Genomic DNA, 144,179 nt, shown 5'->3' on the forward strand with positions numbered 1-144,179 from the left:
CGTTATGTGTTGGGCTGGGCTGACCATTCTTTTTTTATTAGCCCTTCTTTGCCTTTTGGTATTTTTATTTGGCTAAAGGTCAGCAAAAAGATAGGGATAAAGTTCTCCACATTGGCGGTGCAGAGTATTCCTAGATACATGGGGGTGAGCGAAATGACCAGTCCCCCTCCCCCCCCCCCCCCCCCAATGACACAAACTCCACCCCTATCCATGTGTCTGGGCGTAGCCTGTGCCCAGATGCACTCCCAAACAGAGAACGTGCGCCCAAAAATATATTAATGAAACAAAAATACAAAGAATAAGTCCAGGCATTTTCAAACTCGGCTAAAATACAAATTTGCTTTAGAGTTCAACTTTCGACAGATACATGGGGGTGAGTGCAATGACCAGTCCCCCTCCCCCCCCCCCCCCAATGACACAAACCCCACCCCTATCCCGTCCCATGTGTCTGGGCGCATCCTGCATCCAGATGCACTCCCAGACAGAGAATGTGCGCCCAAAAATATATAAATTAAAAAAAATACAAAGAATAAGTCCAGGCATTTTCAAACTCGGCTAAAATACAAATTTGCTTTGGAGTTCCACTTTCAACATTGCCACTAGCAAAGCCCAAGGGAAATCAAAGATTACTGACGGAATCCACCTTCAGCATTGCCATCAGCAGAGTCCAAAGGAAATCAAAGATTGCTTATGGAATCCACCTTCGACATTGCCATGTGCGGCAATCTTAAATCAACATAAGAGAAGTAAAAATGCAGCCCTTCTACTATTCTGTTACTAAAAGTAGTTTGGCTTACTCAAACCTTTGATAGATTTTTTTTTTTTTTTAAAAAGGCTGACAATATTTAAAGGGATTTTATTATTGACAATCATTAAGGTGTCAAATAATTTATAACCTTACTTTTTTTCCTTTTAAGTATAACCCATTTTTTTTCAATGAAGGTAAATATTGTCAATTTCACATAAAAAGTGCATTAAATATTGCATTAAAATTACTTTCAATTTTTGAAAACCCTTTTTACCTCTACATTAAATAATTTTTGGGAATAAGACAAGGGGCAATTAAAAACATGTGTTAAATTCTAAACACACCTATATATAGAGGTGTCATTCAAACATTACCATATTTAAATTGTCTTTGATATCCCTTTTTGTAGCTTAAATCATTTTTCCGTCTAGTTGCAAATTAAGTGGAGAAAGAGGAATACAAAGAAATATTTGCATTTCCTATAAAATATATTCACTTCTTAGGAAAATATTTACATTTCCCTTGCAACCGAACAAAATCTTTTAATTTTAAATTTGAAAAATATAATTTATATGAAACCCATGGCCACACCCTACTCATTTGACTATTGGCATCTTGTAAATCCAATTTTAATAGCTCATCTATGAATCATCAAATTCAAGCTGGCTAGGTTGGCATGACTAAGAATTGTTAACCCTGCTCAAACAAATTTTGTGCTTGTACCCCCAAGGAGTAGCTCAATTGGCAAGGACCAACACCTCACAATTAAGAGGTTGAGTTAACTCTTTTGGGTCTGCCTGTCACAAAAAAAAAAAAAAACGAAGAAAAGTTTGGGTATATGGTCGAGTCAATCTTTCTTCATGTACTTTTGTATGTGTGTGTGTGTGTGTGTGTTTTTTTTTTTTTGGAGGGGGGTGGGGTGGAACAAGCCAATCTTGCTTATGTTAAAGAGAGCATCCTATGCATCAATGAGTATCAATCCATCCTTCCTTTTTTTTTGTTGCTTAGATGTGTTGTTAGAATAGGTGATGATGAGGCTGCCTATGTTCTTAGTTTTAAGGACTGTTATTTATGGGAAAAAGAACTTTGTCCGAGAGTATGACCTATGCCAGGACTCTCATGAGTCTATCTCTCTCCTCTCCATATGAAAAGACACCTATGCCCCCTTGTTCTGAAGAGGAGAGAGATAAACACATGGGAGTGTACAGAAAACTGTTTCCTATTATTTGTTTACCTTTTTTGGTTGTTGAACTCAGTCTTGTCTTTGTAGTTTTACTTTTGTCTTAATGGAATTTTCTTTACCACTTTAAGCAGAATCTCCACCATGCATGTTTTAATTATATACTTATCGGAAACATTTTTAACTATACTCAAAATTATGTAGATCACTATTTTTTTGTTCTTCAACTTGCACAATATTCTTTAATCCGTCATAAAGCAAGTCCAAATTATGATTTTAATGGCATCATATTAGAACTATTTTGGTCAAATACTAAAATTAGGACCTTTCTATCAAAAAAACAAATAATTTAGGACCTACAAAAACCTACTTTATTCTGCTTAATAGCATGCCTCAATCATTAAGTATTCATTTTATAGGAAGTCTTAGGTCCAATTGCCATAATGCAATCTTTGTGTTACTTTTGGTCAAACAAATAATTTTTAAGTAATCCCAACAAGCTTAGCTATTATTTTTTTTATTTCCGCCCCCCCCCCCCCCCTTCTTTTCCTTCTCCGTATATATGATTACTTATTCTCACCATGTGTGAAATCATATATATAGATGTAGGAAAAAAGAGAATCCCAATAGTTAATATAGTGGCCTATTTCTCATCTCTTGCTATATACCTATAAATGCCATTTAGTCTTGGGTTGATCTCTTAATGAGTTCACATGGTGGGATTAGTCCACATGAAAAAATGAAATAGTCATTACAACCCTAGCTTTGCAGAGAGTCTATTTACCGACTTGAACCCACGACCACTAGGTTGCAATGGAGCAACCTTATCGTTGTACCAGGTCCATCCCTCTAAATAGTCATTACACCACATGATAAAGAAAAAGAAAATAAGAGTTACCATTTCATAGAACGTGACAAAGAATACATATTGGTTTTAGTGCATTAGCCTTCTTGACCACCCTACCAAGTTCTTTCAAGACAAAGCTAAAAGCCATGCTTGATAGCAAAGAATCATCTTGTATGTGTTGGAGAAGATCGATTGAGATAAATGGTTGTATTTGTAGTGTTGGGAGGCAATGAATAAGAATATGCTCCACTCTTCTAATGTGTGTTGAAAAAGAAACCTAACATGATGCATAAAAGAATGGAAATCGCAAAAAACAATCACACAAAGAACATAAGGATTTACATGATTCCGCAAGATTGCCTACGTCCACGAAAAAATGAGATCTGTTTCACTATCAATGAAGAATAGTGTTACAGCTGCTCGTCCTCACACCTCTCTCAGATTGTGTTACAGAGAAAGAACCGTCGTTATATATTTATAGCAAAACCCTATATAAGAATTTTATCAAAATACCCATATAGTCCTTAATTTGGCTTCTTAACAGTCCTTCGAAATCAACCCACAAACCAAGTGACGGAATACAAAACAACGTACCCCCAACACTAATGTCCCCTCAAAACTCACACAACCAAGAGAGAGAGAGATCTACCTCCTTCAAAGAGTAATTTCTTGAAACTAAACTACTAGGGCATGAAATGTTCTCCTGTCCTTGCCATTCCAATCTGTAGTTGTAACAATTTGACTTGAGCATTTCACGATTGTCAGGTCAAAACAATATCACTTCATCACTTGGTACTCCATTATTGGAGAATCACCTAATGACTAAAGGGTTATTACCAAAAAGGATTAAAAGAAAGAAAAAAGAGAGGCATTAAGGATTTGTTCCCAACCATAGGAATCACATCTCATTGCTTTAGCCTAAAGATACGGTTCTCTATAGTGAGGAACAACTTTTCTATATCTATGACAACTCATGAACTCTCCATATATGTTTTGATATTGGGTAGAGCCATCATAACAGTTTAATTTAATATAAGTCTACGTAAGAATCTCTATTATTGGGCCTTCGGAAATCACTTCAAGCTCCTGGGAACCAACTGGATTTGGACTATACACTCAGACAATATCAAACATGAGATTCCCTTTTTGGTTTGTTTACCATTAATTCTTCCTTTTTTTTTTTTTTTTTGGTAAGACCATTAAATCCTTCTTGCCGCATGGAGCCATTAGTGTTCATACAATGGCATCTCTCTTTGGCGAGACGCCATAAGGGCCAATTGCATTGCAGTGTAGAACTAAAGAGAGTGTTATTGGAGAAGCCTGATCTCAACTTAATCCAATAAGTATTGGTGATTCTTCTCCAATATTGTCTGTCCCACTCGTCGCTAAGTGGATCAGGGGGAGCAGGAGCTCCCGACCCAAATTTTTTGGGAATCATTTATACTGAGAGCACTATGTGAGACGCTACATATAGGGGGTGAGGATTTGAAAAATATCATCGGAATAGTGGAGCAGTATTTATCGCTCGACCGTGGATGTATCCCACCTTGGATGAATCACGTAAATTTGTATTCTGTGTGTGTGATCTTTTTTTTTTGGTGAAATATGATAAAACATAGCTGACACATCAATGTTTATAGCAGCAACCAAGCAGAGGGCGAGACTTTATAAACTTATTTCTTAATGTTTGTCTGCTGCACTTGATGCTCCATCCGTTTCTAGGGGAAAACTACATGGAAACTTTTCAAGTAAATATATAGTAGATTGTGTGTGTGTGTGTGTGTGTGTGTTTTTTTTTTTTGTTTACATATATGTATATATACTAGTAAAGGTGCACGTGCAAATGCGCGTGTGACCATACGGGGATTCTAAGTAGATATATTAGTGAGTCTAATTTACAGAATCATGATATACTTTTCTTTACACTACCGTTGATTTTTAAACGAAAATATAGTTGTGTTGTTGATATAGTGGTTGTTGTATCCTGTTTTGTTTTGTAGTAATTTATATAATGCCACGTTTTATTATAGTTTAGTTAATTAAGATCCATATTTAAATTATAGATGTTGTTTTGAAAGAAAGATGCTTAAAACGAAATAGAAAAATAATAAAACTCTTGATCTTTTGTTATTGTGATTCTATTGTTAACTTTATTTTGAAGTTAAAATCATTCCCTAAAAAATGAAATTGAAGTAAAATTTAAGATTAATAAATTTAAAACGCTACTATCGTTAATATTTACATTGTTCATTATCATCAATCCTTAAATAACTTCTAAATACACTCTTTGTAGTTATGCCTTTTAGTTTTTCAAATCTATTCTTTCTCAATTTTTTTCTTCTTCTTTTTTTGATCTTCATTGTCTTCTAATTCAATGACTTCCTTTTTTTTTGCATTTCTTTTTTTAAGTATATCTGTAACGATTCTTTTGGATGTTCTACTTGAATTGTTCCTGTCATCAATTTTGAAGTAGAAACAGTATATTTTGGATACGCAAGACTTTAAAGACTCTTTGTGCTACAAAATAGAAAATAAACATTAAATATATATTTAAGTGTAGTAATTTATTTATTTATTTTAAAATTTTAATATAATTTGTTTACCTTTTTTGTTGATTTTGCGTATTCAACTGCTAATAATTCGATAATTATTTCAATATCATAAAATATTGTCACAATTATTGTTTCTGTGTCATCTGAGATCCTGAATTTTACCAGGTCATTGTGAATGTGAAATAATTGTTAATTTAAAATACTATTAAAATAAATATTTGTTGTATTAATTTATTGGTAAATTAGAATCTTACTTTTGTGTATACTCTGTATCATCATTTGTACATTTTTTGCATGTTACTTTTGCTCATTTGAGGTGTACCTTTTTGCTACATTTGTGCACGCGTCGTACCATGGTTCTTCAATTTCAACTTTTGAGATTATTCCTCTAATATAATAAAACTTATTTTGCAAATTAGTATATGTTAGAATCCTTAAAGCAAAATTGAAAACAGTTGTTATATTTTATATGTTACTAACTTAAGTTACAATATATTAATTTACCGAAACAAATCGTTATGCACCAGTATCGGTGGAGATGGAGATCGGTATTGATTTCTGGCCGATCTTGTATCGGTGGATCGGTACGAACAAGGGTAAAAATGTAATTTTATTAAAAAAAAAATAGTGGTAAACCTAGCCGATCTCGATCGGCACGGATCAGTATCTACTGAGACTGATACCGATTCCTGGCCAATCCCATATCAATGGATTAGTACGGACAAGGGTAAAAATATTTAAAAAATAATAATTTTTTTTGGAAGAAAATAGGGTAATCTAACCGATGCAAACCGATCTGTGTTGGTCGGGATCGATTAGGTTTACCCCTGCTTTCTTTTAAAAAAATTATATATTTTTTTCATTGTCTGTATCGATGCACCGATACAGGATCGGTCAGGAATCGATATCAATCTCCATCTCCACCGATACCGATTGAGGACCGTATTTATCGGATTGCATCGGTTAGGTTACCCTATTTTCTTCTAAAAAATTAGTTTTTTTAAAAAAAATATATTTTTACCTTTGTCTATACTGACCCATTGATACAAGATCGACCAGGAATCGGTATTGATCTCAGCCGTACCAATCTAAATTGATCTAGTAAAAATGTACAAAAAAAATCTAAATTTTGAACAAAAAAGTGTTAACCTAACCGACAGATCGATTTGGATCGGTATCGACTGAGACCAATACCAATTCCTGACCGATCCCATATCGGTGGGTTAGTACAAACAAGGGTATAAATATATTAAAAAAAAGTTTTTTTTTTTTTTGAAGAAAATAGGTAACCTAACCGATGCAATCCGATACATATCGTTCTGGACCGGTATCGGTGGAGATGAAGATCGGTATTGATTTCTGGCCGATCCTATATTGGTGGATCGATACGAACAAGGATAAAAATATAATTTTAAAAAAAAAAGAAAATCGGGGTAAACCTAATCGATCCCGACAGGCACAGATCGGTTTTTACTGGGGCCGATACCGATTCCTGGCCAATCCCATATTTGATGGATTAGTACGAACAAGGGTAAAAATATTTAAAAAATAATAATTTTTTGGGACGAAAATAGGGTAATCTAACCGATGTAGACCGATCCGTGTTGGTCGGGATCGGTTAGGTTTACCCCTGTTTTCTTAAAAAAAAAATTAGATTTTTTTTTTTTACATTTTTTTCATTGTCCGTATCAATCCACCGATACGGGATCGGCCAGGAATCGATATCGATCTTCATCTCCACCGATACCAATCGGGGACCGTATTTATCGGACTGCATCGGTTAGGTTACCCTATTTTCTTCTAAAAAATTAAATTTTTTAAAATATATTTTTACCTTTGTCTATACTGATCCACTGATACAAGATCAACCAGGAATCGGTATTGGTCTCAGCCGATACCGATCTAAATCGATCTATCGATTAGGTTTACCATTTTTTTTGTTCAAAAATTAGATTTTTTTATACATTTTCACCCTTGTCAGTACCAACCCACTGATATGGGATCGGCCAGGAATCGATATCGGTATTTGCTAAGGAATTGGAGAGAGATAGAGAGAGATCATTGAGAATAAAAAAAGATATTTAAAAAAAAAAAGAGCAAGAAACGTTTTTAGATTTTGTGGATTCAAATAGAGAGACAGAGAGGGGCGATATCGTTGAGAATAAAGAAGTACTTTTTGAAAGAAAAAAAAAAACAGCAAGCAAAAGAGATAGAGAGAGAATGAATATTTACCTTATTTAATTAAGGTTTTTTTTTTTTATTGCCTTAATTTTATGAGAGAGAATTGGAGAGATTTTCTCTCCATAATTGTTGACCTAATTTTGTGGAGAGAATTGGAGAGATTTGCTTTAAATAATAATAAATATTATTAATATTAATTACAAATAGTAATTAATACTAAGGGTACCTAAGATTAAGAATTTATAAGAAAGAATGACATAAAGATTAAGATTTGAAGAATGGAATTTTAGATAAGACTGAATGGTATAATAGATAAATGAAAGATTTGTCACTAATTAAAAACAATAATAATTAGTACTAAGGGTACCTAAGATTATGAAATTATAAGAAAGAATGACATAAAGATTAAGAATTGAATAATGGAATTTTAGATAAGAATGAAGGGTAGAATAGGTAGCTGAAAGATTTGCCACAACGTGCTTTTATGTAATAGTATGATATGATATAGGAGAGGGGTATCAAGGGGTACCATTTGAGATAATCCTTTGACCATAATAAAGGATGTTGTTAAACATACTCCATTATTACAAATTGCCACATCAGATAGTTTATAATCTATTTGCATTTTGGAACTACTTGATGTAGTCAGTTTTTGAGTGGTCTTTTCAAAACATTTAGAAGGGAGAAGGCCTTCTCGAATATAGTTTAAATCCGCACATGAATCTATTAAGGCAATGGTTTGAAGAGAAAATTCATATATATATATATATATATATATATATATATATATATATATGTCTTTTTTATCTGTGTTGAGAGTTATAGAGGTATAGTCCCACATCTATTATCTAAGACTTTAGATATATTTTCATATACTCTTGGGCCATCTCCATTTAGTAATTTAAGCTTTTGCATTGGATTCCCTAAGTTCGTAGGTTTTTCTCTTTCTTTAACATGGTATCTAAGTCATTTCTCAATCTTTTTTTTTCCCTCTCTCATGCATTGAGAACCACAAGCGTAGTATCTCCTAGGGAACTCATCTCTTCAACAATCAAGCTCTACAAGGAACGTTTTGCCAATAATGATTACACAGCACATTCAATGTAGAAATCTCTCACTGCCACAATTAGGGGTTCCATAAAAACCCTAATGGCAACTCAAAGCGAAGAAGATGTAGTAGAACTACTAAACTCAATTAGGGTTTTTCTTATCCAGCTCTTCATTCGTATATAATGGAAGTGAATTTAATTGATTTTCAAAAGAGATAGGATTCCCAATTCCCATTTTTCGTTTTTGAGATCTCTTACAAAAGGGATTCTTATATTGCTACAATTTTGGGAAGAGGTAGATCACATTGGGATTGCTACTGGATATAATATTCTGTAGCATCTTTAATCTTATTAAAGTTTTGGGTAAATTACATGTCACCCCTTGATTTTTAAACGAAACTCAGATCACCCCCTGGTTTTTGAAAAAAATCAAATCACCCTCTCTACAGTAACGGTGTTAGTCTGCTATTAGTTATTGGTGTGAAATGACTATTTTACCGTTGTACTAAAACATTAGATTTAAATTTACAATACACTGCTAAAGGATAGTTTAGGGATTTAAATTTATTTAACTGGGTGACATCATCACTTAACGGCATAAAACTAACGTTAAGGACTAATTTGTCATATTGGGTCTAAAGTCTATACCAAGGAGTGGTTTGAGTTTTTAAAAAAACAGGGGGTGATCTGAGTTTCGTTTGAAAACCAAGAGGTGACATGCAATTTACCCTAAAGCTTTTACCAAAATACACATTCTAGATAATGTAACATTAAGCATTTTAGCTAAAAAAAAAAGGGATAATTATGAATCGATTTATTCATTAATCAATATCACATAACAAACATTAGGGCATGTGTATAAATTATTATCTCATCCTAGTCTGCTTTAAATTCATGTACAAAGATATAAGTTGGACCATAAAACATTTGGGAAATAATTTAATAAAATAATATTAACCTATAATCCTAATTTTCAATACATTTTATAAACTATGAAGGGTAGTAGATTCCATGTTGAATATCTCTTTTGTTCACGGTTAATCACTATGTATCTAGTACAACGATATATAATCATATTGACTTCAACCATTGGTGCGCCAAAATCTATAATTCGTAATCATTGTTTTTTTTGGTAAAATATAATCCTTAATCGTTAGGGAGTGTCTAAATGACACCTCTATTAGTGTATTTAGACCTTGACAACTTCATTCAATTACCAATTGTCTTATTCCTAAAAGATTTTAATGCAATTTTTTTAATTAGGATGTAATTATCATTTTACATAGGAATTACAGTAAAATGCTGCATTAAATGAATTTCAACTTTACCAAAAAAGAAAAAAGACTTTCTACTTTCTGAAAACTATTTCCCCCCCTTCCTTTAATTGTAAGACTAAGTTTTCTTCGTATTTTATTTGCTCTATTTCCCCAAGTTCCCCTAATAGAGAGGGGGGGGGGGGTGAACTCCACCGACAGTGTGTTCAGGTAGGGGTAGAATGGTTATTTCCATTCCCTCTATTAGAGAAATTTGGGGAAATGGAGCTACCCAGGAAATGGGGCAGATAAAGGTCTGTTTTCCTCCACCCCTAGTGAATGGAAACCCATTACCCTAGGGTTCACAAACCCTCCTGTGTTTCAACATCTTCCAAAAATATCCTTCCAATAACTTTTTTCGCCCTCTCTTGCCCAGCGGTGAATGGGATCTCATTCGCCGTGGCTAAAGGGAAACTTGTTCCTTAAATATTAGCGAAAAACAGAATGCAAAAAAATAAGATTACAAATTATTTGACAATTTAGAGGATATCAATAAGAAAATCCCACTTAGTAATAATACTTTAAGATGTAATTTTTATTCTAATTTTTCAATCCTATGGATTTTTACAAATTAAAATAAATTTTAATGATCCAAATATATGGATTAATATGAATTAATGAGGTAACTATTTAGATTTAAATATTTCACTTCCCTTCCTTAATTTCCCTTGTAACACAATCAGAATTCGATGAAAGGCTGGCATGCTTACAAAAAAACCAAAAAAAATTGAATATATAATCAAAATTGTTGAATATAAGTCAATGGATTACATAGAATACCATAGATGTACGACAGACATAATATTTTTTTTTTAGGCCATGTTGGGCTAACATGAAGTACACATGTATCTCAATATTAAAAAAATATTACTTTGAACGGTGGAGATAAGATCATGAGCTAATGGGTGGAAATCACAATCAGAAGGACGCCCGGAGTACGAATCTCCAAGTGGGACCCATCTATCCATGATCATTATGGGCTCCCAAATCCACCATTCACCCGTCAATTCCCAAGTTTCAATTGAGAAGTTTAGAACCGAAATGTTAATAACAAACCTCTCTCCTTCTGCTCCCTTCGCTCTGTCTCTCTTCTTTCCTTGATCGTCTCGCTCATTCCTTCGTTACCTTCTGGTCTGTCTTTCGCCTGATGAGAACTTGGATCACTCCATTCAAGAGACCGTCTTGTTCTGGATTGAAGAAAGAGCTACCTTGTAAGCATAATCAAGAGGCGCGGAAAAAAGGTAATGTCCAGAGCTTCTGAGAGGTGGGATTCGCTTCGTCATGATTTGGGATAAGGGTTTCGTGTTATTTTGTATTATACTTCTTGTTTAAGGGGTTTCTGGTTTTGGTATCATTTCATGTGTTTTCTGTTTCTTAAAACCAAGCAGAATTGCAGAAGGTTTTCTCTTTATTCTTCTATTTATTTTTTTGATTATTAAGGTGGATTTAGTGGAGTGGGTTGGCTAAAGAAATTTTTTAGTAAGATTATGAACACCCAAAAAATGCCATATGAATGGAAGGCATCATGGTACCGATTGATAAACACTAGAGTGATATTGAGATTTGTAATAACTATAGAAGAATAAATCTCTGTATGATATTTATTGACTTAGAAAAAAGCTTATCCGCTATTGTAACCTGTTGGTTGCAGGTTCAAGACTTGGAAACAGCCTCTCCTGTGAAGCAGGGGGTAAGGCTGCGTACATTTGCCCCTCCCAGACCCTGCAGTAGCAGGAGTATTGTGCACTGGGATGCTTTATATATATAATGGTGTAGTGATTAGTGTAAGAATTGTATGGAGGGCAGAGGTAGTGAATTCCAAATTATATTTTGATTACATCAATGATCAAATTTAAGTCCAAATTTGTTTGCACTAATCATAAATGAGCTGACTAGATACATTCAAGATCACAGGTCCCTTGGTGAATGGTTTTTGCTGATGATGTAGTTTTGGTGGATGAAATGAAAACATGGATAAATGCCAAGTTGAAATTATTGAAATCCACCTTAAATAAAAAAAGTTCTATGAAAAGTAGAACAAAATAGAGTATATAGTGAATAACTTCAGTAAAAATAGGATTGAAAGTGGGTTAGTGAAAATTTTGATGATACGGAGATACTACAAAATGATAATTTTAGGCACTTAGGGTTAATCATAAATAAACAAGGATAAATAGATGATGATGTTACACAAAGAATTAGAGTTGGGTTGATGAAGTGGAGAGATGCGTCTAGAGTATTGTGTGATCGAGATATTCCTTTAAAACTCAAAAGAACAATTTATAGGACAATTATATGACCAACAATGATGTATAGAGCTGAACCTTGGGCAGTGAAGAAACAACATAAAACTAAACCTAGATATAGATGAATCATGAATGATAAAACTAGAAATGATAAATTAAGGAATGAGCAAATTAGAGATAATTTAGGAGGACCGTTACGGGAAACAGCCTCTTTGTGAAGTTGGGGTTAAGCTCAAGGTTTAAAGTATCTGTATCGGGTATCATATCGGAAAGGTGATTTTAATAGATGTATCATATCGTATCGGAGAGACGCAAGATATACTATAGATACACATGGAAATGTTTAGGAAACATACGAAATACAGCTTTGAAGCATAAAACACTATAAATAAGTAATATATAAAATATATCATGTATAGAGAGGAGAACAAAGTACGACGAGATATGTGCATTCAATTGATTATGTATAAAGGATGAAGTTTCTTACTTGTACTAATACAAAAAAATGTCATTTTCAGTTTGGGGAAGATTTATGGTTCAGATACGCACCTCACTGTAAAACAAAAAAAAAAAAAAGAAAAAAAAAAGGAACCTAGTTTGATGTAATCATTCAGGTTGTTTTTCACTAACCCAGTGATCGATTGCAAAAAACAACACTAAAAATCAATATTTGAGCCAAAAATTCAAAGTTTTGATAGAAAACTGTTCTTAAGCAAATCTGGTCTCGATCTTTGATTGCACGCAGTTTAATTTCAAAATGATGATGAAGTCAACACTATTAGAGTCATTTTTGCCAATAGAAACAAGGAATCAAGTCGATTTTGCCAAAACAAAATGATTTCAATGTCATACAGGAGCTCTTGGTAAGTGTTGAGTCATTGATCAAGTTATATAGTTTATAAGAGATGTATCAAGTTTATTCACAAGTATCAACCATACCGGGTCACGTATCGACCCTATACAGTTGATACTTTTTTTAGGTATCGTATCGGTGATGTATCGTATAGGTACCCTAAAAATAAGATGCGTATTGGTTAGCATCGGCGGATACGTTAAGATACTTAAAACCTTGGTAAGACTGGATACATTATGACCCTCCCTTGACCCTGCAATGCCGGAGCCTTGTGCACTGGGTACGCCCTTTTAGGAGGACTGTTACATGATAAGTTGAGAGAAGTCATTTGAGGTGGTATGGATGTGTGATGGAGGCCTTTGTATGCTCCAGTAAGGAGGGGTGATATGATTCATATTGGAGGAACTAAAAGAGTTAAGGGAGGCCTAAAATGAATCTAAGAGAAGGGGTGACAAAATACATGCATAGCTTAGGACTAGTACCAAGTATGGGTTTGAATGGAGTTGATTTGGGAAAAAAGGATTTATGTAGCCAAACCATTTAGTTGGGATACGGCTGAGTTGAGTTGAGAAGGTGGGATATATGTTAATAATGATAAACTGATCAGTGGGTTTCCATTGTTTTTATTGTTGCATGTTAGATCTTTTTCTCTACCGTGCTGTTCTGTTGATTTCTTTAAAGAGAAATTTGTTCTGTTTTGCCTTCATTTTGGTGGTTTCAGAGTTTCAGTAATGGAACTGGCAGGATAATCTTAGACAAATTCAAACTCAACCCATATTGTGATGAACTCGGGTTGAACTCTTTTCTGATGATTTGTTTCTGTATCAGGTCATAGATTTTATTCCTCTCCATTTGTTATTATGGCCAGGCAAAGGAATAACCGTGTTTTCTTATTCTTCTTCTTGTACCAGAGAGTATCATTGACATGCAGGGCACTATTTGGAATCCCCTTGGACCGTGTATAAAGGCATAATCATCTGTTTCATGCAAGTATAAATTTGGCTCTGCAATAAAAAAAAATGTCTGGTGGAGAGGTCAGAAGGGTTTCGCGCCAAGATATCCAGCTGGTAAGGAAGTTTTCTAACTTGCGACTTCCTTTAAGGAATATCTTCTGATATCCTGTTTAGCTTTACTATCACATGTTAAGTTGTTCTGCTTCCTTTGTCAATGCCTACTGGATGGACATGCTTCGGGTTTCTTGCATGTGTTTTTGAATTTTTTTAACTCCAATTTTGTATTATACTATCTGCTAGCTTCATTAATGCAACATTGACTTAAAGCTACTATTCATCACTGTTCTATTTGGCAGTAGGATATTGGTTTTTAAAGGTCTTCACTTTATGTTTTTCTTATTTAGATGATTCTGTTTACTTTTGCCTCAATATTAGGCACACCATTGTTTGTATTTCCCTTCTTTTCTTAATATTTGGACTGAGTAGCTGGGTCTTGCCTTTAGTGGTAAGAATAAGATTAGATTGAGTAACTTGGTCTTTTCTTAATATTTTGACGTTACCGCATTGGCAAGGAGTTCATCCTCTACATTGATCATGAGGCCCTTACACACCTCCACTCTTAGAAGATAGTTAGCAACTGGTATGCGAAGTAGGTACCTTACCTACAGGAGTTCATTTTTGTACTGAAGTATAAGGCTGGTAAGGAAAACACTATTGCTGATGCTTTGAGCCGTAAAGTGCTAACCCTTAAACACCTCCCCTCTTAGAAGATAGTTAGCAACTGGTACGCCAAGTAGGTAGCTTACCTACAGGAGTTCATTTTTGTACTGAAGTATAAGGCTGGTAAGAAAAACACTATTGCTAATGCTTTGAGCTGTAAAGTGCTAACCCTTAAAACCTTTTCAGCCCATTTGATCAGCATTGATCAAGTCAAGGGCGAATATGCCATTGACAAGGATTTTTCGGAGATTTTTCAGGAGTTGCAGCAAGGACAAAGACATCCACAATATTCTGTTCATGACGGATATCAATTCTTTGAAACCCAATTGTTCATCCCTGACTCGTCTCTATGCCACTATCTCATTTGGGAGTTGCATGGTGGAGGGTTAGGGGGTCACTTTGACAAGAATAAAACCCTTCTACGGGTCACTGGTCGTTACTATTGACTACGCATGTCGAGGGATGTTGACCATGTGATCAAAAGATGTTGTGTATGTCAGCTCGCCAATGGAACTAAGAAAATGGTGGTTTATACTCTCCTTTGCCTATTCCACACACACCTTGGATCCACATTAGCATGGATTTTGTACTTGAATTACCCACTACACGAGAGACATGATTCTATATTTGTGGTGGTTGATCATTTCTCCAAGCTGGCAAACTTCATACCATGCCGAAGAACTTTTGTTGCCTATCACATTGCCACTATCTTCTTCAAAATAGTGGTTCAATTGCATGGTTTTCTAAGTCCATTGTTTCTGATTGAGACGTCAAGTTCATCAGTTATTTTTGGAAAATTCTATGGATGAAGACCAATACCAAGCTGCTTTTTTCGACAGTCTTCCATCCTTAGACGGATGGACAAATAGAGGTGGGTAATAGGGGCTTGAGTAACTTGTTACGATGTCTTGTTCGTGACATGAGAAGAATTGACCTTCTATACTTGATGTAGCTGAGTTTGTAAACAATGGTTCAGTAAATAAAATAACGGGTTGTACTCTGTTTGAGATAGTACTTGGGAGTTCAGCCTAAACAATCTATTGACCTTGTTCCCTTTCCACTTGAGGCATGAATCAGCATTGAAGCAGATGACTTCTGCAGCATATCACTGAGGCGCATTCAGATGTGCATCGATGGATCACTCTCAGTAATGAGGCTTATAAAGCCGTAGCCGACTGCCATTGTCGACTTGTAGAATTTCAGCCTGAATACATGGTGATGGTTCACATTGCTCTGGAAAGTTCTCTTTGGTCACCAACACAAAGCTGCATCCATACAGGTGTTGAAGAAAGTTGGGCCTACTGCTTATGTGTTTGAGCTTCCACCCGACATGACCATAAGCAATGTCTTCAATGTGGCAGACCTCTCTCTACTTAGGCCATCATTGTGACGAAGGTGCAACTGAGCATGCTCTGTGGATGCCCCAATTTATTACACCCATTGAGGATGAATTAGAAGATGTGATCAATGATAAATATACCATGACGAGGGAAGGAGGCAGCTACCACTCTTGTTAAAAGGAAGGGTCCTTCCGTGGATCGACTGTACTTAGATCTGTGAAGACCATTTCAAGCGCCTCAATCCGTATTTGTACTAGCGCTACATGACACTCTTGCATTTGTGGGGGACGAATGATTTCAACCTAGGGAGAGCTGATGCAGATCCAAGGTTCTCTCAAAAGTACATGCACAGGAGGAAGAACCAGCTCAAGTTCCAGATCGGAAGTGCCACATGGTTCAGCACTTTGGTCCAAGTTTTTGGACCAGTATTTTGTCTTAAACTAAATCCATGGTTTAGTCTTTTGTCTATGTGTGCAGTTTTGTTTAAGTTGTATTTAGTTTCTATTTTGATGTTTCTAGAAGGCTGGACAGGTGTCATAGTTTCCAGTACCTTCCAGCCCCTTAGTTTCTATTTTATAGTAGTTTTAGAAACCTTCTAAATTCTGGTTGTTAGGGATTCCTCCTTTCACGCATGGGGGTTTCCTATTTTACTTATTTCATTGAAGTTTTAAATAAAGATTAGGGGATCACACCAGCCCCTCGATTTGAACAACTTGTTAGCTCTATGCTTGGGATATTCTATGAGATGCAGAGTGCTATTGTAAGAAGAAACAATAACCTTGGTGGGAAGCAAAGAAGACTGGTGAGATGCTGGTCGAGGTCTAGGTGGGAGGCCTAGTCCATATTCTTTTCTTTCTATGTCTTCTAGTTTCTTCTTATTCTTCATTCAATCAAGCCAAGAAAACAACCCTTTTGTTTTCTCTCCATTCCTACACAGGTTAGTTCTCTGTATTTGTTTTGTTTCCTGTTAAGTAACTTCTATCAGTCTTCTTAGTTTCTTCTTCTTCATTCAATAAAGCTCATCCCCTTTGTTTTCTCTCAATTCCTATACAGGTTAGTTCTCTATTTCTGTTTTGTTTGCTGTTAACTAACTTCTATTAGTTTTCTTCTCAGTTTTCCAGATCAGGATCTAGTATTAGTACGACCATATTCCTCTTCCAATGATCCTATAACCTGTTGGCAGCACACAGCCAACTCTGGAGTCATGTGGCAGCTGCATATCTTGATTAGAACTCTTAACTTTCTGCAAATTTCTATTTCCTCACTTAGTAAATTGCTTCCTTTGGTTGCTAAATTACTCCATGTTTCTATTTTGGTGTTTCGCTTGCTATTCCTTGGTTTAGTTACTAATTTTCTGTAGTTACTAAGTCCAAGTTTCTAATTTCAGCTACTTGATATTTTGGTAATCATTTGATTTCTCCAAATCTGACCATTGGATTAACTCCAAACTTTGGTTCTTAAATCTATATTTCCTCTAGGCCACTTGATTGGAATTTGGACCAGATCAGAGTTACCTTAGTCATACTGCTGGATTTCTCTCCAGATTGACCATTAACTTTCCCTGCAGTTATGAGTTTCTTTTTGAATCCTAAGCTAAACCTTTAGGAGGTTAGGATCCTACTACACTACATGATTGGGCATTCAAGAATCAAGACTTCAAGAGACCTCATTTATGTAAAATAGTGGTGATGTGGATAGGATAGATTAATAAGTGGTGAAGATGAGAAGGTATGATCAGGAATAAATTATTTTCCTCTTCTCTAATATTAACCATCACCTCTCATCCCTGATCTGAATTAAATAGTAAACGTAATGCTTAACACTCCTTTCCATCTCTCACAATCCTAATGCTTAAGACCCCTCTCCATGTCTCACCCTACTCCCTAGCCCTAAAACAGCCTGGACGACTCTTTAGAAGAGATTCTAAATAGTGTCCAAAGGACAAAATGGTTTTTGGAGCTCCAAGAGATGAAATTGCTCAATCATACTCTCATCTTCTTAGTTGTGAGCTTTTGTTGATTTTATTTTATCTTCTGTTTTTTCTCATAATAGCTTTCTAATTTCCTCAATCTCTGCTTGTGTTCATCTTTCTTTAGTTGTTGATGTGGCAGGCAGGTGACAGGTGTATTTCTATCTTGTGATTATTTCTTGCTTAGTGGGTCTCTTGATTTAAATTAGAGGTATCTTTTCTGTTCGCTGGTCTTGCAGAATTGTCCCATACTTGGAATGGAAAGCTCTCAAGCCAACCGAATTCCACAGATGCTTACCCTATATCTGAATTGTCCTACTGTTTGATTGTTGATCTTATTTGGGCTTTGGTTGCATGACTTCATTTGAACCTTGGGTTTTTGTCAATCTTTGATTTGGCAGCTTTTCACTACGGTTGTCTTGCGTTGGTTTTCAATCTTATAAAATGCACTCCAATAGCAACCCTCATTAAGGACTTTTGAAAATCAATGTCGATTCAATATTTCAAAGGGAGAGGATTGGTTATGCCACCAGCTTTCAGTAAGCTAGCAGCATACATCAATCACAGGGCTGGATAGAGGAGGGCAAGGGGGTCTTTCCAAAGGGGAGAAGAGATCATGCATGCTGGGCACCCTGGTGGCGTACCTAGCCTTTTCCCTATTTCAAATCTCCTAGCTTCTTTTATGTTTGTGAATACTTTTTTTTTTTCTTCTATTTTTAATATGCCAATCTAATGGAGAATTGATCTCAATTGACCCAATGGGGGGAAAACCCAATTTCTTAAAACTCAAATCGTAGGGCATGTGTTCCCCTTGCTTGTATTTATAAAATTAGAGTCTGTGTTACAAGAATAACAGTTCTTGGCTACTAAGTAGCTATTGGCTAACAACTAAGACACATGCAAAAAATAGAAACCAAAGTAGTAGTAGATCGAGTAGAATATTCCAGCAACCTTCTCTCCACACAAATCGCATGGGGCCTACGTGGATCTTCATTCAATCTTCTAGAATATCCTCCATGCAAATCTCCTCCAAATCTTCTAAAACAAACAATAAACACCAAAATAGAAATTAACTACTAGATCCTATGTAAGAATCAAATCCCTAATATTTTGGGCTTATAAGATTGGCCAAGGATGGGGATCTCAGTATCGGACCTGATTTCGGTCAGGCTCAAAACCGGGACGTGCCGGATCTCGTTTGATTTTTCGACACTGGGTTCAACTATGGCTTTCATGCCGGCCATGCCCGAAACTGAGACAAGTTGGAGATTTCGGTCAGTTTCGACCGAGATCTAGTTCCATGCTGAGTGGCTCATTACAATAGTGCATCCCAAAATACTAAATCTATGCCCCATATAACCCATTGGGTACCCAAATTAAGCCTAATTAATCAAAATTTAAACCATAGGTTCAGTTGGATCCAATAAACTAAACCAAACCCAAAACAATGGGGCCATCTTCTCTTCTTGCTGGAAGTTATGCATAACAGTCGGTTAGATACATGATTTGACTGTTCATTGTTTGTGATATCTTCTGGTGTAGATGTTAGTTATTTGTTGGGAGATTCACTTGAGCTTCTTATGGTTAAATATTTGCAAATTCTTTTGTGTGTTTATTTTATCCATACTTGTAAAATTTATATTGTTCTTCATAGCATGTAGTTAACATTCTGAATGTTCTTTGAAGTCATATTCTATATTGTGATTTTTGACAGGGTTGGTGGAATCATTGGTAGTATACATGCTAAAGTTAGAATAAAATGCATCTGTAGTCCCTTTTCCTTTTTTCCCCCATTTAGAAGATCATTGTTTGCCAACTCTTAAATGGTATATCATTTTATTGACCTCTTTCTCTATTTTGAATCCAGGTGCAAAATCTTATTGAGCGATGTCTTCAGTTATACATGACCCAAAAAGAGGTTGTGGAAACTCTTCTAGTTCAGGCAAAAATAGAACCTGATTTTACTGAACTTGGTAATCATTGTCGTGATTTTCTATTTTCCCATTAGCTTTCATTTAGATATGCTCAAATATTTAAAGATGAGGTTTTGACTTTTCAATCTTAATGCTTACCATTGAACCATTTGCATGTAATGACTTGGTGAAAGTCATGAAGGATTCATGCACTTTGAAGAATACTTCACATTTGATGTGATTGTTGTTTATTTGATTTGAATTATCATTCCAGTTGGGACGACCGAGATGCCTCTACCATTCAAAGAATAGTGATTGAGGGAAGTTCTTACTAAAGAATTCGTAGGAAACTTGGTGTTGGTGTTGAATCTGGATAATATCCGGGATGAAATCATTGTCTGTATGACTGGTTAGATCTCTTCAATTGAAAATTTCAGTTTTGCTCTCCCAAACTTTTAAAGTTTCGAACCCCCTACTAGGTTCTTTGGAAATTAACAGTTGCTTGCATTTGTATTCTGAATCCATTTCAAGTGGTAGCAACAACTACAATGACAGGTACATTTATAGTTATATTTGTGGTGAAAGTGAAATAAATATTTAAAGTAGGAGTCATAGTATAAGAACTAGCACTAGTACGAATGGCAGTGATTTCAGTTTAAATATAAGAGAAGGGTATGATGATCTTGATATAAATAAAAAATACAGGGATTTGTGGGTTCAATGTGAAATTGTTATGGATTAAACTATAAGATTTTTTTTAAGCAATGTGGGGTTTAGGTTGGTGTTTAAAACCTAATGATATCTGTTGGAAGATGTTTGCAAATCCATGGTCTAATCTTACTAATGCATCGGAGTTGAAGCATGGTTCAAGAACTCGGTTTTAGTACCGGTTACGCCCAACCAAAAAACTGAGTTGGGCCGAGACCTTGGCGAGTTGGTGCAAATTTTTTTTTTTTTTTAAACTCAAAGGCTGGTTTCGGTGGGTTTTAGACCTAGTTTGGGCCTGAAACTTGGTACTCAGTCTATTTTAGGACATTTAAACACAATGTCACTATCAGATTTTGCAAAAACATAGTCCAAATAGGAGTTTCACTTCGGACATTAGGTTGGTAGGCGATGACATACTAAAATACCCTACTCTACACATAATTTAGTAATAGAAAGCAATCAAAACATTCAATTAATGTAAAACAACTTAAATAAGCATTAGAAATGTAAAGTAGGGTATTTTACATAAATCTTAACATATATTATATACCTCTATCCTTCCAAGCCATGTTTCCGAAGCCAGTAAGGCTTAGTTTGTGCCATATAAGATTCCCATGTCAAAGTGTTGCTGAAGAAATACGTGTAGTCTACCATACAGCCTAGATAAGTGTTGTCGTCAGCTATCCGAAGTTACCCTTTTTAGGGTATATAGAAGAGGTGGGAATAATGGGATCGATTCACTGCTACTGCCATCAGGCATGTATGGCTAGGTTGGGACTGTGAATAGGTCGTCAACAAACTCTGACCCAGTGCTCTGAGTGTCGAAGTCATGGCTATGGTGTACTGACTAAGGGTGTCAATTCGGTACCGAAACCGTTTACTGAACCAGTACCATACCGTACCATACCAAATTGTATCAAGTACAGTAATGGTATGGGAAAATGGTACCGTACTCGGTATGGTACGGTAATAGTATGGAGGTTGATACCGATGGTACATACCGATACCGTACCGTATTATCATAATATATACTTATATATATACTAATTTATATGTAATAATATATATATAAAGTATATATGTATTTTTTATATATATAAAAATATAGCATACTAAATATAATATATTTCATACTATATATACTAATTTATATATATGTAATATAAGAAACCGTATAACAAATACCGTATACCGTATCATGTACATACCGAATAAAACCATATATCGTAGCGATACCGTATGGTACGGTATCGGTATGTGAAAATGGTACTGTATGCGGTACGGTACGGTATCGGTATGGGGTGTGTGGCTTCGGTACCGTACCGATTGACACCCTTAGTATTGACGGCGGATGCCCATAACCACTATATTCAGAACTAGTGGTTTCCTGGCCATAATCATAGTCATACTGAGGCTGAGATGCATGCCACGATTGACATGTTGGGTGGGAGTCTGAAACTTTCCTTAGAGACCACTTGATTCCATCATGTAGTCTGTGCAAGGAAACTTTTGTCTTTTTGTACTGGTGAATATTTTGTTATTTATTTATTCTCACTATTCTTTGTGCTTATTTTCAGTTTGGCAAAAGCTTGAAGAAGAGAACAAGGAATTTTTCAAAGCCTATCAAGTTAGGTTGCTGGTGAAGCAGCAGATAAATGCTTTCAACGAGTTGCTTGAGAAGCAGGCTGAACTCATGCGTAAGATATGCCCAGCTGGAGTTGCTCCAATGCCTAATTCTATTGGATCTAATACTACACCGTGTATGCGGAACAACTGAATCTTTTTACTGTTATTGATCAGTAAACTGGAATGTCTTAGTTTAGACCAAATTTACCTTTGCCTGTGCTTATCCTGCATTTCTTATGGTTCCCTTTATATTATTACGTGGAATTTCTGTTAGCTGTTCTTGAAGATGGATGAGAGATCACGATGCACTGCTCTTCATTGGTTATAGTCCATTTTGTAAAGGAGTTTATCCTCCATCACTACAGATATCTGAATCATTTTAAAATTATTATGCATTGTGCACCATAAATAAGAAAAATACATAATTATATCCAACCAATGTCAGGTTATCTTTGTCTGCACGACATATTTCTGATTCAAATCTTCATTGGCAATTGCAATATAGAACCTACTAACAAGTAATAAGAAGCAAAATTAAGCTAGAAAATTGAAAAAAAAAAATCTATTTGCTTATTAGGATTTTGGCTTTAAGTAACCCTTAAAGCTCTAAACCAAGCAACTAGCAAGTGATTTGTAAGTATAAACATACTACCAAGCAAGCAATATCTAAGTATACATACGACTAAGTATTAAATAATATACATTAAAACATAGTATACATTCTAACCATACTACTACTCTACTAGTAACAAATTAAGCAAACAAACCTGAAGTAGTTTGTAGTTAATTAAGAATAAATACTTAGCAACAAACACATTTATACATTATCAATAAAAAAACATTCATGATGATTCAAATCTGTTGAATTCCATGAATACTGGCTTGAGTCAGAGTGACTACAACCATCCTTTATTTATAATATGTGAAAGAACATTCTGGAATAGGTACAAGGACAATATTACCCCTATGACAATTTTACCTTTGAACCCATATTACAATACTCCCCCTCAAGTTGGTGCATACATATCAAACATGCCCAACTTGCTAACAACAGAACAAAATAATTAGCTACTAATTCCCTTAGTGAGAACATCAGCTGGTTGGTCACTAGATTGAACAAATGGAATACAAATGACTCCTTGCTCCAACTTCTCCTTGATAAAATGCCAGTCAATCTCAACATGTTTAGTCATACCTTAAATCCACCCTTTAGGGAGGAATGAATGGGTGACCTGGATATCCTACGATATCTGTCAATCCACCATGATCCAGAAGCAGTACTTACATGTCACAAACCACCCCAAAAGAGGTATATAGACAAATAAAGTATAATAGAGTGCAACGGAAGACAAACTACCCAAAGATGGATTATATTAATTACAGTAAAATCCCAAGTACCTATGTTATAGCATATACATATCCATTTATGATCAAAAGTACAGTACACAAGATGATTACGCTTCCGAAAGAATGAAAGTTATAAAACTACAAGATCTTCACGGGGCAGCAAAGTACGGAAGTTCTACAGTTTCATCAACAGCTTCATCACACATTTGTAAGTGAACCGGTACCTGCAAAATCATCTAAAAGAAAATATTTCCCGAGGGATGAGCTCCATTGAGCCCAACAAATGAATAATAAACCATGCATGCAGATGCAACACATCATTATGAATCTATATGCTTGGATTCAATTTTATTACTCTAGTCTACCTAGCAACACAACTAAGTCACTAGGTTGATGCTACTTGCAATGACTCGGGCAACAACCTCTGCGGTTTCACTTTCTCACTTTGGTTGCTGCATTAATCATTGCGAATGGAACCCGCGCTGGGATTAGGAGCACCAACTCCCTCCCTTGGTAGACACGGAGATAACCATGACAACCTATCCCGGATTCTACAACTCCTTGGCTTTTAGGAGGTCATGATCACCCAATACATGCACCCCTGTTGGTAAGGGTTGTAGCATAAGGGTATGGTCAACCTAACCATAATCTACATGGTAAGTATGAGTTGAGTGGTGTCAACCATATCCCATTCTACGGGCGACCATACGCCCCATTTACAAGTATGAAGTGTACAGTGCTCCCGTAGCCCATACTACGGCTCACCATACCATTCATTTCCAAGCGGACTACGACATGTAGTCTAGCAGTTCAATATCATGCACTTCATCATAATGCAACATTTCAATCATAACATAATCATTTCCACATTTATATCATTGATTTTATAATTTCATAGCAATTTAAAAGAAAGATAAACATTTAATTATCTTTACAGTGTTTAGCAGCATTATATCTACAAGAATGGTTCATATCCACTCACCTTGACTATGATCTACTTGTTCAATTTGTTGCCGGCTCTCGATCGCACTCCAAAACTCTTCATCGAACGAATTGTTATAGCCTAAGGTTAATTGAACCAAAAGTAAACATTAATAAGTGTTTGAATGCCTATGGAGTCCAGGGGTATCCTTGGTCTAGGTTTTAAACCAAGGCCAGACTCAATTCTGGAATGACATCAGCAGTGGTCGATTGGAGTGGTTGATCCAATCGATCAGAGGGATCGACCAGTTATGTTGGCAGCAGCAAAACTGAGGGGTTTTGTTGGATTTACATATGGTTTCACACCATTAGGCTTCAAGTGATAGTTTGGAGGGTTCCCACATGATTTGGTCAGGGTTTCACCCAAAAGCTCTGCACTGGTTGATTGGACTGGTTAATCCAATCAACCTGTTACCCAAAGGTAGTAACAAGGTTAGATGGTCATGGGTTTCCTAGTTAGTTTACATAAATAGCCTTCTAGAAGGTGTCTCAGGCCATAGGGTTGATGAGGTTCAGACCTGGATCAGAGTTCTGCTAGTGGTCGATTGGAGTGGTCCATCTAATCGACCTGTTACTGTACAGCTCGAGGATGTCACATGTAATCAGTGTTTTGGCTGGGTTTTATTGATCTAAGGCTGATATTAATGATCAAGGAGCACATGTAGGTTACTTCCATGCCAAATTTCATAATCCAAAAGGAAGATTGAACATGCATGAGGGTTTTGGGGTTTATGGCTCACATAGCCAACATGCATGGGTTTCATACACATGGGTCTACAGAATACATTCAAGGAAAAGTTTGATTAACTCCAAATCAGAACTGCTACACATGTTTGGTCATGGAATTGACATGCATTCAAAGAAGGACATGTCCTACACCATTAGCTATAATCTAGGTCCTATCATATGGCATGATAGCTTTCTATTCCTAAGCTAGAACAAATACCATGGTAATCTGAGTTCAAAGAAAAACAGAGATGGGGTGTAAAGGGGTAGATCTTCACATGCGTGCAAGAATTTCTAGCATCTAGCAAGAAATCCATGGAATTTCATATATAGGCATGATGGATCATGAGTGCATAGTAAGGCCATGAAGTTGGCTGTAAACAGAACCCAAGGACAGCACTGAGGTTAAGGAAAATTGAGCCTAGGAGTGTTACCTCAAGTATGCTAAGCTCAAGGATGGATCCAAACTCCTCCTTTCTCTTCTCTTTCTCTCCTTCTTCCTCTCCTCTTTCTCTCCTTCTTCCTCTCCTCTTTCTTTCCTTCTTCTCCAACGAAATGAATATGGGTAATTTCTAAGGTTTAAGTTAAGCTTATATAGGGGTCAGGCTTAGGGTCTGCTTGGCTAGTGTAGGTTTTATGAAAAACACATTCTATAGCCTATTTTATAGCATATAGGCCTATAAGTGGGCCCCACATGGTCACATTGCCAGGGCAATATTTCCACGGGCTAGTTGGAGTGTGGGGAGATGATCCGGGGTACGAGACACTTGGCCCCACACAACAGAAGTGGAAATTACATGGATCAGCAGTACTGGTTGATCGGACTGGTTGATCCGGATCGACCAGTGTGGATCGACCAGAGACAGCAACAGCAGGAATGTTTGGGTTTGAAGTTGAATTTCAGCTCACTTGCAGGGAGAATCGGAAAATGTTTTCTTCTAACAAAATGAAGCCCCTATGAATCTAGTTTCTAACAAATCAAGAATCAAGGAAATCGAGGTTCACATGGTTGAGTTATGTCATTTTAACTGAACAGGGTTCAATCTGCCAGAATAGAAGAATTCAATCCATTATAGGAACTTGAAGTGAAATTCCAGATCACCTGGAGACAGAATTGGACAATGGTTCCTTGTAATAAAATGGATCTCTATGAATCTAGTTTCTAAAAAAATTGGAATCAAAGCAAATGAAGTTCGGATGGTAAAGTTATGTTATTTTAATTAAACAGGAGTCAATCTGCCAGAGTAGCAGAATTTGACATTTGAGTTGGGATTTAACATACATGTATGGAATTGAGTTCTCATCATCAAATCAACATGCAAGCTGATGTTTGGTTTGGAAATGCTTTAATTCAAGCATTCAAGGTGATGAAGGTCAACATTAGTTTAACCTAGAATTAGGATTAGGTATTATGGTTGGGTCTAAGCATGCATGCAAAGGAATTGGGTCCCAGTCCAATAGATTATAAGTTAAATCACATGTTGGCATGTTAGACAGTAATTTCATGGCTTTAAATCTGAAATATATCTTAGTCCTAAGTTAAATGTAGGAAAATGAAGTGGAAGGAAGGAATTTCCTAGGTTAAAGCTTTACCTTGAAAATGGAAAGTAATTTGATGAGTTCCTTAACTTGTATTTCACTTATACAAACTCAATTGGCAGCCTAAGCCCCAACTCCTCCATCCTCTCCTTCTTTTCTTTGCTTAGGCTGTACATTTGGTGGTGAATTGTACATTTGCAAGGAGTTGGTGTTTGCCTTCTTAACGGTATGTAGGTCTTCACCAATGGGCTTACGACTTTTATCTCGACCACTTGGTCAATGCTCTGCAAGGTACTGGTAGCTATGACCTCGGTTTCGGACTTACAACTAAAAGTTCAAATTAGCCCGGATTTTTGGGCACGGATATAACATGTTTGGTACAATCATGTTGGACTGGGTTATGGGCAATACTGATTGCGGACTTGCTGTCACAGTAGAGTTGCATAGGAAGATCAACAACCATACCCAGATCTTGAAGAAGCCTCTTGAGTCAGAGAAGTTCACAGATTCCTTGTGCCATGGCTCTAAATTCAGCTTCAACACTGGACGGAGCAACCACTGCCTGTTTCTTACTCCTCCAAGTAGTTAAATTTCCTCCAACAAAGGTACAATATCCAGACGTTGATCTTCTATCATTAGGGCTGCCTGTTAAATCTGCATCAGTGTAGGTCTCTACCTAGAGATGACTGTGCGGAGAATATAAGATTCCTTTTCCTGGAGAAGATCTCAGGTACCTTAGAATTCTGTATGTTGCCTCTAAGTGAGAAGAGTAAGGGTCATGCATAAACTTACTAACAACACTAACTGCAAATGCATAATCAAGTCGGGTATGGGATAAATATATCAACCGCCCAACTATTCTCTGATAATTACCCTTATCTACAGGGTCACCTTCCTTACTCTTCAAGTATGTGTTAGGCTCCAGAGGGGTATTGAAAGGTTTACACTCAAGCATCCCTGTATCACTCAATAAGTCAAGAGTATACTTTCTCTGAGAAAGAGATATACCCTTAGCTGAATAGGCAACCTCTATCCCCAAGAAATACCGCAATCGACCCAAATCTTTGACTTCAAACTCTGTGCTCAGATAAGTCTTCAACTTCTGATTTCTTGTGAATCACTTCCAGTGATCACTATGTCATCAACATAGACAATCAGAATTGTGATATGCTGTCCCACCCTTTTAACAAACAACGTGTGGTCAGCATTACTTTGCTTATAAGCCATTAGCAACCATGGCTTTATGAAAGCGACCGAACCAGGCCCATGGTGATTGTTTTAGACCATATAAGGCCTTCTTCAACTTGTAAACTTTTCCCTTTGTATCTGAGGAAGCAAAGCCCGGAGGAATCTCCATGTAAACATCTTCTTCCAATTCTCCATATAGGAAGGCATTCTTGACATCGAGCTGTTGGAGATTCCAGCCTTGATTTCAGCACAAGAAATAATCACTCTAACTGTGTTCATCTTTGCTATAGGGGCAAAGGTCTCTTGGTACGATTACCTGGGTTTGGGTAAACCCTTTTGCAACCAACCTTGCCTTATATCTGTCAACCGACCTATCTAACTTGTGCTTCACCACAAAGACCCATTTGCAACCAACGGGTTTCTTTCCTAGTGGAAGAACCTCCAAATCCCATGTTTAATTTTTCTCCAGGGCATGCATTACTTCATCCATTGCTTCCTTCCATTTCTGTTTGGCTATTGTTTCCTGCTAGTTGTTAGGAATATAAATGAAGGATAACGAAGAAACAAAGGCATGGAATGAAGGAGTTAGGGAGTTATAAGAAATGAATTTGGAAATTGGGTGTTGAGTACAACTCTGCTTAGGTTTTCTAATAGCAATAGTAAATCAAGACTAGGATCAGGAATTGGCTTTCTAGAGGGATGACTAGAACTTGGAGCAGGTACTGATTGTGTGGGAGCACTGGTGGTGGTCTCTTTGTGCCAAGTTCCACGAGGAGGGAAGTATGTTCCACGAGAGAATTTCTTCAACTCTTTTGATTCTCCAGACTCCCCCTGAATTATAGGCTGCCCATTCTGTCCTTGCTCTTGTTCCTGACTGGTAATCCCATCTTCTAGTTCAACAGACACTTCCTCTATGGTAGGAACATGTACATCCAAGGGAGCTATCAGAGGTACATCTACTGGAAATCTCCCCCTGAAGAGGTACTGGCGGTGCAAAATAGGCTTTAGACTCCCGAAAGACCACATCCATGGATACAAATAATTTCCTAGTAGGAGGATGGTAGCACTTATACCCTTTCTGGGTGGCGGAATATCCAAGAATAGTACACCGAAGACCTTTGGGGTCAAACTTCCCATGAGGATGATGGTTTCGAGTGAAGACCACACATCCAAAAACTTTTGGAGGAACAACAAAGGTAGATGATCCTAATAAAACATCCAAGGGGCAGCGACCAGTTAAGACACGTGAAGGCAGCCTATTAATCAGATATGTAGCAGCAAGAATTGCATCGCTCCCAAAACGGGGAGGAACACTCATGGCAAACATAAATGATGCAGATCTAAGCATCCACGAGCTGAAGAAGCCACCCTAATCATAGGGTCTTAGCTAGGAGCCTTAGTTAATTTCCTGTTTTCTATACTTAGTTTTTTTTTTTTTAGTTCAATTGTAAACTTAAATTGAACCGGTTCATATTTGGTTCAATTTAAGTGAAATGATCCTATTGGCTGTTAGGATCTTATATCCTATTGGTTACTTAGGAATCTTCTTAGTTTAAGTGTTGTAATTGTTTTGAAGTTGTTTATTCCTACCTCTCCATGATTTCTGAAAGGAGAGAGAATCAGATTTGTATTAAGAATTAGGCCTTAAGCCTATTATTTATAATAAAACGTGGGAGGCTCCCCCACAGAATTTTCAGACTTACAAATCGTTTTTTTTTATGCTGCTGCTTGCCCTTTGAGAGTGTTCCTTGTGGGCAATATCAAGGAGACCTTGTGAATCATATCAAGGTGGAAGGGATTGGTGGACTCCGATCGACTTCTTGCATCTGTTAAGATCTGGAGGTCCTATTCAAGGCTTCAAGCTCTTCTCCAAGCTGCTGCCATTGGAGTTCTTCCATTACAAGTAAGTAAATTATTGTTTCAGCATCACATTCTTCCCCTATTCCTCCAACCTAAGCCAGCCGATCCTCATTACCATCCCCTCCATTAATCCTAATCGATCCCCCATTAAACCCTAAGTCTCTTAAACCCTAAATTCCCTGCCCAGCCTTATTCCTCCATTCAATTCCATTCAAATTTCAACCACAAATCCACTAAACCCTCCCCTCCCCTTGAATTTAGTTTCTGCCCTAAACCATCATTCAAACCCTAATCCTCCTCATCTCTACAAAACCCCAAAACCCTAAAAATCCTATTCAACCATACCCAACCATCAGAACCTGGTCATATTCCAGCTGAACCACCTAAACCCTAATCAACCTCTGCTGCCTATACTACTCGACCAGAAGCTCTAGTCCAACTTCCCATCCTAAACCCTAATTTCACCTATTTTTTGTTTCCCAAAAACCTGAAACCCTAACCCTAATTTTCTGAAATTCAAATTTTCAGTTAAACATCATTCAAACCTACATTGTTAGCCTCCCCTAAACCTGCCTATTAATACCATATAAGAGTCATCTCCATAATCATAAGCCTAACCCTTGAATTGGCCTAATTCCCCAATTTTGTCCAACCGACCAGCTTAATAGGGAGGTCTTAGTTCACTTGGCTCCTAGTAGACCTTTGTCTATCTAGGACTACATTAATAAGGGAGCGAGCAACTTCCAACAAGTGTTTGTTCTTGCGTTCAGCCACGCCATTCTTAGCTGGAGTATCGACGCAAGAAGTCTGATGAATAATACCATGAGAATCCAAATAGGTGCGGAAAGCTCCATCGATGTATTCCTTGCCATTATCAGACCGTAAAATTTTCACCTTTGCATCAAATTGTGTTTGAACCATCTTGTGAAACAGACGGAAACAAGTAAACACATCACTCTTGCTATGCATATAATATACCTAGGTAGTGCGACTATAACAATCAATAACTGTGACAAACCATCTAAAAACCTGATATAGAAACACAATGAGCAGGTCCCCACACATTAGAATGTATTAAACCAAAAGGAGTCACATTGCGATTATCAGAACAGGATAAACCGTCCTAGTTTGCTTAGCCAGAGTGCAAGCATCACAAGAAAAGTTTTTTGGATTACATTGTTTGAATTAACTAGGAAATAAAGTAGATAAGACACTCAAAAGTGGAGCCCATGCCACTTATTTAATTCAAGTAATGCAGATGTAGAATCAGAAGATAAGGCCTGAGTTGTCAATGCTGCCGGTGAACTGTCAAGCACGTTTAAACCACCAACAACCTTACAACATGCAATCGTACGGCCCATTTCCAAGTCCTGGAACAAACAGTGAGTAGGAAAAAAAATTACCTTGCAGTTTAAGTTCCTAGTTAAACTATTAATGGACAATAAATTAGTAGAGAACTTAGGATGATGTAGTCCTAGGTAGGAGTAATCCCACTAGGAACCAGGGTAATAGGATCAATAGCGAAAGGAACTAAGGAGGCTGCTGGTTCAGCAGTTACAATAAGACAGCAGTGTAGTTTTAGGTCAAAATTCTAAGGTTAGGGTAAGGTAATGGGAAAATAGTTTATAGGATTAAACTAGGCAGGTTTTAAAGGTCTTAATGAACTAGATTTGGTTAGATTTGAATAAGTTTTTAAATTTCAGAAATTTTAGGTTTAGGGTTTCGGGTTTTGGGAATGAAGGGGGAGATGAGATTTAGGGTTTAGAGCTGGAATTTGGGCTGGAGCTTAAGGTCGAGTGTTAAGGGCAGTGTAGGGGTGGTTCGGTTGTAATATTGAAGGATTTGGATGGTTGGATAGGTCTAGGTAAGTTTTAGGGTTTTAATGGGGGAAGAGGGGGATTAGGGTTTAGCTGTTGGAATGGGGACAGAATGGGGATCGAGTGAAGGAGATGGCCTGCTGGAACTATGGTGTAAAATTGGAACAGATCTGATGGTGGGAAGGGGCTGGACAAGATAACTAGGGTTTAAAACAATAGGTTTAAGGGGAATCGATCAGGGTTAGGTTGGATGGGGAGGAAGAAGAAGGAAACTTGCAGGGAATTAAAAATAACTCACTGGTTTGATCTCCTTCAAAGGCAACAGCAGCTTGATGTAGCTTGATAGCAGAAAAAGGACCTCCCGATCTACAAGATGCAAGGAGTCGTCGGAATCCACCAGCCCTTACCCATTGGTATGACTCACAAGGGGTCTTGATATGACTCACAAGGCTTGTCTTTGAAGAGAGAAGCAGCAGCAGCAAAGGCCATCAGCAAAAAGCTCGATTTTTTAAAACATAATTAGGTGGGGGAGCCTCTCCCACGATCTCTTATTAAATAAGAGGCCAAAGGCCTTATTCCTAAATCTATTACAATTCAAATCTCTCACTTAAAATCATGGAGAGGTGGACCTACTTAAAAATAACTTAAAACTTAAAAAGGAAAAGATTCATCTACCCCTAATGACTTAAGACAACTTAAAACAACTTAAATAAAAGAAGATTCCCTACTAGCCAATAGGATATAAGAACCTCTTAGCCAATAGGAGCACTTCACTTAAATTAGACCAATTGAACCAATTGGATGCAACCAATCTAAACCGGTTCAATTAAAAACACAATAAAAACTAAGTATAGAACTGAAATAAACTAAACTAAGGCTCCTACGAAAACCCTAGGCTTAGGGTGGCTTCTTCAATTCGAGGAGGCTAGGGTCTGCACATATAATACAGAAGAAAGACCAAGTGAAGAGGTGCACTGAACAGATTCCTTGCCTGAGATTGGAAAGAGGGACACATCAGCAACATGGACTTTGTTATCACCAGATAAAGGAGAATATTTGAAAAAAAGGGAAGAAGAACCTGTCATATGGTCGGCTGTACAGAGTCAATGACCCAAGATTCGGGTATGATCGAGGTACAATTCCCACCAAATGAAATACCTGTAGGAGTGGTAGCAGAGTCGGATGGCAGGGAAACAACTGATGTAGCCAAAGGAGACCCTAATGAAGAAGACGTGTCCAAACTTGTCATCATATTTATGATATTCTGATGTTCTTCCACAACCTGGGAAAGAGAGTGATTAGGGGGGTTCTCTTCAGTAGATGCTTGATTTGCCTGGGCATTGTTGGAACGATTAGATCCACCCTTCCTGCGCCCACAGGTATCTGCAAGGCAACCGTGCAGCTTCCAACATTGGTCCTTGGTATGCCATTCCTTCCCACAGTGATCCCATTTAATAGGAGGGTGATCACTAGACACACGATCACCACCAGTATTGCGGGAAGAGTTCCCACGGGAAGGAGTCGAAGACCCAGAAAGGAGAGCCGGGCGCTCTTGAGTGACGGGAGTAACCATGGCAGTCCGACGGCTATCTTCTGCTGCAAGAATTGCATAAGATTGTTAAAGAGTAGGTAGAGGATCACGATTCAATATATTCATCCGGATCTGATCAAACTCTATATTCAGACCAGATAGAAAATCAAAAACCCGTAAGCCATCTTCCCACTTTCAGAAAGCAGTGGAGTCAACTTCACAGGTTACAGTGAAGGTCCCCAAAAAATAAAGTTTCTGCCACATAGTGCACATCTTATTATAATATTGAGAGAGAGAGACAACTCCAACTGCTTGGTGGAGTGGATTTTCTGATGGAGTTCATAACACCGGGCGGCATTCCCGACCTGAGAGTACGTGTCCTGGGCTGTTTTCCGGTTCTTGGCAGCCAAATCAAGAAGAAGGTATCATCCGGCAATCTCTTGGTCCATGGAATTAACCAGATAAGACATGACCAAGAAATTAAAATTCATCCACCTATCTTGGGTAGGATCAGCATCAGTAGGCCTGACAATGGTTCCGGTGATGTATCTAGAGAGACCACGGGAACCAATAGCAAACAAACAAGAACGATACCACAACAGGTAATTGCTCCCATTTAATTTAATGGGATTGGTTGGAAAAGGAACAAAATCACGTTGGGACGTGCCATTGGAGCCTGAGAAAGCCGATGTAATCTTAGAATGGTCAAACATGGTAGTTGGTGAAAAAAAATCCCAAGAACAGAGAAAACAAGTTCTCAAAAAAATATGACCGCATAGGGAGGCAAAAACAGCGGCAAAAACAGCTCTTGGTCGGAGTCAACTCATCACCAAGGGGGAAAATAGGATGACGACAAAGAGGACTAAGGCTCCCGCGAGAAGGGAGGCGGAAGGCTAGGGAAAGTCTGGCAGAGGCTGGCGGAGGAGGTGGCTGCTGGCGGTGGTTAGGCTAGGTTGAGGTCACGAAAAAGAGAAAAAAAGAAAAAAAAAAAGGAAAAAATTATTGTTGCCCATATTCCTGAATGATTTTTGGCTCTGATACCATGTTGAATTCCGTGAATAGTGGCATGAGTCAGAGTGACTACAACCATCCTTTATTTATAATATGTGAAAGAACATTCTGAAATTGGTACAAGGACCAAGGAATTAAGTCTCGGACCATATCGTATCGTCTCGGCCGATACGTCTCGGTATCGGTCGTGGTCGATACGATACAGGTCGAGACGTATCTTTTTAAAAAAAAAATGCAAATGTCTCGACTGTATCGAGACGTATCGATCGATACGTACCGATACAATACGATACGATACGATCGATACGTATCGATACAGACGAGACTTTTTTAAAACATTATTTTATTATATTTAAAATAGCAAGACGTATCGAGTCGTCTCGATATGTATCGGTCGATACATATCGATACATATCGAGACGACTCGATACGTCTCGATACGTATCGTTAACTTAAAACCCACATGCCCAAGTCATTCTCAGAACAGAAAATCGAGCTCCTAGCAGGTTGGCGGAAAAAACCTGGTTCCAGCTTTGAGAAACCCATCAAAAAACATATCTAAACTTGGTTTTTGGGTAAGATTTGTTGAGGGCTTTCGTTCCTTTGCCAAAAACGACCCTAAAGGAGCTGAAATCTCATCATTTGGTGCATCTAACAGCCCACATTCGAAATCAAAAGGTGTTCTTGAAGGGAAAGGTAAGTTTTTTGAAAAAAACTTGATTCTTTTGCTTAAATCTTTGATTTTTGGTATGTTTTTTGGTATGAATCAATGGGAATATGTTAAGTTAACATAGAAATTGCATTCTTTGTATACATTTACAAAGATTTGAGTTCAAAATCCATGTTTCTTTGCATTTTTTACCCAAAACCGAAAATTCCTTCTTTAAAATGTTTTTTTTAAAAATTTTCTTCTAAAATTTAAAACAAATGCTAATGTATATAATATATGTAGTACATTATGTATAGATCTATGACATCCCAAGAAGATTATACATTTACCCTAAAATCTGTATTTTTTTTTAATTTTTTGGGTATTTTCTGAATTTATAAAATACTTAAAAAAATGACATATGACACAAATTGCTTGTTTATATTGTTTTTATTGTTCAAAAGTGTATTTCCATGTGTATTTTGATCATTTTCATACGTTTCTGCACCGATCGATACGTATCTCCGATACGATACGATACGATATGATACGTCTCTTAAAATCGTCCAACTGATACAATACCTGATACCGATACTTAAATCCTTGACAAGGACAATATTACCCCTATGACAATTTTACCCTTGAACCCATATTACAACATCGAAGTTAGTTTTCCAATTTAGATGTGATATTTGGAAAAAAACAAGAAAAACCAAGATTTAAGCCAAAAAAAAAAGAAGTTTTTGACATATTTTAACTCGTGGCTTGATGTTTGATCATATTTCATCAACTCTAATTCAAAATTTTCTTGTTTAATCATTTAGGTTTTGGCAAAAAAACCGAAGGATGAAGAAGTTTTCTATAAAAAAAAATTTTGTTTTTTTGGTTTCGGTAGCCTATGAATTGACTGTTCGATCCATACCATATCGGTACTGTACCTCCCGTATTGATATTGTGTTGGTTCTGTACATAAAATTTGTATGTAGAGGTTCTATATTGTACCAACATGTCTCTGCTTGGATTGTACTCTAGCCCAAGCAGAGACACAACCAAATGTATTGGATGCATGGACCAAGAACTCGGCAAGATCTTATTAATAACTCGGTTTTTTGAAATGGCTGGCGAAATGCATGGTTTACAATATCTTGGCCGAGATCTCGTTTCGACCGAGATCTCACCTAACTCCCATATAAATATGTACAGAACTCGACCGAGACAGTCGAGATCTCGATTGTCTCGATCGTCTTGGTGCCTACTGCCTCTGTTGTGCCAAATTGAGTCAAAACTTCATCATTCTTCGCAATTTTTGACAGAAAATCACCGCACGAGTATGAAGACCATGCTTGAAAGATTTGGAAGCATGAGTACAGATACTACTAGTGAGCTGCATCTCACCCTCAGTATCATTGTGAGTATGGCCATGAGAGCACCGGTTCCGAATACAATGGCAATGGTCAGTTTGGGCAGCCATAGTTACACTCTGCACATTAGTTCGACAGTCAGAGCATTGAGTCAGGTTTTGTCGACGACATATTCATAGTCCCAACCCAACCATACATGCCGATGGTAATTCAACAGCTTGGTGGTAGTAGCAGTAGTTTGATCTCATCCCAACCGCCTCATCCATACCCTAGGATAGGGCACCTTCGGTAAGTTGATGACAACACTTGTATGATTTGTGTAGAAGACTGTGTGCGAATCTTCAACAACATTATGACATGAGAATCCTATGTGACACATGTAGAGGAGTACTTGATTCGGCAATATGGGTTGGAGGGATGATTGATGTATTTTACATTTTTACATTTGTAATGCTTAATTTAAGGTGTTTTATATTAATTGTATGCTTTAATTGCTTTCTATTACTAAATGTTGGAACCACTTCCCCTAAAAGCCCGACCTTATAGGAAAGGGAGGAAACAATATGTATATCAAACAGGAGCTCTAACACGGCGGACTATCCAAAGGGGGACACGGTTGGACAAATAATTTTTTAACATCTGTCCGCTCCCAGAGGGACTCGATACCATGACCCCTGCCTGCTCTGATACCATGTTGGAAGCGCTTCCTCTAAAAGGCCGACCTTGTAGAAAAGAGAAGAAACAATATATATATCAAACAGGCGCTCTAACACGGCGGACTATCCGAAGGGGGACACGGGTGGATAAATAATTTTTTAACACTCAATTATGTGTAGAATAGGGTCTATTAGTACATCGTAGCCTATCAAACTAGGGGTTTTAAGTCCAACTCCTACTTGGACTTTGATTTTGGACAATCTAATAGTTCCATTGTGTTTAAATTGCCAAAATAGGCTGTATACCAAATTTCATGACCAAACTTGATAAAAAACCCACCGAAACCAGCTACTGAGTAAAAAAAAAAATGCACCAACTTGCCAAGATCTCGGCCCAACTCGGTTTTCTGGCTGGGCGAAACCAGTACCGAAACCGAGTTCTCAAACCATGATTGGATGAGATATTGAGTTACTAGAGGCGACTGAACAATAAGTTTGGTCTTGGTTTTGAGTCTGGACAATCATCCAAGAATTTGAAGACTAGGGTAAGGCTACAGTCAAGGACCTAGTGAGGATTGTTGAGAAGAGACCCCAGAACAGTCAAGCTAGAAGGAGGATAGTGGATACAAAGGCACAAAGTTAGCCTAGTCACAAATCAGAGGCAGTCTGCCAGGGCCAGCCATTATTTCCCAGATTACTGCTACAATTGCAATGGATATTGCCGCAGCAGATGGCTGAGTGTAGAAGCAACATCAGGCCTGTGAGTGTTGTCAGCAAAAATCCGTTGGCACCCTTGATGGAGGAGACAATAGTATGCTATAGATATTAGAATTTTGGGCATATTGCAATAGTCTTCAAGAGGATCTTTACGCCACAACAGCCGATGAGAAGAGAAAAGAGGAAGAAACCAGCCAAGGCAGAGCAGTGAAAGGAAGGAAGTGGCTGAGCAACAGCAGAAGAGGAAACCCAGACAATTGACAGTTTCAAATAAAGCAGTTTGGGTAGAAAAGAAGATAGGAGCCACTAACAGGAACTCTCTGTTAGTGTTTTTTTTTTGGTAGAACTCTCTGTTAGTTCAGACAGCCTTCAGAGCATAATAGACCCTCACCTTGGATCTTAGACAGTGGTTGCTCCACCCACGTGACAGGTGATAAAGGTAGAGTTGGCAATCTAGAGCAGGTTGAGGAAGGCTCAGTCTGGTTTGGCAACAATGATGGGGCAAAGGCACTATTAGCTTAAACAGAGGCACAATAAAGTCTTATAGTGTTCTCTATGTAAGTGGTCTGAAGCACAACCTTCAGAGTGTTAGTCAGATATGTGACAGAGAACATGAAGTTATTTTCAAAAGGGATGGTTGTGAGATAATAAGTCCTATGAATGGAAAGTTGGTTGCATCTGATTCGAGAACACCAAGTAACCTCTACATGTTGACAGAGAGTCTTGATGGCACATTCATGATCAATTAAGAGGAGCACTGGTTATGGCACAAAGAACTGGGCACGTCAGTTTCAAGAAGTTAGTGAAAATCAGTTCAAAGAAGCCAATGTAGGATTCGCCCAAGATCATGTCAAAAGAGTAAACAAACAAAAGCTACTTATAAGTCAAAGGAGTATTGCACCAGTAAACCCTTGGACTTGGTACACTATAACTTATCTGGGCCTAGGAGAACTCAAGCAATTGGAGGTGAGAGATACTTTATGTTGTGCATTGATTAACACTCCAGATTGTTTCAACATGTTTAAGAACTAGGTTGAGAATCAGACTGGTAGAAGAATATAATTTCTCAGGTTTGACCAAGCAAGGAATTTACATGGGGAGAATGTTCAGCATACTACGATGATCATGGTATCAGAACTCAACATTCAGCAGCTAGGACACCTAAAAAAAAATGGAGTAGTGAAAAGAAAGAACAGAACTTTAACGCCCACAAATCTGGGTTAAAGATATGGGTGCATGCCCTCACTGGCCGCCGTTAAATAACATTTGGTCTTTCATTTTTGTTACTTCTAAAAGCGAAAACTATAAACATACATTAGATAATATCAGAGACATCAGAATATCACAACGGAATAACTGTAAACATGTCTATAAACATCTGTACTCTGGTATCAGCCATCTCACTATTAACATTCATCTTCCATTACATCTTTGTAAACTATTATTGTTACTTGCATAAAAGATCATAACTCTACTTATACAACAAAATGTATTAACATAAAAAATATCTCTGATCTCTGATCTCTCTGTCAGTGATCTGCTCGGGGGATCCTACGACCTTCCCTCTAATCCTCTTGACACAATCAGTGCACTGGCACTCGACGTGTGCATGCTCTGTAAAAACAATCATAACTATGGGATGAACAAAATAGCTCAGTGAGAAAGAACTCAGTTCATATCATGCTCATTAATATAAAAATCATGCTATGCTATGAACATGCTGTAATTATAATCTGTAAATCTGGCATACTATAACTGATCATACATTAACTGGCATGCATGATACACTAAACAATGAAAAACATTGTTTATCTGTTATTCTTTCAATAACTATATCTGCTAATCTATTATTCTCTTGCTATGACTTACTTTCTCTGTTCATCTGTTATTCTCTTTCTGTGGCTTATTTTATCTGGTTCTCTCTATGAACTACCACTGAGCTCTGTAAAGGTGAGGATACAATACTCTATAACTCTACGAATCAGTGAGGATCCAACTCAGTATATATAAGAGTCAGTATTGCTCATTGTTCCAGGCATTGTAACCCCGAAAAGACCGATCTTAGAATATACACCTATCTCTACGGATTAGTGAGGATCCAACTCGTGTATGTATAAGAGTCAATAGACTCAATACTACTCTTGGTTCTAGGCATCGTAACCTGGGAAGGACCGATCTCAGAACATACACCTATAACTGGTGGTACATGATCATGCCCCTGCTTTCGGACATCATAACTCCGAGGAGGATCATGCCCAAATCTCTGTGTACCTCATCCAATACCTATACCCGTACTGGAAAGGGTTGGTAGTCATAGACTCACAGGTCTGTACTATGCTTTGCTGTACGTTGCTTTTCTTTGCTAACCTCCACTTCTAGTCCACCACTGCCTAACTCAACCCTAGGATGAATTAGAATATTGATGGAATCCTTATTGCCCACTCCCAGCTAGTGGAGGGGACATTGCTCATTCCTATTATTGAATTAAACATGTTGAAACCTTCAGTATTCTTTTCTGTTCTTTACTGTGCTTTACTGTTCTCTATTGTTTTGTATTATTCTGTACTATTACTTAGCTTATGATTCCTCATCTTACTTTATACAATTCATAAAATAGCATTTCTTTTAGTAAAAACATACTAAAATCTTAGAGGAATAATAAACATACTTTTATTGGGATAACATGCATATGATAGAACTTCTCTCACCTGTTTGTGTCCGTGCTATGTCTACTGATGCAGATTCATCATCAAATAGGGCTTGTTTCATTGGGAATAAGTCTAGAGTTGGGTTACATACATGTTGGGCCCTTGATCCCATGGATTTCTAATGTAATAGACCACTTTTATGGGCCTAAAATATGGGTATATTGGTTGCATAAGGGATTAGCCCAATACTTAGTTTATTTTTATGTTTTTTAATTGAACCGGTTCAAATTGGTTGCATCCAATTGGTTCAATTTAAGTGATCATGTGATGTAAGTTGGGCTGGATTAGGACTCTATAAGTCTAGTCATGTTTTGAGTCTATTTCCTTTAGTATTCTAGTTTCCTAGTCAGTTTAAGTTACCTAATAGGTTAGGGATAGGGTTAGGCCGTTCCTTTTTAGTGTCTAAGTCTATTTTTGAGTCTTCTATATAAGTTTGTAAGGGAGGCTAGCATTGAACACGAATTTGATTAATAAATATTAGCTTTATGCTTGCTGCCATTGCTGCTGCTCTTTGTGAGTGTATATCCTTGTGGATCTCAAGGTGGATAGGGTGGGTGGACTCCTGCGACTCCTTGCGTCTATCCAATACCGGGAGGTTCTTCTTCTTCTTCAATCGAGCTTCTTCAAGCTGTTGCTGCTGCCTTTGAAGGAGATCAAACCAATAAGTAATTTTAGTTTCCTGCATATATCCTTCCCCTCCATCTATCAAACTCTAACTTCCATTAAACCTGCAACTCCTACCTTAACTAGGACTCCCTCATAACTTCATATCTGTCCATCAGTTTCAAACCAAACTTCCAGCATACAATCCCCACACTTCTCCCTAAACTCAATCCTAAACCCAGCTCATAACTCCCATTCTAGCCCCTCCATTCCTCCACTCCATTAAAACCCAAAACCTGCAACTCAATTCTGTCCAGAATTGAAGAATTTTAAAACCTTCCCAAGTCCTATTATTTATATGCCATAAAAGCACCCTAGACCTGCATATTAAAGCCAAATAAGACCCATTCCCAAATTCCCATCCTAAACCCTAGAATTAATCTAAAACCTAGTGCTGTCCATTCGAACCAACAACCCCTTTTGTGATTGATCCTGTTGTCTGGCTCCTAGTAGGTCTCCTATCTATCTAGGATTACATTATCTACTATCCTCAAACAGTGTATCTGGTACTCCTCTGTTACTCTTGGATCAAAATGGATCCCTACATATCATTTCATTAAAATTAGACTTCTCTTTTATACTCTTGGAATAGTTGGTATGGTCCCCTACCACCCATACTTAACTAAACTTGTCTCTATAGCCCTATTTGGGCATCTTTCAGGTGGCACAAGTTTCAAGTCATTCTGACATCGGATGAGGGAGATATGGGTGTTTTCCTGACTACGCGCAAATGATGGTTGAACCGGGTAGTTCAACCAAGGACGAATTTTAAACTTGGGTTTCTTACTTGTTAAAGATACATACGGTGGATGGTTTTGTTCCATCTGTCTAAGTTCAAATTGTAAACTTGGGTGTCCTATTGTAATTAGAAATAGCTTTCTACTATAATTAGGATTAGTCCTAGTTTAGTTTCCTAAGTGCAATTCAATTTTCTAGATCTTATTCCTAGTAGGATTAGGATTCCTTGCTATGTAATACTACTTCAATATAAATAAAGGAATTGGGGGGGAGCTGAGCATCGATTCTGTCTCTTAGCAGCTCCCCTTTTTCCCCATCTTCTCTCTTTTCTCCTTCGGTTCTTTGGTTTCACATATTTAATAACTCTGTTACATGGTATCAGATCGATGGAGAAGAAGAAGAGAATAAAAAAGGGTGTCCAGTGTTAGATTACTAAGTGAGAAGGAAAAAAAATCGGTTTATGCTTACCTGCATTGTGAGACTGCGCTGCTTGCGGTTCTTCTTCAATTCTTCGGTCTGGTTTCTTACTTTTGTTATGAAAACTGAGTGCCTGAGACTGAGATTGGAGTTCCTCTGGTTTTCCGCCCTGGTTGTTGTTCGAAGGCTGAAGGAGATATTTGCTATGTGCTGCGTTTGCTGTCAATGATATATTTTCTGCGTTGGTTGCTGAAATTCCAGGTTACATGGTGTTGGTTGCTTCTCCTCGATTGCTATAAGTCTTTCGATTGCTGATGGTTCCCTTGGTTATCAAACCCAAATCTATTTGCCTCTACAAATCTGCTCTGCTTCCTCTTGCGATTTGTCGCTGTCTAGGATTTTTCCACTGGCTTATGGCTGTCGTGGGTATGCTGGATTCTTGGTTTCTCGGTTGCGTGGAACCTCTACTTGATTGGGTTTAGAAGAGTTGCCACTGGATTGCTTGGCAAGGAGTTGCCCTCTTATGCAAGGAGACGATGGAATCGATTCTCCCCAAAGATGGTTTGCTGAAGCTGGTTTCTTCCTTCTGTTCCACCGCTATTGTCTCTGTTGGAGTCGATGGAGGAATCCATCTCGAGTAGGTTCATCCTTTGTTACTGCCACCACCAGCCCCTCCCCTATTCCCTGGTTTCACACCACCAGCAAGATGATGGGTACTTTGTTTTGTTCTTTCCTTTTTTATTTTTATTTTTTATTATTTAAGTTTCCATGATTACCCCCATGGTCCCATGTGTCATCATTACCTAATTTCCTTTTCATTATACCCCTCTCTTTTACTCTAATTATGTTTTGTCTTATACCTCATATTTGCTTCCAGTTTACTCTTTGCCTTAGTTTAGGTACACAATTAGATTTCAACCCAATTACCGTCATGCCATTCTCTTATTCACCTTGAGATATTTCCAATTCTGCCATTTTCTTGGTTCAATTGGGTATTTTAATTCTTTTTCCACATGATTTGGGGATTGCATGAATTGGTTACAAAATTGCCATTGGGCATATATATTTACCATATTATTATTTGGTAGGCCCCGATCATATCAATTTGGGGTTCCTATTTTTGAAGATTGGCACTTGCGTGACCATTATTTGCTACCATGAGGGGAGATTGGGAATTATTTGTTGGGATCTTATTTGCATGGAAATTATTTCTACCACGAAGGGGTGAATTGGAGATTATTGGGATCCTGTTGTAGCGCTATTCTTGATTATGGATTTTTTTTGGTGACGCTCATACTTTGAGATGCTGATTATTGCTGGTCATTATTTGTCCACGTATAATGCTATACGTGAGGGGGAGAATGTAGATTATTATTCTCTTATCTGCTATTGAAGATTATTATTCTATTATCCGCTCAAGTCATCAGCTGAAGACTATTTTTATCTGAAGATTACTCTTATTTATTTGTTCGTGTCTTCAACAACAATTTTATCTAAAGATGATATTCAATAACAGTTCATATTTATGGTCTACAACCATAGTTCTAAAACTCGCCGAGATCTTTGAAAACTCGGAAAACTCGACCAAGTCGAGACGAGATAGGATGCGAAATAAAAACATGCAATGTTTCAAAAAACTCGACTGAGATTTCGAATATTTCAAGAATCTCGACCTCCTCAGTATTCCTAGAGTAATAGTATTATATTGTTGGGACTTGGGACCATAGTTATCAAGGCGGCAAGGCGACCACGGCGTTTGAGGGCCTTCCTAAGTGTCTTGGCGATAGGGCGGCCACAAGGCGTCGCCTTGGCGAATAAGGCGTTCTAGTATTCTTTTTCTTATATAACCATTTTATTTGGTACAAATAGCATATGAAAAATTATATAATTCTACTTTGCTAAATAAATATTAATGATTCAAACCAATGCAAGATATTCATAAAAAAAACAAATTAACAAACTAAGTTCATCATATTATCATAGAAATATAGCATATAAATGTGGAACAACATTATAAATTATTAAATATAAAGAATATAGGGTTGCTAATACTTACCTCTATGATGCCAAAATGAGTGCCTAGGCAGTAGGCCCTAAGGTAGGAACAATAGCATAAGAATTGCTGGTGGGGGTGGAGAAGCCACACTATCATATCATGATGTCGACAAAGTAACAAAATGACATCTATGATATGTATTCACAGGTCCACATTTTATCAGGATGAGGATATATCATTCAATTTATTATAGGTAAAAGAAATGAGGATGGAAAAATAAAAAAGAAAAGAAAGAAAAGAACATAGTGTGTCACAAGGAAGGAGAAGGAAGAAAAAAAATTGTAGAGGAGGAGGAGGAGGATGAGAAGAAACAGAAAAAAAAATCGATTATCTGTAGGCCTGGGCAGTAGGCCCTAAGGTAGGAATCGCCGATGGGGGTGGAGGCTGGAGGAGCAGCAGCAGCAGCATAAGAAAAAAAAAAAGCGAAAAATCGAGGGGACAATGGGACATGGAGGCGCAGCAGCAGACATAGTTGTCACGGCGTCACGGCGATCCAAGTCGGTGGAGGGGTGTCACGTCGATATATCGACATGTCGCCCGCCATGGCGAGCATGTTGACCATGTTTTATTTTTTATTTTCTCTATTTTTAATGTGTTAATAGATGTATACTCAAGCTATGTTTTATTTTTTCTCTATTGTTTCTCAAGTTTTAAGAAGAAAATTCAGAAATCGAAGAAGAAATCGAAGAGGGAAAGAAGAAATCGAAGAGGGAAGAAGAAATCGAAGACAGGAAGAAGAAATCGAAGAGGGAAAGAGAGACAGGAAGAAGAAATCAAAGAGGGACGCCATGGCGTAGGTCGCCATGCAACCCTCTCCAGCGCCAGCACGCCATGACAACTATGGCAGCAGAATAAGAAAAGTAGAAGAGAAGAAGAAGAAGAGTAGAAGGTTACTTACCTTGCTGGAAACGTGGTAGTCGGAGGAAGCTTTGTCGGAATCAAAGCGGCTGGCAGGAGAAGACCAATGCCGGAATTGATGGAGACTTGGAGTTGTTCCTTCACCGCAGGTTTTTTCTTCCAAACCCAAATACGAAGATGAAAAGTCGAGGGTTCAGTTTTGGACTTTAGTTGAAAAAGAAGAAGAAAAAGTCTTTTGTACCCTTGATATCATGTATCTCAGTTTAGATAATACATACACCAGCCAATGAAAAGTTAGTAAATAGAATAAAACAATAAAAATAAATAAATGGGGTTTTTATAGTATTGATCCAATGTATCTCAGTGTAGATACTCCATATACACTTTCAAATAATAAGTTAGGAAATAGAATAAAAAAGTATATACATAAAATAAATTTAACAACAAAAAGCGACCGCCTTGGTCGCCTAGGAGACGCCTTGGTGACCAAGGCGGTCGCCTTTCTTACATACCATAAGGCGCTCCACCGCCTTGCTCCCATATTTCCGCTTGGACGCCTAGGCGACGCCTTGATAACTATGCTTGGGACTATGTAATATGCATTGTGAACTATGTATTATTCATTGTACGTAGGTTGGGTGTCTATGTAGTATGCATTGTGAATATTTCACTGTATCTTATGGTTTGTTGTGGAAACTTTAAGTCGTTAACTATTTCTTAAATAATTATTCAATATTATGTATCTTCATCCACTATTGCATAATTTACTTGTTTTACTTGCCAATTATGTCTCATATCGTTCAAACAATGTGTAGAGTAGGCAATATAACATTACGAGTTCGGCCTTTACTGCCAACCAAGGGTGTAAATCCAAAACATCAAATTTGTTTTTCCAATTTGAAGCTTTAAATATGTTTATTAAGACTAAAACAAGCTTCCCTTAAAGTTTTGGAGCCAACTGTAGCCATTTGCCCACCGAAACATATTCTGAAACACAAAAAAAAAAAAGAAAAAAAAAAGAGTACACTGTCTTGCTGAGATCTCGAGAACTTGGAAAACTCGACCTGATCGAGATGGCTGTTCGAGACGCATTTTTTGAACCATGTCTACAACAATTTAATGTTGTTTGGTCCGCAGTAACCTATACTATTTATCTGGTCTACAACAACCTGATGCTGTTTGGTTCCCAGTAACCTATACTGTTATTTATTATTGGAGTTTTTATCTAAAACCTCTATTTGGGGCTCAATATCTACCTTTGTTTGAACATAATACTACTTACTACCTGCCTTCTTTGAGAAGGGCTTATGTGTAGCTATTGGAGCTGCACTTTTATCTTTCTTTGGGAAGATTACTACCTCTTCTTGTCGCTTATGATGTAGCCGTTGGATGCTGCACTTTTATCTCTCTTTGAGAAGATGACTATTTACTACTACCAGCCTTCTTTGTGAAATACCTTTGATATTTCTGTTGCTAATATGGTATTGTGAATTGCGGTTAGTGTTCTCTACCGCCTATTTTGTTTGTTGCTGGTTGGATTTGTTCGACATGACGGTTATTAACTACTGATGCTGCTGATGATTTGTGTACTTGAGTTGATATTGCTACCTATATGATGCTTGTCTCTCTCTCCGTGCTCACTGATGTCTACAACTTCTATTCAAGACTGGTGCTGCCTTTAATATCTTGTCTTGTTGTTCCAAGCTAGAGCCCTTGATATATATACTCCAGCTTGCAGGGGGAGTATTAAAGATACATACGGTGGATGGTTTTGTTCTATCTGTCTAAGTTTGTTATAGTGTCCTATTGTAATTAGAAATAGCTTTCTACCATAATTAGGATTAGTCCTAGTTTAGTTTCCTAATTGTAATTCTATTAGATCTAATTCCTAGTAAGATTATGAATCCTTGCTATGTAATAATACTTCAATATAAATAAAGGAATTTTTGGGGGGGGGGGGGGGACTGCTGAGCATCGATTCTGTCTCTTAGCAGCTCCCTTTTCTCCCCCATCTTTTTTCTTTTCTCCTTCGGTTCTCTGGTTTCACATATTTAATTTGTGTACATTACTATTTAATGATCTTTTAGGGCTTCTAATCATAATGGAATCAATCATTAGTTAAGGAAAACGACTGGAGATAGAAGAGGAGAGAAGGGAAAGATTCTGTTCTTGAAGATTGTTTGATTGAAGCGTTTACATCTCTGTGAAGTTCAGCAAGAGATTTCACCATCTATTGCTGCTAGACGGTGAATTGAGGAAGAAGAATGAGGTGCTTCAAGTTCTTCTCCATCGAAGTTACTTCAAGGGATGTAACTGTATGTGCAAACCCGTTTTCCACTGATCTAGGATAGATTGTTGTTGATTCTAGGTCTATTGAATGTATTGAGGGTTGGGTTTGTTGTACTTTCATTGATTATACTGTAATCATCATTCAAGTGGGTGCTAGATTGTTTGTTGGGTTGTAGCCCTTTGTCTGTTGTGGGTATAAGAGCTTTTGTAAAAGGGTTTGGTGCTCTTGACCGGTGTAGCAATCGAAATAGTGCAGCGTATCGAGCATATACGAAACCCTTATGAGGTATTGCTCCATGGACTTAGGCATCTTTTCAAACCACGTAAAAACCGTGTGTTGTGGTTGTGCATATTGTGGAGTGTGTTGTAGGATGGGTGTGCACACCGGATGGACCTTGCTACATGTGTATGTAGTTGAGAGGCAAGGTGTGCATATGACTGCATGTGAAAGATTGGTCAAAATGGTTAGCGCCACCCAATCTATTTGAGTGCACGCCAAGTGTTCAACGAATTTCCATAGTGAACAAAAAGTTAGAAAAGGTCACTAATTCACAGACCTGTGGCTGTCCTGAATATTAAAGATTTTGTTATTTGTTTGTATTTTGGGTTTGTTACCTACTTTCCTGTTGGTGGAGTTAAGTGCTTAATCTACCGTTTATCAGTGTTCGTGGTCCTAGTGTGGATTAGGATACTAGTTGGTTGTTATTGGCCTAGTCCTACACCAGGTGGCCAACAGTGAAGTTATTCAGCAGTTCAACTCCCACAAGGAGGATACCCAAGCTGACATCACCCGCCTCACAGACGGGGTTGAAAAAATTGCCACTAGTGTTGTTGGCCTCAACTCCACTGTCACTTCCCTACATTCCATGATGGCATCTCTGCAAGCTTCTATTGACAATTTAACAGCTTCGGATAAAGGAAGGAGTCCCATTCAGTCTAGGGATTCTTCCAATTCCATCCCATAAGATCTTTCTCATGTTGCCCCACTACTGTCGCTATATTTTACCCACCATCACCCCCTCATTTTACACCACCAATGCATTATACACCACAACCATTTGGAGCTGGTCGACATGATGATCCTCTTTAAGAAGCTAAAAGAGGAGCAAAGCTGGACGTTCTCAATTTTTAGGGGATAACAACCCGGAACAATTCCTCGACTAGACCCATAGCTTGGAGGTCTTTTCCGATGTTACGGATTGACTGAGGTTCGGAAACTTTTATTTGCTGAAGGTAAACTGAAGCATAATTGTCAAAAGCACTAGGCGACCCAAGGCATTGGAGGGGGTCGACGCTGCCTAGGCGATGCTCTGACAATCTTGAACTGAAGGGTACAACTCGAATGTGGTGGATCAAGAATCAACAAAAGAATTAGACTCAAGGTATTGGACTAGTAAACACTTGGACTGAAATGAGAAAAGCTATGAACTGGCTATTTCTACCTACTAACTACAAGGAGCACATGGACCTCAAATTTGCACAGCTGAGATAGGATGGTATGATCATGATTTTAAGTATCCTTCTGTATCCGCCGATACGTATCGTATCTTTAAGGTACCTATACGATTCCTAAAAAAATTTGGTATTGCTACATGTAAAAAACCTCATCCTTTATATATAATCAATTGAATGTACTTGTCTCGTCATGTTTGTTCTCCATTTTATGCATGATATATTTTACATATTACTTATTTATAGTGTTTTATATATTCTAAGCATTTCCATACCTTTCTCAACCATTTCCGCATGTATCTTTAGCATATCTTGAATCTTTCTGATGCGATGCGATGTGATACATCTCTTAAAATCACCCTTTTGATATGATATTCGATACCGATACTATAAAGTTTGGGTATGACTGTTGAAAAATGTGACTAAATTTTGTTATTTACCCCTCGATCTGATTTCTAGTGGAGGTCTTAGTGGCACAGTTTCAGAACGGCTTGCACCCTTTGATTAGTACTGCATTGGCTGGCTTCTAGTTGACTTCCTACGATGGAGGATGTGGTACAAGTGGCATATCAAGTGGAAGACAGTACGAAGAGGCCTTACAATTGGAGGAGCTGTCCAGTTGCAAGCAACCTCCTCCACCAGAGAGGTCCCTCAACAAGCCACAAGTTAGTAGTTCTTTTATGGCATTTTCTTGGTCAAACCGTGCTTTTTCTTCACCTCGGCGTGGTTCTGACAGACCTTCAAAACTAAAGCCTGAGATACAGCGCTTCACATGTAAAGGGTAGAGGCATTTTTCTGCTCAATGCCTTAGTCGATTGGTTGCCTTTGCTGACAAGTAAGAACTCATTGCTGCTGCTTCGGAATAGAAACAAAGGAACAAGGTAGTACTTTTGAACATGGTACTAAATCTCGTTTCGTTTCGGTGTTTCGGTCTGACCGAAATTTTCGAGATACCGAAATTTCGTCGAAATATGATATTTTTCTGTGGGTGTAAAATGCCAAAAATGTCCGAGATTTCCGAAATTTCCGAAACGAGATGACCGAAATTTCCGAAATATTCAAAATATTGCATTTTTTCATTTTGGACTTGCGTTTCGTTTCGGACAGGTCGAGATACTCGAAATATTCGATATCTCGACCGAAATTTCGCGAGTTTTAGTACTATGCTTTTGGAGCATGAGCATGAACCTAATGAGGTCAACAATAGTGATGGGGATGGAGAACAGCAACGTTGCTACGTTCTTCGTCCACTTTTGGCTGCACACAAGGTATTTGACTGGGATGATTGGCGTCGCAACCATAGTTGTCAAGGTGTTAGGTGATCCAAAGCTATGAAGGCCAGCCAAGCACTTAGGCGACAAGGCTCTCGCCTAGGTGCCTGAGGCGCTTTAGTATTTTTAATGTATTCTCGTAAGATTTATCGTCATCTCAATCTTAAAATGTGTAGAGAGACTTTGGAAGCCTTACATATAAATTAATTTTTTACTCTTGCTCCTTTTGGTTATAATAAAATAGAATATTAATATATAAAATAAAAAACAAATATCTTATCAAAGAAAGGGGGGTTGAGGGCATTCTTGATGGATTCTGCCACAAATACCAATTAAAGAGGTGGGATTGAGGGCATTCTCGAGTTCGATGGATTCTAGAAGCGGGGACTGGAGGCCAGGGGGAACGAAGTGGCAACGATGTTGGAAACCTTTTTTTTTTTGTTTTAACCCGAACATTAACTGGGACCTGGGCCAGCCCCTAGAATTTTATTAATTTTCAAAATGAATGAAAGAATACAAGGGGGGACATGCCACCTTACCCCTAGCCCAGAAAACAAGATATAAGCACAAGAACCTGGAAGCTACAGTCTGAGAACAGGCAAACCAGCCCTGTCCTCCCAAAGGATACACTGGAACTCCCCCTGAGGCAAATTGTCTTGCCTATAGGAGGTGGAAGACCCTGCATCACAGGCGTGATTAGCCAACCAATCGGCAGCCCTATTACTCTCCCTGTACGCAAAAGAAATACAAGGCCTGACCAACCCAATCAGCTCCAAAGCTTCTTGAAACCAGTACCAGCCCCTCCATAAATTACACCTCTTTAGGCTAACCATGTTCACAGTGGCAACTGAATCAGAATTAGCACAACCCCAGAAAGGTCTAAGTCACAGCACAACTTCAAGCCATCTCTCAAAGCACGAAGCTCAGCAACTGAGTTTGTGCAGGCACCGTAGAAATTAGAGAAGGCCGCCAAAACAAGCCCCTCCATGTCCCTTATAACTCCACCCCCTCCATCTATACCTGGGTTCCCTCTACATGCACCATCCACATTCAATTTAACCGACACAAAAGGCGGGCACCAATAGATAGGAAGAGGACGAGTCGGCCTAGGAGAGGGAGCCGAGATCCCAAGAGCACTAAGAATCTGCCCACCTCTAATTGAGGAAGCTCTGCCAAGCTTGGAAGGCAAAGGAAGGCGGTTCACCCAAACCTTAATGCACGCAATGATGCCCACTGCCCAATGCATCCTTTCCCCATGCCTTCTGTTGCACCTCTCCTTCCAAAGCTCCCAAACAATCAAAGAAGGCAAGAACCCTGAAATGTAGTCACTGAGACTCCTACAGCTTGCGGATTCATGCCAAAGCAATAGACGGCTTATGACGTTCGGAGTATGGACAATCGCTACATCAAATATCCCCGAAAAAAACCTCCACACCTTGGCAGCCGTCCCACCAGACACAAGACAATGGTCTGTTGACTCACTCCTTGGCCTCCCACAACAGTTGCACTTAGACGCTAGGGGAACACCAACAGCCATCAAGGACTCATCTGTAGGTATCAACCCATTAAAGAACTGCCAGGTGAAGAAGGCAATCTTTGTGGGCAGAGTCTGATTCCAAATCCATCTGGAATAGGGAACATTGGGCGAGCTACATCTCACCTCATTCCAAACTGAATTTGTTGAGAACTGACCATCACTAGAGGGAGTCCAAACCAGCCGGTCCTCATTGACCGAAAGAGAAAAGTTAACAGGAAGAATACACTGTCTTACCCCATCAGAGTCAATTTGGAGTAAAATGTTCTGGTTCCATGTGCCATCCACCCCTAACACATCCTTGACCTGGAGGGCAGTATCAGCCTGAAGGAACTTGAACATGTATTCTCCCTCATCTTTCTTCTTCTTTTGTTTGGTTCTTCTATGGTAGCGATGATTGCATGGCTGTTGCCACTGCAACATCTCTTTGTTGGCAGCAATTGTTGTGGCTGCCACTGCTACTGCTACTGCTTCTTCATTGTTCTTCTTCCTCCTTCCCCTCCTACCATCTTCATCTACTTATACTACTTGTAACGTTGCTGCTATTGTTTCTATGGCGGTGGAGATGGCAGCAGCAGCGTTTTTGTTGTTGTTTCCTTCGTACGGGGGTGGGGGTCCTGGGGGAGTCGAGTTGCAAGGGTGAGCATGTGCTGCCTATGCCAAAGCGCCTTGGACAATAATGTGACAGCTTGCCTTGACCTAGTATTTTTGCCTGGATGCTTAAGCGGCGCCTAGACAGCACTTTGACAACTATGGTCGCAACAGCATTTCACAGAATAGGGTGAGATGCAACAATAGTTTGTGTACTATGGTCAAGGTTTGAAATCTCAGTTTCGAGGCCGGTTTCGATCAGCCTCGAAATCGATATATGTTTCGGTTGAAACCTGATATTTTTTCCAGGCCAATTTGAAACCTTGGTTTTGAGCCCAAAAAGTGGTTTATTTCCCTGATTTTTTCTGTGTTGCCTATGTTTGGTTTGACATTTGAATCATATGAATTAGTTTCACAAAAAGAACACTCAAAATGGTACTTGTGGTTTTTACCCAAGTTTGCTTGTGTATGCTGAATGATCCTGTACACTAGCCTTATTATAAACACTAAGTTAACATATAGATAAACTACTGGAAATGTAAATAAGCTATTAAACAATCAAAACATACATTAGAATTGAAAAACAAGCATACATGATAGATGATACAACACTCACCACTCAATTCTATAAGGAGTTTCTTGGCTGGTCAAATCCATGAGCTTCATACCACTGAAGATGTCGTAGCTGCTCCTAGGAATGCAACAGATGTATCTCATGACATTTTTTGGGCCCAATTGTTCTAATAGTCCATTACTGTCCACCTATAAGCCTCATCATCAACATATTCAAGGTATCCCAACCTGTGGAATGGCTCATTGAGACTGAAAGAAGGTGGAGCCGTAACACATGGTTGGGCCGGATACTCGAAGATGCTGTCAACAAAAGATTACCCAGCACCTAACCCATACCTATATCCAGATGAAGCAGAAGATCCACAATGGCCAGCACCATATCCAAATGAACCAGTGCTCTTGAAGGATGGTCCACCAACATATCCACCATACAGTCCATACCCAGAATGTGTTGCTGATCTAACGCTCTCGAAGCCACTATCACCATGATGTAATGGACTGGGGCATCTCTTCTACGTAGGATGGTGTGCACCAATGCCCAAATCCTCTACTCTCCCCCCAAACTCATGGCTTCTATTGTAACAAACAAGCTCGATATATCCATGCCCATTCCAGCTGCCTCCTCATCAGGTCTGAACCGCCTGCTTGGACATTGAGTGTAGCCTCTCTCGGTGCATCATGATCCTCATCCTATGTGGCACAAGTGAACTGAGTCTCCCTTGTGAATCTTTGTAGCTCTTTCTCCGGATCCCGAATCATCTAGTCCTCGCGTAAGGTTGCTAATCTATCACCATCATACCCACCACCACCACCATCATCATCATCATCATCACCACCATCATGGACCCTAGTTGAGGAAGGTGTGTGAGTGGCTTCCAAGGAAAGTGACCGCTCCTCTTCCTCATCATCTCCACCACTACCAAGGTGGGCCTCAAATGGACGTGGGGTCTGTGAGTGAACTCTGGCCTTTGTCGCCATATACTCCTCCTTGTTAGCACCCAAAGCAATCTCGTTGTTGGACCGATCCCCAGTCTCATCTAACACAGGCTCACCTTGATCCTTGACCCACTCATAAAGGGGATAATCTTCATCTTCTTCCACGTGGAGGATTTCGGCCACCTCGATTAGGCGTGTATTGTTCTCCATGCCAAGGCATATATGTTCCTCTCTCAATCTCATATTATAATGTAAATAGATTAAGTCCTCAAGCCGCTTAGCACTCAATCGGTCGAAACTTGCGATATATCCGAAATATGTCAAAACTAGGTACAAAGTTGTATTGCGCTTAGATTTTGTCTCGGTTTCTTGCGAAACCAAGATATCTCAGTCAAAACTACATGTTTCGATCGAGATCTTTAACCATGACTATGGTGATAGACAACTGTACTTGTACTAACGTCGTCTTTGAAGATGCCGTTCATAAGTTCAGTTTGAAGATAGAGCCATATCTTAACCCCTACAAAGTAGTTCTTTGTAGTTTCCTTATTTGAGTTTGTTCTCTAGTTGAGTAGGTTTCTTTATTTGAGTATGATTTCTTCTTATTTATATATATATTGCTATAAGATCATTTATATTGAAAAAAGAAAAAATTACAAAATAGACGCTCAAAAGATCCAGAACACAACTACATCTAGTCTGGGAAGACTTAACCACCTTCGGTAATGCCATCAATGGAAGAGACTGACCAACTACAACAGCATAAACAAAAACTAGTAATGAATTCGAAATCTAGGCCTACATTGGCCATCAACAACTACATCATTCATCACAGAGGGAGGTAAAGAAATATGAACTGAGGAATCCGAGAGTCGAGCTGCTGATTTTGCCAGGAAATCGGCAATAGGATTGGCCTCACGAAAACAATGGGTTACCTTCCAATCAATCGCCGAGAGATAAGCTTGAAGGGCCGGCCAATTCTGCCTAACAAACCAAGGCACAAGAAGCCTAGAAACCAGAATGGAAACCACCGCCGAATCACACTCAATCCAGAGTTTTCGAATTTCAAGATTACAGGCATGCTCCAAGCCAAGAATCAGACCCCAAAACTCAGCTTCGAAGTTTGTCTCGACTCCCAAAAATTCTCTGAAGGAAAACACCACCTTTGCCTTGTTATCACGAAAAATACCACCAGCACCCAACCTGCCGGGGTTTCCAAGAGAAGCCATCCACATTTAATTTGAACCACCCCATAGGCAGCCTGAGCCAATAAATCTCCAAGTACATAGGGGGCCTACGATACTGTGTATGAAAACTCGTTCTTCTGGCCTGAAGAAGATCATTCACAGATGAAAATGGGTGTCTGAAAAGAGAGGACAGGGAGCAGAGTTCCGTCTTTATTAGATCCCAAATCTGAGGATGAGTTCTTCATCTACTGCCAAATCTTCTCAAGTTCCTTTCCATCCAAATAAAGTAAGGGGTCAATACCAGCCCCACTAAGCAGGTTTCTTTGAAAGACAGCGATCCAGAAGTTCTTTTCCACCATGTCCTTAACTCTAGAATAGAGCCCTGATCATGCCAAACAATACCAAAGAAATAGCAAAAAGATTTCCGTAAGAAAACAGCAGACTCACAGTCCAAAGAAAAGGTGTGAGAAGCTTTCCACCTCACGGCTACAAAGTTCACATCTCGATGGAAGGAAAACACCTTTTCCAGAGACTTATCGTCCGTAGGCAATTTACCATGATGCAATCTCCAAGCAAAACAGATTGGCGGGGTTGAAGAAACTCTGTCAAACCATTGAATACCAGGCACTTTAGGAAGGTGAGGATGCAGGGCATGCCAGGCAGACCAAACAGAGAAGCACCCTAAAGGATTAAGTGTCCACGAACAAACATCTTCCAATGGAGGGTAGGGAAGCTTCACTGATTTGATAGATTCAAAAACATCCATAAGAAACTGAGACTGCACTTGGGGGAGGCACCATTCAGTCATTCACCCTCTGAAATGAAGTCAGCAACATGCGATGAGAGTCCTCTAAAACAAGACAGATTAAGACCCAACAGGTCGATAATGGAAGAAGATGATGAGAATCATACTGTGATTTGGAGCCAAGAGTGGCCGAGTGATTAATTTGTCTTCCTTCACCAGTCTCCTCCTCCGATAAGAACATCTCCTTCTTTACTGTTATTTAGTTTCCCTTTTACTGGCAGTCCAACAGATCTGAATCGACCTCCCTTGTATCTGATTCTTTCCATCTCAAGTTTTTGGGTACCCAATGTGGGTTCTGAGAAACAGAACCAAGTTGAGACTGGTTTATCTTGTACACCCTGAACCTGTTTGCAGACCATTATTATTTCATTATTGCTTGAACTTTGGATTGGTTGCTGGTTAATTCTAATAGGTCTGTGTGTTGAGAGTTTACACCTGAAATTCCAGTTTGAAAGGGATTCAGATGAGATAGATTATTCACTTGTATCACAAACTGGTCTGCCATAGAAAACACACTTGAGAGGTTTAAGACAATCGTGGGTTTTCCATAGAAAACACACTTGAGAGGTTCAAGACAATCGTGGGTTTTCTTTAAACTCTGTTTTCATATTTTCCAAAATTACCTCCCTTCTTATAGTTCACTGCTGTTTCACCTAAAAGCTCATTAGGGAAGGACGGTGTCAATGTATACATCAACACTCCTCCACACGTGCAGGCCAATATCTCATAGTCCTTGCACGTAGAGCTCACGCGGCATTTCTTAGTGCGGCACCAAGGGAGAAGTGTTTGCCTTTGCCTGATTTTTGCACTTCCCAGGAGTCGAACACTCAACCTCCCTTCTCTGATACCAAGCTTGCTACTGTTTCACCTAAAAGCTTGAATTATTAGGGAAGGGCAGCGTCAATGTATACATCCACACTTATTTCTGTTTTGTCCATTATATTTTATTTTTGGCCTAGAGATCACTGCTTGGTCATGTAGCCCCCTGCACCATTGTGGGGGCCAATGAGAGTGTGCGCAGGGGCATCAACATGGATGGGTCTTTTGATTTCACAGTGGGCATGGCAGTAAATACGCACGCTCCTGTGTCTGGCTGCAGGAACCACGTGACCAAGCAGAGTTCTTTTTCCCTTTATTTTATTCTTAGTTTTACCCTGTTAAATTATTACAAATCCCCTTGTGTCGTTTGTTCTTTTATTCTACTAAACGACCCCTTGATAATTTTTGTTAATTGACAGGTTGCCATTATCTCCTTATAATTGGGTTATATTTCTTCGGTTGGGCCCATAGCATTCTCAAACGGGGTTTTTGAACCCAGGATTGCGTCATCCACTCCTTAAGGTATACCACGAACAGTAGGAGAGAAAGCCAAGGTGATTGGTATAGGTCTGTCGTCTATGAGGATGCTGGGTTGTAAGTGTATGCCTTGTGCTTCTGAAGTGGGAGAATACTTTTCTAATCTGGGTTTGAGGAGGGGGGGGGGGGTTATGATTAATTTTTGCCGGTATCAAAAGATGCAATTCATAATCTGTGCTATTTGTTTATCAATCTCAAATAATTAGTGAGAAGAAATGAAACACGGCATCATCCAAGAACCAGGATTTGAAGTCAGTCAAGCAGGGATATGTAGTCCATCAAGAAGATCCCATCCAGTACTTCATTATTGAGGAACCATATCTTCATGGTGGATGGATGATCTTAATCTCAAGGGTTTTGCATTTGTGTCATGATTGATGCTTTTGGTGTTGGTTTCTTATATTTTTGTCCTATTATTATGTGCTATAAAGGCTGATGCCTTTTGTAGTTGAAGTGGGAAAAATAGCAGAAAGTTGACTAGAGCTAGAAAACCTACAAAAATTCAACTTTTGGCCCAAAGACAAGCTAGGCCTATGCCAAGCCTTTCACTCAGATTTCCTAATCTGGCCATAAATTAATTATTGCTGAGAAACTCCAGAAGTTGGCCTTGGTTTTAAAACCCTGTTATTGATACAATTACATGATATTTCAAAATTCAGATATGAAAGGTAATATCCTCCAACAGATTATTCCAAGTGATACTGGGTTAACACACTTGGTTTTTTTCGTTGCTTTCATCTCCTTGCTCTGCTACATCAATTTTGTATCAGGCATTTGGGCACTTAACCCATTTGATCAGCAGGATATTCCTTCATAGGAATCATTATCTAGTCCCTCCCCCCCCCCCCCCTCCATCCATTGTTTAGGTCTGTCTTACCTACATCCTCATCACCGCCATGAAATATGCAGCCCCAACTATATGTCACTGTTCTCTCTCCTTTTTGTTTTCTGTTCTTCCAACTTGGAGGTTTAGGATTGACCCTGATCTCAGTTTACGTTGTCTATTAAGTTTCTGTGGGTTTGGTATAATCATTAGGTACTTTTGTCAGTTCTCCATGGTGAAACAAACATAACGAATGACTTTTGATATGTTGGATCAGGGCTATGTAGATATGGAAGTAGATGTTAGAGTCTGACATGGACATGACATTTTTTTTGGGTGGATAAAGGCATGAGTTTTAATACTCTATGAACTCTGGAAAAGGATTTGGGGCCTGGAGGAGGTGAACAAACCTTTTTTCCTTTTCATTTAGGAATAGCGACATGAACTAAATGCCCTGTCTAAGCCAAGGAACTTACTCGCTCAAGAAAGCGTAAGGCCAGCAGTCCTCTATACACTCATTTGACTAAACTAAAGTGATCAGCCGCAACAAGGAAGGAGAGGCCTGTTCCATGTTAGCCGTCTTCTTCTATTCTAACCTGGCTTCGCTGTTTAGGGATTTTCTTCGCTACCTCACTTTTTGTTCAAAACCTAGAAGAGGATCTTCATAATGTCTGTCGGAATAGATAACCACTATCAGAGTTAGATCTGAAGGGGAGGAATTTCTGTCGATGTATCAATAATACTGAAAGTACATTTCTATGGTTCAAAATGTCGCAAATATTAATGATATTAAATTTTTTATCAGAGCCAAATTATTTTTGCTAAAATTAATTTTTTGTCATCCATCTGAGAAACTTTCAGTATATCATTTTTGGGAAGTAGTTCTCTGGAGCGTAGCATACGCTAGCGCTCCTTGAGTCTCTATCTTCCCACAACAGAGGGGTAGATATATCATTTCATTGGGAGAGGAGAGAGATAGACTGAGGGAAGCGATAGCATATGCTACACTTCCGGACACAGTTCATTTTCTCATCATTTTATATCCTATATGGGATGTTATGTTAGTACTTGGAGTACAGTTACAGAGCATAAAATTAGTTTGTGGAATTGTAAGCTGCAATTCCAACTTCTGGATTTCTGCATTCAATAAATTTGAGTTTTTGTCATATGTCGTTGCGTTTTTGCAATTTTTACTCCCTTTAAGCTGATAGTATTGCCTTCTGTTGCAGTACCGCAGACTCCAGCCTGCTATGTATCGGAGCGCACAATAACTCCTTCAAGAATGGAGAACATGCACTACCCAATTAGTCCTAACACATCTAGTACCATCATAAATGATGGGCCTTTGGTGAGCCACACCATGCACACCGCTGGGGATGTCTCTGCTCATACTCGGAGGACAGATGTTTCATCTAACACTCTGTCAACTCAGAACTCACACATGGGAATGGCACAAGGAATGAATGGCGTGGTGATCAAACAAGAAGCTGGCTATTCAAACAATTCTGCTTTTACAGTTGGTTCCAATGGCAATGTCTTGGATATGCGCCCAACAATTGCTGATTCCTCTGTTGCATTGTTAAATGGTGTAGATTCGAACTCCCAACAGCTGAATGACCCTGTGGATGCTGAAACCTCTGCATTTGGATTTTTAGGGCAGATCCCTCGAAACTTCAGTCTTTCAGATTTGACAGCTGACTTTAATCAAAGTTCTGGTGGGTCTCTCTCTCTCTCTCTTCCCTTGTTTCAATTGTTTTCAAATATGAAGACTAATCATTCCTTCCCCATTTTCTGAAGATATATTGGAAAGTTACTCTAGGTCACCATTCCTCGTAACAAATCCAGAAGACTTCTTGGAATCTCCTGGAAGGGGTGAATGCCTAGGTGAGGGATCTGTGATGTGTGTGAATCTGTGAAAACCACTACCTGTTAGCTTATATGTGCTTCTTGGCCTAACAGGAGAGGATAAGAGACTGGATACCATATCGGAAGGCTTGAGTTATGATGAATTTGCTAGTGACTGATTGGATATTCTTGATTGTAAGTTCACCCCCCCCCTCTTCAATAACCATTTTTATATTGTTTCTATTCTGTCCAAAACCAGATGCTTGGATCATGACATGGCCTGATTAAGGCTTGGTCCTCTTTAGAACTGCCTAAGAAAGAAGCCCGATCTAGTCATCCAAACTGGGTAGTTTTGAGCTGGGAATGTGTAACACAAATGTTTATAATATTTACTTATACACTCTTTCATGGAATTAAGGCACCAACCCAGTAATTAAACTGTATCCCCCATTGTCAGACCACCCCCATGCCAGCCCTCCAGAAAAGGAGAAAGAAACTTAGTCATTATGTAAAGCTCAATGCACTTTCGACCTGGTGCATCCCCCTATCATGGATTTGCAGTTTTGTATTCATATTGAAGTTTATATATGTTTCTAAAATTTTTTTCGTTTAATTAGTCATGGGGACCATGGTTTAGTCAAATAGACTGATCCAAGAGCGGACCAGGCCAAAGGACTTTGTGGTTTCATTCCCAATATACGCTTAAAACTCTATTTCTATCATCAGGGAAATTGGCTAGTTCCATCATCAGTGATCCTCATGCTCTTGGTTGCTGTGTTTGATTGAAGAACCACCACCCTGGCCCGTTGTTGCACCATTTTATGCTGTTATACAATGAAAATAGCTTTGATGGTTGCATAGAAGCATATCTCATGGCATATGATATTGCGACAAATCTGTAGTGTTTACTAGTACTGGCGATTGGGTATCTCATGGCGCAGTTCTAAACCCTAAACCATGGACGAAAGATGTCCTTCACTAAATGAGGCAAAGTTCTAGGTAGCTTAGGCTTCACCAAGATGATGCTTTAGACAGTTTTGTCTTGTACAAGTCCGCAACAGAAGTTCATTTTCCTTTCTTTTACAGTCTTCAATTGCGTTTCCATATCTTTTAAAACTGCTGTAAAGCTTAAATGGGCTCATAAGTTACATTAACTCTGCAGAGACTATGTTTAATATTCTCTTTCTAATATTCTAATGCCTTTATTGTTCAACCTAGTATTCACCACTTCTAACATTGTGTCCTCTCGGTGCTGCAGGGAAAGTGGTTGACCTTAGGACATAGGCGCTTGTACATAGCATTTTAAAATTGAGGGGGCTTCTTAAAAGTTCTAATTCAGAGGAAGAGATTACCATGTAGAATGCATTAGTGTCATTTGGGTCATCATGATAGGTGACCTAAATATGCATGTGTTCTTGAAATCATGGAAGTGATGCAATTGGTCCTTCTTACTCTGTTAGGTCATGTGTAATAGAAATGGCAGATATATTTCTGATTTATCATGGTGACGGAGATGTGGACGATCTGTGTTGTGGTTAGCACTCATGCATAGAGGGTTTTTGAAAAAATGTAATTTATCTGCTGCATATATCCATTGATCCATGACATTGCATGCTTTTCTTTTTCTTTTGGGGGAAGTCTGATGATATTTTATTAATAAGAAGAATTCTTATACCTGATATGGACTTAGATGACCCTTAACATTATTTGACTAGAAAATTTGTAATTACAGCTCTGCTAACCAATATGATCTTTCATTGACCCCTTTCAGACTCTTTGACAAACTAATGAACCAACTTGCCAGGCTATGCGACTCCCAGCAACCTTGGCGACCGGCATACATGACTGAACAAACATTGAAAGAGGTATAGATTTGGTGTTCAAGGAAGGATAAACTGAGAAAGGCTCCATGGCAAGTTCATGAAATTAAAATTCCTCAGCAGTTGAACTACAGATTGTGAGTTCGTCCTTTGATAATGCCTCCACCTTCAGGTCCCCTGAACAAGTAAAGAGGGTTGCCAGATCTGTAGAACTTAGTACTTTCTAAGACCAAGGGACATGATACGTCCTCAAAACCCTGGCAGCTACACTTTTGCTTGTTGATTCAACTTATGTTCCATCAGTAGTCAAAGCAAAAATGCCAAATCATGGGTGAGACCAGTTTGAGTGATTTTCAAGTATTGTGGTTATGATCGGTTATAGTGACCAGAAATGGAACAGATTCAGTTCATGGGATATTTAAATGAAACACATAGGAATGGATTTGCTTTCCCAATTAGGAAGCAAAGTATCAAGTGAATGCAGCTGAGTTAAGAGGATCTCCAAAATAACATCATGTGGAATAACCACTTTATCTTAAGTGAAGGTAGTGGACTTACCTCCTACAGGACCTTGAACGCTTGCTTGCTTTCTCATTCCGACTTCTCTAATGGTGGAGATATGCCTCATGTAACAAAAACCAGAGAACAACCTCCTATTTATTAGCCTATTCTATAACCCTTCTCATCAAGATAGTTATTGGGTAGTTGCTCTCCCAAACTTCACAACTTATGTTGATGTGGGTGTAGGCTACATTAGCTTACATTTTCCTACTTGACTTATATTGCCACATGTAAAAAAACGATATAAGTTCGAACTGAATGTATGGTCATGCAGAACTTATTCCAAAAAAGAGTATTATAATGTTCGAGATGAAAACTTTAACCCACGAATCATGGTGGTGCATGTCCATACAAAGAACACTTCCTTCCATGTATAATGGTAGTTTGTCCTTCTCAAAATGAGCTCTAATGTGGTTGTGAGATTTTATTGAATCAACCCAATGGTCAAATATTGTCTACCCAAAATTGCCCTATAACCTTTGTAGGCAAACTATCATTACATAAATGTTACACCAAAAACATAAGTAATGACAACAAAAATAAAATGGCAGAAGAGTTTGTTCAGAATCATAAATTGTACATTGCAATGTCTTAAGTATGATCAAGTATCACAAAATAAATTGTAGAATATCTTAGATGTGAACTTAAGTATCATAAATTACATATTTTAATAGTTTAAATATAATCAATTGTTACTAAATAATCCCGAACGTCTTCCTTATCCCCATTGCCATATTATTATTACAAAGTACCTGAATAGACCTTCCAACACCCCTAAGGGATATCCTCTCGTGTTGACACTCAGATCGGACTGGGGGTCATCAAGAGAGGGGGAAAACGTTATTGTTGTTGGAAGTCACCACCTACATAAGGGTCTAGCATCCATAAATGTAGGGGAAGAGAATTGACTCAAATGGATAAGGCTTTGATCTAGTTTAGAGATTCTGAAGAAGTGTCACGTTATGTGCTAAAATGTTTTACTTTTACGCACCCAACCCGCTTAGCCGAAGCAGGTCTTCCTAGATCATATATGTTCCTGCAAATAAAATTTTTAATTAAGATGTGACATACAATTATAATATTGAATGGAAACAACTTGATGAAAATCCAAATAAATTGTTAGTGCCTCGATCAGAGGCTTATAGTGAAAGATTTTATTTTGAGGGCCCTCCTTGGTTGGGGAGAATCTACTGGGGAAATAGGAGTACTAAAGATCAGAATTGCCTACTTACATTTTCTTTATATATTTGTTATAAATGTTGTACTTTGTTCACTTCTATGGACAGACTTGGGTACTCGGTTCTAGGGTTGTTGTATTGTATATTTTTACAATAGGGATTGGATAGAAATATAAATATAGGCACTTTGATGTGTTGACCATTCATCCGTTTGAAATTACTGATGTTTCACCACTAGTTGTGTTTGGAAACATGAATTTCTGGTAGTTATTTTTCCCGTACCTTTTTTGTTGTTTTGTTTAAAATTTTTTTCCGAACCTGAGAGGCACTTATTGTTACATTTATATTTTGTGCACTTATGGTGAATCAATGGCTGATGCCTACCGACAGTACAGACTACACACTAGTCGCTCAGTGTATACAATATGAATAGTGGTGGGAGTGATGCTCAATAAGGTTTCTATTGCCCATTAAGGGAGAACATCCAAGTTAGTGAGCATTTGGGCTATGACTGGTTCAAATCCTTGGCCTAAGTAGTTGTTTTATAAATAATTTGCAAAAGTGTTTTTATGTCATCATTTTACATTAAATATATTTAAAAAGTGTTTTCAAATCATTTTACATTAAATATACTTTAGTTGATTGCAATGGACTCGTTTTCATGACGGTGATTTTTATACCATGGTTGAAAGTCCATTTTTGAATGGTGATAGCGTATAGGAGAAAGTATAATGACAATATCAACCACAGGAGGTTGTCAAGTTACTACTTCAATAGTGTTATTATTTTGTGCAATTAAAGACAACGTAAAGGTTACGCCATAGGATCACACCAACTATTGTTCGTTAGATTGTAATCTCCTAAGTTGGATTCTTCTATTTAAGAAAAGCTTAGCACAAACCCTAATTGCACTAAGCATTATTTGCACATTATTCTCTTAGAGAGAGAGAGAGAGAGAGAGAGAGAGAGAGAGAGAGAGAGAGAGAGAGAGAGAGGGGTCTTCTTCTTCTTCAAGCAAGGGTTTTTACCATTGGAGTGGTGTAATCAAAAGAAGTTCATGACCTCGGGTTGCATTCTTTTGAAGGAATGTGTTACTTGGGCGTTCTAGATAACCTACAAACCCAGTATTAATTTGTTATCACGTTTTTTCAGATCTTGCTAGTATTAAATTTTTGTAATGTATCTAGTATCATATTGTTTCCGCCGTCACCCACACTTTGACTACATAAGTTACAATCAAGGAAAACATAGACAAAATAGGAAACAAGAAACCTAAGAAAAGTAAAACTCAATCTCTTCTACATGATATCAGATGCGATGTTGTTCAATAGTATCCGAGTGTGATTTTGATTTTTTTATGGGCTGACCTGAGTCGCACCTCTAAATATTTTTCACATAAGCCAAAAACGACTATATAGATCCTTTCCGAATATCGAGCTATCATTTCCATTTGGCAAAAAGAAGAATCACTCAGGCTCCGTCCGGCTACAATTACCAAAAAAAAAAGAAGTAAACGAAGTTTAAAATAAATGAAAATTTTTGTAATTATGGTTGTGTTCTTACCATAGTTAGTAAGTTGCGTATTAATTGCCGTATTAATATATATACATATCCAATCGTATGAATCAATAAGCCGACTATTACTGTATTTTATCAAGTAGTATAATTTTATATGCAACTTCGAAGAAACACTGTAGTATATGCATATTAATTTCCATATTAATCCCACATTAATACAAATTTATGAGTTTTAATTAAACAAAATAAAAAACAAAAACTAAAAACCCAAAAGTGGGTGAGAAAACCCCCAAACCTGAAACCCAAAGACTCTAGTTCTAGCAAACCATCTACTCTCATAGTCAGAGAAAGCACTCTTGCTCTCTGATCAAGCTCGAAGACTCTAGTTCTAGTCCATATCCATCAAATCCAGGTATTGATAAGATTTCTATAGATCTGCAATTCTTTCACGAACTAGAGTTTTTATTTTATTTTATTTGTGTTAGTTGTTTTTCGATTCATGGTTTTATCATTTCTTATTGGAAGGTTACACACAAACATGGAATCCCAGCTTCCTAATTGAATCAAACTCCTTAATTTCCTTCTCAATTTGGTATTCCCTGAGAGTGTAGCATCCTAAGGAACCGTAAGAGCTTGTTCCAAATCTGTACTAGAGAATATTGAGAGTCCAACAAGGTCTAGACTTCACCATTGCACATAACAAACAATCCGATCCTCTTGATCTCGGGTTCTACGCAGTCCGATTAGAATTTTGAAACCAAACCTAGACTCACCGTGAGAGAGCATAGGCTGTTAGGTCGTTCAAGTGCTAGCTCCATGATAATGGTGGATATTTACTGGCTGACACCAATACCTACCTTGGCTCTTCCAAGTCGCATCAGTTTGCTGTCAATTGTTTGGTTATGTATAGTCAATAAGAAGTGGATTGGTTCTTGACTTGCAGAAATGAATGCAGTCTATTTAGTTCTAGTAGGTGCTTTAGGTCTCAAAAACCCCTTGCTTACCCTATCAAATACCAGTTGATCTCCAATCCAAAAACAAAAAAAAAAGCATACCCAATGCACTAGTTTCCCACTAATTTAGGAGTTTTATTAATCTGAAGCTCCTCCTCTTGATCCAAAAGAATGAGAAATGATTTCAAATTAGAAAGCCATATTGTTTTTTAGTGTTCATGAAGGAATGAGAGATTAGAATTTAGTTGCAAAAAAATCAATTCGATCTTTGATTTTTACTAGGATAAACCAATATTTTTGCTCCTGGACTTTTATAGAGCAACTGTATTAAAACACGTATTAAACACGTACTGTATCATTGCCGTACGTGTTTTATTGCAATGGATTTTTGAAAACGCATTATTGTCGTATGAGCTGATTAATTACCGTATGTATCTGTTCCCATATTATTGTCGTACCCGAACTTACTATGGTTCTTGTGATAAACTCTTACTAAATATGGCAATTAAATTTAAAAATCCTTAGGGAAAGAGATCGTTGCCTAGGCCTCTAGAGCCTGTACGTGCATGTTGGCCAATGGGAGTGTACGCACAAGCATTGCCTTGGACGGGATTTCTGTCTTCCAAGGGGCAACGTGATACTTTTGCACTTTTCTATGTCTAAGTGGAGCTACGCGGGCCATGTGACCAGGTAGAACGTTCTTTCCCCAAAGCTTTATTTTCCTTTCTGATTCCAAAGACTTTAATTGCACAATGTAGCAAAATTAATAATCATAATTGAAAATTTTTAGAGTTAATTACACAATCATTATAGATAATGATTACAAAAATTTTAATTTTAATTTAATTTCACCATGTTTTGATGGAGGGTCAGATTATTTTATGAAATAATTGACGATGACATAGGTGTATGTTTTACTCAAGGAGGACTTAAAAACACATCAATTTTTTAATAGAAATTATTTATAATAAATAAAAACATAATAAAAAAACAAAAGTAGATGTTGTCATGCCGTGTAAAACATCAAAGGTCAATGCAACTGGACAAACATTTTTTTTTTTATTGATGGAAAAAAGGAAAAGTTTTATATTTAGTTAAAAGAGACAGATGTACAAGAGTCTATACAACAAGGGGTATGGGGGGGAAGAAGCTAAAAAACACCTAAACCAATTAACAATAGGAAGATTAGTAATTAACTTAAAGGAGATGTCATTAGATTTGGCTGATATCTTCAAAAAATAGTCTAAGACTTCAAGGGGCCATGGGGAAAGGGATGGAGTTGGAAGAAGTCCTGGTAGCACATCATTAGAGCACCAAACTTCTTTCAGCTTCAAACCTCTCAAGACAGCAAACTCTAGTCCGTTGAAGATCCCAGTCAGCTCAGGTTTCAAAAAATGGTTGTTTTTACTTTGACCAGCAGTCAGAAACAGAAGTTTTCCATCAACCAAAAAACCAAAGACCCATCCAAGCTTACCTAAAACTTTACAGTCAAACCCTATGCATAACAAAACAGGAAAATCTAATATGGGTAAATCATACCTAGAAAAGGAAGCAAGGTTATGAAAATCCGAATAATCCAAATGAGGAGAATGAGACACAATATTTGAATTAAAAGAGAGGGGTGGGGAAATCTTTAAATCCAATAACCACTGGTTTATTTGACGAAGAATCTGACCAGGGTTAGGTCGCACAGAATTAAACAGAAAATTGTTTCTAGCCTGCCAAATAACATAACAAGTAATAATAAAAATAGAAAAAAACCAAATTAGAGAGGGCTTGTCAAGCTATCGGTCTAGCAAGGCAGAGATGCAGAAATGTCTGAGAGAAGAAAATGAAATGAATTCAGTCCTCAGATCCAAAGGACCAGCTACCCAGATGTGCTTAACCCAGTCACAAGAGAGGAAGATATGCCAAAGGGTCTCATTACAAGTGCCACAGAGAGCATAAGTGGGATCGATTTGAGTCCATTTCAAAATAAAATCCTTAATTGGAATCCCTGCATGTAATACACGCTAGAAGAAAAATTTAAGCTTAGGAAGAATTTTGAGTTTCCAAAAAAATTTCCACCAAGCGATAGAAGAAAAGTCAATTAAAGAATTGGTAGAAATAAAGGAAGCTGCTAATTTGGTTTTAAAGCGACCATCCCTAGCCAGCGTGCACCACCAAGGGTCAGGAGACTCAGAACAGGGAATTTTAAGAATCAAATTCATCAGAGATGGGGAAGCATCTCTAACAAGGTCCACATTCCAAGCTTGGTTGGCGAGAAAAAGATTAACCTTTTCAGGGTAGACTCTCTGAGATGAGCCAGGTTTAATGGTGAATCCTGGAATTGAAGGAATCCATGGATCAGTCCAAAAAAAGGTATCCCTACCATTACCAATCCTGCGAAAGCAGAAAGATTGGAGGGGTCGAATGATTTTGGAGATACTATTCCAACACCAGAAGCCTTTTTTTAATCGAGTTGCAGGGTCAAACAGTGAGGTCTGAGGGTAGTACTTGGCTTTCAGGACCCTAGCCCAAATCGAATTATTCTCAAAGACCAACCGCCATCCCAATTTGAGAAGGAGAGCCAGGTTCTGGGTACGGGCAGGGCGAAAGCCAAGGCCCCCAAGGTAAATGGGAGCACTCAAGGCTTTCCAAGAGACCGGAGAGTGTTTTTTATGCATATTAGTCCCACCAGACCAAAAGTTATAGCTAACAGAATCAATTTGCTTACAGATAGATGTAGGAAATAAAAGCAACTCATGAGATAAGTAGGTAAAGAATTTAAAACGGATTTAATAAGAACATCATGCCTTGCAAAAGAAAGATGATTAGATTTCCTCATGGACAGTCTAGAAGAAATTCTATGCACCAGAGGGATTAGTTGTTTAGCCTTGGATCTCTTAGGAAAGAGTTTAGTTCCTAAGTAGGAGGAGTCAGGCTGCATCTCAGGAATTCCCAAAATCCTACTCAACTGAATTTTTTCAGTTTTGGACACATTCCTGCTAAAGTGCACACCACTTTTGGTGAAATTAATTCCTGGCCTAAAAGATCAGAAAATAGGTTCAATATGGCCTTAATAGTAAGTAAATCTTCAGAGGTGGTTCTGTAAAAAATGAAGATATCATCAGCAAAAAGAAGATGAGTAATCTTAGGGGCACCTCTAGCAACCTGAATACCTCTGAAGAGATCAAGCTCTCTATAGGCAACAATCAGTCGGGAAAGAACCTCCATACCAGTGATGAACAAATAAGGGCTCAAAGGGCAGCCTTGTCTCAGACCTCTGGTCCCCTTAAAGAACCCAAAGGAGGTCCCATCAAGCTTGACAAAGTAAGTTGTGGAAGAGAATGCTCAAAATAAAATCACACCACTGTTGCCCAAAGCCAAGAAATTTGAAAATGGCAGAGATGAAGGACCATTCCATGTGTTCATAGGCCTTAGACATATCAATCTTTATAGCAACCCACCCACCCTTTCCCTTCTTGTGGTTAAGGTAATGAAAAATTTCATGGGAAATGATTATATTATCAAAGATTTGTCGGCCCATGACAAAGGCACCCTGAAAAGGGAAAATAAAGGAGGGGAGAAAGTTTTTTAATCTATTAGCAAGCAATTTAGCAATAATCTTATAAAGGACAACGCATAGACTGATAGGCCTGAATTCACTAACAGTTGAGGCAGAGTCAGATTTCGGGATTAAGCAGAGAAGTGTATGATTAATTTCCACAGGGATAGATTGAGTAGAAAAGCAATTACAAACAAAACACATAAGAGAATCCTTGATGTCCTCCCAGAACTTTTGGAAGAAACAAGTTTGAAAGCCATCAATCCTAGGTGCTTTAAGGGGCCCAAGAGAGAACACCACAGACTTTAATTCCTCAAGGGAGGGGGGAACAGAGGGAGGAAATAGCTGAAGCAGGGACAGAAGGGGAAAAACAACACTCAACAAAATCAACATCCAGAGGGGAGGAGGTGGTGAAAATTGTAGAAAAGTGATCAACAAAGGCCAAGCAATCTCTTTGGGGTTGGTAACCTTCTCTCCATTTTCCAAACAGAGAAAATCAATTTTTTGTCGCCTGGTATTCAGTTTGGCCATGGCATGAAAGAATCTGGTATTTCTATCCCTTGAAAGGATATAGTGTTGTCATGATTTTTGCAACCAGAAACATTCTTCAGCATCTAAAATCCATTGAAGCTTCTTAGTAGAAAGAAGCAAATCTTCCTTACAAAGAGGGGACAGATCTTCTAAGTTACCAATCTCATTAACTAGTTGTGTTTTAAGAATATCAATATGGCCAAAGACATTACGGTTCCAACATTTCAAAAGATTGGAAAACGAAGAGACTCTACACGGGAAAGAGTCAGAGGAGTTATTGTCCCAGAAGTTAGAGACAAAGTTACTAAACTCAGGGTGGTGAACCCAAGCAAGTGGAAAGTGGAAAAGCTTTTTAAAGGAAGTCTTAGAGAGGGAAGTATCCAGGATGATGGGGTGGTGATCCTAACAGAGGGCAGAACCTCTCCTTAAAGAGGTCATAGAGAAGAGGTTAAACCAGGTGGGAGAGCAAAACGCCCTATCCAGACATTCCTTAATCATGTGAGGGGGTTTATGATGATTGGACCAAGTAAAAGGTGAACCATGAAGCTTAACTTCCTCAAGAGAGCAAGATCCAATCAGGTTAGAGAGGAGAGAAGAGGACGTGGTGGGATGAAAAGGGTTCCCACCCAACTTGTCACACTGCCCTAGAATTTCATTGAAATCACCGATAACACAGAAAGGCTCCAAGATAGAACATAGAAAATTTAAGAGCATATTCCAAAAATCACCTCATAAGTTGTGTTGGGGCGGAGCATAAATAAAAATATACCAAAAGGCCCCCAAGCATTTGTCCATTACTTTCACACCAATAAACTAGGGATTAGTAACCAAATCCACCACAGACACATCTTGCTTAACAAAGAGGCAGATGCCCCCTTACCTCGAGCCCCAGCAGGAGTATTAGAGAAAGTAACAAGCTTATAGAGAGGGGAAAGCCCCGCAATACGAAGGGTAAGGTGGTTCTGACATTTAGTCTCGCACAAAAACAACAGGTCTGGGTTAAAAATTTTAACATTTATTCTAGTATAGCGTCGAGAAAAGGGGTTGTTAATACCCCTGATATTCCAAGAAAAAATAATCATCAGGGCAAGAGAACAGAAGCAGAATAACCAAAATATGCAAGAGTAGAGAGCAAACAAAGAAAACAAATATGAGAATCAGATTAAAAATGTCTTCTAGGAACAAAGGCACGAGAAAGAAAACGACAGTTAAGAACACAAATAATCACAGAATCACAAAGCATTAAAGTAAAAAGGACTAAGCAAAAGTTAAAAAAGTCAGAGTGGAGAAATGGAACCTGTACCAAACTAGGGATGCGCGGCTCCTGTGTCACCCCAGAGTCAGAGCTCAAGGACGTGCCATCCACAGAAAGAGTGTCAGTATTGGAGGACGCACAGGATGGGAGATCATTCATCCATTCCTTAACCAAACAGAGTAAAGCATCAGGGTCTGAAGCAGCAGCAAGGGATGACTGGAAAAAGTCTTTGATTGAACAGAAAGCCGAGGAGAGGTGGGGGGGGGGGGGAACATCCAATGTCACAAGTTTTCTTTTCTTCCAGGAAGGAGATCCCACAGAAGAACCAAAGAAGACCGACTTCCTGTTGTCAGAGGCCACCAAAGAATGCGCAGGAAGGATAGGAACACCAGGCAGAATGGTCTCACCCTCAGCAACACCAGACGAGGGGGGAGCAATCATGGCTTCTACAGAAATAGTGTCTACAAAAAAGTCACTAGACAGGGGGAGAGGCTGCAAATCAACAAACAACGAGGAGATAAAGATTCCTCGCTGGAAGGGCTAGAATATATTCTTGAAAATAGGACTGGCATCAATAAAGGAAGTGAGCACGCAGGCATCGGCAGGGATAGTAGGCTCAATCATGGGGAGGGTACACATAACTCCCATAGGAAACGATTCCTCAGATAATGAAGCTACCACCAAAGAGCAGAGTGGAGTAGCAGAATCAACAATTACACTAGAGGGGGGCAGTGGCTCATCAACATCCATCGAAACAGACAAACCAGGGCTCAAGGGGAGGCCAAACTCATCGGACGATGTAATATCTGGGTCCAGCATCGCCACGTCCATCACAGAAGACGAGTGAGCTGTAGAGGCATTGACAAAGAGTGGTTGAGTGAGGACCCTATCAAAACTCCCCCATGGAGAATGACATCCAGCCGGTGGTTTGAGGAACAAACAAAAATTGACGATATGAAAGATTCGGTCGCACCGATAGCATATTTTGAAAGCCTCATACTTGAAGGAAACCGGAAGCGACTCACCAGAAACCCGATGGATGGTAGACGATAAACAAACTTGTTGTTTAATCTGAAACAGAACCTTAGCTCGGATCACCATGGGGGTAACATCAACAACATGGAGATGGAGGTCGAGTAACTTCCCAATACATGAGACCGCCTGCTTAACCACATCGAAGGAGCACACCTCAGAAGGAATGTCCCATAGCTGCACCCAAATAGGAAAAAACTTCCTTTCATATGCAAAACGATCATCATCAAGGGCATGCTCCACCAAGTTGATGAGAGAGCGTCCACACCACCAAGGACCCCGGCCCCAGACCTTATCCCTTTCCCGACCAGAATTAAATTCCACCATGAAACCTCCACGTTCATAGCAGGAAAGATAAACGGCACCCATGGACTCCCAAAGATCCACCAACTTCGAGCACAGCGAGTCTTGAGAAGGCCAGGGGTACCCCAACATAAGCCCATACAAAACCTTTGAGGCATCCAAAGGCCTGACAGACTGAGCACCCGATTGCACTATAGTACCTGATGAGGGCACTCTCCAAACAGCAGAAGGAGGATGACGCTTGGGGGTAGTCGATCGTGAAGAGCCAGAGCGCGAAAAGTTCCTTCTAGCATCAGAAGAACCTAGACCGAGACGACGAGAAGAAGAAGAAGCTTGTGACATGCTTAAAAAAACCAGACACAGGGAAGAAAACCATGACAGAAAAGACTTCAAAAAAGGAAAGAAACCAGAGGAAGAGGGATGGAGAGAAGACGAAAGGGATGGCGCAGAGTGGAAAGACAAGGAAATGGGGTAAGAGAAGGAAACTCCGAAAAAAGAGAGAAAGTGAAGCGTAAAATGGAAGGAAAGGAAGAACATTAATGGCACGTCCCATCCTCGCCCTCCGGGGATTAATTAGAGCTGCATTCCTAGCTCGTGGCCCAAAAAAGGAAGAAAATGAACAGGCAAAAAGGAAAGCAGTTGAGAGGGGGCGGAAGAAAGGAAGATCAGAAGTCCAATAGGAAGGAAACAAAGCGTGCTGGAGGGGTGTGAGGGGGAGTGGAAATGACTCATGGAGATTGTGGACAAACATTTAGCATGTTAGTGAATAGGTTGAAAAATTGAGAGAGAGAGAGAGAGAGAGAGAGAGAGAGAGAGAGAGAGAGAGACCATATGTGAATGCCCTGTTGAGTTCGATCGGGTGAGCTCCCTCACACTCATTGTTAGCTTAGGTTGATGACACTAACACATCTTTGAAAAGAACATGAAGAACTCTCACCTGAGGCCAATCTACACTCCAGTTATGGAATTACATTTGCTAGTGGAATCTAGCTAGGCTGGTTCAATCTTGTCCAATAGCTATCTATATTTATTGGGATGTTGTCAAATGCCCATTTGTTCAAATGCACCTTTACAATTTTACAATTTACATGTGCCTCCCTACTTGCAAAACTTTGTAACACTTTAGTCCAGTCCGTTAGTTTGGGACGTTAGATGTTACTTCCAGGGAATCTAATGATCAAAATACCCTTATGACAAAAACCCACCAAAATTAAAGAGTAAAGTGACCAAATTGCCCTCATCTTTACCAAATCATTTAGGATTTGAAATTGAAAATCAAACCCTAAACCATTTGGGGAAGATGAACCCTAAAATCAATGAATCTATCCTGGCTCTTGCCATGTTGATGAAATGATGTGTATGTTTTGATATATTATTTGACAAAATTGCCTTGGCATGTTGCAGATGCTCTGTTTTGATTGTCAGTCATGGTGACCCTCTTCAAATCCTACAAACAATACTCCATTCAGCTAATCAGTAGGCTGGATCTACTGGTGGAGACATTATGTTAAGATTACAAGCAATTAGAATTCCTTCTGTATTGTCACAACATCGGAAGTTTGCATTAGCTACTGGAGAGCTCCGGCCAATGTTGTAATCATTAGTTTGTTTTTTTTTTTTGATGAAACAAGAGCAAATATTATATTAAAGAGTTGAAATAGATATAGCTCAGTTAAAGTTAGGAGAGTTAGTCCTAACCATCATGGATAACCCAAAAAAAATATAGTTATCCCTAGTCATATGAACAAAATTAAAATTCTGTGCACCTTTTGAAATATGAAAAAAAAAGGGACTAAGTTCCACGGCCATGGATGATCCTTTGGGTGAGGAACAAAAAGTAAAACATCCTCGCTTGACCTCCAAATTTCTTGCAGCCGGAGACCAAAATCTTGAGCCTTCTGGATTCCCTTCGTCATTGCCGTGAGATCTGGCTCCAGTGGGTGATGTGTTTCCATCTTCCCTGTTTCTGCCAAAATTTCGTTCCCTTGCAGAATAACACAAAAAGCCTAGGCCGACTTGTTTAGCCCTGGTGCAAAGGATCTTGTACAACATAGAATAGGATTGTCTGAGTATATAATATTGTGAGAATCATCCGGAGAAACGATACTATTAGGCGAATTAACAGAAACATCAATTGTGGGTGGGGAGATATGAAGATCAGTGAGCCATCTATTAATATTGTTTAAAGTTTGAAAAGGGTCAAGTTTTGATTTTCCAAAAAGTTTCTTATTTCGAGTATCCCAAATGAAATAACAAGTAATGATAAAGACCGAAAAGAACCAGGTTAGAGAACACTTAACAAGATATCCACCATTGAGAAAATGTGCACATAAAGAGAGAATAGAAAGACAGAAATTCCATTCTTAGGCCTAGGAGTCCAGCTGCCCAGATATGTTTGGCCAGTGGGCAAGAAATGAGAATATGCCAGATAGATTCCTCATGGTCTTCACACATAGCACAAGAGGGGTTGATTGCCATCCACTTTGATAAAATTCCTCTTGTTGGTATGCTTGCATTTGTGACACGTCAAAAAAAAATCTTAAACTTAGGATGAATTGATAATTTCAAAAAAAAATTCCACCATTTGGTATTTCTAAAATTTGTGTGAGAATTATTAAGGATTAGGGAGTTAGCTGCACGTTTGGTAGAAAATCTACCATCTTTGGCAAAAATACAACACCATTGATCCTCGACAGAAGATAATGGAAAATTAGTAATTCTATGGACAAAAGGCAAAGGAAGATAGTCAACAAGTAAAGAGATGTCCCAATTAGCAAAGGAACAGAAATTACTTACCATATCATGTCGAAAATTTAAATTGAGAGAAGGAGGAATGGATCGGTCCTTGATGGCAGGAATCCAAGGGTCATTCCACAAATCAGTAGACATACCGTTACCAATCTTTTTGAATAGTATGTGTTTTAGCAGAGGTAGACATTACGCAATATTGTTCCAAGTCCTTGATCCCCGTTTTGTCATGGTTTTAGGGTTGAAGATAGATAGATGGGGGAAATACTTGGCTTTGAGAACGCGAGCCCAGAGAAAAAATGGTTATGTGATTAACCTCCAACCTAGCTAATTTAAGGATTAGGGCCGCATTCTGGGTAGAAGCTTTCTAATTCCCAGTCCCCCCCACCGAAGTTGGTGTGCAGATATTATCCTAGGCATTCAAGGTTAATTTCTTGGAGGATGAGCTATTATTCCAAAATTTGAAGCAGATGGAATCCAAAGAACGACAAATTTTGGTTGGGAGGGAGAAGCAAGACATGATGTATGAGGGTATTGATGAAAGGACCGACTGTATCAGCACACGGTGACCTACATGAGATAAGAAGTTAGTTTTCCATGAAGCAAGTCGATGATTAACCCTATTAACAATATAAGAAAAGTCTCTAACTCTAGATCTAGAACAAAAAAGATTAGTCCCCAGGTAGGAAGAAGATTTGTCCATTTCTTTTATTCCAATAATAGAGCATAAGTTATGTTTTTCAGAAGCAGAGACATTTCTACTAAAACACAAGCCACTCTTATCCAAGTTCTCTTTCTGACCAGACAGATCAACAAACAAATTTAAGATGGCCTTAATAGTGTTAAGATCCTCCGCCATAGCCCGACAGAAAATAAAAGTATCGTCCGCAAATAGAGATGTGAGATCTTCGGGGCATTCCTAGCCAACTTAATTCCTCTAAAAAGTCCAAGATCTCTATAGGCGCCAAGAAGACGAAAGAGAACTTCCATAGCCGTTATGAAAAGATAAGGGCTAAGGGACACCCTTGTCTAATACCCCTAGAGGCATGGAACAACCCTAAAGGACTTCCATTCAATTTAATAGAGAAAGAGGTTGTGGAAGTAAGATTGTAAATGAGCTTACCCCAGTGATTACCAAATCCAAGAAAATTGAAGATAGATTGGATGAATCTCCACTCAACTCTGTCATAAGCTTTAGACATATCAAGTTTTATGGCAACAAAGCCACCCTTACCTTTTTTTATTATTCAGATAGTGAAAGATTTTGTGTGCAATGATGATATTATCCAAAATTTGTCGTCCGGGGATGAACGTTGCTTGGAAGGGAGAGATAAAGGAAGACCAAAAAGGCTTCAATTGATTAGCCATGATCCTAGCCAAAATTTTATATGTGACATTGCAAAGACTAATCGGCCTGAAAACCAGAAACTTTATAAGCAGAGTCAGATTTAAGTATAAGACAAATCAGGGTGTGATTAGTGCCTTGGGGTAATCATTAGTTTGTTGATTGAAAACAAAGTGCCGGTGGCTTTTCGTTAAATAATTAACTTGAAGTTTAATATTTATTTAAAATCATTAAAAGAAATCAGTTGCTGGTTTCATTCACTTTGTCTGGTTGAGTATAAGATAACCCTTCTCATTAGTCATATCTGCAATCTCTTTATCCATTTTAGCTCTATAGCTCACCAGGTAATGCACTTCTCTCATATGAATAATAATCCTTCAATTTCGCTCTTTTGATTATTTTTACGAACGAGTAAACTGGAGAAACACACGCATTCCATTTTGAGTGAAAAATAAAAAAATCCACTCTTATAGATCAACATGGCAAGAGCCAAGATAGATTCATTGATTTTAGGGTTCACCTTCCTCAAATGGTTTAGGATTTGATTTTTAGTTTCAAACCCTAAATGATTTGGGGCAGGTGAGGACAATTTGGTCACTTTACTCTTTAATTTTGGTGGGTTTTTGTTACAAGGGTATTTTGGTCATTAGATTCCCTAAAACTAATGTCTAATGTCCCAAACTAACGGATTGGACTAAACTGTTACAATGTTTTGAAAGTAGGGGGGCACGTGTAAATTGTAAAATTGTAAGGGTGCATTTGGACAAATGGAAATTTTGAGGAGGGCATTTAACAAAAACCCTTATTTATTTATTTTTTCCAACCTTCTCCAGAGATCTAGATTTTGGAATTAATTGGGGGAGGAATGCTAGTGTTACAAAGCAAACTGGCATATGTCAGCCATCAAAATTGTTGTGTTTATTGGGGTTCAATCTTTAGTATAGTGGTAGATTGGACTAGCCTAGTATGAGAAAGGTTAAAGGGATTGATTTAACGTATTCCATTAGCTCTGGAGTTTTTGACGTATTGGTTAAATACCTAACATTTGGTATTAGAGTCGGACATCACGTCTCAAGTTTAAGTCACGAAAAAGACTACCTAAGAGAGGGTCTACCTAAAATAGCTTGAGAGCCGTCAAAAAAAGGTTTTAACACATTCCATTAGCTCAAGAGCTTTTGATGTATCGATCAAATAACTAACAAAAATCACTCACTAGACCCTATTTGTTTGTTGGAAAAAAAAGAGATTGAAGAATTTTATACTTTTTCATAAATTTTCAAAGTAGTTGTTTAGATACCAGTGTGAGAGAATTGAAGGGACAAGAATACTTAATCTAAAGGGGGTTGTCTGCCTAGGTGACAGCCCATTTCTCCCACCCAAGTCCCATTATTTTGATAGAATTTTAAAGAAAAAAAATGGAAATTGATTATTTTAATATGTGGGACGATAATTTTCATCATTCCCTTTCCTTTCCTGACCCCTCACCCCATTAGAGATGTGTGTTCCACCTTTTGACTGTCCCACCCGGCCAACCCCCTTTTTGTTTTTACAAACATGCTCATATGATTTTACAGGTTTTACCTTCAACTAAGCTTTTTTAATGATGGGATCACGAACCATGCTCAGCACTGAGATGATCTCACAGGCCATGCAACGATGATATAGACATAAAGAAGGAAACAACCCCATTCGCCAGGAAGATTTAGGCACGGCTCAACTATACCAACCTGATGTACACCTTTCTCGTCAATGAAATCCTTTTTAATTCACACACAAAGCTCTCTATAAATTAAAGGGAAGGAGAGAAAGAGAGAGAGAGTTTTTGAGTCTAAAAATGGAGAAACAAATTCTCGACTACATTCTTGTTCCCTCCGGTCTAATTTTACTGCTGGCTTACCACATTTGGCTTCTCCATCGTATCATAGACCAACCCATGAAGACAGCCGTGGGCATTAATGTCATTAGCAGACGTATCTGGGCTGAATCCCTGATGGAGGTAATTACTAAACTTTCTTATTCTCCTTCATCGTAAGTAAATTCAGAGATTTGAAAAATGTTATTTATATTCATCAAAGGCCATTGCTTCAAAGAAAAGAATTATGTTGCTACCCAAGTTGCAGGAATGTCGTTCATGCTACTCAAGTTTGCAACCAAAGCAATGAAATAATTCATTTCTCCTTTGGGTTCACAAATACGTTGTTAGGTTTTTGTATTTTTTAAATTACCCTTTTAGATTTCATTTCTTTGGATGTGAACCGGGTAGCAAGAACATTCCTGCAACCCGGGTAGCAGCGAAATTTTGCCCAACAATAAGTTCGGCAATTTTACAAGATTAATCGAGATAAATCCTTTGATTACGGAACGTGATACAATATCGTTGGGCTACAAAACCTACTATTGGGTGATATTGATAATATGCTCACAAATTTTGAGCTCCTACTTCAACCGAGTCGCAGATTTTTAAGGCCACTTAGGAAAGAACACTAACCGATGCTGAATCTAGGCATGCCTGCACCCAAACACAGTCGCGTCCCCACCTTTCCATGGGGGTGGACCAATCATTTCGCACCCGACTGTGTCTGGACGTAGGTACACACTACAACACACGATTGGGTGGCGTTCCTTTTCCCTTAAATAATATATGACGAAGGTACATGAATAAGAAAATCCAAATATAATCTATCTGATTTTTTTCGGGGGAGGAGGGGAAGGGTTCTCGGAACCTATAGTATTTTCTACAAATTCTCACAAAGTGATTTTTTATTCAATTTTTTAAGATAAAAAAATAATAAAATATTTATGTGTGAGACCATATAGGAAACGCCTTAGGCTCATAATTAATTTTCTTTTTAATATCTTTAAAAGATGGATGCATCTTTTTTTTTTTTTTTTTTTTTTTTTTTGATGAACAAGAAATTTATTTACTTAAAGAGAGTAAAACATTTGTACATCATCAAGAAAAGGTGAGATAGTTGTTCTATTGGTAAGGGAGAAAGTGGCTAAAGATCAAAGGATACGAGTCCACATATTGTTTTTATACTTAAACTGTACACTTGAGAAGTTTGCAGTTAGTTCAGCTAGGTCAAAAAATGGGGAAATGATATTAACAGGAATGTTATTGGCCTGTGTGGATACCATCAACTTGTGGAGATTCTGGTTATTAATCCAAACTTCTTTGAGTTGAATTTTATCTCTGACAGCATGTTTCCATCCCTGCAAGATTCCGAGTAATTGTTTTCACCAAAATATAGACACTACAACAATACAAGGCTTTACCACGACTAAAGTCAAAACGTCGCCATTAATTCATGGAGTAGCTGTTTTTGTTTTTTATTATTGGAAATCTACCACCACTAATTGTGCGCTACTAATCAATTGTGGTGGTTGCAGCTACCGCTCATGTATGTCACTTTTAGTGCAAATCTTCAATGAAATAAAAAAAATGTCACTTTTAGTGACAGTGATTTTACTAACACTATCTACCAAAAAAAAAAAAAAGATTTTACTAACACTAAAAATTATACTCCTACAGTCCTACCAAAAATATGAAAAAAAAAACACTAAAAATTATACAGAATAAATGTTTTAATTTTATTATTCTGTAAAGAGAGTTTTTATGGGCAGTTTATTGGTTATTCTAGAATTGCTAAAAGTATTAAGTATATTGAAATGAAAAAACCGCACCATCCCCGAATTTTTATCCTCTCAATTACACTGCCCGTACTTGACGTCAAGTACATCTAATAGAGGGAGGTGGACCCCACGTGGATCCCACCTCGGGCAGGGGTAGGATAGTTATTTCTGCCTCCTCTGTTAGATGTACTTGACGTCAAGTACGGGCAGTGTAATTGAGAGGATAAAGATCCTTTATTCCACCATCCCCACCTCTAGACCCGTCCCAATGGCCCTTGCGCTCCGACACTCTCTCCCCCACCCCTGAAACTCCCTTTAGTGATAATGCGTACACTTTGGCTTAACACATGAAAAACTAGAGACAGAGAGGGGGGGTTGTTTATCTGAAAAAGCTTCAGCCCAATAGAGGGGCGAGTGGCCACCTCCACCAAATTTGGTTCTCCTCCAGTTGTAGCGGGAGTTGGAGGATCCAGCCTAGCAAAACAATTGGTGTTTGGGTCATTTCATAGGGGGTCCCATTTGGTCCCCCTGTGTAATGACCAACCCCCTGTTTTTGCTGGGTTGGATCTTCTAGTGACCACATGTGAAATGATCCAAACACCCCTTATTTTGTTGGATTGGATCCTTCAGCTTCTGCCACGGTTGGAGAAAACCCAAGTCCACCTCCACCACACACTTTTGCAACCCAACCCTCCCTTCTATAAACCAACCCAGTCCCACCTAGCATCTCCTCTTCCATCGCCATTCTCTCTCTCTCTCTCTCTCTCTCTCTCTCTCTCCCCCCGTTCTGCAACCCAATCCCTGCCCCCCCCCCCCATCTTCCCTGCACACCTGTGCTGTAGTAACCTCACCTTGCAATCTCTCCACCCAGCCTACAACCTCCTTCACCCACCTTGCTCTACACCCACAAGAACCACTCTACCCACAAGAGCCTCCCCACCCGCTTGAACCCCCGACTGCAACTCATCCTCCCCATGGATCTCCACCATGAACCATTAAACACACTCCATGGGGCTCATTCCTCTTCGTAGATTAGGTTGTTGTAATAATCTTCCTTGACTGAAGAAGTTGCAGCAAGGAGGAGATATACAAAGTGCGGGCAAGAATTTTTAAAATTTGGAGAAGTGCATTTGGTGGTGGCTTTTTTACCCGCGCTAAATATTTACTTGAACCACTTGTTTTGTTAATTAGAATAGGGGCGTTGTTCTCTGTGCCGCAGTGCAGCCTGCGTCCAGGGACATAGGGGTGGGCGCAATGACCACCCTACCCCCTGCACAGGCTGCCCATGTGCCTGGGCGCAGGCTGTGCTGCAGCACAGAGAACATTCTCCCATTAGAATAAGGGGCGTTGTTCTCTGTGCCGCAGCGCAGTCTGCGCCCAAGCACATGGGGGTGGGCGCAATGACCACCCTGCTCCCCTGCACAGGTTGCCCATGTGCCTGGGCGCAGGCTACGCTGCGGCACAGACAACATTCTCCCATTAGAATATGTGGCATTGTTCTCTGTGCAGCCTGCGCCCAGGCACATGGGGGTTATTTTTGATAGTTTAAGAAAACTGCTAGTATATATTATATTTTCCAACGGTTATTTTTATACAACCACTAAATGTTTACTTCAAGAGTGCATGCCCCCCAGGAGGTCAAGGGATCGACTCTCCTGGATTGCATACTGTGCCAATAAAAGGCACCCTTCTCTCCCCCCCCCCCAACCCCCTTAGTTGTAGATTGTGGGCTTGTCTTAGCCTTCCCCTTTAGCTTGTAGTTAGCCTATGGGCCCTTGAGTAGGATAGACCAAAAAAAGAAAACCAATTATTATTTTTATTTAAAATAGGGAAAAAGAACTCTGTCCGGGAGTGTGGCCTACGCTAGCACTCCTATGTGTCTATCTCTCTCCTCCTTAAAACGAGGGGGCAGAGTTGTCTTTTCATATGATGAGGAGAGAGATAGACTCATGGAAGTGCTAGCGGAGGCCACACTCCCGGATAGAAAACTCCTTCCCTTTAAAACAATATATAATTTGTCGCGATTTTCTAAGTTACATGTTTACTGCAGCCACTTATTTTTTTTTTACTTAAACTAACATGTTGTTTGTGATGGATTTAAAAACTGCCAAAATGGATTATATTTCGTGATCATTCTAAACCTGCAGCTAAATGCATGTTTATTGCATCCATTTATTTTTTAGGTCAAAGATTTCATCACAGCCGTGCAAGCATGCACAATTGTGTCCCCTCTCACATGGAATTGGAAGAGTCATAAACCCTCCACCCCTATTTAAAACCTCAAAATTCCCACTTCCTCACATGCATGGCTTACACAGTCATGTATGAAAACTGTCCCCTATTTTTTAATTAAAATAATATTTTTATGGCAGTTTTAAAAATCACCGACAACGTATCCTTAAGAAATGGTCCCTTTTTTTTTTTTAACCATTGTTAGATATTCACTATTAGTGGCGGTAAAAATATACCACCTCTGAAGGTTGTCTTTTAGTAGCTGTAAAAAAGTATCACCACAAAATCTGTATCGCAATCCTATTTAATAGAACTAAAAATTTGCTACGGCCGAAATTATACTTTTAGTGGAAGTAACCAACTACTGTCCACCTAAATGTAGGCTTGTAAACAGATCGGATTCGACTTGGATACGGATCTGATGTGATCAGATTGGATATTCCCAGGCCGAATACATATACCTCTAAACGGATTTGGATAGATTCGGATGCAGATAGAATTCGGATTTCCGACCATCCGTTTACATCTCTAACTTGTGTAACTCGGACCTTCCTCCCCCCTGGCAGATACAATTCACTCTTAATCCGTATCTCTTAGATCATGACTCTCTTTTCCTCATATTCTAGAACTTGTTGAATTTTCATAAACCTTCAAAATCATTATTTACTTATTTTTTTTATTATTAAGTAATCAGATTTTTTTTAGGATGGATTTTTATTGGAGTATTCAGATTTGTTTTCTGGATATCTTTAAATGAATACTCCCTAAATGGATACGGATGCAGATCGAATTTGGATTTTCGGTTATCCATTTACATCCCTACCTAAATGTATCTGATGCCTTATTTCTTGAAGTATGAAATGTGAAGTTGTAACCTTCTTTTTTTTTTTTTTTTTTAGCCTAAACATTCCCTAGGACCTAGGCCGGCCCCTAATATTTTATTAAAATCTGGCAAAGAATAAGAAATACAATGTGAGGGACATGCCCGCCTTACCCCAAACCCGACCTCAAGGCTCACTCCACTCTGGACTATAACTCGCCCAACCCATAAACAATTACAGATGCAAGACCGGTAGGCCTATGGACTCTTCCCTAATAATTCGTCTTAGCTCGATTGGGAGCTCACTCTCACTAGAGAAATCAGTGTTACACATGGTATTACAAGCATAATTTGCAAGCCAGTATGCTGCCCTGTTCTGTTCCCTGCACGTAAACGCCAGCGTAGGAGTCATCTCCTCCATCCATCCTAATATTTCTTGAAACCAGTACCACACTTTCTATACTTTGCACTGCTTATGCCCAATACTATGGATAGTAGACATCGAATCTGACTCAATGCATATCCCCGTGATTCCAAGCTCTTGACATAACCATAGGCCATCATGTAAGGCTCTCATTTCGGTCATGGAGTTTGTGCTCTCCCCATAAAATCTAGTACAAGCCGCCACCACCTTCCCCTCACTGTCACGAACTATACACCCTCCCCCTCCAATTCCCGGGTTCCCTCTGCTGGCTCCATTAACGTTAAGTTTCACTGAGAAAGCTGGTGGGCTCCAATAGACCGCCTTAGGAGGTCTACGCTTTGGGGGTTGAAATGATAGCCCAAAAAACTGAAGGACAAGAGCCTCCTACATCGATGGCGTTCTAGATCCAGCCTGCTTTAAGGGAGCCTCATGAATCCATCCCCTAACTGCTTCCACGATCGTCGAAGCCGCTCGGCCTCTCTCACCATGCTTCCTGGCATTCCTTTCCTTTCATAATTCCCATATAATGAACAATGGTGCTAGACCTATAATAATAGCACACGTACTACCCCCGCTCGCCTGGCCAAGCCAGAAGAGCATTCTGCTTCTCACCTCTTGCCATGGGACGATCTCCACCTGAAGCAATCTGGAATAAAAATTCCAAACCTTTGCTGCCTTCCCCCCCCCCCCCCCACACACCAAGCAATGTGAAGTCGTTTCCATCTTGGGGTCGCCACAACAAAGACACTTCAAGGCCAACAGGATCCCAATCCTCTTCAAAGAATCATCAGATGGAATCCCCCCACATAGAACCTACCAGGAGAAAAAACCAATCTTGGTGGGGACCATCTGTTTCCAAACCCATCTCGAGAAATCCCTATTCGGGGCCTTGCTCCTGATAGTGTTCCAAATAGCTCTAGAAGAGAGCACACCATTTCTTTCTGGTGTCCAAACTAGCAGATCATCCTTCCTAGAGAGGCTAAACTTTCCATTCAACACATTGCTATGTACCTCATCCGAGTCGATTTTGTGCAATTCCGACTCAGTCCAGCTGCCATCACTGTGTAGGACATCCCTCACTCGCAAAGAGAGATCAAGATTCATTGTCCATCCACCTGATCAATAAGGGGTCCCCAACCCGACTAGTTATCCGTCCAAAAACCCACATCTCCCCTCCCCAACAGCCAACGAGAGTTTGAAATAATCAACTCCTTCATAGCCAACGTCCTACGCCAAGAGATCAAACCTACCACAGCTGGTTGGGCTACCAACGCCAAATGCAGATTTTTAAGAAATTTTGCTTTAAAAAACCTGGCCCACAGCGTGTTCTCCATAGTGAGAACTCTCCACAACCCCTTCACGTACTCTTAGCTTAACTCCCGTGTCCTCCATGCACCTAATGCCAAACCCTCCTTCTGATAGGGCCGACATACTCTCTCCCAACTAATCCGGTGATGCCGATTGCCCCATTTTGATTCTCCCCATAAGAAATTAGCACACATGCTGTTAAATCTTCGAATGACGGTCCTAGGAACATTCAGCGTAGAGATGATGTGTATAGGCATTGATGCTAGAACATGCCTGAGAAGAATAAGCCGCCCCCCTGCAGATAGCAATTTCCCCTTCCAGCCCGCTATTTTCTTGCGGACTTTAGCCAGGAAACCCTCAAAAAAATTCACTCGCAATCGACCAGCATAGATGGGAGCACTGAGATAGGTTAGAGGCAAAACCCTTTTGGGGAACCCTGTGACTGTAGCAATCATGCGGCATCTCCTGCCTGGTGCCTTGTTCCCCACCACAAAGCAGCTTTTATTCTTATACACCAACTACACAGAGGAGCCCTCATAACGACCAATGAAACCCATGATCTGCTTCAGAGAACTCTTCAACCCCTGTGAAAAAATGATGGTGTCATCAGCGAACAGGCTGTGCGATACACCTGGGCATCCCCTTGGCAACTTAAAAAACCTGGCCCTCCCCTCATCAAATAGATACCTCAAGCCTCTACTCTGAACTTCCTCTGTTAGAATGAAAAGAGCGGTAGAAAGTGGATCGCCTTACCTCAACCCTCGCGAGGATTTAAAAAAACCGGACTGCCCGCCATTTATTACCACCGAAAACCAACAGTTCTCCACCACCTTCTTAACTAGTGCCACCCATTCCATGCCAAACCCAAATCTGTTCAAGACTTCATACAAAAAACCCCACTCCAGCCTATCATATGCTTTAGCCATGTCAAGCTTCAGTACTACATTACCACCCCTAGCATTCCGGTTGATGTCCCGTACCACCTCTTGCACCAGAGCTATATTGTCATGAATACACTTGCCTTGCACAAAAGCTTCTTGTTCCTCGGAGATGATATTAGGTAGAACACTGGCTAATCTACTTGAAACTATTTTAGCCAAAATTTTATAACCAAAGTTGCATAAACTTATAGGCTGAAAGTCCGAAATTACCTCCGAGTTCTCCTTCTTGGGGAAAGGACCAAGTTGGCTGATGTATATGCCCTCGGTAGCCTACCTCCTGTGAAAAAGTCCTTCACCGCATGCTAGACATCCTCACCTATTATATCCCAACACGACGTGAAGAAATGCCCAGTGAAACCATCCAGGCCTGAGGCACTTTCTCTAGACAGCCCAGTTGTAACCTTCTTTGATTGTCCCAAAAGTTATTTAATGTGGGGGTAAAAAAATATTTTCAAAATAATTTGAAAGTGACTTATGATCACTGTGGCATTAATAAAAGCTACACAATTTTCGAGTAAGCATGTAAACTGACAAGATTTACCCTCATTGAGAAAAAAATGTGTTATACTACAGAGCAGAAAAGTAAGGATAAAGTTTTCCTCCACCCATAGAGGACGGTTCACCCACCATCCTAGGATTCACAAACCCCTCGAAGGGTTTTGGTATGTTCCAAAATACCCTCCGATACCATTCCCGCCCCTCGATGAATGGGATCCCATTCATTGTGGGTGGAGAGAAACTTGGTCCAAAAAATAAAGGTACAACTTTTTTTTTTTTTCTCCAACCTTAGTGTTGCGTCAAGAAACCTTTAGTTGATTCCTCCTAGATGGAACTTACAAAGAGGAACAAATGAGCAAGGAAGAGCCAGTCCTCTCCGATGGGGGACTCTCCGATGCCTAAGTCTGGTCTCTTTAGCAATAGACAATTCAAGAGAACTTGAGCGAAATTAAGTTAGATGATTTACCTGACCTGTAGGCCTCCTATTTATATGCCATACTAGGCAGAAGTTGTGCCTCATTAGGAGACGATGAGTCTTGAGCTTATTATGGTAAGAGTCCTGTTAGGAGAGTGATAGCTGGAGAGTTCACCATTAAGGGGAATTTCCATATTGTTGATCGGTGGGAGATCTTGTTCCTGCTTGGAATGCACTTACTCGTTGGTAGCGTTATATTAGGAATTGGATATGTTTGTTACTTCTCTGTGAGAATTGTGTCCTCACATGACTAGGTTCCTAATCTGGGTTGATCGGGTGCCGTACAGAAATAACCCGACAGGTCAGGAGTCACTCCATACGGTTGTGACCTTGCCACGTGTTGAGTTAGTGTTGGCGAGCCTTATTTAAGTATATCCCTCAGCTACACCAAAAATTTTCCCTTAAAGACATGTAATTGTTTTGTATTCATAATTCCGTGCACACAGGAATAATACATGAATTTCCAATGGTTCTATTCTTTTTGTTTTTTCAGAACATGCCCCAAAATGGAGTTCTTGCGGTTCAAACACTAAGGAACAGCATAATGGCAGGAACCTTATTGGCAACAACAGCCGTCACACTCAACTCCATCATCGTCCTGATGATCTCCAACTTCAAATCTAAACCCTCAATCATCTTTGGGAATCAGAGTGAGCTGTTGTTTTGGATCAAGACCTTCTCAGTGATGTTCAGCTTCTTGTTGGCTTTCTTGTTTAATGTGCAGTCTATTAGATATTATAGCCACGCTACCATTCTCATCCAATTGCCAATAAGTAAATGTACACAAGCGGGAGTGTATGTAGCAAAGGCCTTAACCAAGGGCTCCTATTTTTGGGCTATGGGCTTGCGTGCTCTCTATTTCTCTTTCCCTCTATTTATGTGGTTCTTTGGGGCCATTCCCATGTTTATTTGCTGCTTGTTGCTGGTTTCCACGCTTTATTTTCTGGACAACTTGGATTGTGGAAGTACTAGCAATGGAATTATTCCCAACAATGATAACGTGGATACAATGGAGCTAGCAATGTAATATAGAGAGGTAGAGAGAGAGAACTTCAGATTCAACCCAAGTTGAATGTGAAGTTGTGAAGTCTATAATAAGTCTGCCTTTATATTAAAATCAATAAACATTGTGAACAGATTATAAAGGGGGAGATGTTTTATGGAATTTTATGAAATATGGTTTATGGAAGACAATTGGGTAATGGTTGAAATTAATGTATACTAGCTTTGTTTGGTTGATTTTAAATCTTCTCTCTCTTGGCATAAGAAGTTTGGAGGAAACTGTTGGGAGGTGCAGAGTTATTCGGCAGTTCCGCGCTGTGGTGGATTCTTGTCACCTCATGGATTTGGGATCTCATGGACCAGTCTACACTTGGAGTAATAAAAGGTTGGGTGCAGACACTATCAGAATTAAACTAGATAGTGATTTCTCAAATCTAAACTGGAAAACTACTTTTGCATGTGATATAGTCTTAACACCATCTGTCATTTGGCTTTGACCGCTCTCCTATTATAGTAGATACAAAGGCTGTATAGAAGGGCAAACAGAGCGGTGTGTAGAGACTGTAAGGACGTGTATGGTTGCGTAAATCAAGTGGTGGTTGCATTGATATTGGTGAGGAATCCATTGGTGGTGCACCAGTTGATCCGTTGTTCTGACAGATTAACTGCTTGATTACTCTGAGTCTGTTAACTGAATCTTCCTGAAAAATTGTTTGGTTACCTTGAGTCTGTTAGTTGAATTTAAGACTGTAAACGGATCGGATTCGGCTTGAATAGTGCTATATCCACATCCGCATCCGATTAGCTATCAGACGGATTCAGATAGTGCTAAACGGATACGGACATGGATACGGATCGGATATTTTATCCGTTTACATGTAAAAATAGCTTTTTGGATAGCCATAACCTATCCGTATCCGCATCGGTTTAGCTTTCAGACGGATTCGAATAGTACTAAACGGATACGGAAACGGATTTCAGCTATTCATTTACACCCCTGGTTGGATTCAACTTAAATCTGTATGAAAAACTGTTTGGTTTCCCTGAGTCTGTCAGTTGGATTCAACTTCAATCTGTATGAAAAACTGTTTGGTTCAGATAAATTATGTCAACACATTGGCTACTATATGGCTAGAATATGAAACAATTATGAAGAAATTTGCATGCAACTAATGTTTAAACTTGAATTAAAATGGCAGTTAATAGAGTTCCTATCCAATTACTGTCCTTGTCATCCATTACATGAATAAAATAGAATTAAAAAAATTCCAATATACTATAAGAAATGGTCACAATCTTCTGTAATTAAAAGGGTTTGGGCCTTGGTAGATTCGAACCACCATCCCCTTGGAACATGCTCATGTTCCAAGTGCTCTACCAATTTGAGCTAAAGACCCATCAAGTAGAGAAGAGTAACCAGTTTTTTTCTCACATTCAGTTAGTATACAAAACCTTAGTTTGTAGATTATATTAGTTTTCACTCCTTACAGCTGCAAAAGACAAAGGCCTAGTCTTAATTGAATGATCATTGCTGGTAAACAAACCTTTGACTAATCAATAAACATGATAATAGTGAACGTCTGCACTGTAAACAAACCTTGGGAGAGAAGGTTTTCTAATTATATTTAGTAGTTGTCCACTAAAAAAAACGGAAAACTATCAACATCCTCTGCTTTTTAAACTTTTTTTTTTGTTTTCAGACTTCAAACCTAACAATCATACCATAATCTAGTCTTCTACAAACGGCAAAATATCATTAGTTTCTCAAGAAAATTAAACATATTCTCGGTGCTAAATTGGGACTGGAATGGAACCATTAAATGTTGGGTTTCCCAAAGCATCTGAGTGCACAAATACTCACCTCACAGCCATCAATGGAAAGAGAACAAAATAAGATCATTAAGTGAAAGCCTACATTGACCTCATTCATTCTTGTTGAAAAGCTTTACACCAACCTCTGCACATCCTTTCTAAGGGCTTTTCATATAAGTCAAAATCTTGATGATGTTTGCATAATGAAGCAGCAACATTCTAAAAAAGAAGCAACTCTGTTAAGTCTTCAACATGAGTAGTGTAACTAGATCAGTAGCTAAAACATGAATATAGAATACGGGGCAACTGCTCTAACTATTTGCTGACAAGGGTGCAATAACCATGACATCAGCCCACCTGCGGAGCTCAATATGAAGCACACTGTCTCCTATTGTCTTCCAACTGGACCATTCATCCTCATGAGTGTAAAGAACAACATCCTTAGGAAGTGATGCTTTATCAATAAAGTGTAAAGAAGCCTTGGTGGCAACTGCTCTAACTTCTGCCCATTCAGAAAAAGTGTGACATAGACTCCCAAATTTTATTGCAGCTACACTTCCACTTGCAGCTACTAAAATACGGGGCTTCCCAAGAACTGCACTACTCTGTATCGGATCCCTTTCTGAACAAACAATTGGTTCCACATGGGCCATAACCTATCCAAACATTCTCAGAGAGTTAAAGATAAAGCAAAGTGAGATACTACACCACAAAATGGAAGTTAGAAAGCCTTGAATACAATACACATATTGTACCATCCTGTTCTGTTTACAAGAAAATGGATATCACAATGGACAACCAGAAAAACTCACAAAAAGCAATGGGAAATACAGATTTTCCAAGATTGTCCCATTAACACATCAAGCATGAACTCAATAATCAGAATCTGCAAACAGACTGAATCCATATGAAGAAAGTAATAAAATTCCCAAACTACAAGAATCGGATGCCTGTTTTTCTTTTATTCTTTATTAATCAAGAGCCGGATTCTTTCTTGAGTCAATGATATTCAATATAGTTTCAAACCTTCAATATCTGGTATTTCATTTTCATGTCTCTACATAATAACTGCAGATTGAACAGTGATAGAAATTCACAAAAAGACCAGATAAACATATCAAAGTAGGACAAACTGACAAACAAACATTAACAGTAGCAAAAAAAAAAAAAAAGAAGAAGAAGAAGAAGAAAGAAACGGATGGTTCCCTAATTACTTCACCTTCACGAAAAATCAAAGGAGTACATCATAAATCTTTAATTTCAACTAATACTTCTGAATGCAAATCCATAATGATTTAAGACATTAACCCAAATACCAAGGGCTCAGAAAATATCAAATATTTCAAATCTAGGTCTATTTTCTGGTTGAAATCACAGGAAGAACAGATAAACACATCAAAGTAAGGCAAATAAACAAATCAAGGTGACAAACAAACATTAACAATACAAAGGCCCCCCCCCAAAAAAAAAAAAACAAAACCTTAAGGGCCACTTACTTCGCCTTCACAAAATCTTAACTGCACCCGAAACTATAGAAACTTGAACTCCAAGCTTCAAAGAGGAGAGAAAGAACCTGAGAATTAGTGAATAAAACAACAAAATAAATGAGAACCAAATAAAATAACAAACCCACGAGAACATATCCAATTTTGGTCTTTGATTCAGGGGAGGTAAAAAAAAAAAAAACCCTACAATTCCAACTCGTTTGATCATGACTAGACTTAATTGCTATCAACCCAAAACAAACTCCATTTCTTCCAAAATTAAAAACCTTACCAGCACCAAAAACAAACTCAAATTACTTTTGACCAAAGCCCTAAGAACCAAAACTGGAATTAGAAAACAAAAAATGAATGAAGGGAAACCCACAATCCACAACAGAGAAGCAAAAAGAAAGCATTGAACTAACGTAAATGCTATTCAGGCTTCAATGGTCGCTCGTTAAATGGCACTTTTGGTGTTGCCCGCGACAAAGACGATCAGAAGTCTGTAAAAAATAAAATTTCAATGGCTGCGGCGAATTACTCTTGAAAATCTGGCTTGCTACTTCTCTAATTCTCCATATACTCGATACCAAGTCTCCATCAATCTATTCTATACAGTTCAGAGAGACAGAGAGACACTTCTCAGTTCCCACGGTATTTCTTTCACTTTATGGTTATGTTTTTGAATCAGGTATGTAGAAACTTTTATCTCTCTATGGAAAACCCAGATCTGACCTACAATTTCAACATTCGAAACTCAAAACCTGCTAGGGTTAAATCCTAGGTATACATAATCAAAGATAGAGAAGGCGAGAGAGAGAGAGAGAGAGATAACGAGCAAAAGATAGACAGAGAGGGAGAGAGAGAGATACAGAGATGGAGAGAGATAATGATAGCGAGACATAGAGAGATAACGAGAGAAAGAGAGAGAGAGGTCTGGTTAGTCGTGATCTTACCTTAGAGACGAACAGTTCGTAGTTGCAGGTTCCACCGTTCTCTTCCCTTCGCATGGACGAACAGTCGAGAGTCGAGGGTTGTGGTTCTTCTGCCCGACATTTTGGGGATCAAAGTCGATTCACAAAAAGATATGGTATTTATAGTAAGTTTACATTTTGTTGAATCAAATATGTATAGGTGAACTAAAAAATGATGCACATTTACATTGAAAAAGTAGCATCATGTGGACTCATGAACCCAAATCCGTTCACCAGCAATTTGAATCAAACAGTTTTTATAATTCAAATTCATGAATCTATTGATACATCGCTAGTTGGTTCATTGAACCAAACACATCCTAAGGTTATCCCTGCAGAGAGCTTAATCACCCAACATAGACTGGTGGATCTGAATATGTACCTAAGTGCACAAAAGCGTAGGAAAAGGGAACCTATGTACCCTAAGATAAGGTGGTGGAGGTTAAAAGCAGAGTCCCTAAGAACATTTACTGATAATATGGTCAAACAAGGAAAGTGAGACTTAGAAGAAGACACCAATGCGATGTGAAATGAGATGATGCTCGTTAGGTGTTCTCACAACCAGATTCTAGCAACTGTAACGTACTGATAGGTTTGACCAAGTGAAGGGTTGCCACCTAGGTGATATACAGCTGATAGGTCACTCCACTAATATCTAGCAAAGTGTCACATTTCTAGAGAATCAGAAACCATCAGCTGCAACGATCGAACCCAATATGTTGATGTGTCAAAATCAGAGAGTAGGAAACAAGGAGACCACAACATGTTGAACATGTAAAGGAATAATATCTGAGATAAGTTTGACTAATATCGTATACCCATAAAATGGATTGCGGTCAATCTTTATAGTTGTAAGTACCGCGGTCCTCGGGACGAGGGTTCCTTAGCTTTATGGCGACAAGGATTGGTTTCGATGAATAACGGCATATCGTTCCGACATATCATCATGGGGATTGAGATCATGCTTCATAAAGAAATAGAGTCACCACCTAGGATTAGGGCCTAGGACCCAATGGGTGTAGCCCCATCCGGGATTAGCGGAAAAGGCTACGTGATTCCATATGGTCTGGTCAGAGATTCAGGGTAAGTAGTCAGATTCCGAGAGTGGGAAGGTATTAGGCACCCACCTCGCCCAGATAAACCGGTCTTTCTACTAAATGCTTGTTTTCGAATATTCTCCCTTAATAATACATCCTATATCAACATGCAATGCTAGATTTTGATGTACTAAACATGACAAATATAGAAAAAAATCATTTACTATATACACTAAAACATGTTACTTTAATGGTTTACATTATGCAAAAAATAATAAGAAGGAAAGAGACAGATACCTGTCAAGAAATACAAGAAATAAATGAAAATGTACTAAATACGAAATATGCGATGTCCCACGGCTCAGGTGGAGACAGATGATCGACTTGCCTCTCTCTTGTCGAACAGAGTAAAGACTATATGAGATGGGTTTCGTTACTCAGACTTCGGGCAGAGCAACGGCTGTATAAGGGGTTCTCGTTATCTGTACACAGACAAAATAACAGCTATAAAAGGAGGTTTTTGTTATTCGTATGCGAACGGAATAATATCTTGACTAGGAGGTGAGCGCTCTTCACTCAAGCGGGTAATCGATGGATCTACCCACAACTCGGAATATTGCTCAAAACTCGCTTACAAAGTCTTGAAAGAGGGCAAAAATCGGACTGAGAGGGTCTCCCTAGGCCTAGAATTCCTAAAAATGAGGGGAGGGGGACCCTCCTATTTATAGGGGGTGTCCCACCCTTATGGCGCCGGATAGGTCCTCCACGACACCGTGGATGACGTCAACAGGCTGACGTCGCAGCCCCTCGTGGCGACGTGGTTTTTTACCACGTTGCCGAGGGAGGCCTCCATGGTGCCGTGGGGGATTGACCAAGGCTTCGTGGTCAGAGTATGTCATTCTCCACACTTTTGGGCCTTAAATGGGCTTCTTTGTTGTTTTTGGGCAGCTTTGGGCCTATTAGGCTTCTTTGTTTGGGCTTTTCAAGGTTTTTCCCCCTCCCTTTTGACTCTTCATAAAATAGGCCTCTTTCTTTAAAGGCTTCTTTCTTTGGGAGCGCCGTGGTTGGGGAAGGTGAGCAGTACCTCCTTCAGCATTTGGTAAAAGGGTCTTATAAGTCATTTTAGGGATGTCAGGGTGATTTGGCTTAGATGTAGGGACAGGAGTCTTTCTTAAAAGATACCAATGTCTGTCCGTGTTTTGTTGTCATCATCGTCGGGGGGTGACAAAATTCAGTGTCTATAGTTTACCCCTCTTTGGCCGAGGCCTGTGCCAACAGCCGAAGGGTAAAGATAAAAGACCAACTAATTTTATCACCAAGAGCATGTACTGCTGATGCTTTGCTCAAAGGCAGCAGAGTTGCCAACACAGGCGATTAATCACGATGAGATCCTTCGATAAACCTCAAAAGAAAAACTCGGGAAAAACCAAATCTTTATTATGTGAGGGTAATATGGTACCACTCAACCAGAGTTGCCAAACAAGCGGTTAATTGCGATGAAATCTTTCGATAAACCTCAAAAGAAAAAATTCGGGAATAACCAAATCTTCATGGGTTAAATGACAACACCAATCATTTGGCAACTCAAAGTAATTCATTTCGCACTCTTTTATCGGGTGACCCATCCTATCACACGTTTAAGAATAACGGTCTTCATTCTATACTCCTCTGGCAAGTGACCTTTCGGTCTTTTACCTGAGAGTAACAGGCGACCCGAATGGTCAGAAATCCAAGACTCAGACGGTCAGGAATCTTTTGCTAAATTTTGAAGAATCATCCGTTAAATCTTGAAGAAGATTCAAATGGGTTGGAATCATCTGCTAAATCTTGAAGAAGTTGTAGACGCACTGGAATCATCCGCTAAATCTAGAAAAAGATTTAGACGGGCTAAAAGTTAATGAGGAAATGACTCCACTTAACTGATAGAGAATGTATGAGGGTGATATGGCACCGCTCAACTGAGAATCAAGTTTTGAGGGTGATACGGCACCGCTCAACCGAGAATCAAGTTTTGAGGGTGATACGACACCGCTCAACCGAGAATCAAGTTTTGAGGGTGAGCAGTACCTCCTTCAGCATTTGGTAAAAGGGTCTTATAAGTCATTTTAGGGATATTATGGTGATTTGGCTTAGATGTAGGGACAAGAGTCCTTCTTGAGAGATACCAATGTCTGTCCGTGTCCTGTTGTCATCATCGTCGGGGGGGTGACAAAATTCAGTGTCTACAATAGTATTGCTTCTTAAGTTGTAGCAATCGGATAACTACAAGTAGTTGTAATTTTTAAAAATTTGTTACCACAGATGAGCATGAATGGGTAAAGCTTGAATTCAAAGTTTGAAATTGAAAACTCTCTTAATAGACCCCCTCAAGATGAAGATGGTCTTGGACTAATCTTCAGCTTGTCTCGAAGAAACACGAATCTGCATGTGGATAGCGGTTTTGTAAAGTTATCTACAATTGGATCCCATGTTGAGATAAATTTGATCTCCAGTTGACCTCGTGAGACAAGTTGGCGAACAAAATGGAAATCTATCTCGAAGTGTTTGGTGTGGGCATGAAATAGATGGTTGACGGTGAGATATATTGCACCGAGGTTGTCACACCATAAGATGAGTGAATGGGTGATGGGAAAGCCTAGTTCCTAGAGCAAGCATTTCAATTAGATAAGCTCAGCGATTACATTAGCAATGGTTCGATATCCAGATTGTATGGAAGATCGGGCTATTGTAGCTTGCTTTCAAGCTGACCAAGAAATCAAATGGTCACCTGAAAAAAAAAAAAAAAAGAGAAAAACCCCCTGTTAATTTTCTGTCATCTAGGCCACCCGCCCAATCAACATCACTGTAGGCGATTAATTGTTGTGTAGTATTTCGTGTGAGCAATAAGCCATGGGAGACCGTCTCTTTGAGGTAGCGAAGAATTCGCTTGACAGCTTAACAATGTTCATCAATTGGCGCCTTGAGAAATTGACAAACCATATTAATAGAGAAGGAAATATCAGGTCTGGTGAGTGTGGCATACTGTAAAGCAACAACATCACTTTGATAGACGAAGGCATTTGCAAGAGGTTTTCTCATAGACTGTAAGAGACGGGTTGTGGTAGTCATGGGCTTGTGAACTTGTTTAACTCCATCCATGTTGGTTTTCTGTCAGAGATCCACTATATATTTCGGTTGAGCCAAGAGAGTACCTTTGAGTGTGGTAAGACCTCGACTCCAAGAAAATAATGGAGAACGCCTAAGTCCTGAATAGAAAATTCGTTGCTCAAGGCAGCAATTGTTTGTTGTAGCAAGGCTGGGTTAGAACCGGTATTGACAATAGATAGACAAGAACATAGAGATGACGATATCCATTTTTGAGGATAAACAAAGATGGGTCAGTTTTGGATCGTTCAAAATCAAGAGAGGTGAAAAATGTGATCAACTAGTGAAACCAAGCACTTGACATCTGTTTTAAGCCATACATGGATTTATGTTGATGACAGACATGGTTGGGTTTGTTTGGATCAATGAACCCAACTGTGTCATATACACGCTTCATTCAGGGTGCCATATAGAAAGGCGTTGCTAACATCCAACTGACGCAATTCCCAGTTATTCGTTGTGGCTAAAAGATAAAACTATGCGAACTGTAATGGGCTTGACACTACAGGAAGGTTTCCATGTAGTCAATACCCTCCTATTGACTATAGCCCTTAGTAACAAGACGTGCTTTGTAACGCTCAATTGAACCATCTATTTTTCGCTTGATGCAAAATATCCATTTACAGCCTACCAGATTTTGATTTGGTGAAGGGGGAATCAAGGTCCATGTGGCATTCTTTAATAGAGCATTAAACTGCAGTAACATGGTGTCCCTCCAATGAGTATGTTTGTTTACTTCAGTGAAGCAATTACGTTCCACTCCAAGTGACATTGAGACAAATCTGCCGATGGTAAAGGATAGCGCGTCGATGGGTGCGGGTTGGGGCACAATTGCATAGGATGAGTGCGCAAGCTAGGAGCTGGTGGCTGTTCAACATTGGGGACTGCGGCAGTATTCGTGCCACTATGAGCGACCGTCACACCAGTTGAGGTACCTGCATCATTTGGAATAGGCGCTTGTACTTGCAGGTTAGGCATAGCATTGAAGTCCATATTAACAATGTCGGTGTGTGATTGAGTGGAGGTAGATGGGGAAGTTGGTAACATACCAGATGTGCCAAATGATGGAAGAGTCTGAGGGACTCATAACCGAGGTTGACAGGGTGAGCCATGCTTGTGAGCAATTGTGAGCTGATGACCAAGACGGGCGTGCCATCCATTTGACTAGGGATGGGTAGCAGAGTGAGCACTGTGAGCTGATGGTGAAGATAGTGGTGGAAGATGGAGCGCCTCAGTTGATAGAAACCCCTCTCAGGGGATCGTGATCCTCTACGGTGCGTTGCCCATAGCGGCCATAGCAGCGTACACACAAGGCATGGCGCAATGACCGCCTTACCTTGACAAGGCTTATGTGTTTCAAATTTGAAAGCTATAGTGTCACAAATATGTTTACCATTTTCTTATGAGAATATAAAAAACTTAATTAAACAAAGCGTTTTCAATTTTGTCCCTAATCAAACCTGAATTCGATTAAGCCTAGCTTGCCTACCCCATTCATATGCCATTGCTACTATCTTCCTGTCATTTTTCTTAATATATATAGATCTAAAAATATCCATGAATTTAAAATTATCATAAAATAAGTTAGAGTTCTCCCAATACCATCCTTTAGTAGTTCTTTGCATAAAAAGATTCACCACTTCTTGTGAATCCATCTAGACCTCTATATGTGCTCATCCCTATCTTCGTGATCCCTATGTAAAGCCTGTCGCAACTCCTGCAATTTTTATTAGTGAGAGTTTCCTACAAAACCATTGTTAACATGTGCCACCAGAAAACTACGAATTAAATATCAAAATAGAGGCCAATCCTGCAAAACCAGTATTTGGATCAAAACTACCTTTACAAATTATTAAACATGGAATCCCCTGTAATAGCCTTTGGTACTCAAGTAAAAAATAGACTATTTCTTCATCATGATGAACAAAAGTGGTTGAATTAAGACACATTGGAGGAAGGCTAAGGTCTCTAGCCCATCTCTCAATATTCTTTAAAAACATAATTAAGTTAGGATCCTTATGGCAAAATATAACAACATTTCCAGTCATCAATAGAAAATAAAAGGAAATGGCAAGAACCGAAAAGACAAAGGATCCGTCAAAATTAGGGAATATTGGATTTTGAAAATAAGATTTAAATATATCTTCAAGAAAAGATAAACAAATGCGCTCAAACCCTAGTCCTAATTGCCCGGCTGCCAAAATCCTTTTAAAAAAGTCACATGAGAGGAAAATGTGCCATTTAGTTTCAACCATTTTTTTACATAAACAATAGTAGGGGTCAACATGCATGAATGATATCAATTTGGTTCTGTTTGGTTGCAAGGGGAATCAAAAGGAAGGGACAGGAAGGAAAATGAAGGAAAAATTTTCAAACCTAAAAAGAAACTTTTGTATCATTATAATCATTACCCCAAATGATTGTATAAACTACTTAAATTTCTTTACATATTTAGTAATGATATATTTTTCTCCCCCCACCCCCCCCCCCCCCCCCCCCATGATAGTTAATGCACCTACTAAACACAAAATGTGAGATGAATCTTTACATGCCAAATAGGATAAGAAACTATCTTTCAAGTATTTCCATTTAAGCACCTTTACCGAAGGCTGATCAAGTTGGATCAAAACTCTCTATGCTAATTTAAGTAATAATGTCTTATTATGGACAGAAAGAAGCCCAAACCCCAATCCTCCTAAAGATTTGGATTGGCAAACTTTTGACAATTAATAGGGGAAAATTATCACCTTAATTTGCTTGTCCGTCAATTTCCTCAATTCCATCTAATAGAGGGAGGTAGGCCCCACTTGGGCAGTGTGTTTGGGCAGGGGGTAGGGTGATCATTTTCACCCCGTCTATTACATGAAATTGAGGAAATTGAGGGGCAGACAAATTGAGGGGATAAAGATCCATTAATAGGACACCCTCTTTGCTTATCACCCTAGGGTGGGAAAAATATCACATCAATTTGCCTATCCGTCAATTTCTTCAATTCCCTCTGATAGAGGGAGGTGGACCCACCTTGGGTAGTGTGTTCGGGCAGAGGGTAGGATGGTCATTTCTACCACCCTATTAGATGGAATTGAGGAAATTGAGGGACAGACAAATTGAGGGGATAAAGATCCCCCTAGGGTGGGCTTTTACACTCCACACTTTTGGTAATTGTTCTCTCTCCCTTTCAATTTTAATTCCTCTAAACATATCTATATCTCTATAAATCTTCAAGATACAAGACAATCCTTCCATAACTATAATATAGAAATACATTTGGCATTTATAAGTTGTCCTTCCCCAAAATATTACTCTCCCACTTAAAAAAAAATTACTAAATGTCACCAACAGTCAAAATAAGCCCAACTACATGGCCAAAGCCCTGAAATAAGCCCAACCAATAGGTACAGTAATAGTACATTACAGTAAAGATGTCAAACGATCGGTTCAGTTTTTAGCATGTAGCGTATCAGATCGAAAACGAATCGATAACTAATCGATCTACAAAGACCAAACCAAAACGAATAGCTATTGGTCTAGTCGTTTTGGTCCCTTGTCGATTTCTCTTAACGGTCCTTTATCGGTCTATAATCAGTTTCTCACATATAAAAAGGGAAAAAATAAATAACAAATATCGTTTTTTATTGGGTTTTTTTGGTTTCAATCCATTCGATCAATTTTGATCGGTTTTGGACATATTGGTCCTATTGGTTCAGAAGAAAACCGAACCAAGAGTTTTCCTAAAATCATAACCAAAACCGAATCTGGTTCACTCTGTTTCGATTTCCCAATTCAATCCGATTGGTCATTTTGGTTGACCTCTAATGTGACACCCTTACATTATTTTATCTGGGTGTTGTTTAACTAAGGGTTGGGCCACTAGCAAATGGGTTTTGGAGCCCAAATGTGGCCTACCCCAATCAAATCAGTTGTTAATTATCCATGAAGAAAAAAATAAAAAATAATTAAAACCCAGTTTTTTTTTTATGGAAAAAGAAAACAATATATTAACAGAATGAAGAAAGCGTTTCTACAATATTGTCATACATAACAAACTCATGTTCGGATTTAATCACATGTCAATTACATGTCTGGTTATAAAATTAGTGAAATCCAGAATATTAGCATTCTTTGTGGTGCTATTAGGTATGCCGCCTGAAGTTGACTCCGTCACTTTCTTCAAAAGAGGGACCAACCTCCAAGATCACATAGTCGTAGTTGGAAACAGAATTATATCAAGAAGGTCCTTGTTGAAGCACCAAATTTCCTTGATCTTATAGCCTAGTTGTGAAGAGTGATCGAGCCCCTATGCAAGCCCAAATAGCTCTAGTTCCAAAAAATGGTTAGTTTTCAAAAAAGGTACAACTATCAAAATAACATGTCCCTCCAACAAAATAGTAAACATCCATCCTGATCTCTTCAATGAAGAATTGACGGTTCCTGTGCCGTTCAGAATAGACTGGTGTGATATAACAATAACTCCAAAATGGATATAAAAAAATTCCACACCCATTAGAGGTAATTTTATTTTTTTTATTTTAAATTTTAATTAAAAACGTGGATTTTAATAGTTGAATTGTAGAATAGAAAATGAGATATCAAATTCAATGTCTCCACGTCTTTCTCAATAGACTTTCTTCTACCTAAAACCAAAAAAAACAAAAAACTCTATTTTCTCATCTCCTCATTTAAATTTATCCTCCTCTCCTATCTCTTCAGTTTTGTAAGGTGATGAGGCATAAAACACCCCACCTATCAGAGGCTGCCACGTGGCCGACCCGACCTCAGTCCGAGAACCGAGTTGGGCCGAGCAGAAATTGGGCCGACCCCATCTCCGATAAGTCACCCGACAAAGCCTCGGTTTGGGCGAGCCGGCCGTGGCCGAGGCCGAGATTATACGGGTCAGCCATAGACTCCTAGCCGAACTCGCGGCCGAGACCTCCTCCCGGGCCGACCTCCATTGCCGACCCCACGGGCCGACCTCGTAGGCCGAGCCCTCCTCCCGGGCCGACCTCCATTGCCGACCCCACGGGCCGACCTCGTAGGCCGAGCCCTCCTCCATTGAGGCTCTCATAGCATCCCACCGGGGATCTCCGGCACACGTCGGCACATCCCGAGAATCGTGGGATAAGGACCAGCCACGATCCCCGCAACACGGAATCACACTCTACATGGACTCTTACCTTAATAAGAGTCCGACCCGAAATAACTCTCCACTCCGCTCCACGAGAGAACCTTCCGAAAGAAGGACTCCTACCATACTAGGACTCTTCCAACCGTCTCATCTCCTCCTTACTCTATAAATACCCAGGTATGGAGCACTATTCCTCATCCGGCTTTTTACTACTAGCGATTCTGTTGTCGCGTTGAAGACCCGACTTGAGCATCGGAGAGTCCTAGGCCGAGCCATACGCCCTCTTGCGCTCATTGCTTGGTTTTTGCAGGTTCATCCACGGCGAACCAAGTACTGGAGGTTTTCACACGCAATGATTTGGCGCTGTCTGTGGGAACGACATCGGCAAGCATCGTCGTTTCGCCAATTCCCGAACAATAATAATGGTGCATACGAGGTCGGGCAGCATGGCTCTACTTCCCGACGGAGGAGCCGCAACCCGTTGTGCCGACGAGACGATCACCGCCCCGAAGCCTCTCGGCGGGGATAAAGCGAAGACCCCTAGGGCAGGTGGTGCGCAGCCCATCACGGGCACCATTCCCCCTCCGAGAGCGGGAATGGGGGAGTTGCACTAACCACGGCCGCGGCTAGCGGAGTGCAGCCGAGCCAAGGTTGGACGGGAATGTCCTACCGCACCACCACCCTTGCCGGAGAGTTTGGACCCGAAGCCCCGGCAAATAATCGACAAGTTATGGATTTGCAGTGCAGATGCTCCACACCAACGAGATGCGCGCGCCTTCATGAACCAAATGGCCCAAGGCGGGCGATGGGGGCCACGGCCGCGCCCCCTCGCCCCGGTTCACGCCGAAAGAAACTCGCAGCAAAATGGCGGCCGGCGTAGGGCCGAGCCGAGTCGGGCTGCGTCCTCGCACCCGTCTCGTCGAAGACTCCACCTCCGCGCCCAAGAGGCGCTCGGCGGGTGAACAAGAACATCGCCAAAGCCCGCGAGCAGGCAGAAATTGAACCGGCCGGCTCGGTAGCGAGGAGGTCGGTATTTTCGGACGGATCGGAGAGGACGAACCGCCGAGGAGATTCCGAGAACAAAGAAAAGACCCGGTTGAAAGGCGCGCGCGAGACAAGGAGAAGGATCGCGTCATACTCCCGGGGTCAGAGCTCACCTCCCGAGAAGAGCAACGGGGAGCCCCGAGGTCCAACTTCCAAGAAGAAAAAGAACAAGGAAGGGGGGAGGACCGAGCTTACAGAATGGCCGACTACAACGGGATGACCGACCCTATCGGCCGGGGCCGAGGAGCCATTGGCCGAGCACCGAAACCGAGCTGGAGAAGCGGCTACGAGACTTGGCCGAGCAGTAGAGGGGTTGAAGAAACAGCGACCCGGACGCCTACTCTTTGGTCGGGCGTCACCCTTATCCTCCCGAGATCATGACCGCGCCGCTACCACACGGTTTCAAACCTCCCCGTTCGACCGGTATGACGGGACGACCGACCCGGCAGATCACATCAACTACTTTAATGCGATGATGACCATGTACGGGGAACCGAGATCGTTTCTTGCCGAGCCTTCCCGCATCCCTCAAAGCGCGGCGACCTCATGGTTTTCCTGGTTGCCGCCAAATTCCATAAGAAGCTTCGCTCAACTCGTCGAGCCTTTGTCACGCGCTTCCGAGTAGTATGAAACATAAGAAGACCACGGTCAACCTCCTCGAGTGTGAAACAAAGGCCCGACGAGTCGTCCGAGCATTCGTCTCCGCTTCAACAAGGAATCCTTAGATATCAAGGATTTGGATGAGGCCACGCCCATACGGCTATGAGCAACGGATTGGCCGACATGGACCTTATCAAGGACTTGGCCCGGAGCCGACAAGAAACCTGGCCGAGCTCTTGGAGAGGTGCAACGAGTTCGCAAATATGGCCGAGGTCCTCCAAGCCCGAAAGGGCAACGAAGGTCGCACTGACAAGAAAAGGCCGACACAGACGGCCGAAGAGAAGACAAAAGGCCAAGGGACGGATCACCGAGGTGACAGGTCGGATCGAGCTCGGAGCCCCGACTACACGCCATTGAATGCATCTCACAAGGAGATCCGATGCAAATACAAGATGGGGTACATCCGCCGACCCCGGCCGATGCAAGCGGGTCATCTCGGAATCCCAACAAATATTGCCAATTCCACAAGGACATCGGTCACGACATCGAAGATTGTTATCGTGAAAAGAGAAATTGAAGAGCGATAAAAGCGGGCCACTTGAAGCGATATGTCAAAGGAGGCCGAGAAGATCGTGGAGGTCGACGGCCTGATGACCGAGATCAAAGAAGAGCCGAGCCTAGGGCCGAAAAAAGGCGAGTTGAAAGAGATGATGACAAGGTCCGAGCCGAGAAGAAGGAGGACGGATCCGGGCCAAGCAATGACAAGGGAGCCCCCATATACACTATCCTCGGAGGGCCCGGCAAGAGAGTACTCGAAAGGCTAAGGCAAACGCCGCTTCGCCGGAGTAGCCGAGATGCCCGCCAAGAAACTCAAGCCGGCGGTGACGATCTCCTTCACGGAAGCCGACCTCGAAGGTATAAGTTTACCTCGTGACGATGCTTTAGTGGTGCGGTAGAAATTGCGAACAGACCCGTACACCGTGTATTGGTCGATACCGCGCATCCGTGGACCTTATGTCACCGAAGCGCACGACAATTTGGCTTCGCGACGAGCGCTTAAGCCCGAAGGAACCTCGCTTCACGGGTTCTCGGGAGCGCCGCGACCATCAAGGGCTCGATCGATCTACTAGTCACAATTGGGCAAGCTCCATGCCAGGCACGATCCAAGTCAAATTCATGGTGGTACGGTCGGTAGTGGCTTTCAACGCCATACTCGGCCGTCCGTCATTGACCGCCCTCCAAGCCATCATCTCCCGACTCACTTGAAGATGAAGTTCCCCACCGAGAACGGTGTCGGCGAGGTCCGAGGCGACCAAAAGAAGGCACGAGAGTGCTACGCTACTTTCGCCAAGCAAAACAAGGGTAATGTTCGAGGAATGGCCATGTGCGTCGAACATCTCCCGAAGATCAGCGGGATGAGCTTATCGAGAGAAGAGGGCGACCCGTGGAAGACTCGACCCCACTTCATCTCGGCGAAGATGACCCGGCTAAGGTGGTCCAGCTCGGATCACTACTCGAGTGAAGATCAAAGGAGGCGGCTCGGAGTTTTCTTAAAAGTGAACGCCGATGTCTTCGCCTGTCGGCCGCGGACATGTTGGGCATACCGGACATATAGCCGAGCATCGACTCCATGTGGATCCGGTCAAAAACCAATCCGCGAAGAGAAGGAACTACGCACTTGATCGACAAACCGCAATCAAAGAAGAGGTGGAGAAGCTTCGCCGATCAGGATTCATCCGAGAAGAGAAATTCCCGACCTGGTTGGCTAATGTCGTCATGGTCCCTAAACCGAACGGAAAGTGGAGAATGTGTGTCGACTACACCGACCTCAACAAGGCTCGCCCAAAAGATGAGTACCCACTACCTCGGATCGACCTCTTGATCGACGCCATGGCAGGTCACGAGATGCCGAGTTTCATGGACGCGCATACTCGGCTACAACCAAATCATGATGCATGAGGAGGACGAGTCGTACACGGCCTTCCGAACCGACCAAGAGAATTTACGCTACAAGGTCATGCCGTTGATTGAAGAACGCCGCAGCGACATACCGGCGCCTCGTGAACTATATATTCCGCGAGCAGATCGGAAAGAACATGGAAGTCTACGTGGGACGACATGTTGGTGAAAAGTTTGAAGGCCGAACACCACTTGGCTGACTGGAAGAAGCCTTCGGCGTATTGAGGAAGAACCAGATGAAGTCTGAATCCCGCCAAGTGTGCATTCGGCGTAACCTCGGGAAAGTTCCTCGGCTTCATGGTCTCTATCGAGGCATCGAAGCCAATCCGGCAAAAATCGAGCCATCCAAGAGATGAGTCCCCAAGGACGATCCGAGAAGTACAAAGGCTAAACGGAAGTGTGGCGGCGTTGGCGCGATTCATGTCGAGATCGGGCGACAAGTGCCTACCGTTCTTTAAGGCCCTAAAGAATATCCGAAACCCAAAAGATTTTATCTCGGTCATCCGAATGCCAAGAAGCTTTTGAAGAGTGAAGAAATATTTGGAGAACCCGCCTCTTCTCGGTGACCTGAACCAAAAGAGGAGCTTCAAGTCTACTTAGCCGCCACTCCCGTAGCGGTCGGTGCGATGTTGATCAGGGAAGAGAGTCGAACTCAAAGGCCGATATACTATATCAGCCACGTTCTTGTTGATGCCGAGACAAGGTACTCGGGTTCGAGAAAGTAGCATTCGCTCTAATCACGGCTGCAAGGAAACTAAGGCCGTACTCCAAGCTCATCCGATCGTGGTGCGACCGACCAGCCACTCAAAAGATATTACACAAACCCGAAGCGTTTGGACGGCTGATTTCTGGGCGCTTGAGCTAAGTGAATACGATATAAGCTATCGACCGAGGACGGCGATAAAAGGACAAGCCCTGGCCGACTTCATCGCCGAATGCACGGGCCCGAACATGAGGTTGAGAAGAAAAGAGATCGAGGAGGTCGGGGCTACGGCCGACCCGATTTGGACCATGAATGTTGACGGCTCAAGCAATTCCGGAGGAAGCGGGGCCGGCCTAATACTGTAAGCTCCGAAGGCTTTCGGTCCAATATGCCCTAAGGTTCAAGTTTCCCGCCTCAAACAACGAGGTGAGTATGAAGCCCTTCTTGGACTTCGAGTCGCAAAGCTATGGGCATAAAACGATTGAAGGTGCGAGGAGACTCCCAACTCGTGGTCAACCAGGTCAACGGACACTACGAGGCAAAAGACGAAAGGATGATAGCATACCAGGTCGAGCCCGAGATCCGATCTCGAGCTCGAGCACTTTGAGATGACTCGAATATCGAGAAAAGAGAATGCCGCGGCGGACTCCTTATCTAGGTTGGCCGAGGCCGACCTCCAATATCTGAGCCGGTCGGTATACATAGAAATATTGGAGAAGCCATCCTTACAAGAAGAAAGCATAAAGCACATTGAAGAGGACGGGCCGACCTGGTTGGACCCCATTGTCAACTACTTGAAGAATGACCTGCTCCCGGGGAACCGAGACGAAGCAAGGAAGGTCAAGATCCGATCTTCCAAGTACTCGATGATCGACGGAGTACTCTACAAAGGGCAATCTCGGCCCCTCTTCTCCGATGTCTGGGACCGAAGGGGGCCGAGTATGCATTAGCCGAGGTGCATGAGGGAATATGCGGGAGTCACATGGGCGGCCGAGCTCTTGCATACAAGATACTTCGGCAAGGATTCTATTGGCCAAGAATGCAAGAAGAGGCCATGAAATACGTGAAGACGTGTGAGAAGTGCCAACTGTCGCGCCAATCCCAAGCCGACCAGCAACAAAATTAACCTCAATGCCGAGCCCAATCCCATTCGCTATGTGGGGAATGGACATTCTTGGAGATTTCACCCCAAGACAGGGGAAACGAGAAATACGTAGTAGTGGTGATCGATTACTTCACCAAGTGGGTCGAGGCCGAGCCCCTTGCCACCATCAATGAGAAAAACATGAAAAATTTTTTCCGAGATAAGGTCATCTACCGGTTTGGGCTACCGAAAGTTCTCATCACTGATAATGGCGCGCAATTCAACAACCCGGCCTTCCGAGAATTGCGCGCACTTCCACATTGACTTCCGACCCATCTCGGTAGCTCATCCACAAGCAAATGGACAAGTAGAAGTGTCCAACCGAACATTACTTGCCGGCATTAAGAGGAGGTTGGATGAGGCCAAGGGGAGATGGGTGGAAGAACTCCCAAGCGTCCTATGGGCATATCGGACGATCGTAAGAACTCCAACCGGGAGAGTCCGTTTCGCCTCGCTTATGGGACCGAAGCCCTCGCACCGGTTGAAGTTATGGCTTCATCGCACCGAGTGCTCAACTTCGATGAGAAGACCTATGAAGATGGGCTGAGAGCCAATCTTGACTTCCTCGATGAAGTCCGAGAAAATGCCCTACTCAAACGCGGCGTACCAACAGAAGACGGCAAGCTACTATGATTCAAGAGTCAAAGAGCGGCATTTTCGTCAAGGGGACCTTGTTCTCGAAAACTCAGCGCATCCCAGCCGAGGCAACAAGGAAAATTAGCACCAAATTGGGAAGGCCCGTACATAGTCTCCAAGCAAATTCGCCCTGGCACATATCGCTTGCAGACTCCGGGGGGCAAGAAGGTACCGAGACCTTGGAACTCAAAAAATTTGAAAAAGTTTTTTCAATAATTGAGCATGCTTGTATTCGGCTTCAGTTCCGACATTTGATTCAATAAAGTCTTTTCTCCAACACTCAACATATTGGCAAGCTCCCAAGTCGAAGTCATAAGACCGGTCCTCATAGACCAGGCCGACATCACAGACCGACCCTCATAGGTCGGCAGCCAAGTCATAAGACCGGTCCTCATAGACCAGGCCGACATCAAAGACCGACCCTCACAGGTCGGCAGCCAAGTCATAAGACCGGTCCTCATAGACCAGGCCGACATCACAGACCGACCCTCATAGGTCGGCAGCCAAGTCATAAGACCGGTACTCATAGACCAGGCCGACATCAAAGACCGACCCTCATAGGTCGGCAGCCAAGTCATAAGACCGGTCCTCATAGACCAGGCCGACATCAAAGACCGACCCTCATAGGTCGGCAGCCAAGTCATAAGACCGGTCCTCATAGACCAGGCCGACATCAAAGACCGACCCTCATAGGTCGGCAGCTAAGTCATAAGACCGGTCCTCATAGACCAGGCCGACATCAAAGACCGACCTCGTAGGTCGGCGCCGAGTCGTAAGACCTGTCCACATAGACATGGCCGACCTCTCAAGGGCCGACATCCCTATTTGGCCGAGCCTAACGAAGTACAAAACCACGCTAAGGCATTAGGCTCGACCAAGAAGGATATTCGGCCACGCGTCCGCTTATATGATAGCCTCTCCAATCGATCAAGGAAAGGCGAATTAACCAACCAAAGCGAAGATCGCATTGACCTCGGGCGTGCATGGCCGAAACCGCCGACAACGTTGGGCATGGATAAAAAGAGACGAGTTCCTAAGCTCGGTTAGTGAAACGACTCGGCAGCTTGGCCACAAACAAAACGAATACGCAAGGAAAAGAATGCTGAGGGCGCCGAGTTCAAATACTTAGACAAATTCGACAAAAATAAGTTGTTTTATTCATTGTAAGCCGACTGATCGGCACGGTTACAAAAGGGGCAGCTCGGCCCCACACACACACACAAAAAAAAAAAAAAAAAAAAAAATTTACATCTCCGTCTCCTCGACGTGGGACTTGGAGGCACCCTCGGAGGCGTCCACGGTATTGGGCTCGGCAGCAGGGTCTTGGGGGACAGCTCCCAGAGGGAAGACATCGGCTAGAGCAGGTGCCTCAAGGGGCTGAGCTTGGGTGACCTCGGCTCCCTCCTCATCTCCTATCTCCCCTGCAAAAGTAGTCGCATCATCGTCAAAGCGGGAGAGATTGAGTTCAGGGTACGCTGCCTTGATCTCGGCCAAAAGCTCACTCGGCTCGCTTCAAAACCTTGGCGAAGGGAGGCTTCCCGATCTCATGGCGATATCGGCGTAATCCTCCGATTGGAGATAGTCGCCGACCGCCGCGCCCGAGCCGTGGCCAGATCTTCCTTGGCCTTCTCCTTCACCTCGCCGAGCCGAGCCGCAGAGCCGGACCTTCTCTCTCGCCGACCACCTCGGCCGAGAGCTCTCCACTTCGGCCTGCAGGTGGTGAGCTTCTCTTGGGTCTCCCGACGCCCGAACGGCATCTCGGGCGTCTGATAAGCCTTCTTGCCTTGGAAGTCCAAGGAATAGTTCTCGGTCGGAGAGCCGCTCGAGCGGAGCATGGTCTCCACTGCTTTGGCGAACCCCTACAAAAAAGCATGAGAACAAAAAATCGGGATAAACTACACACATCGAGATCATATGCAAGAGCCGACAAGGAAACTTACCATATTGAAGTCTTGAAATAGGGTGGAGAGGAGCTCAGGGTCGGACGCGCCTCGAGCTTCTCCTTGTCGGCTGGGAGCCGACCGCATCCAGCCATTCCTTGGCGTGAGCGGCCGACGTCAAGGCCGAGTCCCCGGAAGAGGCGCCAGGTCGGCCTCACAGGACGTTGTTGGCCGAAGCCCTCCCAGGATGTATCGGGAGATGTTGGTGGGAGAAGCCACGGGCGGAAGGCCACCACTCGTCAAGTTTACCGAGAGCTTTTGGCGTTTGATGTCTCTCGGCGGGCTCCTCTCGCCTTTTCGGCCTTTCCCCTTCCTCGGAGACCCGGCTTGACCGTGTTCTTCTCGGCCTCCAGACCGACCACCGCGTCCGATGGTCCCGGCATCACCCCCTTGCCCTTGGAGGCCTTGGAGGGCTCGCCGGGGTCTCTTCTCGGCATTCTTCTTCTTCCTTTCGCGATAATCTCGGCCTTCAAGCCTGTGTCCATTGGAGGAATGTGGCCGACCACCGCAAGAGAAACGGAAAACATAAAAAACAAGTCGAAAAGGAAAAGAAAACAAAGTAAAGGGGTCGGCGGACAACCGAGATAAGCTCGGCAAGGATTCCTACCAGGGGTCATATGCCAACTCGAAGAAACCCCTCGTCCTGAAGCGGAGAACATCGAAGGGCGGACGACTGGGAATCAGGTCGAGCGAGGTCATCTCGTTCTCGGTCGGGGTAGTACTCTATTTACATAGTTCGATTCATCTCCTTCCACTCGGTTCGGAGAGGGCTGTTGGGAATGGAAGCAAAGAAAAACGGGCTTCCAATACTTGTTGAAGGTCGGCGTGCGACCGTAAATTTGTGACCACCTAGAGCCGCACTCTTCCCGATCGGCGGCGAATAATACCACCCCTTCTCGGGAGACTTCTTCGGAAGAAGAGCCGAGAGAAAAGCGCCACGCTCGCACCTCGGCCCATCTCGCGAGCAGGCGTAGAAGCCATACACGGCCAGCCAAGAGTTCGGCACACCGGTGACCAGGAGACGTGGAAGTGGTCCAAGATCTGGTCCACCAGGCGACAACGGGAGCCAAAACGTATACTTGAAGGGCGTCTCGCATGAGCCACCTCCCGGGCGATGAAGCAGGCCATCTCCCGGGATTAGGAACTGAGTGAATGTCCCTCGGGGATGGCGTAGGTCGTCCTCGGATAGTCGAGGTCGGCCTCCGTGATCGTGCTCAAGCAAAGGCCGACCGCCTTCCTCGGGCTCGGGGCATCGGTAGGCGAGCTTACCAGAGCCAACCCCATCTCGGACGAATCTCCTCACTTGATTCCTCATCGGATGAGGACGACCCGGAGTTCTCGGCCCGGCTCGGCCGTGGATTGGGCCGCGTGGTCAAACTCCATGGGTAACGGGGCTCGGCCACCTCGGCCCGACGAAGCTCCACTACATCGGGCTCGTCGAGGTCTAGCCCAACAGGTCTATGGTGGGAGAGCGAATGGGAGTTCTCGGCTCGGACTAGTGCCCTCTGCCGCCCGGGCGAGGTTCGCCCATAGGACTACTACCAACCGACATCTGGGCGGAGAAGACTTTGGTTGAAGAAGAGGCGAGCAGAACGCAACGATGGCCGAGTCGATCACGAACGAAGCTTCGGCCAGTCGATCACGAGCAAGCAAACGATGAGATCTACCGAGTTGACGGTTCCAAACTTGCCGAGAAGTCAATAACTTAGAGCAGTGAAGAATGAATAGTTAGGAGTCGCCTATTTATAATCCTTGGGTTTCTTGATCCAACGGCCGACCGAGCTCAAGATGATCCAACGGCCCAGATCAAAGGACGTTAATTCCCGAGCCCGCCATAATGGCTCTGCGACGTGGCACGGACACCCAACCGCCGATTGTGCAACGTCAAACCGCAGCAATAAATAATCTCGCCCAACCGCAAGAATCTTCCGACAAGCGCCCAGAAACTTCACTCATCAACGCCGAGCCGACACCGATGAGTGGGGGCCTGTGATGAGGCATAAAACACCCCACCTATCGAGGCTGCCACGTGGCCGACCCAACCTCAGTCCGAGAACCGAGTTGGGCCGAGCAGAAATTGGGCCGACCCCATCTCCGATAAGTCACCCGACAAAGCCTGGTTTGGGAGAGCCGGCCGATGGCCGAGGCCGAGATTATACGGTCAGCCATAGACTCCTAGCCGAACTCGCGGCCGAGACCTCCTCCCGGGCCGACCTCCATTGCCGACCCCACGGGCCGACCTCATAGGCCGAGCCCTCCTCCATTGAGGCTCTCATAGCATCCCACCGGGATCTCCAGCCACGTCAAGCACATCCCGAGAATCGTGGGATAAGGACCGAGCCACGATCCCAGCGCAACACGGAATCACACTCTACATGGACTCTTACCTTAATAAGAGTCCGACCCCGAAAATAACTCTCCACTCTGCTCCACGCGAGAGAACCTTCCGAAAGAAGGACTCCTACCATACTAGGACTCTTCCAACCGTCTCATCTCCTCCTTACTCTATAAATACCCAGGTATGGAGCACTATTCCTCATCTGGCTTTTTTACTACACAGTTACGCTGTCGCGTTGAAGACCTGACTTGAGCATCGGAGAGTCCTAGGCCGGAGCCACACCGGCCCTCTTGCGCTCATTGCTTGGTTTTTGCAGGTTCATCCACGGGCGAACCAAGTACCGGAGGTTTTCACACGCAACATAAGGAGAACGCTCATCTCTCCAAGCTCCCCGCTCCCAACCTCTCCAGAGGTATCAAAATCGATCTAAATCCAATCCCAAATTATATCCTAGCTCTTCCAGTGTATACTTGTGATGTAGGCTATAACATCCACAATCCATCAATGTCTTCCTAGCTCCTTTGATTCCCCTGTGAATCGACGTCTCGCAATTTGTGCCCATCAGAAGGCCAGTACACATTGAGCCTCATATGCATCAATCACTCTCGAGCCTCGTCGAGCTCCATATAGAGATCCCTCACCGTCCCTGCATAGATTGGAATGGCCTACAACGTTACAATCAAACGACTCAGGAATCTCCTAAAAAAGATATATCTTCAAGATAGCACGAAATCAATGGCTCATTAGATTGGAATAACCTTCTAGATCCTCTACACCCTTGGCTTCGATGAGAGATCATCAAATATGGCGAATTTGCTCAGGCTATATATGATGTTTTCGATTTTGATTTCTCGTCGGAGTATTGTGGGAGTTGCAAATACAACGCCCGAAAGATATTCGACAAATTAGGGCTTATGAAGAATGGGTACGTCGTAAGAAAGTACATCTATGCCATGTCACACATTGATGTGCCACGATGGCTCGAGAGGACCCACCTGATGGACACATGGAGCAAAGATTCCAATTGGATTGGGTATGTGGGTTTTAGCAATGATGAAGAGTCGCGTACGTGACATCATCGTGGCGTGGCACCTTGTCACCTTGTGAATGGTATAAGGATCTACAATTGGATTTGATACCAATTGGAGATGGAGATGTGAAGGTTGAGCATGGCTTCCATGACATCTACAAGTCAAGTGCCTCAGAGCAAGTGATGATTGAAACAAGTAATTAAACTAGTTAGCCTCTATAGAAAAAGAGGTGATGAAGTGAGCCTCACTATCACTGGCCATAGCTTAGGTGGTGCCTTGGCTCTCCTCAATGCTTATGAAGTTGCAAAAGCCATTCCTGATCTTCCTATCTGTGTCATCTCCTTTGGTGCATCGAGAGTCGGTAACAAAGCCTTGAAAGAGAAGCTTCGCAAAATGGGAGTAAAAACATTACGTATTGTAATGAAGCAGGATATAGTCCCTTTGATGCCTGGGATGAAGATCTTCACAAGTTGGAAGAGATCATCACATGCATATCACAATGGCACTACACTCATGTAGGAACTGAATTGAAACTTGATGTGCAAGCATCACCTTACTTAAACAAAGGATTCAATTTGAAAGGGTTCCACAGCCTTGAGACGTACCTACATCTTACAGATGGTTTTCAAAGTTGTACTTTGGAATTCCGGCCATTCACTCGGAGGGACTTGACATTGGTGAACAAAGCTTGTGGGATGTTGGTAGATGAGCTTAAAATACCCAAGTGCTGGTCTCAATTGCCCAACAAAGGATTAGTTCCTAACACTTATGAGAAATGGGTTAAACCTGAGAGGGACCCTGAAGACATACCTTCACCTGAAGAAGACCTATCTTCACCAGAAGAATCTACCCAAGCTTTTGTTGATTTGGACAAATTTTAGGAGGAGATTGAAGAATTTATGTTTGCTTCTTGATATCATATCATTGAGGGTTTGAAAGTTAGACCAATATATTTGTTAAAATTTTCAATTTTGAATAGTTTTAAAATATGAAACCATTTAATATGACAAAACAAGAAATGATAACAAATCTAAATAAGTATAGGGACAATTACTATCAGTCCCCTACACTCACCCTACACCGCGGAATTGTTTATCATAAAATCGTAGATGTGTACAAGCACTTTGCGATAGAATTTAAAGAATCCTTGTATTATCACATGTGATTGAATAAGATTTCCTAGTACTAATTATCACATGTGAGAATAAAAGTCCAAACATTAATTATCGCATGTGATCGATAGTTGTCGGTGATAGAGTTTGAGTTGCCTTGAACCACATCAACTTGTCTTGATAGAGTCATATATAGTAGATTAGGTAATGTGGGGGATAAGGATGACACACAGAATAGGTGGTGGAATTGGTCCCTGCATTCGGATCCGAATCAGCCAGATTTAGTCTCAAGAATTCTAGAATCAGTCCTCCAGTCGATCCCAAGTGACCAATTCACTGATCTGATTCCCAATTTTTTAAGTTGTGACCCTTGTAGCAATGTTTCTCCACAGAAGAAAAAAAAAAGGCAACCATAGTTTGATCCTAAAACTAACAAAGCCAACACGAAGATTTATTTATTTTGATGAGATGTGTTTCCAAGATCTTGCCAAATATGTTTGAGTAATAATTAGGGCTGTAAATGGATAATTGAAAATTCGAATTCGATCCGCATCCGTATCCTTTTAGGGGCATTCGAATTCGTTTAGAGATATCCGAAAAAAAAATATCCGAATAATCTGATAAAAATCCGAATCCGAATACTTAATTATAAAAAATTAAGTAAATAATGAGCTTGAGGGTTTTTTAAGATTCAACAGGTTCTAAAATATGAGGAAAAGAGAATCATGATCTGAAACTATGGATTGAAAGTAAATTGTATCCACTAGGGGGAGAAAAGTTTGGGTTACACAAGGCAAAGATGTAAATGAATGGTCGAAAATCCGAATTCGATCCGCATTCGAATCCATCCGAATCCGTTTAGAGGTATCCGTATTCGACCAAGGAATATCCGGATCTGATTACATCCGATCCGTATCCGAGCTGAATCCGATCCGTTTACAGGCCTAGTAATAATGTCTTATTTCACCATTATTTTTTGGACTAAGTTTCCCTCCACCCATAGAGGACGGTTCACCCTCCATCCTAGGGTTTTGGTATGTTCCAAAATATATATCCCTCCTGATACCTATTCCCGCCCCGGGGTGAATGGGATCCCATTCACTGTGGGTGGAGGGAAACTCGGTCCTTATTTTTTAATCTGGTATTTTATGGGTGTTTTCTTGGACTATTATGTACGTTCTTGTACCCTCTGGATAGCTGCATTTTGATTTTGATACAATTTTAATGAATTTAAGTATGGTTTCCAAATAGCCATCCTTATGAATGATTCTGGGGCGTGTTCTATTCAATTACATTTCAATATTAACTATTCTTTTTCTTTCTCTTATGTCAATTTTGTAAGATTTGGCAAAGTGGCTTTATAGGAGTCATTAGTCATATTTAATTAGATCATCAACATGATCGAGCACTCACGTTTGGAAATAAAGTCAATTCATTTTTTTGTTCTTCTGAGAGCATCTCCATGGTTACAAGAGATCTGATCTAGTACTCATGAGTCCAACCATGAGTACGAATAAATATTTTTCTACAAAAATAAAAAAATCTAGAGCATAATTAGTTTATGGGTGCATATTCCTTGTCCGGGAGTGCATCTAGGCACAGTTGCGCCCAGACACATGGGATGGGACAGGGTTTGGATCATTAGACCCCCATATGTCTAGAAGTACCCTGCGCCCCCAGTGCAGAGAACTTTATCCTTTAGTTTATTCAAGACATTGAACTATCTAAGTAAGGGATAGTTATCCATGTAATAAGGGTAGCTGATATTTTTGAGAATCACAAAATAAATCATAGAAATTTTATTTGGAGAAAAGATGGCTGTCAAGCTGCATGGGGTCTATATCCAGCCAGTCCTCGGCCAGAAGGTGACATGATTACACCACCACCCCCCCCCCCCCCCCGGGGCAATGAAATGAAAAAACCCACCACTGTTGGATGCCTTTGCATGTACTCTCATTGTCCCTCGTGTTGGTGCAAGGTCCATGCAACATAGTAGTGATCCCCCTCCCTTTAATTTTATAGTATTTTTTTTTATTCTAAACAGTTTATTCCCACTCAAAGTTGGAAGAGTACACAATAATATCTAAGAGTACGGCTACATGCATAGACATACACAGGGTGTGTACCAATACAAAATGGGATATTTTATTGAATTAGACTGAAAATTGTTACATGTGATTGACTAGTCTAAACCATTTGCTCTCTATCCAACTGTTTGAATGAACATAAAATTTGTCCACACGGTAGAATAAATGCTTTGTAACATTTGAAAAAATAACAAATTATTTTTTTTTGTAATAAAAAATAACATATCATTGTAAAAATAATAATTCGCCTTAAGAATAACACAATAAAGATATCGCAAGGCATTCATTCAAGTGAGGCATTATTGTTGTTTCTGTTGGGCCGGACTTGAGAGCCGCAATCATTTGTTTTTAGAGTGCCCCTTTACAACCCAGGTTTAGGAGGACGTGCTTAGGTTGTTCCTCCTCTCAACCCCCCAAGTCTTGACATTATGGTGGTAGTTCCTTAGGTAGCCAAAACCTAGGGGGGTATGGTAATATTGGTGACATTGTTAAGCTTGCTTTATATGTTTCTGTTTATTGCATTTGGAGGGAGCGAAATAGTAGACTGATTCGTAATACTTTAAGACCGAAGCCGGCAATTGACCGAGACATCAAATTGGACATTAATTTGATCATTCAATAATCACCTTCTAAGGGAAACCATCTCTCCGTAATAGGAGACTTATGGATCAATAGGGTTTTTCTATAACACACATGCCACATTGACTTACCCTATGTATCTATTTCGGGATTGTCCCTTCTATGTTTTTAATTGTAACCCGTTTCTCTTAGGGTCCTATTTGTAGGTCACTTTCTTTCATTAGGTTAGAGGGGCTACTTTCTAGTGTAGTTTACTTTTATTTTCTGAATAAATTGATATGGTTAATAAAAAAAAATAACACAATAAAGATACTTATTATGCTTATTTTAGTGTGGGTGAAGGTAGGGGTACAAACTTGGCCTTGACGATCCGAAACCCGCCTTGAGCCCGAAGAGGGCCTAGATTGAGATACCTTGGCATTGATGGCAATTTAGGGTTAGGGTCGATGTCTCGACCTAAGCTCAATCCGGCCCAAACTAACCCTATCGATCTTCTTCTTATTCTTTTTTTTTCTTCTTCTCTTCTTCTTGCTCATGCATCTCCCTGTCCCAACTTGGCCAGCACATGCATCTCCCTTCCACATCCCCCCCCCCCAACGTTAGGGTCAATCAGGGTCATCCGACCCGACCTTGAGGGCAGGTCAGAATTGGATTTTTCTGGTCCTGAGACAGGACCGGGTCGGACCTGGGACCAACTAAGGAGACTCAGGGTTAGGCTAAAGTTTTAAAAGACCCATCCCAATCCGACCCTATTGCAACCCTAGGTGAAGGTCTGCTTCTTTATCATTTGGGAGGGTATACGAATCAAGGAATAATTTGAGAGATCATCTAATTTTAGAGACCATTAAAGACAGCCCATGCCTGATGACCAGCTCAACCCCCTGAAGACTTGGGAGCGGCAGCCTTTATTTGTTCTGGATCTTTCTCTTCCAAATGGAAAAGAAAGATCAATTTTTTTAATGTAACTTTATAACCTAAGTCTAAGGTGTACACAACTCTCATGCCATATCTTATGACTTAGATCCTTTATTATTGGTTTTCAAGCATCCATTATTTCAATACTTAAATAGTTTAGAAGAGATCGAGCATGTACCACGCAGACCAACAATCTGTCATGGGTGATGTCATGTTATGTATATTTTGCTTTCAAATGAATTGAAATTTCTCACATGAATGGAGGGTGATACCAATGTGTCCACGAAGATGAGATTAATAAACGCTCAATTAACCATGTCGGACATTTGGCATTTGTTTAAGAAAAAGTAATTTCTTACCCAAAAAAAAAAAGAAATCAAAAATTTTTTTTTTGTTAAGGTGGATGCAATTAAATAAAAAAACCTCAATCCATCTTACATTTCCTTAATTAGAGATCATATGATCATAATCGACAAAAATGCGATTAAATATTATTTAAAATAATATACTAATATGTTTAATAAATATAAAATAAATTCTGCAAACCATTTACGAAAAAAAAAGTCATTGGATATAAATTTCTGTCTGATTAATCACATGCATTCTCTCTACTTGATATTAGGGATGTAAATGGATATTTGTAAATCCGTATTCGATTCGCGTTCGTATCCGTTTAGGAGAATCCGAATCCGTCTGAAACTAATCGGATACGAATATGATAATCCCCCTATCTGACCGATTATTATTCGATTTGTTTAGCAGTCCGACAGTAATAAAATATCTGAAATATAACTCTGTGTTTGTTTATCCTTTTAAGTTACCTTATTGGATTTTGTTATCTTATTTTTATAAATTTATAAGTTAAGATAATGTTATTCTTTTTTTAGATTTGCTATTGGTTTATATATTTTGTTTTATGCAATGTGATACATGGAATTACATATCTATTAAAAAATCAAAAGCAAAAAAACGTAAGAGAATAAAAGACTAAGAAGAGTAGAAGATAGGACATTTACTGAACTCTCAAGTCTCAACCCTAGCCCTCATCAAAAAAAGGGTAAATATGTCAACAGGTATTTGATCCGTATTCATATCCATTTAGGAGAACCTGTATTACAAAAATCACTATCCGAAAATTATTCGAATCCGTCCAAAAATCGATAGGATATTATCCGAATCCGACCGAATATAATCAGATACGAATATGATAATGCCACTATCCGATCGAATTCGATCCGCTTACATCCCTACTTGATATTCTCCAATCAAGGGTAGTGGATTCCATGTTGAGCATCTCTTTTGTTCACAATGTGCAATCACGAATCCAGCACACCGATATTTAGTCCATGTGACATCAACCAATGATGTACTAAAATCCGCAATGTAACATCATAATGATAAGGATCTTTCAAGTCAAAGGGTCACGGGTCACGGGTCACGGGTCACGGGTACACATCTCTCCATAATACGGTAGGCAGTAACACACATGAGAATTTGTACCAAATTCTTTTCTATACACATATTATGTGTACTTACATTTATGCCCTGAAAACAATTTTTCTAGTGACATACAATGTAACGACCATATGAACAAGTAGGACTGCAACAGAGTCAGGTTGGGTCAGGCTTTATAAAACCCTAGGCCAACCCTAAGTCCCCTTAACTGGGCCCAGGCCCGACCCGATCCTGACTCAGGGCCAAAAAAATCCAACCCTGACTCGCCCTCAGGGTCGGGCCAGGCTGACCCTGATTGGCCCTGATCATGGGGAGGGGGAAGGAAATGCATGGATTGGAATGGGCAGGGGAAAAAATTATCAATTTTAAGTAAAATAACACTGTAATAAAATGTATTATATCACTTATTGTCTTCATATATAACATATTATATGAGAAATTGTGGGTGATCCAAATATGGTATTAACTTAAAACAGGGTCATGCCGGGCCAGGCCAGGCTTAGTCCGAGGCCTCAATCCTAGCCCGACCCGACCCTGACTTAGGGCTATAAATTTTCAGCCTTGACCCGCCTTCAGGGCCAAATATCATAGCCCAGGCCCTGTTCGGATTCAAGGCGGGCCAGGACAGGTTTGGGCCTACAGGGCCAAACTTGCACCTCTATGAACAAGTTATCTGGTCTTATCCCTACTCGAGAACCGTTTTTAGATAAAAACCCATGGAACAAACTTATAAACCCGTAAATAAATTCATATAATAAAATAATATTAAATTTATTTATTACAAATTAATAAAGTTTGATGGACACAATCCAACAACATCATGGAGGGGCTTTGAGTTGAGAGGAACTCGTAACAAACATGTTGAGCTTGGTTGATGACATTGGTCGAATACCATAAATTATTATCATGACTATTATCATTCTTGGCTCGCCAAAGACACCAAGCAAGAAAACAATATAAAAAAATGATTTCCCTTTGAACTTGCTTCTCGAAATTGCTTAAAGAACTCCGACTCTTAATCCATTGTAGATACATAGAGAGCCAGAGGCAAGTAGGGGTGCAATAAGTTAAAGAAAAGAGCTTCCAAACTAAACACCCTTTGCAAAATGTTAGGGAAGAATATATTTATTAAAAAATAATAATAATATTTTACCTCTTATTTTGTTTCATGGGATCTCATCCCCATTGCGTCAGTGAGGTGGTTGCACAATCTAAAGTACTCCCAGACCCAAATAGAACCAAAGTTGCACTCTTAACACTGGAACCCACTAGCATCCTTGCGAGAAATCTGCCGAAGATCTTGAGGTAAACTAGTTTCTCCATGAAACAACGAATCAGACGCCGACTCGCAACCCAAGTTTGCCAGGTAAACCGCTGCCCTATTACCTTCACGGTATGTGAACGAAATCATAGGTTTAAGGGAGTCAATCATCTCCAAAACTTCCTGAAACCAGTACCATCCTTTTCAAAAACTATATTTTCTTTTTGAAATGGAAAGCATTGTAATCGCATATATAATCAGTGTTGATGTGGAACTCCCTAAACCCCAAGCTCGAGCACAGCTTAAGCCCATCACTCAACACCCTATGCTCAGCAATGGAGTTGGTGCATCCTCCATAGAAGTTTGCAAAGGTAGCAATAACAACTCCCTCCTTATTCCTGATGATGCCCCCACCCCCTCCTTCTCCAGGGTTACCTTTGCATGCACAATCCACGTTGAGTTTAATTGATGAAAAAGGAGGACACCAAAACATCAGAATCGGCGCTTTATAGGCTCTAGGAGGGTGAGAAATACCAAAAAATTGCAAAACTAACTTTTCCTTGAAGGAAGGGGACTTCACAAACGAAGATAAAAAAGAATCTCTTTAACCCATGCCAATTTCTAATTACCTCCACCAGGCAGCCGGCGGAATGAGCTTTTACCCCGTATCTACGATTATTCCTTTCTTTCTATAATTCCCATATTATGAAAGAGGAAAGCAATCCAATAACCACACCCCACAAGCTATTAACCTGAGCATGGCTATGCCAAAATAATATCTTGCTCCGCACATCCTGCAACGGGATGATCTCCACTTCACACAGCCCAGAGAAGAAACTCCAAACCTTGGACATTGTACCACCTTCCACTAGACAGTGATTTGTCGATTCACTCATGGGGAGCCCACAACACTGACATTTTGAAGCTAATGGCACCCCCATTTTCATGATGGTGTCATCCGTTGAAACTTCCCCACTGAAGACCTGCCAAGAGAAGAACTCAATCTTGGTGGGAATTATTCGATTCTGATTTCATTCCACAAGGATTTGGTGGAGAATTTACCATCCCTAACAGGAGTCCAAACAAGGGTATCCTCCTTGTTAGAAAGAAAAAACTTACCATTTATCAGGTTGTCACGAACATTGACTGAATCAATCTTAAGCAGCACCTCTTGATTCCAGATCCCTTCCGCACTTATAACATCTTTGACCCTAGCTAACAGATAAGTCAAGGTGAACGTTTGTGTTCAAACTTGAAAGCTAAAATGTCAGAAATACGTCTGCCATTTATAAGTTTTCCATAATTGATTTATAAAAATCAAACCAAAGTCAATAACTACTGGTCTGGTTCTTTCGGCCCCTTATCGATTTAGACTCTTAACGGTTCATTATCGGTCTATTATTAGTTTTTCATATATAAAAAAAACAAAAATATCAATTTTTATCGGGTTTTTATGGTTTCAGTCCATTCGCTTGGTTTTTATTGGTCCAATTGGTTTAGAACAAAGCTGCACCAAGAGTTTTTCCTACAATCAAAATCAAAACCGAATCAACGAGTATGGTTCAGTTTTTTGGATTTTCTGGTTCAACCCGATCAGTCTTTTCGGTTTGACCTCCAATATCCTGCATTATGTCTCCTGGGTGTAGTATTCCCACTTCAGGCTCTAGGAGTAGGGAGTGAGAAGAAACAAGAACAAGTGTGGTCGTAGATCAGCTCAACCATCAGCATAGAGTGATCTACGAACAGCTGTCGTGTCCAAGGGAGAATCTTAAAATAAAAGCTCACTCATTTCTAACCTTTACAAAACGTTCTTCTTTTTTTTTTTCTAGCAAATGGGTTTTGGAGCTCAAATTGCCTACCCCATTCAAACCAGTTGGCAATTATCTATGAAAAAACAAAAAAAAAACAGTTGGCAACTTTTTTGTTTGTCCCCATAAAATATAGGATATATTGAACGCTTCAATTTTGTTTTAGTTTAGTGATTCCCAATAGGCTTGTCAACCGGTACGGTTTTGGTAATATGGTATGATTTTAGTATGGTACAAAAAATATATACCCAATACCCATACCGTATCGTATCGTTTAGAAATCTTATTTTCAATATCGCAATGTATGAAAACGATATACAAAACGGTATGGAGAATAGGAGAAGGAAAAAGAAAAAGAGGAGAAAAGAAGACCCATTCAAAAAAAAAAAAAATTTCCTAATAGTCCCTCAAGCTTCAAGACTCCATTGATGTAGAATACATCCGTATGAACCTTCCATTTCTGAAAAATCCATATGAAGATAAAACGAAAACACAGATAAAAAAACAAGAATCAGAATAGCAGAAATGTCTTCTTCTTCCTCCAAACTCGTATAAATGTATTCAACCAACCTTATAGAACAACAATAGGGGTAGAGGAGACCCAAACCCAGTTAAGAGAAGCAAACCCATTACCATTTCAAATATTAAAAGTAAAGAAAACGATTTACAGACAGAAAACAGTAAAATTCAAAATCTTAAGCTTATATGAAGATGATTGATGAGTGAGACGGTGAAAGAAAGAGACAGGGAGAGGTTATGGGGTTGGGTTCACGGAAGTTACAGTGAAACAAACCTGAAAATAAATTTCAGAAATTAATGATGATTTAGTGATTTACTTGAGAATCTAGAAATCCAGTAGCAGAGAACCAGAGAGGGATCTGAACTCTGAACAGTCTGAAGAGATCTCGTCGGAGTGCTGCTCTGGGCATCGCAACTCGTCTGGAGTCTGAAGAGATCTCGTCTGGAGTCACTGCTCAGTCAAGACTCGAGGAGGCTCTGGCCGCTCTGCCGGAGTGCTGCTCTGGGTGTCGCAACTAGCAACGAAGCTTAGCCAGGAAGGGCGAAGCCGTAAAGGGGAGATGGAGGTGGGAAACTAGGTTACTCCATCATTACTGTGAGAGTGTGAGACTGAAACTCTGAAAGTCGAAAGCGTGAAACTGTGAAAGGTTAAGCCGTTAAGGAATTAGGGATTTAGGATTTAGTTTTACAAATACCCCCAATACGGTACGGTTTCGGTATCATTTCGGTATAATGGTATGATTTCGGTACATATCGATGGTATTGTACCCAATACCGATATTGTATCATACCGTGATCAATACCGTTTGACTATACCATATCGTACCGTTTTTGCAACGGTGCGGTTTGGTATGATTTTACACAAACGATTTCGATTTCAATATACGGTTTCGATTCCAAATTGACACCCTTGATTCCCAAGCATCCCCTTCTACACACCTGCATCAGTAGATCTTCCACCAAACAAAGTAGTGTAGGCCTTTTTTTTTTCTTCCTTGGAGGGGGGGTGGGGAGACAAGAAATTTAACAGTTGGCTTGTAGGATAGAAAAAGAGAACTTCAAGTTCAAACCCTCCCATCTCCTCATATAATTCTCTCCTTCTCTCCTATCTCTTCAGCTTGATAACCTACATCTCTCCAAGCTCCCCTTCTAACCTCTCCAGAGGTTTCAAAATCTAACCTAAATCCATTCCCAAACTATTCCTAGCTCTTCCATTGTATACTTATGAGGGCTATAACATCCAACATCCAACAACTTCTTCCTAGCTCCTTTGATTCCCCTGGCAATCGATGTCTCACAATCCATGCCCATCAAAAGGTTACCCTTGAGCCCTATAAGCATCAATCACTCTCGAACCTCCTCCAGCTCCACATAGAGATCCCTCACCATCCTTGCATAGTTTGGAATTCCATACAAAGTTACAATCAAACGACCCCAGAATCACCTAAGGAAGATATACGTTGGAAATTATTGTCAGAATATTGAGAGATCAAACCTAATTTGTTGCCTTGATGGTAAGAGAGCTTTCAAATTATCTCTTGCATTGATTCTTCTGTAAATCTGTAATAGAAATTGTTAAAAAAATCACGGGCTGAGTCGTATCGCTTGACACTATCCTTAAGACTGTAGACGCCCCCTATGGTGCAACCGAGAATATGCGAATTGGCCTCCAAGATAGAACAGTCCACCGGCTCCCCTAGTAAACGTGCACTCGACTACTAGACCCCTTCGAGTACTACAGGACTGTGCTCAAACTTAAAAGAACTCACACAAAGGACCTTTTTCAGAAATTCAAAAGAAACTAAGAGAATTAATGAAGAACACATGCACTTCTAAAGAAGACTTGTTCACTTGATTGATTGATATACAAAGAGGCTAAGCCCTCCTCTATTTATATACAAAGGAAGATGCAATGGGAAGGAGGAATTAAGAGGAGAATTCAAGAGTCCAATAACTAAATAGAGTTTCTCTTCTTTAGGAGCTTCAAGGGAAGACTACGTTGCAACTTAAGAATTATCATGAAGAGACATAAGTATCTTCTAAATCAATTAAAGTGATAAGTAAATAAAGACATTAATATTATTAAAACTTATTTTGTATTTAAACCTATTTTGAATCTTCATTTATTTTAAATCTTCATTTAAAACCAACAATATATCCTCAAGATGGCGCAAAATCCATGGTTCGTTTGATTGGAATAACCTTCTAGATCCTTTACACCCTTGGCTCCGACGAGAGATCATCAAATATGGCAAATTTGCTCAGGCCACATATGATGCTTTCAACTTCAATTTGTCATCGGAGTATTATGGGAGCTGCAAGTACAATCGTCGAAAGATATTCGAAAAATTAAGGTTTATTAAGAATGGGTACATGGTAAACAGGTACATCTATGCCATGTCACACATTATGTTCCACGATGGCTCAAGAGTACTCACCTGATGGACAAATGGAACAAAGATTCCAAATGGATGGGGTTTATGGGTTTTAGCAATGATGAAGAGTCACGCAGGATTGGAAGACGTGACATTGTCGTGGCATGGTGTGGCGTGGCGTGGCGTGGCACCTTGTCACCTTGTAAATGGTATGAGAATCTACAATTGGATTTGATACAAATTGAAGATGGGATGTGAAGGTTGAGCATGGCTTCCATGACATCTACACATCTAAGAGTGAGTCCACTAGGAACAACAAGTCAAGTGCCTCAGTGCAAGTGATGAAACAAGTAACTAAACTAGTTAGCCTCTATAGAAAAAGAGGTGAAGAAGTGACCCTCACTATCACTGGTCATAGCTTAGGTGGTGCCTTAGCTCTTCTCAATGCTTATGAAGCTACCAAAGCCATTCATGATCTTCCTACCTGTGTTATCTCCTTCGGTGCGACGAGAGTTGGTAACAAAGCCTTTAAAGAGAAGCTTCATGAAATGGGAGTAAAGATACGTATTGTAGTGAAGCAGGGTATAGTCCCTTTGATGCCTTGGATACAAGGCAGCGTAAGGTAGGGTGAGGTGGGGGTGGTATGGGGTAGGTTGAGGAAGAAGAAGAAGGGGCTTTTCTAAAATTAAAAGCAAGTATCTATTTTACCCCCACTTGTTCTTAAACCTAAGCGCAAAAATGAGACAAAAACGGTTTTGCCCATAATCATTATGAATTTTTTTTGGGGGTTGGGGGGGGGGGTTGGTTTCATTTATTTTAAATAAAAGGGTAATTTACATATACCACCCCTGAGGTATCACGAAAATATAATAATACCCCCCAGTTTTGGATAATTTTGCATATCCCTGAGGTTTACAAATGTTAACAAATACACCCATTCCGTTAGTTTATGACTAACAACGTTAAAAATATGAGGTGAAGTGACAAAATTGCCCTTGCAAGGAAAAAAAAAACCTGCAACTCATCTTCCCCAAATCGTTTAGGGTTTGAAAAGAGGGAAGATGAGTTGGAGATTAGGTCTAGCTAAGAGGAGGTTGGGCTGCGGGGGTTCTTGCAGGCGGCACAAGATTCGCAAGCATGAGAGCTGAGATCAGGTGCAAACTGCCTGGCATTCATGGGGAGGAGGTTCTGCAGGTAACGGAGCTGGGACCATGGGTATAGGGGCCTCACGGTGGAGGTCCAGGTGCAGGGGCCTCAAGGATGCTCCGCTCCTCAACTGGGTCTGGAACAAAAAAAAAAGAGAAGCATTAGAGATTTAGATAGAACAATCACAAAATCTGCTAAATGGTTCGTTCATCAACATTTTCTTTCTTTTGATATGTGAGACCAAATGGGGAAAAAAAAAAAACAGGTACAGAAAAGAATTGATACACTTACAGGAGATGAATTGAGTATGCCAGAATCATTTCCTGAAGAAACCTGATCGGTGGTACTCCTCGGTGAAGGCGAATCTTGTTCCCAATTCTTAACGTGGGAGTTTAAGAACCCCTGCCAAGACTTTTCTTGGTTTTCCATACTTTCCCCTGATAATTTCTCCTGTGACCTGCACACACATGCTTTCGACTCTATCGGGGGTTTGGGAAATTACAGATTGAAATGAACTGTAAATGAAGGAAAGAAGTATGAGAGGGAGAAAGAGAGAATATTTTTTAGAGAAGAAAGAGAAGATTTTGAGAATATCTAGTGATCCGTCTAAAGGGGATAGTAGTTTTTAAGCAGAGAAGAGAGGAGAGCGAGGAAGATGCCAAGCTCAGATTTTTTATTTTACAAGGTTTTCATGAATGTTCTTCCTTCCAGATTGAACCAGAGATTTTCATCTTAGCTAGATCTAAACTGCCACTCATCTTTCCTTTTTTTAAACCCTAAATGATTTGGGGAAGATGAGTTGCAAGTTTTTTTTTTTTCCTTACAAGGGCAATTTTATCATATTTTTAACGTTGTTAGTCATAAACTAACGGAATGAGTGTATTTGTTAATGTTTGTGAACCTCAGGGGGATATGCAGAATTATCAAAAATTGGAGGGTATTATATACTTTTGTGATACCTCAGGGATGGTGTGTAAATTACTCTAAATAAAAATAAGTATAAAAAATGATACCAAAACCAAGAAAAAATGAAAAATTGCCAGAAAATGATAATAAATATGATACCATAAAGACCCTAAAGCTCATACTTTGCAGTCATGATTCCACTCTATATTTTTTTCTTATTCTGTCCAAAATCGATTTTAGGGTTCATATGGTTATAAACTCTCCTTCTAGCATAGAGCTCGTCTCCAGGGAGCCTAGCACCCAGGGAGTCCCCAAGACGGCATCCAATGGCTAGGTTGTGTCGTACACATCCCGATAACTGACAAGCATGCGCCGGGATGTGTGCGGCACAACCCAGCCATTGAATGCCCCCTTGAGTACTCCCTGGGCGTTAAGCTCCCTGGAGAGGAGCCAGATCCCCCCTTTTATGCCCTCGTGGGATTTTCTTTTAGTGAAAAAGAGGCAGATTAAAATTTTGACTCTTCCCAATAAATCTCTCCTCCTCTCCCTATCTCTTCAGTTTTGTAAGGACAACCTTCATCACTCCAAGCTCCCCTTCTAAACTCTCCAGAGGTTTCAAAATCTAACCTAAATCCATTCCCAAACTATTCCTAGCTAGTTCTTCCATTGTATACTTATGAGGGCTATAACATATAGCATCCAACATCCAACAACTTCTTCCTAGCTCCTTTGATTCCCCGGTGAATCGATGTCTCTCAATCCATGCCCATCAGAAGGTTACACATGAGCCCTATAAGCATCAATCACTCTCGGGCCTCCTTCAGCTCCACATTGAGATCCCTCGCCATCCTTGCATAGATTGGAATTCAAGATGGTGTGAAATCCATGGTTCGTTCGATTGGAATAACCTTCTAGATCCTCTACACCCTTGGCTCCGATGAGAGATCATCAAATATGGCGAATTTGCTCAGGCCACATATGATGCTTTCGACTTCGATTCCTTGTCAGAGTGTTGTGGGAGCTGCATGTACAATCCTCAAAAGTTTTTTCGACAAATTAGGGCTTACTAAGAATGGTTACATTGTAAGCAAGTACATCTATGCCATGTCACACATTGATGTGCCCCGATGGCTCAAGTGGACCCACCTAATGGACACATGGAGCAAGGATTCCAATTGGATGGGGTTTGTGGGTTTTAGCAATGATGAAGAGACACGTAGGATTGGAAGACATGACATCATCGTGGCTTGGCGTGGCACCTTGTCACCTTGTTAATGGTACAAGGATCTACAATTGGAGATGGTGATGTGAAGGTTAAGCATGGCTTCCATGACATCTACACATCTAAGAGTGAGTTCACTAGGTACAACAAGTCAAGTGCCTCAGAGTAAGTGATGAAACAAGTAACTAAACTAGTTAGCCTCTATAGAAAAAGAGGTGAAGAAGTGATCCTCACAATCATTGGCCATAGCTTAGGTGGTGCCTTAGCTCTTCTCAATGCTTATGAAGCTGCCAAAGCCATTCCTGATCTTCCTATCTGTGTTATCTCCTTCGGTGCGCCGAGAGTCGGTAACAAAGCCTTTAAAGAGAAGCTTCATGAAGTGGAAGTAAAGACATTACGTATTGTAATTAAGTGGGATATAGTCCCTCTAATTCCTGGGATAATTTTCAATGAATGGCACTACACACATGTAGGAACTGAATTGAAACTTGATGTGAAAGTGTCACCTTACATAAAGAAGGGATTCAATTTGAAAGGGTTCCACACCCTTCATACATACCTACATCTTATAGATGATTTTCGAGATGGTACTTCGGAATTCCGGCCATATAACACTCGGAGGGACTTGACTTTTGATGATATGGACAAATTTTATGATGAGATTGAAGGCTTTGTGTTTGCTTCTTGATATCATATATATCCTCGAGTGTTTGAAAGTTAGACCAATATATTTATTAAAATTTTCAATTTTGAATAGCTGTATTTGAATATAAACCTTTTTTTTTTTTTTTATCGAATATGAAATCAATTATGACTAAACAAGAGATGATAACAAATCTCAATTTGGATCCTCTACTGCCGAGCTGCCCAGACACGGCGAGGCGTGCAATGACTGCCTTAACCCTAACCGAATGCCTTACCCGAGTGGGGCTGAGGCAGTCATTGCGCACCTCACCATGTCTGGGCAGCACGGTCATGCCGAGCAGCTCAATAGTAGAGGATCTGAATCCAACAAATCTAAATAAGTATGGGCAATTACTATTACTCCCCTACACTCACCCTACACCAGGGAGTTATTGAAGCGTTAAAGTTGCAATAATCTTAGGTATGGGAAGGACATGGCAATGTGCTTTGTAGGTAAGGGTGTCAAACAATGCGGTTTTGATTATACAGTGTGGTTCCGGTTTGGTGCACATTTTGCAAGGTGGAAATCAAAATCGCACCGGATAAGAATCACCCAAAATCAGAATTGTTTTATATGCTATGCGGTTTTACCGGTTTCTATTCAGTTTTCATTATCCGGTTTATATGTGGTGTTGGAATTTTCAAAATACTGGTGTGGGACTTTTAGTCCCACATCGGCTATGAAAGAAAAGCTCATTGGGTTTATATGTGTTTGTGGTTATTATTATCACATGTTATGGTTAGAAGAGATTGTACGATGCACTTGCGAGCGAGGACGGTGACCGTCTGAGCGTGTACGCGTGCGTGAGGCGCAATATGGCTCTTTGATGGCGCACTTTGCACTGTGCATCGTCGCAGTATGCCGCCTTAATCTTTTTAGGATTGACGGTGTTTGATCAAAGGATGCTTAGGATCGATCTGACCATTGGATCGATGGCTGATCAAAGGGGGGGGGTGCAACCCTTGGTTCTACGTTGAGTCCAATGGTTGCAGCCTATACGTACAGCCTTGAGAGCCCAGTCCAATAGTCATGACCCATCAGATCAAGGCATATGAGCCAATGGGTGTAACTCATCCAAATGGTGTCATGGGCCTATATATAGACCACGAATTCAGTCAGTCAAAACATAACAGTTCTCATAGCTTCAAGGTCAGTAGTCAAGTCCAACCTGATTTATCTTGGGAGGTAGGTTTGCTGCAACCCTTTGCAGGAATAGGAGGGTGCAAATACTGTCTTAAAAACAAAACGACCTCGTTCGACTCAGGCCATCTTTCCGTCCTCTCCTTTTTTGTATCAGATTTCTAACATGCGATTTGTAATACTACTTTCATCTTTGTACCCTTTAATTTTATTTTTTCATATTCTTTTTATGTGGGTAAAATTATATTGTTCTATACACATCTAACTCTAGACAAAGTTCACTTAGACATGCTAGCTGTAATGATAATTTTAAGTGACTACTCAAGGCCGCAAAGTACTACAAGGGAAACCAACCTGAGGACATCACTAATCTATACCCCACTCAATTCATTAACAAAGTCCACTAAGACATGCTCGCACTAAAACTTTCCGTCCCTTCATGAATTTGGCACTCAAACTGAAATTCAAAAAAATCTCAGTAAGGAATCCTAATATTTTAGAGTGTTTAACCATATTCTTAAACAAATACGAATATTCCTAATCTCGGTTAGCTACCTAGTTTCTATTCGGTTAACCGACAGTTTTTCGGTTTTGAATTGAAACAAACCGGTAATAGAACCTATGAAATTAGAATTGCCTCATTTTTATACGGTGTGGTTCAGTTTGATCGTAAACGGTCGGTTTCGGTTCGATTTTGACACCCTTATTCGTAGGTGATCGGTGGAGGCAACAAAATTGCTAAGACACTTGATTGTTATTCCATTAATTTGAATCACACAATTACAGCACTATATAATTGACTAAGGCTCCATTTGTGTTATCACATATGATTGACTAAGGCTCCATTTGTTTAGGGGGAAGGTGGGATGGGATTGTTGGGAAGATGGGACCCATGTTGGTGGGATTTTTTTTTGGGTGGAAGTATTGAGTTAAAGTTGAGGTAAAGTTACTTTTCCCATTAATAATAACCAAAGTAGATAGCAAAGGTTGGTGGAATTTTTGTGTTTTTTTTTTGGATAAGTAGGGAGGATGTAGGATGTGAATCAGGAGGCTTGAACTCAAGACCTCCTGGTAGCAATGGGCTTTTACGCACCACTAGCTATCAATTGCGCTAGGCACTTGACCACAAGGTTGGTGGGACTTTGGATTGCAAATGGGTTGGATTTGAAGTGCCACATTAGCAGACAAAGCAATTAATGATGTCCCCTGAGTTTTTGTAAGTTTATCACCTCAAATTAACCAAACAAGGTTGGGGTGGGATTTTGAAGTACCACATCAGGATTTTCCCACCCCACCTAAGTCCCCTCTAAATAAACGAGGCCTAATTGATCTATAAAAATCAAACCAAAGTCAATAGCTATTGTTCTGATTCTTTCGGGCCCTTATTGATTTTAGACTCTTAACGGTCCATTATTGGTCTATTATTAGTTTTTCATATATACAAAAGACAAAAATAATTGTTAAAAATATCAATTTTTTCTGGATTTTATGGTTTCGATCCATTCGCTTGATTTTGATCAGTCCAATTGGTTTAGAGCAAAACTGCACCAAGAGTTTTTCCTAAAATCAAAACCAAAACCGAATCAACGAGTTTGGTTCAGTCTTTTTTTATTTTCTGGTTCAATCCGATCAGTCTTTTCAGTTTGATCTCCAACTTTACACCCCTAATTATGTCTCCTAATATCCGCACTTGAGACTCTAAGTAGTAGAAAGTGAGAAGAAACAACAAAATCAAGAAGAACAAATGTCGTCATAAATCAGCTCAACCATCCGAAGAAAGTGGTCTACGAACAATTTTCGTGTCAAAGGGAAAATTCCTTAAAAAAAAAAAAGGCCATTCATTTCTAACCCTTTCAAAAACTGTTTTGTTTTTTCTGGTCGCCCCGAGAACAAATGGGTTTTGGAGTTCAATTTGCCTACCCCACTCAAACCAGTTGGCAATTATCTATGGCAAAAAAAAACAGTAGGCAACTTTTTTTTTTGTAATAAATAATAACATATCACTGTGAAAATAATAATTCTCATGAAGAATAACATAATAAAAATATCACAAGGCAATAAGGTGAGTATGCCCCCCTCCCCTTGTATTGCTTATTCTTTGATGGTTTTGGTAATAAAATTCTAAGGGTTAATCCGAGTCTTAAAATATGTTTGGATTAAAAAATAAAAATAAAAAATTTTATTGGGTTGAATAGAAATCATTTGTTTTTTGGAGTGTCCCTTTACAGCCCAGGTTTGGGAGGATGTGCCTAGATTGTGTTCCTTTTCTCAATCCCCAAGTAATGACATTATGGTAGTTCCTTGAGTAACCAAAACTTAGGGGGATATAGTAATATTAGTGACATTGTTAAGCTTACTTTTAAATTTCTGTGTATTACATTGGAGGGAGCGAAATAATAGATTGATTCGTAATACGATAAGATTGAAGCCGGCCATTGACCGAGGCATTAAATTGGACATTTGGTCATTCAGTCACCTTCCAAGGGAAACCATCTCTGTAATAGGAGACTTAAGGATCAATAGGGTTTTTCTATGACACGCATGCCACATTGACTTACCCTTTGTATGTATTTTGGGATTGTCTCTCCTATGTTTTTAGTTGTATGCCCTTTCTCTTAGAGTCCTATTTGTAGATCCTTTTATTTCATTAGGTTAGGGAGCCTACATTCCAATATAGTTTTCTTTTCTTTTCTGAATAAATTTATATGGCCTATAAAAAAATAACACAATAAAGATAATTATTATGCTTATTTTAGTGTGGTTGAAGGTAGGGGTGCAAGTTTGGCCCTGATGGCCCGAGGCCTGTCCTGAGCCTGAACAAGGCCTAGGTTGAGATACCTTAGCCCTGAGGGTGGGTCAGGGTTGAGGCCTCGGACTAAGCTCAGCCTAACGCAAATTGACTTTGTCTCCTTCTTCTTATTCTTTTTTCTTCTTCTTCTTTTTCTTTCCAACTTGGCTAGCCCATGCATCTCCCTCCCCCCCCCCCCCCCCCCAGCGTCAGGGCCAATCAGGGTCAGCCCAACCAAACCCTGAGGGCGAATCAGAGTTGAATTTTCCTAGCCTTGAGTCAGGGCCAAATCGGGCTTGGGCCCAGCTAAAGGGACTTAGGATTGGGCTAGGTTTTTAAAATACGCATCCCAACTTGACCCTGTTGCAACCCTAGGTAAATGTTTGTTTCTTGGCCTCAGAACTGAATTCTTGATCTCCCCCCTCTTTTCAGTCTCTTTGTGTTTCCTTTTTCTCCAGCAAAATTTTTAATAAGCAATCCTTAACCTGGTTTTTCTCTGTTTTCGTTATTACTTGTTATTTTATCTGGGAAACTAGAAATAGGCTAATTTTCCAGGGAAGGAAACTTGAACCGAACCATATAATGACTTGTATTTACAGATGGCTTAAGGACCTGAATATCACCACCCCCCAATACTCATGATTTTGTTCAACCTTCCCCCACCTCCACAGTGCACTGAGTCATGCACCATTGTTTACTCAGATACGCCTATATTATGTTGTGCAAGATCCTTTGTCCCAGGAGTAAACTAGTCTGCGTGGGCTTTTTGTGTCATTCTACAAGGAAATATCATTTTGATAAAAGCGGGGAAAATGGACGCGCATCACAGGATGGAATTGAAACTCACGACAATTTGGAAGGATATTCAGAAAGCTACTGCTCTACATCTCCAACTGAAGGAAATTTGGTGCTCGTATGAGGAGATTCTCTCTTTTGTTCCTCAACTAGCGTCTCAACCTTAGCCGTTGTTATTAGTCCTTCTAATCTTTAACATTTTGGAAACTGCACAAAATTATATTTTTGTACATATGCCTAGGGATAGTTCCATTTTTTGTGGGTTATTTAGGTTAAACAGGTCGTATTTGTCAAAGTTTGAACCAGTGGTGCCCCCTAATGGGGTTGAAACAGATGTTCCTCATCTTTGTTAATAGTTTTATTTAATTTTATCTTTCACCAAAAACAATTTTTTTTTGAGAGATTATCTAATTTTAGAAACCATTAAAGACAGCCCAGCCCATTTCCAGCTCAGCCCCTTCAAACCTTGGGAGCAACAGCCTTTTCTTTTTTCAAATGGAAAAGAATGATCTATGTTTTTAGTATAACTTTATAACCTAGTCTAAGGAAACATCATTCCCTTGCCATCTCTTGTGACTTAGATCCTTTATTGGTTTTCAAGCATCCCATTTAGTTTTTTTTTTTCATTATTTTATTCTAATATCCCAATAAGGCCCGCAAGCAAAGTGACGAATGATTATTTAGGAGTTGTATTCAAAACTGTGGGAGGTTGATGTAGCCGTTATTCTGTCATGCGTGACGTCATGTGATATATAAAGATTTAGTGTCTTATCTCCAACGTGGGTGGGGTATGTAGCCTACCCATTAATTGTAAAAACTGTAGTGGATAATATCTGTCTATTTGTCATTCTATTTTATTTCTTGTTTATTTTCATATGTTCTAAGAAAGGTCAATAGTATTGTTATTTTCATGACGAGGAAGGTGTTATTAGTAACGTGCATAACAGTTTGATCAAATTTGATTTTTTTTTTTCTTTTTGATAAATACAGTTTGATCAAATTCCGATCCATGGATCTTGGAGTTATGTTCAACTTCATCCATGTGTAATTCACGTTGTTCTTAATAAAAAGTTTCTCATGTTTCTACTAGAAAAAAAAAAATGAAATTTCTCATGGGAATAGATGGTGATGCCAATGTGTCCACAAAGACAAGATTAATAAACGTTCAATTAACCATGTGGGACATTTAGCATTTGCATAAGAAAAAGTAATCAAAACTTTCTTTTGTCAAGATAGATCAAAGTCTAAAAGAATAGAAGAAGAGCACAACATGGTCATATATGCAATTTGCCGCCTCTCAATGATAAATAAAGAAGTGTGAGAAAGATGGATTCTCGCACAAAAGATCTAATATTCTGACAAATTCATTATTTTTTTTTAAGTTTATTCTTTTTTCGATGGGACCATAAGAGGAAAAAAGATTCTTCATTCCCTCACTAAGTACGGTAGGATCTTAGTCTTGATTTTATATTATGACATAGATTAATTACATACATAAATTAATTAAACTTAAGCTTTGTAAATAATAAATAAATAGCTAGGTATCTATGGCTAAAATTGTTGGATCTTTCCTCATGAAAAAAATTTTGCTACTACACTTATAGCAAGAATGTTCTTGTTACAAGGATGGCAGTCAAGAAAATGAAATAATTTACCTCCCTTTTGGGTTCATAAATACCCTCCTAGGTTTTAGTATTTTCTGAAATACCCTTTAAGATCTTATTTCGTTGGCTGCCAACCTTGTAGCAAGAACATTCACGATGTCTTCAATAAAAAGACGACAGAGACTCACTTACCCTTTTGCTTTTCTGAATGCATGGTTGTGAGAAGCGACCATCTCACCTTTCTCAAATTATTTCAAACTCTCACCAGCCCATTTCACCCATTAAGCCACACCCCCTCCCCCCCCCCCCCCCCGACGCATTGTTCGTTGTTTTCTTATTTATGTATATGAAAGAGATTGTGAGGGATCCGAATCCTCAACTTCCACCTGCTCGGTACTACTGTGTGCCTCACACACAGCAAGACAGAAAATACTGCCTTACCCATGCTTGGAACGTTTCTGGGACGCACACGACGGTGCAGGCAGGCAGAAGGCAGAAGTAGAGGATCTCTGTAATAGTATAATTTTACCTGGAATCTTATCCCCATTGCTTAAATACGCCTGTGAGGTGGTCACACACTCAAAGTACTGACAGGTTTGACCAAGTCAAGAGCTGCCGTCTGTGAGAGCTTCAGCTTACCGGTCAATCTATTTTTCTTTTTTTTTTTTGGAAAAAAAGTCGCAGTGCGACATGGGAAAGTAGGTTAAGCGCACCGCTAAACACAACATTTGAAATCTCATCCGTTGATTTCAAATGTAAAATCCTAACCGTTTAATATTTTCCCTGTAACCGGCTAACCTAAACTCTATCATCCAATTTAAAATAAAAAAAAAAAAAATCAATCTCCACCGACAATACACAGGGACGGAGCGAACGGGGAAAAACCTATACTAAACCTCGCTGGCGGAGATGGTGCTGAGATCGTGCTGCCGCCGGAACCATTTGTGCCTCGCCGAGTTCCGAAACCTCACTGGCGGAGGTGGCGATGGATTACTCTCTCTCTCACACACACACTCTGTTTCTCTTTCCCTCTCTTTTTTATCTCTTTCTCTCGTTCAAACACCAGCTGCAAACTTCCCCGTCAGCACCCCTGCCCCCTGTTCAATCCCCGCCCCCTACAGGCTGCAAACCCACCTCCTCTTAGGCAGGAAGCGAACTTTACATCACATCTTAACACTCAAATCTGCATGAATTCAGGTGGGGGAAAAACAGGATCGTCCTCCAAATATCTATGGGAAGATAAAAGGAGGAAGTAAGCTTTCTAAATTACAAACCAAATCTACTAAATCAAACACCTTAAACATAATCATTACATGCAATGTAGATGAATCAACGATCAAGTAACCCCAAGCGAAAAAATTAAACCAAACACGAAGAGCAGAAACCCTAGAGATAGATTTACAGGCACAAGTCTTTTCCTTCATAAGCTTGTAGAGGAGAATAGAGATTCCAATAGCGTGAACGGCCTCAGCCGCTACAAAGAGTTTGTCATGATCGTGAACGATGAAGCGGAGGAATACAAGCGCGGCCATACCGGAAACAAAGGCAAGGGTGGCTGACGCTTCACCCATATCGACACCGCATGTATTGGCCTTCTCCGTGGCCTCATCTCGTCTTCGTAGCCGAGAAATCGAAAGAATGGGGTTGGGATGGAGTTGCAGGGGTGGGAGAGAGATCCAAGGTAGGTCACCGTCGGAGAAGAGGGAGACAATGACAGGAAAGGGTAAATTTGTGAAACCTGCTGTAACGGTGAACAGGTTGAGTGGGATTATATATTCAACGGTTTTGATTAAAATTAAAAAAAAATCAACGGCTCTAATTACACCCCTAATTATGTCACCTGGTGTAGTATCCACACTTGAGACTCTAAGTAGTAGAGAGTGAGAAGAAACAACAAAATCAAGAAGAACAAGTATCGTCATAGATCAGCTCAACCATCTAAAGAGATTGGCCTACGAAAAATTATCGTGTCAAAGGGAAACTCCTTAAAATAAAAGGTCACTCATTTCTAACCCTTTCAAAAACTCTTTTTTTTTTTTTTTTGTTTGATCGTCCCGAGAGCAAATGGGTTTTGGAGCTCAAAGTGCTTACCCCAGTCAAACCAGTTGGCAATTATCTATGGGAAAAAAACAATAGGCAACTTATTTTTTTCCCCATAAAATATAGGATCTATTGAACGCTTCAATTTGTTTTAGTTTATTTAATAGTTAGCTTGTAGGATAGAAAATGGCAACTTCAAGTTCAAACCCTCCCATCTCCTCATATAAATCACTCTTCCTCTCCTATCTCTTCAGTTGTGTACGGATAACCTTCATCTCTCCAAGCTCCCCTTCTAACCTCTACAGAGGTTTTAAAATCTAATCTAAATCCATTCCCAAACTATTCCTAGCTACCTCTTCCATTGTATACGTATGAGGGCTATAACATCCAACATCCAACAACTTTTTCCTAGCTCCTTTGATTCCCCTGTGAATCGATGTCTCGCAATCCATGCCCATCAGAAGGTTACACTTGAGTCCTATAACCATCAATCACTCTTGAACCTCCTCCAACTCCACATAGAGACCCCTCACCATCCGAGCATAGATTGGAATTCCATACAAAGTTACAATCAAATGACACCAGAATCACCTACGGAAGATATATCTTCAAGATGGCATGAGATCCATGGTTCGTTCGATTGGAATAACCTTCTAGATCCTCTACAGCCTTGGCTCCGACGAGAGATCATCAAATATGGCGAATTTGCTCAGGCCACATATGATGCTTTCAACTTCGATTCCTTATCGGTGTATTGTGGGAGCTCCATGTACGATCCCCGAAAGTTTTTCGACAAATTAGGGCTTACTAAGAATGGGTACATTGTAAGCAAGTACATCTATGCCATGTCACACATCGATGTGCCACGATGGCTGGAGTGGACCCACCTGATGGACACATGGAGCAAGGATTCCAATTGGATGGGATTTGTGGGTTTTAGCAATAATGAAGAGTCACGTAGGATTGGAAGACGTGACATCATCGTGGCTTGGCGTGGCACCTTGTCACCTTGTGAATGGTATGAGGATCTACAATTGGATTTGATACCAATTGGAGATGGAGATGTGAAAGTTGAGCATGGCTTCCATGACATCTACACATCTAAGAGTGAGTCCACTAGGTACAACAAGTCCAGTGCCTCAGAGCAAGTGATGAAACAAGTAACTAAACTAGTTAGCCTCTATAGGTCAAGAGGTGAAGAAGTGAGCCTCACTATCACTGGCCATAGCTTAGGTGGTGCCTTAGCTCTCCTCAATGCTTATGAAGCTGCCAAAGCCATTCCTGATCTCCCTATCTGTGTCATCTCCTTCGGTGCGCCGAGAGTCGGTAACAAAGCCTTTAAAGAGAAGCTTCATGAAATGGGAGTAAAGACATTACGCATTGTAGTGAAGCAGGATATAGTCCCTTTGATGCCTTGGATACAAGAATGGCTCTATACCCATGTGGGAACTGAATTGAAACTTGATGTGCAAGCATCGCCTTACTTAAAGAAGGGATTCAATTTGAAAGGGTTCCACAGTTTGGGGACATATCTTCATCTTGTAGATGGTTTTCGGCGTAGCAGTTCGGAATTCCGGCCATACACTCGGAGGGACTTGACATTGGTGAACAAAGCTTGAGGGATGTTGGTGGATGAGCTAAAAATACCCTAAGTGCTGGTCTCAATTACCCAACAAAGGAATAGTTCCTAACTCTTATGGGAAATGGGTTTGCCTAAGAGAGACGTTGAAGACAAACCTTCACCTGGAGAAGACATTTCTTCATTGCCAAAAGTTTCAAATACCCACACTTTTATTGATATGCATAATTTTTTATGATGAGACTGAAGACTTTGCGTTTGCTTCGTGAACGTCAATATTAAGTAATCATTTTTTCCAAATTTTTTATATAAATTTTTGTAGGAACTGGTTAAAGTGGACTTGGAGGAGATAGAGGATGAATTTTTTTTTTTTTTTTAGAGATAGGAGGGGTTTTCGACTTTAGGCCGACTAAATCCCCCGGGCTCGTACATGAACCCCACACCATGCATGAACCGGGAGCTTCTTGACCCTAATGAGCCTCAGGCGGGTAGCCCTAAGAAATTATGCAGCGACGAAGGTTTGATCACGAGACCTTGCTTCCTAAGGTGGAGTCTCATGTCCCCTCTAAGCCAACTGCACTAACCCCTTGAGGTTGATAGAGGATGATTTATTAGTTAGTTAATTCAAGGAGAATGAATTATTCTTCAAGAATTACACATTAAAGATACTAACATGTTATGGGAAGTAGTGTGGGTGAAGTCTTTTTTTCCTTTTTTATTTGGGAGGGTACGTGGGTCAAGGTCATATTTGATATATAATTAAAGACAGCCCATGCATAGCTCAATCCCTTGAACTCTTAGGAGAGACAAATGGACAAATATAATTTGTTGACTGGGAAGAGGACAACATGTCTTGGTCGAATATGAAATTTTCCATCCTTAAAAGTTATGTGCTGACTTATGTGTTGTTGTAAGGGATGATGTAGAAACCTTTTTATTTTAGTTTTCGGAATATATATATATATATATTTTGGTGAAGTGTCTTGATTCTATATTATGGTATATCTATGCATTGTACATTTTCTCTTGTATTTTCAATAGCCTTGAATTATTCAAAGATTTGTCCTTTTGATTTTATTTTTTCTCCCTTAGTAGTGAAGGAAAACTTTTGCCTTTTTCTTTGTATTTTATGATACTCTAAAACATCAAAATAATTAAACTCAAATTCAGTACATAAGTAGAGAAGAGTGCAACTATGTGTGACTAAGATTAGGATCCTATTTGACTTGCCATAATGCAAATATGGGCAATGGGAGTTGGCGTGTCATGGGAATGGATTTCGCACCTCCGTCCTGGGGATTATTGTGGTTTCTATACATGTTAAGGAGTCGTACATGTCTACGCCTCTCGGGGGAGAGAGTTGACTCACGATGGGTAAAGCAAGGGTCTTCACAGATCTCTAGGTAAATTCAAAGTTACATGTGGCAAAGTTTTTACACATCCAATCCTGCCTGATCAGAGGCGGGTCTATTTCTATTTAGATCATTCACACTTATACTATTTATTAACTGGCATACAACATAAAGCGATAAATCTAATCACAATCTTGGTAATATATATAGACACATACACACACACCGAACCTGGGCATATAGTATAATTGCCCAGAATACCTACATACCCTCACTAGGGGATCAGGTTGAAAATAGTTCAAGAGCATTCTGAAAATAGTTATATGTTATTCTGTGCATGGTAACGTATTGAAAATAAATAATATAAACCTACATACCTGATTAATTTGGAAGCTTGGAAATATAGGAAATACCTTGTTTATGAACCTATGGCAAAAGATCCATTTTTGGCCTTCTTTGTCAGTAAAGTGAAGCATACTGAAAATTAGGCTTCAACATATCAGGAGTTATCTCACTTTAGTGATTGAGGGAATCCGTTGACAATGACCATGTGTCTAATGAGATTCCTCAGAAAGATTCCTTTTGAGACAGGGGTATAGTAACTAGGGTGTATATTTTCATTTAGGCAGTACAATGGCATATGTAAGATAGTTATTTAAATGTTTTGAAAACCATTTGGACAGCCTTTCGGTGTAAGCAAGCATATTATTACTTTGATAACCCTAACTAAAATTATAATGGGATAAATAAAGGACTGTAATAAAATTCATATTTATGGAAATTTCAACAATATAATAACACATATAGGGATTTTGGAAAACTACTGGAAAGGATATCTATACAACAACATTTAAAGTAACTACTGGAACGTTTTGTTTGAAATGTTTTTCCTCGGTTCAATCAAGGTAATTGAATTTCTCGATCGGTGTATCGGTTCATTGAGGATTGATAGTCTCGCACACATGCCTTATATTGAACCATGCAACATTATTTTGTGGGGGGACTGATGCGTGTTTTAACTACTTACCTTGGGCATAGGTTATTACATCTACTTAGCATTTTTTATGTTGCACATCTTAGAAGCTGAGTGGAATCCCATTGCGATTCTTTTGGTTCCATTCATCTACGCTGTAATGGTTGTCATGACTTTCTTTTCATGATCCTCTTGTAAGATTGGATCTTACAGTAAGATGGAGGAGATTTTTAAAAAAGGAAAGCCAATGGGGAAATATTGGATATTCCACCCAATATTGGATTCCTCTATCTATGTAGATCTTTTCTCATTGAGAAAGATTGGATGGGTGGATAATTGAGTCATAATTGGAAACTCAATATATCACACCCATGTGAGCTAATTTTTGGGATTATGTGAGATACTAATATATAATATTAATGGGATTGCAAAATCACATAAGAAATACATACAAACCCAAAAACGTTGAGCTCTCCCTCTCCCTCCTAAAACCGTTCTCTCCCTCTCTCTCTCTTCTTTGGTGTTTGATCCTAGAAGAACCACAAGGTGGTGTATTCCTTGTTGGTGTGGAGGAGATATACAGCTTGACCGTATGGGGAACGCAAAGCTTGCGTGGTGCGTGGTGCATAGAACGATCGAGAAAGGGCTATCATCGATTAGAGGTCTTGCATCTGTGAAGCTTAGGTAATAATCGATCCCTGCTTCGTTCTATTTTGAATGACTTCTCCATCGATATTGTGATCTTATTCACGCTTCCACTTGGATCGCACTTACGATGCTAATAGTAGGGTAAGATCTTAATCTTGATTTTGTATTATGACAAACATTAATTATATAAATAAATTAATTAAACTTAAGCTTTGTAAATAATAAATAAATAGGTAAGCATGCAACTATCTGTGGCTAAAATTGTTGGGTCCTTCCTCACAGAAAAAATGTCTTCAATAAGGAGACGGCAGAGACTCACTTACCCTTTTGCTTTTGTGAATGCATGGTTGTGAGAAGCTACCATCTCATCTTTCTCAAATTACTTCGAACTCTCACCCATTTCACCCATTAAGCCACACCCCCTGCATCGTATGTTGTTACCTTATATATGTATATGAAAGAGAGTGTGAGGGATCCAGATCCTCGACTTCCGGGTACTGTCGTGTGCTCCACACACAACAAAGTGAAAAATACTGTCTTACCCCCGCTTGGGCAAGGCGTTCGGGTAAGGGTAAGGCAGTATTTTCACTGTCCTGCTGTGTCTGGTACCCACACAACAATACAGGCAATTCAAGCGGGCGGAAGTAGAGGATCTTTATAATAGTATATTTTACTTGGGTGCTTAAATACACCTGTGAGATGGCGATAAAGATCCTTTCCAATTCTTTAATCTGGCAATACCTGGCAATGCTATGTTTACTGCACGTACGGCACGTGACACAAATAGATCTAATGGCCAAGAATGGTTTGCACCATTTTATGAAACTTTACCCGTTTGGCAATCGGATCCTCTCAACCCGAATAGGTAAACCCAAAAATGCAGACAGCAGAAAAAAAAAAAAAAAAGGGAAACACTCAAATCGCAGATCTCTCGGTTCATCTTCTTCCTTTCTTTCCACCATTGGAGTGCTGCAGAGGTTACACCAAATCTGTTTTCCTTCTTATTTTTTTGCAACAATGGATTCCGCATCTCGTTTTATATTTTGAAGTGTTCCTCATTGACGGTGTCTGGTCTGTGGTCTCTGTGACTTTTGGGTGCATTGGAAGGAGAACTCGCATAAATCCTTTGATGCAAAGTGAGCTAAGAAGCAAATCAGTCATGATTCAACCCCACCAAATTCATCTCCTCTTACAAATTTTGATTAGATAAGCAGCTCGATCCTTGTAACATAATCCTCTCCAAGGAATTTCATGTTATCTCTCAACACCGACCTTTAATTCTTCAGCTTAAAGCTTCCTCTGTTTTGATTATTCTGTTAATGGGCTCTTCGAGTGAGAGTGAAGAGTAAAGATGGATGTTATTAGACGAACAAGCAGCGGCTAGAAATTCTGTGGTTGCTGGATCTGTTTGGGAGATTAGAATGAAGTGTGATGAAGTCGAAGGTGGGATTAAGGTCTTCAATGGCGAAGAGAATTCTAAGGAAGGCGGTGGTGACGATAAAGGGCTTCAGTTTTATATGCGGTTGAAGCGGAATCAGATTGGTAGAACGACTGCGAAGAGGAAGACGTGGAATGACAGAAGCCCCTTTCAGATCAGGAAGACGAGATCAGAATTGAAAAAATTTAGCGATGAATCATGCAAGGAGGTAAGTATGTCTGTTGATTCAATTGAGGAAAACCAGATTCAGATGAGGGAAATAAGATCAGAAATGCTAGAGTGCGTATTTTGAATACTGTAAGGAGCTTGATGTGTCTGTTGGCTTCAATTCTCCTCGAAGATTATGGATGGAAAATGATGGAATTGATGCTGATGGAGAGGAGGAAGGAGAAGATGCAGAGGATGATTTAGAGATTGAGGTAGAGAAGAAGAGCTATGGTTATAAGGAAGTCAACTTAGCAGAACAGAAATCCATTGACATATCAGAACAGGAACTCAAAGAAATAGAAGAATAATTAAAGAAAGTTCACCAAATTCCTCGAAAGCCAATACCCATCTCAGGAAAGTAGAACTGGTGTAACCTTGCAGCTCTCCAATGGTGAGAAAAAACGAAGAAGATGAACCAAGAGATCTGCGATTTGAGAGTGTATCCTTTTTCATGCGTATTTTGAGTTTACCAACTCTGGTTGAGAGGATCCGGTTACCAAAACGGGTAGAATTTTATGAAATGGTACAAATTATTTTTGACCATTAGATCTGTTTATGCTACATGTCGGGCAGGGAAGGTGGTATTTCCGGGAATTACCAGAGAATCAGAAACCCAAATGTTGACGTGTCAAAATCAGAGATTGGGAAACAAAAAAACCACCACACGTTGACTGACTTCTCATTGACCTCAACAGCCAAAATCCTAGCTTTCCAGTCTAACAGTCTTCTTTTAAAGCGTTTCCGTTCAAACTTGAAAGCTAAAACGT

General features: G+C 40.3%; 1 protein-coding gene, 1 long non-coding RNA gene and 4 pseudogenes across 9 annotated transcripts; 5 read left to right on the forward strand and 1 right to left on the reverse strand.

The window, feature by feature from the left end:
- Positions 1-10,901: 10,901 nt before the first annotated feature.
- LOC122640927 lies at positions 10,902-61,292 on the forward strand. 8 transcript variants are annotated; one of them, XR_006329781.1, is made up of 9 exons: positions 10,902-11,111; positions 13,881-14,036; positions 19,819-19,924; positions 22,150-22,332; positions 59,068-59,553; positions 59,636-59,722; positions 59,798-59,878; positions 60,934-60,986; positions 61,094-61,292. XR_006329781.1 is itself a non-coding variant. In XM_043834216.1 (8 exons), the coding sequence occupies exons 2-7, from the start codon at positions 13,989-13,991 to the stop codon at positions 59,860-59,862; spliced, it is 975 nt and encodes a 324-aa protein (XP_043690151.1). In that variant the 5' UTR covers positions 10,902-11,111; positions 13,881-13,988; the 3' UTR covers positions 59,863-59,878; positions 60,934-61,292. The 8 variants fall into 8 exon arrangements, 6 of the variants coding, with proteins under 6 accessions (XP_043690151.1, XP_043690150.1, XP_043690155.1 ...); XR_006329780.1 differs by having other exon boundaries at positions 60,943-60,986; XM_043834216.1 differs by having other exon boundaries at positions 60,934-61,292.
- A 10,186-nt stretch (positions 61,293-71,478) lies between these two features.
- On the reverse strand, positions 71,479-90,529 carry LOC122640659. Its single transcript, XR_006329716.1, has 3 exons — positions 89,936-90,529; positions 87,622-87,627; positions 71,479-71,489 (listed from the first exon to the last, which is right to left on the reverse strand). It is a non-coding gene; the product is annotated as an uncharacterized LOC122640659 (long non-coding RNA).
- Positions 90,530-112,337: 21,808 nt separating this feature from the next.
- Positions 112,338-113,659, forward strand: LOC122639015 (annotated as a pseudogene).
- A 6,435-nt stretch (positions 113,660-120,094) lies between these two features.
- On the forward strand, positions 120,095-125,515 carry LOC122639016 (annotated as a pseudogene).
- Positions 125,516-126,026: 511 nt separating this feature from the next.
- Positions 126,027-128,851, forward strand: LOC122639017 (annotated as a pseudogene).
- Positions 128,852-137,790: 8,939 nt separating this feature from the next.
- On the forward strand, positions 137,791-139,032 carry LOC122639019 (annotated as a pseudogene).
- Positions 139,033-144,179: the final 5,147 nt, after the last annotated feature.

This window comes from Telopea speciosissima, chromosome 9, assembly GCF_018873765.1.
Source record: "Telopea speciosissima isolate NSW1024214 ecotype Mountain lineage chromosome 9, Tspe_v1, whole genome shotgun sequence".
Classification (NCBI taxonomy): domain Eukaryota; kingdom Viridiplantae; phylum Streptophyta; class Magnoliopsida; order Proteales; family Proteaceae; genus Telopea; species Telopea speciosissima.

What these genes read in the sequence shown, in the direction of transcription:
- LOC122640927 (XM_043834216.1), top strand. Translation starts at nt 13,989, where the DNA reads ATGTCTGGTGGAGAGGTCAGAAGGGTTTCGCGCCAAGATATCCAGCTG. An exon ending in CGCGCCAAGATATCCAGCTG is followed by an intron (nt 14,037 to 19,818) that starts GTAAGGAAGTTT and finishes TTTTGAATCCAG; the next exon opens with GTGCAAAATCTTATTGAGCG. An exon ending in TGGATCTAATACTACACCGT is followed by an intron (nt 22,333 to 59,067) that starts GTATGCGGAACA and finishes CTTCTGTTGCAG; the next exon opens with TACCGCAGACTCCAGCCTGC.